Source organism: Coregonus clupeaformis, chromosome 13 (genome assembly GCF_020615455.1).
Source record: "Coregonus clupeaformis isolate EN_2021a chromosome 13, ASM2061545v1, whole genome shotgun sequence".
In the NCBI taxonomy this organism is placed as follows: Eukaryota; Metazoa; Chordata; class Actinopteri; order Salmoniformes; family Salmonidae; genus Coregonus; species Coregonus clupeaformis.
The window spans coordinates 42,711,269-42,855,447 of NC_059204.1; the positions used below are offsets into that span (position 1 = coordinate 42,711,269).

At 44.4% G+C, this 144,179-nt stretch overlaps 3 protein-coding genes across 13 annotated transcripts in view; 1 reads left to right on the top strand and 2 right to left on the bottom strand.

The window, feature by feature from the left end:
* Positions 1 to 11,441: 11,441 nt before the first annotated feature.
* LOC121579517 (kelch-like protein 13) lies at positions 11,442 to 110,241 on the bottom strand. 8 transcript variants are annotated; one of them, XM_041894161.2, is made up of 9 exons: positions 110,163 to 110,241; positions 88,988 to 89,073; positions 65,532 to 65,603; positions 52,698 to 52,839; positions 49,713 to 49,845; positions 42,422 to 42,618; positions 40,570 to 41,365; positions 24,428 to 24,541; positions 11,443 to 12,633 (listed from the first exon to the last, which is right to left on the bottom strand). In XM_041894161.2, the coding sequence occupies exons 2-9, from the start codon at positions 89,050 to 89,052 to the stop codon at positions 12,146 to 12,148; spliced, it is 2,007 nt and encodes a 668-aa protein (XP_041750095.2). In that variant the 5' UTR covers positions 89,053 to 89,073; positions 110,163 to 110,241; the 3' UTR covers positions 11,443 to 12,145. The 8 variants fall into 8 exon arrangements, with proteins under 8 accessions (XP_045080374.1, XP_041750095.2, XP_045080375.1 ...); XM_045224440.1 differs by having other exon boundaries at positions 11,444 to 12,633; positions 89,000 to 89,073; XM_045224439.1 differs by lacking the exons at positions 88,988 to 89,073; positions 110,163 to 110,241 and adding an exon at positions 76,522 to 76,989 and having other exon boundaries at positions 11,442 to 12,633.
* Positions 110,242 to 128,329: 18,088 nt separating this feature from the next.
* LOC121579519 (WD repeat-containing protein 44) lies at positions 128,330 to 138,267 on the top strand. 2 transcript variants are annotated; one of them, XM_041894166.2, is made up of 20 exons: positions 128,330 to 128,930; positions 129,711 to 129,744; positions 130,268 to 130,345; positions 130,854 to 131,469; positions 131,717 to 131,850; positions 132,170 to 132,262; positions 132,393 to 132,529; positions 132,749 to 132,832; positions 132,944 to 133,050; positions 133,155 to 133,306; positions 135,076 to 135,214; positions 135,357 to 135,430; positions 135,598 to 135,714; positions 135,813 to 135,935; positions 136,079 to 136,270; positions 136,441 to 136,542; positions 136,634 to 136,749; positions 136,828 to 136,955; positions 137,064 to 137,210; positions 137,603 to 138,267. In XM_041894166.2, exons 1-20 carry the CDS (start codon positions 128,857 to 128,859, stop codon positions 137,689 to 137,691), a joined length of 2,736 nt encoding a protein of 911 aa, XP_041750100.1. In that variant the 5' UTR covers positions 128,330 to 128,856; the 3' UTR covers positions 137,692 to 138,267. The 2 variants fall into 2 exon arrangements, with proteins under 2 accessions (XP_041750100.1, XP_041750101.1); XM_041894167.2 differs by having other exon boundaries at positions 135,357 to 135,421.
* Positions 138,268 to 138,474: 207 nt separating this feature from the next.
* Positions 138,475 to 144,179, bottom strand: part of LOC121579518 (U2 snRNP-associated SURP motif-containing protein) — a 9,784-nt gene continuing 4,079 nt past the window's right edge. For all 3 annotated transcript variants that reach the window (XM_041894163.2, XM_041894162.2, XM_041894164.2), the window contains 14 exons: positions 143,679 to 143,783; positions 143,505 to 143,571; positions 143,226 to 143,395; positions 142,915 to 143,077; positions 142,720 to 142,799; positions 142,528 to 142,615; positions 142,278 to 142,406; positions 141,905 to 142,100; positions 141,747 to 141,821; positions 141,606 to 141,669; positions 141,333 to 141,480; positions 140,951 to 141,061; positions 140,546 to 140,829; positions 138,475 to 138,919 (listed from right to left, as the gene is read on the bottom strand). In XM_041894163.2, coding sequence (XP_041750097.2) covers positions 138,790 to 138,919; positions 140,546 to 140,829; positions 140,951 to 141,061; positions 141,333 to 141,480; positions 141,606 to 141,669; positions 141,747 to 141,821; positions 141,905 to 142,100; positions 142,278 to 142,406; positions 142,528 to 142,615; positions 142,720 to 142,799; positions 142,915 to 143,077; positions 143,226 to 143,395; positions 143,505 to 143,571; positions 143,679 to 143,783 — 1,810 coding nt within the window. In that variant the 3' untranslated portion in view covers positions 138,475 to 138,789. The remainder of the gene's footprint in view (positions 138,920 to 140,545; positions 140,830 to 140,950; positions 141,062 to 141,332; positions 141,481 to 141,605; positions 141,670 to 141,746; positions 141,822 to 141,904; positions 142,101 to 142,277; positions 142,407 to 142,527; positions 142,616 to 142,719; positions 142,800 to 142,914; positions 143,078 to 143,225; positions 143,396 to 143,504; positions 143,572 to 143,678; positions 143,784 to 144,179) is intronic.

The following is a 144,179-nucleotide window of genomic DNA, read 5'->3' on the forward strand; positions in this document are numbered from 1 at the left end:
GTTGAACCTGGTCTCCCTGCACTACTTGGGCAATCCCGCTGAAAGCTGTGTAGCCTCTCGTGACATCACAGGTGGTGGAGAATACGGGCACGCTCAAGCGTTAATAGTGCATGTCAGAGGAGGATACCGAAGGTTTGATCACCCAGTTTTCCAAGTTGGCCGTAGGCTCCCCGCCGACTGAAATGGAGGACATATTGAAAGCCCTTGTTGCTGGCCAGCAAGCCCAGATGCAAGCAAACGTGGCTCTCTTGGAGGAGCAAAAGAAAGCCAACCTTCTGAAGGCAGAGGAATTGCAGTTGCAGAGACAGAGGGTGGTCCAAAATACCCGCCCAATAAAGGCAAGTGACTTTATATCTAAGATGGGAGCTACCGATGACATTGAGGCATACCTGCATGCATTTGAGGCCACGGCCACTAGGGAAGCCTGGCCCAAGCAACAGTGGGTTGGTCTGTTAGCCCCCTTTCTAACCGGGGAATCGCTGAATGCTGTCCGGGACCTGGGCCCTGACCAGGTTACTGACTATGATGCCCTGAAGTCTGAGATCCTCAGCAGATATGGACTCACAAAGTTTGGTATGGCCCAGCGCTTTCACGGCTGGACCTTCCAACCAGACCAACCTCCTCGGGCGCAGATGCATGAACTTGTCCGAATCGCAAGGAAATGGCTGGATCCGCAGAGGAATACAGCAGCGGCGGTGGTGGAAGCCGTTGTGGTGGATCGTTACCTACGCGCCCTGCCTTATGAGGCAAAACGGTTCATCAGTCAACAGGCCTTGACCACGGCTGATCTGACCGTGGAAGCTGTGGAAAAGTACCAGGCCACAGCGGAGATGCTGAATGCTTCCCGAAAAAGACCCCCAGGAGGGCGGCCCCACCACAAATGGGAAGAACCCGTCCAAAGGACCCCAGGGTCTCGAACCCAGCCACGTCAGGACTTTTCCCGGCTCCAGGGGGAGCCAGAAACCAGGCGGGTCCAAGAAGAGTACACCAGGAGGGGGGAAACTTCGACAGTGTTACCGGTGTGGGGGAGATGGGACATATCTCCTGGCAGTGTGGGAAACCAGCCGAGGAACCTATGCCCACTGCGGAGTCCTCCAGCTCAGCACCCACACACCGTTTTGCCTCGCTCTTGGGAGTCGTAGATGGCGGCCCAGATCGACCCCCCACCTGCCCGGTAACTGTGAATCACCATGATGTGGAGGCCTTACTGGATTCTGGTAGCCGGGCCACCCTGGTGCGTAAGGATTTGGTGGGCCCAACGTGTCTGACCCCGGGGAAAGTCCTCCCAGTTTCCTGTGTCCATGGGGACACCAGAGAATACCCCATTACTGAACTTACAATGACCAGCACACGGGGAACCATACACACGACGGCGGGGGTGGTTGATTCCCTCCCCGTCCCTGTCCTAATTGGACGAGACTGCCCAGCCTTTTACCCACTCTGGAGAGAGTCTCAGGAGAGGATAACCCGAGTACCTCGGAAACGGAGAGGCAAGACTCATCCTGGGAAGGCTCCGGTGCAATCCTCCGAGTTACTCACTCCCGCCCGGGCTCTGATAGGGATGGCAGGTGCCCAGACCGACACAGAGACGGAGCTACAGAATCTGGACAAAGAACTGTCTGGTCTGAAGGGGACCGCTGAGAGGTATCGTTTGTTAAAGCAACAGTTAGACATGAAGACAGAAGAGTTAGATATCCTCCAGGCTAAACTCCAACAGAGCTCCTTCCCTAAGCAACAGGAGGAGCTGGAGAGGCTGCGCAGAACCATCGAGGAGTGTGAGGAGACCCTGCGCAGTAGTAAGGAGGTCCAGAAGAAGGCAGAGGAGAAGTACAAGGTGTTGGAGAACAAGATGAAGAATGCGGAGGCAGAGAGAGAGAAGGAACTGAAAGCTGCTCAACAGAAGCTAAACTCTGCTAAAACCAAGGCTGATGCGTTCAGTAAGAAACTCAAGGAGAGACAACAGGAGGCTGAGTCCCTGGTCCTAGAGTTGGAGGAGTTGAAGAGAGAGCAGTCTGGCAAGCACCACGGCAATGCGGACGCCCTCTCCCGGCGTGAGGCCTTCTTCACTGCCTTTACCCCGACGAGGACGTCGGTCCCGAGGAGGGGGATGTGTGATGTCACGAGAGGCTGTGTCCTGGAGGGACGTTACATCCCCCTGAGGTGGCTGCAAACCCAGACAGCTATGGCTCCATCTGCTGGTATGGTCGGGAACTCCAACCCTCTGTGGCCAATCTTCCCACGCAGCTGAAACCAATCAGGGGCTGATGGGCTGGAGTTGTTTTGAAGGGAAGAGACACGGTCTGGAGGGTGGGCTCGGGGAAGGAGAGAATTGTGTTATAATTTCGTTAGTTGCCGAAGACGGTTAATAAAATCCTTGTTTTGGTTGAACCTGGTCTCCCTGCACTACTTGGGCAATCCCGCTGAAAGCTGTGTAGCCTCTCGTGACATCACAATATGTATGTATATGTATTTCTATGTATGTATATATGTATGTATGTATATGTATATAAATATATACTGTATATATTTGCGGGGAAAAAAACATATGGGGGATTGGAAGTGAGGCAGGCAATTACATTGATGGAAGTTACAATCTATCTGCAACATTAAAGCTGATCTACCCCCCACCCCACCAAAAAACATTATTCTATATGAATGATTTTTGTATTGTTTGTAAATTGTCATTTCAACTGCCTTGTCCAGACATTCTGTTTCTCATTAAGACCTTAGTGAAATACATCCAGCCAAGACTACAATATTTGTAAGGATTTTTTTTTGCCTCAATCCGCTTATTTCACATCAAGTGTAAATGAGATTAATCCATGAGTCTGCAGCCTGGTCTCTGCTGTAAAATAAAGCCTGAACAGTATGTACCCCTGAGATATAAGTTCACAGAGCGACTGAGTTTTCACACTGAGTTCTCCCAGTGTTCTGTCTCCTCTGTTGCCCAGGCAGGGTGACTTCTCCTCATGCCAGGAGTCAGTAGATGATAGATTAATCAGACGCTTCCTTTGCAGTGACAGAGAGGAGTCTCGTAGGTTAAAACAAAAAGAGCAAGGCCACTGAGGGAAACCGAACAGCCCTGTGTGTGTGTGTGTTGGTTTGCTTAGCCAATAGCCACAGTGGTCCGCTCCACTCACAGCAGCACCTCCGCCTGGCCCAGTGTCACACTATACGCAAGTGGAGGCTGGTGGGAGGAGCTATAGGAGGACGGGCTTATTGTAATGGCTGGAATGGAATAATTGGAAGAGTATGGAAACCACATGTTTGACTCCGTTCCATTTATTCCATTCCAGCCATGCTGTCCTACTACAGCTCCACCCACCAGCCTCCTCTGCTATACACCATCTGGGGGTTCTCTGATACATTAGTATGGCGACCTCAGAGGACAGCGACATCATACCCCAGCCCCCACCCTACCCAAGGCCCTGGGGGGGAAACACTCCTCTGGACACTTGTCACGCAAACAGGAACAAAACCATTCTAATACGAGAAAACCAGAATCTGACAGCACAGAGCAGAGTAGTAGGGACTGGAGTTCTGCAGAAGATTTATGCATGGATAAACCCATTTCAGGATTATTCAGGCTAAGATAGAGAGAATTATTCCCCCACATACTGTATATGAAACAGCATGGTAAAATTAGGAAACTGTGATAACCTTAAATAAACCATTAAAATGAAACACATTTTCCAATAGTATAAAATTGTTGGAGGATGTGGCGGGAATACAGACGAGAAAATCCACTGAAATACTCTGTTTATCTCTGTTTGTATCCAATTAGATATGATAAGGAACTCAGTACTTGCTTTGGGTCTGTTGAGTTGAGTTACATGGTTGGGGTTCATTATGTTGCTGCTGGCATTGCTGTGCACTTTATCACAAATGACATAGCTGCATCAGGCAAAGACAAAAAACTGAATTCAAATAAATACAATATTCTTTGTTCAGATTAAATGAAATTGATCAGATAATTGAAAATTATTCATAATGGGGTGTATTCTAAGCAAGTTACCAGCTAACTAGCTACATGCTATTAGCTACCGTTAGCGGTTTTTCACCATTGTCCGTGGCCTGCACCACCTACCAGCCAGCTCTAGCCTGGACTATTATTCAGCCAGTCTGCACTGTCTGCACAGCGCGTTATCGACCCAGAACATATCCGTTTTTCTGCCGGAATCACTGAATCACTGGACCTTTAACTCCGGATTCATCGCTACCAGCTAGCTGCAACAAAATGGACGTTGTGGGTTGGCTAATCATCCTGAGCTAGGCCCATCTCCCGGCTATCTACCTCTCTGTCAACCGGACGGGACCACCTAGTGTTGACACGGAGCCCCGCCGATCCAACACGACTGGTCTGCCGACGAAATCGTCTGATGTGGTTACAACAGGCTTCCCGTTACGACGTCGACCACGAAGATTCCATCTGCTAGCCCCGGCCCGCTAGCACACGCTAGCCGTGGCCTCTTGCTCGCTAGTACTTTAGCAGCCCCCAAACTACCTCCGAACTATCCTATTGCTGTTCACCAGACCTTATGATAACTCAGCTATACAGCTGATGCCTGCTGGACTGTTCCTTTTTACGGTACCGCATCCTGTTTATGTTTAGCCTCAGCCCAAACTGTGTCGCCATTACCAGCTGTCTCTTAGCTCTCTCAAATTACACCTGTGATTGCTTTATGCCTCTCTCCCATGTCAATATGGTTTGCTTATTGCTGTTTCGGTTATTTCTTATTGTACTATTTCACTGTAGATCCCCCAGCCCAGCTAAACCTGCCTTAGATAGCTCCTTTGTCCCACCCCCCATACACGCGGAGACCGACTCAATCGGTGCCTCCAGTGATGCTATCTCTTTCATTGTTACCCAACGCTTAGGTTTACCTCCACTTTACTCATATCCTTCCATATCCTTGTCTGTACATAATGCCCTGAATCTTTTCTACAATGCCCGGAAATCTGCCCCCTTTATACTATGTACCCAACGCACTAGAAGATCAGTTCTTAAAGCCTTTAGCCATATCCTTATTATAGTCCTCCTCTGTTCCTCTGGTGATGTAGAGGCTAACCCAGGCCCTGCAGCCCTCAGTATCACTCCTACTCCCCAGGCGCTATCATTTGTTGACTTCTGTAACCGTAAAAACCTTGGTTTCTTGCATGTTAATATCAGAAGTCTCCTTCCTAAGTTTGAGTTATTCACTGCGTTAGCACACTCCGCCAACCCTGATGTTCTAGCAGTGTCTGAATCCTGGCTTAGGAAGGCCACCAAAACTTCTAACTATAACATTTTCCGTCTAGATAGAACTGCCAAAGGGGGTGGAGTTGCAATCTACTGTAGAGATAGCCTGCAGAGCTCTATCATACTATCCAGGTCTGTGCCCAAACAGTTTGAGCTTCTACTTCTAAAAATCCACCTTTCCAGAAATAAGTCTCTCACTGTTGCCGCTTGCTACAGACCCCCCTCAGCCCCCAGCTGTGCCCTGGACACCATATGTGAATTGATTGCCCCCCATTTATCCTCAGAGTTCGTACTGCTTGGTGACCTAAATTGGGATATGCTTAACACCCCGGCCATCCTACAATCCAAACTAGATGCCCTCAATCTCACACAAATTATCAACGAACCTACCAGGTACAACCCTAAATCCGTAAACATGGGTACCCTCATAGATATCATCCTGACTAACTTACCCGCTAAATACACCTCCGTTGTCTTCAACCAGGATCTCAGCGATCACTGCCTTATTGCCTGCGTCCGTAACGGGTCCGCGGTCAAACCACCACCCCTCATCACTGTCAAACGCTCCCTAAAACACTTTAGCGAGCAGGCCTTCCTAATTGACCTGGCCCAAGTATCCTGGATGGATATAGATCTCATTCCGTCAGTAGAGGATGCCTGGTTGTTCTTTAAAAGTAATTTCCTCTCAATCTTAAATAAACATGCCCCATTCAAAAAATACAGAACTAAGAACAGATATAGCCCCTGGTTCTCCTCAGACTTGACTGCCCTTGACCAGCACAAAAACATCCTGTGGCGTACTGCATTAGCATCAAATAGCCCCCGCGATATGCAACTTTTCAGGGAAGTTAGGAACCAATATACACAAGCAGTCAGGAAAGCAAAGGCTAACTTTTTCAAACAGAAATTTGCATCCTGTAGCACTAACTCCAAAAAGTTTTGGGACACTGTAAAGTCCATGGAGAATAAGAGCACTTCCTCCCAGCTGCCCACTGCACTGAGGCTAGGAAACACTATCACCACCAATAAATCTACAATAATCGAGAATTTCAACAAGCATTTTGCTACGGCTGGCCATGCTTTCCACCTGGCTACCACTACCCCGTCCACCAGCTCTGCACCCTCCGCTGCAACTTGCCCATGCCCCCCCCCGCTTCTCCTTCACACAAATTCAGACAGCTGATGTTCTGAAAGAGCTGCAAAATCTGGACCCCTACAAATCAGCTGGGCTAGACAACCTGGACCCTTTCTTTCTAAAACTAGCCGCCGAAATTGTCTCAACCCCTATTACTAGCCTGTTCAACCTCTCTTTTTCGTAACGTCTGAGATCCCCAGAGACTGGAAAGCTGCCGCGGTCATCCCCCTCTTCAAAGGGGGTGACACTCTAGATCCAAACTGTTACAGACCTATATCCATCCTGCCCTGCCTTTCGAAAGTATTTGAAAGCCAAGTTAACAAACAGATCACCGACCATTTCGAATCCCACCGTACCTTCTCCGCTATGCAATCTGGTTTCTGAGCTGGTCATGGGTGCACTTCAGCCACGCTCAAGGTCCTAAACGATATTATAACCGCGATCGATAATAGACAGTACTGTGCAGCCGTCTTCATCGACCTGGCCAAGGCTTTCGACTCTGTCAACCACCATATTTTTATTGGCAGACTAAATAGCCTTGGTTTCTCAAATGACTGCCTCGCCTGGTTCACCAACTACTTCTCAGATAGAGTTCAATGTGTCAAATCGGAGGGCCTGTTGTCTGGACCTATGGCAGTCTCTATGGGGGTGCCACAGGGTTCAATTCTTGGGCCGACTCTTTTCTCTGTGTATATCAATGATGTCGCTCTTGCTGCTGGTGACTCTCAGATCCACCTCTATGCAGACGACACCATTTTGTATACATCTAGCCCTTCATTGGACACTGTGTTAACAAACCTCCAAACGAGCTTCAATGCCATACAACACTCCTTCAGTAGCCTCTTAAACACTAGTAAAACTAAATGCATGCTCTTCAATCGAACGCTGCTGACACCCGCCCACCCGACTAGAATCACCACTCTCGACGGGTCTGACCTAGAGTATGTGGACAACTACAAATACCTAGGTGTCTGGTTAGACTGTAAACTCTCCTTCCAGACTCACATTAAGAATCTCCAATCCAAAGTTAAATCTAGAATCGGCTTCCTATTTCGCAACAAAGCCTCCTTCACTCATGCTGCCAAACATGCCCTCGTAAAACGGACTATCCTACCGATCCTTGACTTCGGCGATGTCATTTACAAAATAGCCTCCAACACTCTACTCAGCAAATTGGATGTAGTCTATCACAGTGCCATCCGTTTAGTCTCCAAAGCCCCATACACTACCCACCACTGTGACCTGTACGCTCTTGTTTGCTGGTCCTCAATACATGTTCGTCGTCAAACCCACTGGCTCCAGGCCATCTATAAATCACTGCTAGGCAAATCCCTGCCTTATCTTAGCTCATTGGTCACCATAGCAGCACCCACCCGTAGTCTGCGCTCCAGCAGGTATATCTCACTGGTCATCCCCAAAGCCAACACCTCCTTTGGCCGCCATTCCTTCCAGTTCTCTGCTGCCAATGACTGGAACGAATTGCAAAAATCTCTGAAGCTGGAGACTCTTATCTCCCTCACTAACTTTAAGCATCAGTTGTCAGAGCACCTTACCGATCACTGCACCTGTACACAGCCCATCTGAAATTAGCCCACCCAACTACCTCATCCCTATATTGTTATTTATTTTGCTCTTTTGCACCCCAGTATCTCTATTTGCACATAATCTCTTGCACATCTATCATTCCAGTGTTAATACTAATTGTAATTATTTTGCACTATAGCCTATTTATTGCCTTACCTCCCTCCATAACTTGCTACATTTGCACACACTGTATATATATTTTCTGTTGTATTTTTTGACTTTATGTTTTTTTTACCCCATATGTAACTCTGTGTTGTTTTTATCGCACTGCTTTGCTATCTTGGCCAGGTCGCAGTTGTAAATGAGAACTTGTTCTCAACTGGCTTACCTGGTTAAATGAAGGTGAAAAAAAAATAAAAAAATAAAAAATAATAATTGTGTGTGTAAATTGGCTTGAGCGTGTCATGGAATCTGTGTAAAAGACCATGACCTTTGATTTAGTGCCAGAAAAAAGCCTTCAGCTCAACATTGAAATGGCCTTGGAGTCAATCACCATCAGGAGTGTATTGATGTGTTAAGTATTAATGTGACAGTAAAGTGGTGGGCCCTTCACTGTTCACCATCACATTACCTCAGCTATCAAACACAGACCCCTGAGATCAATGTTTTATTCCCATTTCCTCCACACATCCCAGTCAGCTGGCTGAGGCTATGCTGCTGCTGCTAGCTATGTGATACGCTCCCCTTTCAGTTTTAGACAAATACATCCAGCAGCCTGAAGAATCTGGCTAATTTGTTGCTTGGGACCACAAGTCTCCTGGAGAAAAAAAAAATAAGAACACCTTCCTAATATTGAGTTGCTTAAAAATCCTTCATTAACCTGTCTCCTCCCCTTCATCTATACTGATTAAAGCGGATTTAACAAGTGACATCAATAAGGGATCATAGCTTTCACCTGGTCAGTCTATGTCATGGAAAGAGCAGATGTTCTTAATGTTTTGTCCACTCAGCATACAAAACCATGCATGCGTGAAAGCTGTGCTGAAAAAAACGTACACTGACATCCACACTTCCCTCCATCTCCTCTTAAAAGGAGTGAACATGCTGACAGTGGTGTTGAAATACTGGTGGAGAGGTAGAGGGATGGATGGGAGAAACTGGCAGTGTAATTTCCGTCTCCTAAGCACTCCACTTCTCCTTGCGTTCCTGTTGTTCCCTTAACGTCGAATTAGCGTTTGGGGCACAGCAGCACTCGTTAACAAACCAAAGCTACAGACTGAAGGATGCGTCTAGCCAGGCTCTACATGCTGCTGCATTGACTGACTAATAAGCACAAGATAACAATGTGACTCTAATTAGACTGTGATAACTAGATCTAATATCTCATATTGGAGATTATTGATATGTTGAAATCACATACACCCCCTTTACCTTTCTATGTAACTCTAAAGTATATTGCAGCCTTTCTGATCCTGTCTGCTGTACCTGCAGACACAAAGTAGGGAAGGCAGCAATGAGGGTTTGGGGAGTCAGAACACACATCTTCCAACAGCCCCTCCCCCTTCCTATTCTCCATGACACCGTGGCAACAGCTCATCACGGTCAAACTCTGTTGACATTCTCACAATCAGTTGTGTGAGAACACTGAGTATACAGGGATAATGAAGTGAGACAGATGATAGATGTAATGGATTAGAGACCCTGGCTTGCTTGGCCTGGCATACAGGAGGGGTATTTTCACTGGGCTGGATGGACAGACAGGGAGACACTGACAAAGACAAAGGAGAGGAAGACTGAAAGATTTCACTAAAGCGCTGTCATTTCATAGTTTTTTTATTTATAGAAAATATATGTTTACGTTAGCATGTCATTAATACAGTATTTAATTTAGCCTATTCTCCTTGGAGTAGGATAAATAGCCAAAAAGCAATTTCATTAATCTCAGCTTAATTCTTATCAGTGCAAAAAATGCATGACATCTTCTCTGCTCGCAGCCACTCATAATCAATTAAGGCATTACCATATCCAGGTCAGCAGAGAATACAAAAGTACTCTGCACAAGCCTGCCTGGCCTCCTCTCTGTCACCTTGGCCCATTTTAACACCACACAGGGGGCGAAGCAAAGAAACAGCCACACACAACCAGGATGAGAAAATAATGCATACAACATTACTGTCGGATGACACACCCACATGCTGCTGTTGTAAAAGTGAAGTAGGCCTATTGGAGCAGCCCTCAAGGAAACATTCTGAACAGAACAAATTGGAGACTAACTATCTTTAAGATCAGCTATAACAAATCCAAACAATGGGCTTCCTCTTGGTTGACATTATGAATGCATTTTCCATTCATGAAGGTCACATGATCTCATCACACTGTATAACAAAGCCAGAACATTTAACTATACAGCTGCTTTGTGATTTTTATTGCTCATCTCTAATATAATGAAAGGATCAAACTAATTTCACAGTCAAGTGAGTCTCCTCTCTCAGGGACCTCTGTGCCCCTCAAATATTAGTGACAGATGAACATTGCAGTCAAGCGCAGTGTAATAGAGCACATAGTTCCTGAGCAAAGACGACAGGCAATGGCCCTATCGACATCTCTCAGTGAACAACTGCCGGCGCTTCAGCTCGAAGAGTCCCATATGAGTATTCAGAGTGCAGCTGTCGATAAGAGGAAACAACATCTATCAGGAAGGCCAATCTCTCCAGTCCCACTGGTCCCCCATCACTTTCCCAGTACCTTCAGCACCAGCACCTTTCCCTTGTCACCCAGGGCTCCCAGTTGCCTGCCCTTGAACTGGATGTTGTGTTAAAATAGCCCTGCACACTACTGGCCCGGAGGTTCTGGAGATGGAGGAGACATGAGTGAACAGGACAACGGTAGGTTGTGGAGATGGAGCACATCCACTGGAGGCTGCTGCCCAGATGCATAGCCCGAGGCACCACTGGATCTTATAGCATTTACATGTTTTCAAACATACATTTCTATATGAACAATGGTTTTGTATGATTGTGTCCAATCGTGTATCCTTACATGCACCATCATAAACAAAAACACCCACTCACCTGAAATTACATTTGCCTTGATTTCCTTGCTCCAGCGTGTAGCAGATTTGTTCGTGTCGGACACCATATGCTGCCACTGAGGTTTTAATGGCCCAGGGGCAGGTGGCCAGGTTGTGGATGACCTTACCGTCTGTCTGTGTGCCAGGTGAGAGGAGCCAGTGAAAGAGGACAACGGTGTGCCCTAAAGCACTGGACACAGTGGGCAGGAGTCAGCTCAGTGTAGATTAGAATATGATTAGGATTGAGACAGCAGGACACATTTTAACTGTGTGTACACCTACAGTTAATCTCCTGCCTCTTGAGAACAATAAAAGCTTTTTCTATTTAAATCAGAGGAAAGATGGTTCATTCTGAGGACAACACTAGCTGAGGGGAGGGAGGTCTGAGGTTGCAGGTGCTACTGAATGGGCATAATGCATAATGATGTGAGAGATTACTTTCAACCAGTAAAATAGAGAGAAAGAAACAGTTTTTTTCATGTGGAAAATATACTTTGCAGGAGGTTCTAAAACAGATATTTATACCTCACATGTCAGTTGACATTAAGCTCAATATAAAGAGAATGCATCAATCATGTGAACAAGTAAATAGCAAGATACTTTGGGGAGACGATATTCTTTTTTCCAAAATCTTGTTTATTAAATTTAGAAAAAACAATTTTGTTAACGGTTTCATAGCAATAGCAGGAAATAACTGAATCTGAAAGAAGGAGAGAGAGGGGGTGAAGGGCCGACCCCTGAGTTTAAACCATATCTGTGTGGAGCTCAGCTGCCCCTATCTTGCCCCTCTGGGGGGTCAACTGCCCCTAACCTGGCACAGACTTAAAAGAGTCAGTATGGTCATCAACAGCATGGTTTTTACCCGGTAAAACATCTAAAGAAACAGGACATAACTCCAAAGACATCAGGTAGAAAAGTTGAATTGCAAAGTCACTCTTCAAGTCAAGGTATTTCCTGCCAAAATATACCGAATATGCAATAACATTTAATTAGGTTGCCAAACCATATCGGTATGTGGATTTCATCACTAGGGAGGGGAGTTCTGCACAGCTTTGGGGGAGGAGAGGGTGTATCGGGATGCAGTACAGATGTAGTCCAAAGTGCAAACAATGTCTATGGGGTGTGGGGGGTTGTGGGGGTGTGAGCGGAGCGGGGTGTGCCCCCCCCCCCCCATTCTTCAAGGGGCTGAGAGGGGTGACTCTCTGGAGGGGGATCCCATCATGTCCTCTGGGGGAAACACTGTGAGTGTGCAGGCTCGGATCCCGCCCAGCGACTCAGGCAGGTCAAACACTTTGTGCCACTCGTCTTTCTCCGGGTCATACTTCTGCACTATCTCCACCATGCAGCGGTTGTTCCACGAGTAGCCTCCCACCACGTAGATCTTGTTCTCAAACACAGCCACGCCCACGTCACTCTGGCCCCGCAGCATGGCGGCGATGGGCGTCCACAGGTCCAGGGCCGGAGAGTAGTACTCACAGCTCAGCACGTCATCATAGTCGCTGGTGCCCCGGAAGTGATTCCCCCCGATGACGTAGAGGCGGTCGCCCACCGTGCACATACAGTGCAGGCCACGCACAGTGGTCATGGGCGCTTTCTGAGTCCATTTGTCTGCGTCTGGGTCAAAGCACATCAGCTCTTTCTGAAACGTGTCGTGAGTGATTCCCCCTGCAACACAGAATAAAACAGGACCACGTTAAATACGTTTGAAATAAGGTTGAAAATAGCCCTGAGGTCTAATCAAAAGCATTTAACAGACTGAGCCAATTGTACTGTACCTAATGGTAACTCTATCTTGGCCTCAACCTAGACCTACATTCAGCCCTGCCACGATGGATAGGGTCGGCCTCGACCAGGCCCTGTTCTGTCCTGACAGTCACATGACCAGACCACAGCACTGCAACTGGCCACGCAGAGCATGTTGTAATCCTGAACGCCCAGTTCACTCCACCCAACCCAACCACTCCTCAGAAACATCAGGCTACTCTGCCCAGCAACACACACACAATTAGCCCCATGCTTAGCACCACTAACATACACTGCACACATTTTCTCAGCCACATACACTCACCTGCAATAAAGGATATTGATACAAATAATAGCATCAGAAATTCAAAACACTAATACAGTGCATGTGTACACGTACACACATAGGTACTGTAGTGGTGGAAACAGAGGAATAGACAGGACACACAAAGCTGAGGGAAAGTGGGGAGAAAAAAAAAAACAGGACATGTCTACAGGGAAGGCTCAAAATAAAGAGGAACACAATCCCAGCATGCATCTGGGTGGGAGCCAGGCAGCCCACCCCTCCCCCTCCCTGTGTTGTGCAGAGTGTGCAGCGCAGTGAGGATCTGCAGTACATGCCAAATGGCGCCCGAATCCCTCCACTGCTTCTGCTACTGCCCAATGATCCCTCTCGCTCTCTCTTTCCCTATTTCCTTTCTCGTTCTACCTCCCTCCCTCATTAATCTACACAGGCCTATTTTTAATCAGTGGCCCTGACTGATCAGAAGTCTATAACATCAGCCTCCTCCCCCTCGACCAATAGATCAAACACTGAGATACACAGTTAGATCCATTCTCTTTATTCAAGTATGTGTGTGTGTGTCATTAAAATAATCTCTGACACAAGAAAGACATATCAAACCCACTGATAGAACAGCAGCTTGATATGGGGTGTGGTTCTTTTCTTGTTGAGCTGCATCTCACTGCCCAAGGTTTGTAGCATCTTAGAGTAACTGATGTCTCTGGCCAACAACCTTCAGGGCTTATAAATGGCTGAAGGATATGTCTATTGCAGACACATATTTGTACAGCAAATGTGGAGAGGATAGATTTTGGTTCCATAGACTGGTTGGTTGTGTAGCAATAAAACTGACGGGTGCGCAACTATGGGGCAAAACAGACAGGGTTGGCTTAGATTGTTGACAACATGTTAACTATATTTTGTCTCCAATGTTTATTGAAATCATTAATACATTTGCACAATACAATACATAATTACAGTTGTTGGTTAGCTAGCTAGCAATTTTCTTGCCATATTAGCATTGACATGAAATCAGTTAAAACACCTCAAAACAAGACATGGTATCAAGAACAAGATGAAACTAGCTGAAATGAGCCACTTACGATTCCCCAAATGGCAGTTTCATGTCATTGTTGGTAACTATCTGGCCATCCAGAATCAACAACTAACGGACTTCTGCCCCATTGAAGCGTGTGCATCGTTTTCGTGATGCTGTCAGCTAACCCATCTATACATTTGCCAAAAGACAATCTCAGAGACACAATGTTCCATTTCTCTTCTTTCTTTTTTCTTTTTTAGGGGGTAGATCAGCTTTAATATTGCAGATAGATTGTAGCTTCCATCAATGTAATTGTCTTTGTTAGAATTAATCATCATGATAATTCATCATTACTATTAATTACAGCCTTTAATTAAGGTAGTCTTATTTTTTTTATTTTACCTTTATTTAACTAGGCAAGTCAGTTAAGAACAAATTCTTATTTACAATGACGGCCTACACCGGCCAAACCCGGACGACGCTGGGCCAATTGTGCGCCACCCTATGGGACTCCTAATCATGGCCGGTTGTGATACAGCCTGGAATCGAACCAGGGGGTCTTGTAGTGACGCCTCAAGCACTGAGATGCAGTGCCTTAGAACAAAGACAAAAGAGTTGTCATACAAGACAACTGCAAGCATTTTGAGATGCTTTAAGATATAATTTTTTGTATCTCGAAGACAGTAAATGGTTGTCCTTTCATAGACACTTAAAGGCACCTGAGCTCATTGGTTGCGCTGCCTGGCCCACTAGATAATATTTCACCATGATTGCCATACACAGGCACATTTATCTATCTATTTGTGAAGATAAAATTGTGCCGGCGCTTTGACCCGTCGTAAAAATTTATGACCAGTTTGAAGGAAGCACAGTGCTGGCACAAATGAGATCCAAACAACTGAGGCAGGGGAACACAGAGGAGCTTGACAAAACCAAGGGGTCAGCAAGTTCCATAAATCTGCCATGATGATAAATAGAAAGGATGGTCAGATGTGAGCTCGTCATCCCCCGGAAGATATAGCCCTGATCTTTGAACTAGGCGATATGGCCAAAATATCATATCATGGTATTTAAAAAAAAATTGGACAGTATGACGCTATTTTATGTTTTGAATAATAAAAGTTCTAAATTTGCTTTATGAGTAGTGAGTGACCCTAGGGTGGCAACACATACATTCTAAGTTTCATTCATTCATTCATAAGTTGATTTCAAATGGGTCTTTCTCCATTCTGATTGTTTTATACTGTTCAATTCAACAAATAATACGACATGGGCAAACAATCTAGGCCTAATTATTTTACCAAATGTTGCAATTGCGATTTGACTTGTGATTTAGAGTGAAACACTTGGGTGAACTGTTGGAATTATGGAAATATAATTATTATTCTAAGTCTATAGTTAGAATATAATAGTGGGCACTTTGAATACAGTGTTTGACATGAGAATGAATGAAAATGCAGCACGTGCAACAATGTTGATGACAACGATGCTGTTTTCACTTTGCTTCTTAATATACAGTGGGGAGAACAAGTATTTGATACACTACCGATTTTGCAGGTTTTCCTACTTACAAAGCATGTAGAGGTCTGTAATTTTTATCATAGGTAAACTTCAACTGTGAGAGACGGAATATACAACAAAAACCCAGAAAATCACTTTGTATGATTTTTAAGTAATTAATTTGCATTTTATTGCATGACATAAGTATTTAATACTTCAGAAAAGCAGAACTTAATATTTGGTACAGAAACCTGTGTTTGCAATTCCAGAGATCATACGTTTCCTGTAGGTCTTGACCAGGTTTGCACACACTGCAGCAGGGATTTTGGCCCACTCCTCCATACAGACCTTCTCCAGATCCTTCAGGTTTCGGGGCTGTCGCTGGGCAATACGGACTTTCAGCTCCCTCCAAAGATGTTCTATTGGGTTCAGGTCTGGAGACTGGCTAGGCCACTCCAGGACCTTGAGATGCTTCTTACGGAGCCACTCCTTAGTTACCCTGGCTGTGTGTTTCGGGTCGTTGTCATGCTGGAAGACCCAGCCACGACCCATCTTCAATGCTCTTACTGAGGGAAGGAGGTTGTTGGCCAAGATCTCGCGATACATGGCCCCATCCATCCTCCCCTCAATACGGTGCAGTCGTCCTGTCCCCTTTGCAGAAAAGCATCCCCAAAGAATGATGATTCCACCTCCATGCTTCACGGTTGGGATGGTGTTCTTGGGGTTGTACTCATCCTTCTTCTTCCTCCAAACACGGCGAGTGGAGTTTAGACCAAAAAGCTCTATTTTTGTCTCATCAGACCACATGACCTTCTCCCATTCCTCCTCTGGATCATCCAGATGGTCATTGGCAAACTTCAGACGGGCCTGGACATGCGCTGGCTTGAGCAGGGGGACCTTGCGTGCGCAGCAGGATTTTATCCATGACGGTGTAGTGTGTTACTAATGGTTTTCTTTGAGACTGTGGTCCCAACTCTCTTCAGGTCATTGACCAGGTCCTGCCGTGTAGTTCTGGGCTGATCCCTCACCTTCCTCATGATCATTGATGCCCCACGAGGTGAGATCTTGCATGGAGCCCCAGACCGAGGGTGATTGACTGTCATCTTGAACTTCTTCCATTTTCTAATAATTGCGCCAACAGTTGTTGCCTTCTCACCAAGCTGCTTGCCTATTGTCCTGTAGCCCATCCCAGCCTTGTGCAGGTCTACAATTTTATCCCTGATGTCCTTACACAGCTCTCTGGTCTTGGCCATTGTGGAGAGGTTGGAGTCTGTTTGATTAAGTGTGTGGACAGATGTCTTTTATACAGGTAACGAGTTCAAACAGGTGCAGTTAATACAGGTAATGAGTGGAGAACAGGAGGGCTTCTTAAAGAAAAACTAACAGGTCTGTGAGAGCTGGAATTCTTACTGGTTGGTAGGTGATCAAATACTTATGTAATGCAATAAAATGCAAATGAATTACTTAAAATCATACAATGTGATTTTCTGGATTTTTGTTTTAGATTCCGTCTCTCACAGTTGAAGTGTACCTATGATAAAAATTACAGACCTCTACATGCTTTGTAAGTAGGAAAACCTGCAAAATCGGCAGTGTATCAAATACTTGTTCTCCCACCTGTAAATCCACTAGCGTTCTATAATTACACTATTAGTTTGTGTTTCTTACATCTGCAAACAGCTAGTATGTCTTAGCACGTTGGGCCTAAATCTTGTTAGCCAGCTAGCTAGCTAATAAATGTACTGAGTCAGCGCAAACGTAGCTAGTTATACAACCTGGTGTAGGCCTAAATCAGCATGTTGTTTGTGCAACAGTATCTTCTAAATCAAAGAGGACTAGGCGAAGCATGAATATGTTGGCTACATGAAGAAACATTTAATGTAGCCAAAGGTCATAGGATCCCCTAGGAAACACAGACCATCTATTTGATTCCTACCCTGTCACAATAACTCCTTCCTGGCATTTTCATTAGTTGTCATGTCAAACAACACTGTATTCAAAGTGCCTACTATTATTTATATTTTAACTATAGAATTAGAATAATCATTCTATTTCCATGATTCCAACAGTTCACCCAAGTGTTTTGATCTAAATCGCAAGTCAATTCGCAATTGCAACATTTGGTTAAAAATAAGGGATAGTTTTTTTTGCCCATATTGTGCAGCCCTACGTGGCAGTGAGGAAATGTTCTCAAATGAGTGCAGGAAATGCAGAAATTGATGGAAATGCAGGAAATTATTTTTGGTTGAATTGAACAGTTTAAAACAATCAGAATGGCGAAAGACCCATTTAAATCACTTACAATGTACAGTGGGGAAAAAAAGTATTTAGTCAGCCACCAATTGTGCAAGTTCTCCCACTTAAAAAGATGAGAGAGGCCTGTAATTTTCATCATAGGTACACGTCAACTATGACAGACAAAATGAGAAAAGAAAAACCAGAAAATCACATTGTAGGATTTTTAATGAATTTATTTGCAAATTATGGTGGAAAATAAGTATTTGGTCAATAACAAAAGTTTCTCAATACTTTGTTATATACCCTTTGTTGGCAATGACACAGGTCAAACGTTTTCTGTAAGTCTTCACAAGGTTTTCACACACTGTTGCTGGTATTTTGGCCCATTCCTCCATGCAGATCTCCTCTAGAGCAGTGATGTTTTGGGGCTGTCGCTGGGCAACACGGACTTTCAACTCCCTCCAAAGATTTTCTATGGGGTTGAGATCTGGAGACTGGCTAGGCCACTCCAGGACCTTGAAATGCTTCTTACGAAGCCACTCCTTCGTTGCCCGGGTGGTGTGTTTGGGATCATTGTCATGCTGAAAGACCCAGCCACGTTTCATCTTCAATGCCCTTGCTGATGGAAGGAGGTTTTCACTCAAAATCTCACGATACATGGCCCCATTCATTCTTTCCTTTACACGGATCAGTCGTCCTGGTCCCTTTGCAGAAAAACAGCCCCAAAGCATGATGTTTTCACCCCCATGCTTCACAGTAGGTATGGTGTTCTTTGGATGCAACTCAGCATTTTTTGTCCTCCAAACACGACGAGTTGAGTTTTTACCAAAAAGTTATATTTTGGTTTCATCTGACCATATGACATTTTCCCAATCCTCTTCTGGATGCACTCTAGCAAACTTCAGACGGGCCTGGACATGTACTGGCTTAAGCAGGGGGACACGTCTAGCACTGCAGGATTTGAGTCCCTGGCGGCGTAGTGTGTTACTGATGGTAGGCTTTGTTACTTTGGTCCCAGCTCTCTGCAGGTCATTCACTAGGTCCCCCCGTGTGGTTCTGGGATTTTTGCTCACCGTTCTTGTGATCATTTTGACCCCACGGGGTGAGATCTTGCATGGAGCCCCAGATCGAGGGAGATTATCAGTGGTCTTGTATGTCTTCCATTTCCTTATAATTGCTCCCACAGTTGATTTCTTCAAACCAAGCTGCTTACCTATTGCAGATTCAGTCTTCCCAGCCTGGTGCAGGTCTACAATTTTGTTTCTGGTGTCCTTTGACAGCTCTTTGGTCTTGGCCATAATGGAGTTTGGAGTGTGACTGTTTGAGGTTGTGGACAGGTGTCTTTTATACTGATAACAAGTTCAAACAGGTGCCATTAATACAGGTAACGGTGGAGGACAGAGGAGCCTCTTAAAGAAGAAGTTACAGGTCTGTGAGAGCCAGAAATCTTGCTTCTTTGTAGGTGACCAAATACTTATTTTCCACCATAATTTGCAAATAAATTCATTAAAAATCCTACAATGTGATTTTCTGGATTTTTTTTTCTCAATTTGTCTGTCATAGTTGACGTGTACCTATGATGAAAATTACAGGCTTCTCTCATCTTTTTAAGTGGGAGAACTTGCACAATTGGTGGCTGACTAAATACTTTTTTTCCCCACTGTATGTGTTGCTACCGTAGGGTCACGGACTACTCATAAAGCAAATGTATAACTTTTAATATTCAAAAACATAAAATATTAGAAAAATACAGTGATATTATATTTTGGCCATATCGCCCAGCCCTACCAACCGGCAGCTTAAGGCAAATATGCTGAAGGAGGCCGTTTGTTTAAGACAGAGAGCTCAAATTTAAATAGAATCCTATTCAAAGAAAATATACTTTATAGATTAAAATACAGATCAAGACACTTGTTTTTATTTCTTGTGATCATATTCTTAATATATATACTGTGCATTCGGAAAGTATTCAGACCCCTTGACCTTTTCCACATTGTTACATTACAGTCATATTCTAAAATTGATTAAATCGTTTTTTTCCCCCTCATCAATCTACACACAATACCCCATAATCACAAAGCAAAAACAGGTTTTTAGACATTATCGCACATTTATTAAAAATTACAAACTAAAATATACATTTACATAGGTATTCAGACCTCTTTACTCAGTACTTTGTTGAATCACCTTTGGCAGCGATTACAGCCTTGAGTCTTCTTGGGTATGACGCTACAAGCTTGGCACACCTGTATTTGGGGAGTTTCTCCCATTCCTCTCCGCAGATCCTCTCAAGCTCTGTCAGGTTGGATGGGGAGCGTTGCTGCACAGCTATGTTCGATCGGGTTCAAGTTCGGACTCTGGCTGGACAACTCAAGGACATTCAGAGACTTGAGCCGAAACCACTCCTGTGTTGTCTTGGCTGTGTGCTTAGGGTCGTTGTCCTGTTGGAAGGTGAACCATTGCCCCAGTCTGAGGTCCTGAGTGCTCTGGAGTAGGTTTTCATCAAGGATCTCTCTGTACTTTGCTCCGTTCATCTTTGCCTCGATCCTGACTAATCTCCCAGTCCATGCCACTGAAAAACATCCCCACAGCATGATGCTGCCACCACCATGCTTCACCGTAGGGATGATGCCAGGTTTCCTCCAGAGTTCAATCTTGGTTTCATCAGAACAGAGACTCTTCTTTCTCATGGTCTGAGAGTCTTTAGGTGCCTTTTGGCAAACTTCAAGCGGGCTGTCATGTACCTTTTACTGAGGAGTGGCTTCCGTCTGGCCACTCTACCATAAAGGCCTGATTGGTGGAGTGCTGCAGAGATGGTTGTCCTTCTGGAAGGTTCTCCCATCTCCACAGAGGAACTCTAGAGCTCTGTCAGAGTGACCATTGGGTTCTTGGTCACCTCCCTGACCGAGGCCCTTCTCCCCCGATTGCTCAGTTTGGCCAGGCAGCCAGCTCTAGGAAGAGTCTTGGTGGTTCCAAACTTCTTCCATTTAAGAATGATTAAGGCCACTGTGTTCTTGGGGACCTTCAATGCTGCAGAAATGTTTTGGTACCCTTCCCCAGATCTGTGCCTCGACACAATCCTGTCTCGGAGCTCTACGGACAATTCCTTCGACCTCATGGCTTGGTTTTTGCTCTGACATGCACTGTCAACTGTGGGACCTTATATACTCCAGTCAAGTTGTAGAAACATCTCAAGGATGATCAATGGAAACAGGATGGACCTGAGCTGAATTTCGAGTCTCATAGCAAAGGGTCTGAATACTACTACAAAAAAAGAAAATTCTAAAAGCCAGTTTTCGCTGTGTCATTATGGGGTATTTGTGTGTAGATTGCTGAGGATTTTTTTGTAATACAAAAAAAAATCTATTTTAGAATAAGGCTGTAATATAACAAAATGTGGAAAAAGTCAAAGGGTCTGAATACTTCCCGAAGGCACTGTATATATACTTTGAAGTGAATCCGTGGTCCCCGCACTCTCCAGATAGAAGTGGAGGTGCCTCTCCTCTAGCCTCCTCCCCAGTGGTTTACGGTAGGCGTTGTGTTGTGTGTCAGTAGTGTAAAGCCGTGCTGGCTGGGTGTCTGAGCCCCACCCTGGGAGTGGGAGCAGAGCTGTGATGGCCTGTGGCTTGACTCAGTGTGTCAGCTCCATTCACCGGACAGGATGCCTTCAGACAACACGGCAGCACAGCCACCGCCCAGCACCTGATCTGGAACGACAGCGAGACACGGCCTGCACCCCCAAGTGGGCCACCTTGCACAATGAGGTCGTGACCCCTGAGACATGGGGTGCAGCAGGAGGGCCAATCCCCAACAGAGACACACTGGCTGATAATGTCTCTGCTCCACCTGACTTCCATCACTAGTGATAGTTTATAAACATGCGAGCTGTCATAAAAGCTAATCTCTGCATGCTGCCAGTGTCCATGGAGGAATGCAGCTTGCCCCGCTGCTCGAGGGGGGCTTGTTTAATTAATGAGCTCTACAGTACAGAACTCTATCTGGAAAGGTGGAGATACAGTGCATTTGTAAAGTATCCAGTCCCCTTCCCTTTTTCCACATTTTGGTACATTATAGCCTTATTCTAAAATTGATTAAATAAAAAAAGGTCCTCATAAATCTACACACAATAATGACAAAGCGAACAGGTTTTTGGAAATATTGGCAAATGTATTTCAAATTAAAAACAAAAATACCTTATATACATAAGTATTCAGACCCTTTGCTATGAGACTCGAAATTGAGCTCAGGTGCATCCTGTTTCCATTGATTATCCATGAGATGTTTCTACAACTTGATTTGAGTATATAAAGGTCCCACAGTTGACAGCGCATGTCAGAGCAAAAACCAAGCCATGAGGTCGAAGGAATTGTCCGTAGAGCTCCGAGACAGGATTGTGTCGAGACACAGATCTGGGGAAGGGTACCTAAACATTTCTGAAGCATTGAAGGCCCCCCAAGAACACAGTGGCCTCCATCATTCTTAAATGGGAGAAGTTTGGAACCACCAAGACTCTTCCTAGAGCTGGCCGCCCGGCCAAACTGAGCAATCGGGGGAGAAGGGCCTTGGTCAGGGAGGTGACCAAGAACCCAATGGTCACTCTGACAGAGCACCAGAGTTCCTCTGTGGAGATGGGAGAACCTTCCAGAAGGACAACCATCTCTGCAGCACTCCATCAATCAGGCCTTTATGGTAGAGTGGACCGACAGAAGCCACTCCTCAGTAAAAGGCACATGACAGCCCGCTTGGAGTCTGCCAAAAGACACCTAAAGGACTCTCAGACCATGAGAAACAAGATGCTCTGGTCTGATGAAACCAAGATTGAACTCTTTGGCCTGAATGTCAAGCGTCATGTCTAGAGGAATCCTGGCACCATCCCTACGGTGAAGCATGGTGGTGGCAGCATCATGCTTTGTGGATGTTTTTCAGCGGCAGGGACTGGGAGACTAGTCAGGATCGAGGAAAAGATGAACAGAGCAAGGTAGAGAGAGATCCTTGATGAAAACCTGCTCCAGAGCACTCAGGACCACAGACTGGGGCTAAGGTTCACCTTCCAACAGGACAACGACCCAAAGCACACAGCCAAGACAACACAGGAGTGGCTTCGGGACAAGTCTCTGAATGTCCTTGAGTGGCCCTGCCAGAGCCCGGACTTGAACCCGATCGAACATCTCTGGAGAGACCTGAAAATAGCTGTGCAGCGATGCTCCCCATCCAACCTGACAGAGCGTGAGAGGATCTGCAGAGAAGAATGGGAGAAACTCCCTAAGTACATTTTTTTTGTTTTATATATACATTTGCAAAAATGTCTAAAAACATGTTTTTGCTCTGTCCTTATGGAGTATTTTGTGTAGTTTGATGAGGGGTAAAAACACATTTTAATCAATTTTAGGACAAGGCTGTAACGTAACAAAATGTGGACAAGGTCATGGGGTCTGAATACTTTCCGAATGCACTGTATCTAAGCCTAACCATTGCCCAGTGACTCCAGGCAGACTCTTGCCATTTTAGAAAGGTGCATGTGCAGTGAAGCCTCCTCATGTTACTCAGGATGACACTAAGAGATGCTCCATCACAAGGAGGGAAGTTGACTTTCTGGGGTGATAAAAGTTCAAACACACCATGACCGTTAACACTACCATTTGAGATGTTCTCAGTAGAGGAACCCAGAAGTGCCAGTCTGACCATAAGCCACATGCCAACCATTGACAGAAATACATAAAGGTTGAGGCAGTAAGCCCCATCAGCCGGGAAGCTAAAATGCCAAAGCTAGGGCCACCAGGCCCATGTTGTTCCTCTACTGGAGTCTGAGGCTGGATCAGAGCAGGTGAGGTGCCACTGGGTGAAGGAGGGTTACGGTGTTAGTAGTAGGCTATGAGGTGTCTGGGTTATACTTATGAACACTGTGCCCAGAGGCCGGGGGAGATAAACATAACCTTGCTTGTGTGTTGGAGCTCTATGGACATGCCCCTCCTACACAGTCATCACCCCTTCCTTCTTTTCCTCTCACTCCCTCTCTCATCCACCCCTCCCTCTCTTTCTCTCTGTCCAGCATCACTTTGTATTAGTCACACATTGGGAAACTTGGGCTCATCTCCATAAGGCAGGATTTGTTTTCAATTCTATGAAGTGAACAAGCACAGGGCTGACTCCTACAGACAGACAGGGGATTAGTCACACCCAAGTCTCTGACAACCACCCAATCAATACTTCCAACCATCTTTACAATATCCCCCCCAAAATATCACAGCGAACTAGACCCCAGTGATGTGGGAGGGAGGGGTTGAGAAGGAGCAGGGTCTGCAGAATTTCACTGTATGACCTTGTAATGAAGGATGCTTTACTGTCATCACAGCCTGCTGTTTGGCCACGGTTGGATGGCCCACTCTCTGCTCCATCTTATGGCTAATGTGGGACTGAAACGATTAGGAAGCGTGACTGTCAAACATGTGAGGCTTTAGTCACCCACAGAAAACCCACACATCTATCTTGTAGGATACCAGTCACTCTCTCAAACAGAGCACTGCCATCTGGTATAGTCAGTGGCTCTAAAACATAAGTACAGTCAAATGGGAAAAGAGCCTCCCTCCAAGCCCTGGATCTAATAGGACTAAACTACCCACTGACATTGGTAACTTGATTTGGAGCCACATACGTACCGGAAATATACATGTAACCGCCGTACACAGTCCCTGCGTGGCCGTAGTGTGGCTCGTTCATTTTGGCGACGTATGTCCACTCGTTTGTCCTCGGGTTGTAGCACTCCACTGTGGCTGCATATGGGAGAAAGAGACAGGAGAAAAAAACGGAGTATTAGAGGGGAAAGTAGGTCAAGAGAGAACTAAGGAGAACAAACAGCTGCAAATGAGGCCTTGGAGGGTCTCAGTGTGGGAGCTGCTGAACTAGGGACTTAAACAGAGAGCAGAGATGCCCCCCACCAACCACCACTCCACTCCCAAGCCCCTTCAGGGTTCACTGTATTGATTCTAGTCTACACACAGACTAGAGAGGTTGTGGGGCATATTCACTCTCCATTCCATTATTAGGGCCTACACTGTACCAATCTTTTTGTATTTATTATGGATCCCCATTAAATGCTGCCAAGGCAGCAGCTACTCTTCCATTGGTCCAGCAAAAACTAAAGCAGTAATATACATTATAAAACAAATTTTAAACATTAAAATACATTTACAACAGATTTCCAAATACATTAAGTGTGTGCCTCCGGCCACTACAACACACAATCCAGGTGTAAGTGTGTATGTTATGTGTGTGTGTATGTTATGTGTGTTTGTAGCTGTGTGCGTGACTCTTCACAGTCCTCGCTGTTCCATAAGGTGTATTTTTACACTACATGGCCATAAGTATGTGGACACCCCTACAAATGAGTGGATTAGACTATTTCCGTTGCTGACAGGTATATAACATTGAGCACACAGCCATGCAATCTCCGTAGAGAAACACTGGAAGTAGAATGGCCCGTACTGAAGAGCTCAGTGACTTAGTGACATAGGATGCCACCTTTCCAACAAGTCAGTTCATCAAATTTCTGCCCTACTAGAGCTGCCCTGGTTAACTGTAAGTGCCGTTATTGTGAAGTGGAAACATCTAGGAGCAACAACGACAGCCACGAAGTGGTAGGCCACACAAGCTCATAGATCGGGACCGCCGAGTGCTGAAGCCTGTAGCGCGTAAACATCGTCTGTCCTCAGTTGCAACACTCACTACAGAGTTCCAAACTGCCTCTGGAAGCAACGTCAGCACACAAACTGTTCGTCGGGAGCTTCATGAAATGGGTTTCCATGGCTAAGCAGCTGCACACAAGCCTCAGATCACCATGCGCAATGCCAAGCGTCTGCTGGAGTGGTGTAAAGCTCGCCGCCATTGGACTCTGGCGCAGTGGAAACGCGTTCTCTGGAGTGATGAATCACGCTTCACCACTGGCAGTCCGACGGACGAATCTGGGTTTGGCGGATGCCAGGAGAACACTACCTGCCCGAATGCATAGTGCCAACTGTAAAGTTTAGTGGAGGAGTTCCAGTGAAGGGAAATATTAACGCTACAGCATACAATGACATTCTAGACGATTCTGTGCTACCAACTTTGTGGCAACAGCTTTGGGAAAGCCCTTTCCTGTTTCAGCATGACAACGCCCCCGTGCACAAAGCGAGGTCCATACAGAAATGGTTTGTTGAGATCGGTGTGGAAGAACTTGACTGGCCTGCACAGAGCCCTGACCTCAACCCCATCAAACACCTTTGGGATGAATTGGAACATCGACTGCGAGCCAGGCCTAATCGCCCAACATCAGTGCCCGACCTCACTAATGCTCGTGGCTGAATGGAAGCAACTACCCGCAGCAATGTTCCAATATCATTTGGAAAGCCTTCCCAGAAGAGTGGAGGCTGTTATAGCAGCAAAGGTCGCTACTTGGTGGGGAATAGAGTTCCATGTCGCCATGGCTCTACATAGTACTGTGTGCCTCCCATAGTCTGTTCTGGACTTGGGGACTGTGAAGAGACCTCTGGTGGCATGTCTTGTGGTGTATGCATGGGTGTCCGAGCTGTGTGCTAGTAGTTTAAACAGACAGCTCGGGCATTCAACATGTCAATACTTCTTACAAAAACAAATAGTGCTGAAGTCAATCTCTCCTCTACTTTGATCCATGAGAGATTGGCATGCATATTATTAATGTTAGGTATACATATACATATACATTTAAGGGCGTTCTGGGCCAATTATAATTTTCCCAAGTCCATCTATGTGGCACTTGACCACACGACTGGGCAGTAGTCCAGGTGCGACAAAACTAGGGCCTGTAGGACCTGCCTTGTTGATATTGTTGTTAAGGCAGAGTGGCGCTTTATTATGGACAGACCTCGCCCCATCTTAGCAACTGTTGCATCAATATGTTTTACCAAAAAGGTTTACAATCCAGGGTTACTCCAAGCAGTTTAGTCTCCTCAACTTCATCATTTTCCACATTATTCATTACAAGATGAAGTTGAGGTTTAGGGTTTTGTGAATGATTTGTCCCAAATACAATGATTTTAGTTTGAGATATTTAGGACTAACATTTCTTGCCACCCATTCTGAAACTGACTGCAGCCCTTTGTTAAGTCTTACAGTGATTTCACTCACTGTAGTAGCTGACGTGTATAGGGTTGCGTCATCTGCATACATAGACACAGGCTTTACTCAGAGCAAGGTCATTAGTAAAGATAGAAAAAAGTAAATGAGCCTAGACAGCTTCCCTGGGGAATGCCTGATTCTACCTGGATTATATTGGAGAGGCTACCATTAAATAACATCCTCTGAGTTCTGGTAACTCTCAATCCACAATATAGCAGGGGGTGTAAAGCCCTAACATATACGTTTTTCCAGCAGCATACTATAATCGATAATGTCAAACGCAGCACTGAAGTCTAACAAAACAGCTCCCACAATCTTTTTATTATCAATTTCTCTCAGCCAATCATCAGTCATTTGTGTAAGTGTCGTGCATGTTGAATGCCCTCCCCTATAAGTGTGCTGAAAGTTGGTTAATTTATTTACTGTAAAATAGCATTTTATCTGGTCAAACATAATTTTTTTGTGGGTTGGTAACAGGCTGATTGGTCGGCTCATTGAGCCAGTAAAGGGTGCTTTACTATTCTACTATGACTTTTGCTTCCCTCCAGGCTTAAGGGCACACTTTTTTGTAAGCTTCGATTGAGGAGATGGCAAATAGGAGTGGCAATATCATCCGCTATCATCCTCAGTCATTTCCCATCCAAGTTGTCAGACCTAGGTAGCTTGTCATTTTTGATAGACAACAATTTTTTCAGCTCTTCCACACTCACTTTACGGAATTCAAAATTACAATGCATCTTTCATAATTTGGTCAGTTATACTTGGATGTGTAGGTTCGGCGTTTCTTGCTGGCATGTCATGACTAAGTTTGCTAATCTTGCCAATTTACAAAATCATTAGTTGGCAATATCAGTGGGTTTTGTGATGAATGAGCCATCTGATTCAATGAATGATGGAGCTGAGTTTGTTGTAATTTAAGGTGCAACAAACCTTTTACTATCATTCATCTTTGTTTCATAGTATAGTTTCTTCTTCTTTTTGGTCACATGATTTCTCAAATTTCAGTAGGTTTGCCAATAGGTTATTCAGCCAGACTTATTTGTCATACCTTTTGCCTCATCCCTCTCAACCATAACATTTTTCAATTCCTCATCAATCTATGGGGATTTAACAGTTTTTACAGTCATTTTCTTAATGGTTGCATGCTTATTAGTAACTGGAGTAAGCAATTTCATAAATGTGTCAAGTGCAGTGTCTGGTTGATCCTCATTACACACCACAGACCAGCAAATATTCTTTACAACACCAATATAGGATTAACTACAAAACCTCTTGTAGAACCTCATACACAATATTAGGTCCAGCCTTTGGAACTTTGGTTTTCCTAGATATGGCTACCATATTGTGATCACTACATCCGATAGATTTGGATACGGCTTTACAACAGATTTCTGCAGCATTAGTAATGATGTGCTCAGTACACGTGGATTATTTAATTCCTGTGCTGTTTGTAAATACCCTGGTAGGTTGACTGATAACCTGAACCAGGTTGCAGGAACTGGTTACAGTTTGAAGCTTTTTCTTGAGTGTGCAGCTTGATGAAAGCCAGTCAATATTTAGGTCACCCAGAAAATATACCTCTCTGTTGATTTCACATACATTATCAAGCATTTCACACATATTATCCAGATACTGACTGCTAGCACTCAGTGGTCTATAGCAGCTTCCTAACAAGAATGGGCTTTAGGTGTGGCAGATGAACCTGTAGCCATATTACTTGAACAGTATTTGAAGTACATGAGATCCTCTCTAAGCTTTACTGGAATGTGGCTCTGAATATAGAGCGCAACACTACCCCCATTGGCATTTCTGTCTTTTCTGTAGATGTTATAACCATGTATTGCTACCACTATATCATCAAAGGTAGTATCTAAATGAGTTTCAGAAATCAGTCAGTATATGAATCTCATCTGTTACTAGCAAGTTATTTAGCACTTTACTGAGCGGCTTATCAGAAGTAGACATGACAGTGATATTTATGTTTGCGCTGATAGTGCAGGGTGAGCAGCACACAGCAAACTTCCTACTAGGGAACACCGCCTCAGCACTTGAAGCTGGGGGCAAAAGGCACTTATAATTATTCAGTGGTGTAGGCTAGCCTGGGGGCCAGACTGGGATGTTCTCTTTACACCACACGGTGTGGGCCCTCTCAATTCTGCAGTGATTTGTTAGGTCAGAAAAAGATTTGTCCAATCAAGTTTCCAGACAGAGTGCAAAGCTGATTTCTCAAGCTTGCAGGCACACAGAGGAGTCTCCATATGTCAGTTAGAAGTAGAATATCATCATGTAGCCTAAAAGAGAAACTGGGTTGTAGGGTGATGAGGTCTTAGACACCACCTGGCTGTCCAGGTGAGGATGTCAAACACTCAATCCTCCTATTTCTTGGTTACATGATGCAATAACCCTGACCTCGCAGTATTGATCAGTTGACCCAGTTAGTGAGTGTGTGTGTCCCTGCCTGTGGAATACGCCCCATTGTCCATGAGGGCCCCAGCTCTAAGACAAACACAAGTCTCCATAGATGATCTCCTAAAGCTCAGATTATATCATAGTCAAAAGGGTCTTCCTGGACCCTCCACTCTCTTTACTGACCTGTGCTTTGTGTGTTGAATGTGAGCGTAAACAGATCCCAAGAGTCAAATCAGCACAATTTTTGGCACAAATAGGCTTGTCCCTGGCTGAGACTCAATATGGGCTTACTTTGGGTCTAATCCAGGCCCAAATAGAAAGAGCTCTGGCTACAGCTCTGACACAGAAGTCCCAGTGGACCAAATGGATGGTCTCCAATTCAAAGCATCAACAACGTATGGCCATAGCGTTCACACTCACATTAGACCTACATCACGTTTTCATCGTTCTCACGCCACAGATATTTGCTGTGAGAACTTGTCAAAGGGGAGGCAAACTAGGCCTTAAGTCCAAATCATTCTAAGAATAAATACATTTTTAAGGAATTTTACTGGGAGACTAAAACGGCAGCAGCAGGCATTAGTGATTCATTAGAACAATAGTCATTAGTCTTCTGTTCTATTTCTGTTCTTTCTCTATCCCCACTAAACAATAACTGACGATTTGCTAGAATGCATTCTGAAAAATATCCAAACCTAATAAATTAAGTAATAGCTCTATCTCGCTACCAAGTACATTTGCACTCGTCTCCAGAGTGCTTGGTGCTTTAAGATATAAATGCAAATGAGTGCTCAAGAGCTTTAGTTACATGCTGCTATATTTACAAGAGCTTCCTACATTATTTAAACATCAGAGATAGCAGTGCTGTCATTGTTCCTCCCATGTTTGTACTCTGGCTGTCCTAGTAGATTGGATTAATATGACAGGCTTTCACATGGACAGTTATGGAGAGTGGCCATAGAGGTATAAACAGGATGGATGGCCTTTAAACCTGTAAATATAACCACGTCCTCCATCATAACTAAGGTTAACAAATCTGTTTGTGTTTGTGTGTGTCACTGCCCTGACCGAGGGCAGCCTTTCATGTTCTTTAAATCTTTTAAAATAAGCTGACAAAACCTCAGTCGCAAATCAAGGTTTCAAAACCCTCCCTCCTCCGCATGGTTACATCAAAAGGATTTATGTACAAAAGGCTGAACTCTGTGCTGCGTCTGAAACAAGTGATAGAATGTCTGAGTGCCAGACTGGCTTCCCAAGGATAACAGGCAGTGACAAGCACAGGAAACTGGTGCTGCTTTTCAACTGCAACACCAGTGTTACACTAGTACACACCCCTGATGTTATACTAGGGAAATTGTGTTTTCATAACTAGACATTGAGGACTTGTGAAGAGCAGAATCAACAACCTCTGCATAATCAAAACAGTGGATTTGTGAGGTGTTAACCATCGCAGACGTAAACCCATGTTCACAGTTAGCCATTGTTATGTAAATGCCATCCAAAAAGTAGAGCCTGACCGATATGAGATTTTCGGATCCGATACAGATTCCGATTTTAGAGTGGAAATATTCACCGATAACCGATGCAGTGCATTCGGAAGGTATTCAGACCCCTTCACTTTTGCCACATTTTGTTACGTTACAGCCTTATTCTAAAATGAATTAAATTACTTTTTTTCCTGATCAATCTACACACAATACCTCATAATGACAAAGCGAAAAACTGGTTTTTATAAATTGTTGTAAATGTATAAACAATTTAAAACAGAAATACCTTATTTAGTCTTCAGACTCTTTGCTATGAGACTCGAAATTGAGCTCAGGTGCATCCTGTTTCCATTGATCATCCTTGAGATGTTTCTACAACTTGATTGGAGTCTACCTGTGGTAAATTCATTTGGAAAGGCACACACCTGTCTATTCAAGGTCCCATAGTTGACACTGCATTTCAGAGAAAAAAACAAGCCATAGGGTCGAAGGAAATATCCGTAAGAACACACTGGCCTCCATCATTCTTAAATGGAAGAAGTTTGGAACCGCCCGGCCAAACTGAGCAATCGGGGGAGAAGGGCCTTGGTCAGGGAGGTGACCAAGAACCCAATGGTCACTCTGACAGAGCTCTAGAGTTCCTCTGTGAAGATGGGAGAACCTTCCAGAAGGACAACCATCTCTGCAGCACTCCACCAATCAGGCCTTTATGGTAGAGTGGCCAGACGGAAGCCACTCCTCAGTAAAAGGCACATTTGCCAAAAGGCACCTAAAGACTCTCAGACCATGAGAAACAATACTCTCTGGTCTGATGAAACTAAGATTGAACTCTTTGGCCTGAATGCCAAGCATCACGTCTGGAGGAGACCTGCCACCATCCCTACAGTGAAGCATGGTGGTGGCAGCATCATGCTGTGGGGATGTTAACCAGTGGCAGGGACTGGGAGACTAGTCAGGATCGAGGGAAAGATGAACGGAGCAAAGTACAGAGAGATCCTTGATGAAAACCTGCTCCAGAGTGCTCAAGACCTCAGACCGGGGCAAAGGTTCACCTTCCAACAGGACAACGACCCTAAACACACAGCCAAGACAACGCAGGAGTGGCTTCGGGACAAGTCCTTGAGTGGCCCAGCCAGAGGTGCTTCAACAAAGTACTGAGTAAAGGGTCTGAATACTTACGCAAATGTGATATTTCATTTTTTAAATCTTTTTTTTATACATTTGCTAAAATTTCTACAAACCTGTTTTTGCTTTGTCATTATGGGGTATTGTGTGTAGATTGATGAGGGGGAAAAAACGATTTAATCCATTTTAGAATAAGGCTGTAACGTAACAAAATGTGGAAAAAGTCAGGGGGTCTGAATACTTTCCGAATGCACTGTATCTGCCAATATTTTTATAGCTGGAATGGAAAAAAAAAAAAATCTGTATGGATTGTGCTTAAAACAGCCCTAGAAAGATACTCAGAGAGCTGATTTCTTAAATTTGAGGAAAGAACATTCATGTAAGCACCACATCACATTTAGATTTTTTAATGGAAAAACTGTGTGTTACTCTAGTGAAAGGAGGATAAACTGATTCCAGCAAAAATGTGCCTAGGCTCTGAAGACTGAGCTGCCTCATTCTAGCCAGTTGGACACATATTCAATGTATTAGTATTTAGCTATGTTTTCATCTATTGTTGGGCTGTAGCCACTCAATTCTGGTAGTTGTCACTTGAAAGGAAAAACATCAAGCACAAAATTAGCCACTGGCACAACGCTGCCTCTCGCTCAAAGCGATGCCGCAGTGAACGGTCCTTGCAATCCGGGATTCCTTGGGACGTCTCTACCCCATTGAAGTGTATATTTAAAATGGTTACGGTAAGGGTTAAGGTTTGGGTTTAGCGTAGGGACGTCCCAAGGATTCCGGATAGCACTAACCCTCAGTGAACAGCATCAAGTACTCTCTCACAGCTAGTTAAGGTGTCAGCTAGTTACGGTTTGTCCATTTTGAGATGCTGTAGCCAATATACACTTCCTCAAAATAGTCAGAAATGATCTATGATAACTCAAGAAATCTGTCATTAATTTCGACGTTTTTGCAGAGGAGATCTTAGTCCGCAATTTTACATTAACTAAGATGTTCGATGCAGTATTTCTCAATAAAAAAATGTGCATGAAAACGAGTCGTCTCTTGTTGAATGACAACAAAGACTTTATTGAAGAATCCCTACAGTTGACCAATCACAGACCCAGGGGCGTAGACTTCGGCTCCCGAACTTCGGCTGGCCTCGTTAAAAAAATGTGTATGCCCGAACAGCTGAAAAAACTCGTACCAAAATCCAAAACGAACAAAAATTTCGTCATAATATATGCACAAACACTTCCGAACTGTTTCGGCTGGGAAGCATGTGGACAACTTTAGCTGGTTAGATGGGGGTGGCGGAACGTGAATTTGGACCAGTTCCTGACAAGTGACAACCCATACATCAAAACGTAGCTACGATGAGCTACTTTGTAACCTGCTATGTTTTTTTGTGTCTCTGAAAACATTTGAATGACAGAGCTTGAGGAATACCCTTTGAAAAAGCAAATAACACACACAAGATTTTGTAGGCTTAACTAAAGTCAAAGGGCTGTAACATTGTTACCACAGAGTTGAACATTCTTAGCACGGCACTTGCTTTACATTTGGGCATAGTATCCATTGTTTGTCATGACACCACACACCCTACCATGACACTTCACATAACAGTATATGGCCAGTGCAATTTCTTTGTACTTTATTGAGCTGGCAAGCTCAGGACAAATATAATGAAATGCATAAATAAAGTCAAATTCTATGAAGAACAGCTTTTTTCCCAAGCATTTTTCCCGCATTTTATATCGGTCCTTTTCGGTGGATTAAATGCAGATACAAATACATCCGTTAAAGGATAATATCGGTTAACCGATAAATCGGTCAGGCTCTACCAAAAAGCCCCTGCGGTCTTACCTTGGCCCCAAGTAAGAGCAGGTCAACTGAGGCTATGGCCCAGTGAGTCCCAGGAGCCAGGCTGTCAGGGTCGGCCCTCCCATTAGGCAAGATTAGACAGCCGCCTATGTCGGCACTTGAATTTGGGGCGGCATTTTGACAATTGGCTGCCGCCCTCCGGCGCCCCTGATCGGCTGCTACACCGCCAACGGCACCCCAGCCACCAGCTCATAGTGTTGCTGCAGTTCCCGCCCTCACCCCATTCCCTCTTCTCCCGAAGTTCACTCCCACTATCCGAGCCATGCACTTCCACTGATGATGACAGCTCTCTGGCTGGACAAGAACAGGTGGTTGCACCAGGCCTAGCCACACCTCCAAACAACGCTGGCGAAGACCCTACTATCTTGGAACCAGACCCAGCTTCGTAGCTCCCCGTCCCCGATGACAGTGGTGGTGGTGCTGCTAAATCCAACTCCCAGAGAAAAAATAACTAAAAGATCCCGGTGAGTGGCCAAAATATATGAATGGATCTTTACGGGATATGTTAGTACAGGCTGGGCCACATCAGGATAAAGAGGGGCATTTCCCAAGAGATGAGGGGCAAAGAAAGTTTTCGGTGGCCCACTACAATAGGAGGATGGCGAACGGGGAGAGAGTGGAGAGAACATGGCTTGTCTCTTCCAAGCAAAATGATGCAGCCTTCTGTTTTTGCTGCAAACTTTTTTCACACGAGTGCAAATCTGCGCTGGTCAGGGATGGAACCAGGGACTGGAAGAATCTGTGCCACCTCCTCAGCTCGCATGAGAAGTCGCATGACCACCTAGATAGTTTCCAAAGGTGGAAGGAGCTGGAGATCAGGCTGGTGTCCAAGCAAACTATCGATGCCCAAGCCCAACGGGCTATTGACGGAGAGACTCTCCACTGGCAGCAGGTGCTGCAGAGGCTCATAGCCCTGATACGCGTAATGGCCACCCAGAACATTGCGTTACGTGGGACCACCGATAGGCTGAACGAGCCAAATAATGGGAACTTTCTGAAGTTAGTGGAAATGCTGGGTATCTTTGATGGAATCATGAAGGAGCATGTAAGGAGAATACAGTCCAAAGAAACATGTGCACTACCTCGGTATAATAATCCAGAACGAAATCATTGACATGCTGGCACAAGAGATCCAGCAGACAGTGTGCAGTGATCTAAAAGCAGCCAAATATTTTTATATAATTTCGGACTGCACACCAGACAAGAGCAAAACAGAGCAGATGACCATGGTGGTGCATTTTGTTTTAACCGAGGATGATGGGTCAGTGTGTACGAAAGAGCACATCCTGGAGTTTAGTGAACTGCTTGACGCAACGGGGGCGGGCATGACCGAGTTGCTCATCTCAAAACTACAGAAACATGGCATCGCCATCATGGACATGAGAGGGCAGGGTTATGAAAACAGGGCGAATATGCGGGGGAGGCACAGCGGAGTTCAAAAGAGAGTACAGGATATCAATCAGAGGGCCTTTTTTTGTGCATGCAGCACGCACTCGCTGAACCTAGTTCTCTCGGATGCAGAATCGTGTTGCTTGGAGGCGGCTGAGTTTTTTTTAACACCATCCAAGAGATTTATACATTTCTATCCTGATCTACACACCTCTGGGACGTGTTGAAAGAGCAAGTAAAAGATGGACTCACAGTGAAACTCCTCAGCGCCACGAGATGGGAGAGCCGCGTGGAGACTGTGAAACCTGTGCGTTACCAACGCGGGGAGATTTATGATGCCCTGTTGTCGACCGCCACTGACACCAAGCTCATAGGCAGCTGTGGTGCTAAAACAAGGTTGGAGGCAAACAGCATCGCCACCAAGATGAACAACTTTGGCTTCATGTGCGCAGTGGTTGTTTGGTATGACATCTTGTTCGAAGTGAACATCACCAGTAAGAGTTTGCAGGTGGTGAGTTTTAAACTTTCACTAGCAGTGGCTCAACTGAACTCAAACAGGGTATTCCTCCAAGACTACCGATCCGATGCAGCTTTCGCTGGCGCTTAAGCAAGTGCAAAAGAGTTGGCAGAGGAGATGGGTATTGAGCCCTGTTTCCCAGTGCAGCCCACAGTCCGTCCCAGGAAGAAGAGGAGTCTGTTTGGCTACAAGGGAGAGGACGAGCCTGTGACTGACCCTCAGCAGAAATTCAAAGTACATTTCTTTAATCAGATTCTTGATTCTGCTATTCAGTCCGTCAAACAAGCGGTTTACGCAGCTCGAAGAGCACAGCAGTATTTTCAGCATTCTTTAAAACATCCCCACCATCAAGGACATGCACACTACAGCACTTACCAGGGACTGCGCAACACTGGAGAGGGCCCTTACGTTAGGGGATTCCAGGGACATCGATGGTAAAGTTCTGTGTAAGGAGTCAAAGTCTTGAGCAGGAGACTGGACAGTGAGGCAAAACCACTCAACGCACTAGAGTACATATCCAGACACCAAATGGCCTCCTTGTATCCCAATGCCTTTGTTGCCCTGAGAGTTCTTCTCACACTCCTGGTGACATTCTCCAAGCTCAAACTCATCAAAAACTACCTGAGCTCTACTATGAGTCAAGAGAGAATGGACTCGCCACCATATCAATTGAGCACGAGTTGTCTTACAAAATTTACCTCCAACAAGCAGTGCATGCTTTTGCTGCCAGGAAGGCCAAGCGAGTTAACTTGTCTTTTAATAAAAGGTAAGCGTTGATCATACACTCGCATTAATTTGTAAGATTACTAAATTATCTATCACCTTGTATTTTTTAGATTTAAATAGACTAAATCCTAATCTCGCTCTCTCTCGCTCTCTCCCCCTCTCTCTCTCGCCCCCCCCCCCCTCTCGGTCTCTCTCAGACAATTTGATTTCAGGTCCATGGACAGCTACCGAGAGAAAACATGGCTGACTGCAGAGGAAAGAGGTCACTCTAGGCGGAGACTAAATAAATAAATGCTGAAACTGATGTTGCACAAACAAAAACAGGTAGTTCCCTGTAGCTCAGTTGGTAGAGCATGGCGCTTGCAACGCCAGGGTTGTGGGTTCGTTTCCCACGGGGGGGCAGTATGAAAATGTATGCACTCACTAACTGTAAGTCGCTCTGGATAAGAGTGTCTGCTAAATGACTAAAATGTAATGTAAATGTAAAATGTAAATAAACTAAATTTGTTAAGGCTGGGTCATTGACATAAAGCTTATTTTACACTGCTCCAGTGAAATGAGGCCCGCCATTCATTTATGAAAGCACTTGTTTCTAAAGCTCAAATGATCTCACTCTTTTTTACAGTTCTACAGGAATATTAAAATATATGTTACATTTGTTATATAATAGTGTTATTTTTATTGTAATTGTAACAATTATGGGATCGTGCCATGTGGGACAACAGGTTGCATATTATTAATAAGACACTCGGTTTCCTACTATAGGTACAGTGAGGGAAAAAAGTATTTGATCCCCTGCTGATTTTGTACGTTTGCCCACTGACAAAGAAATGATCAGTCTATAATTTTAATGGTAGGTTTATTTGAACAGTGAAGACAGATTAACAACAACAAAATCCAGAAAAATGCATGTCAAAAATTTTATACATTGATTTGCATTTTAATGAGGGAAATAAGTATTTGACCCCCTCTCAATCAGAAAGATTTCTGGCTCTCAGGTGTCTTTTATACAGGTAACGAGCTGAGATTAGGAGCACACTCTTAAAGGGAGTGCTCCTAATCTCAGTTTGTTACCTGTATAAAAGACACCTGTCCACAGAAGCAATCAATCAATCAGATTCCAAACTCTCCACCATGGCCAAGACCAAAGAGCTCTCCAAGGATGTCAGGGACAAGATTGCAGACCTACACAAGGCTGGAATGGGCTACAAGACATGACAATGACCCAAAACACACGGCCAAGGCAACAAAGGAGTGGCTCAAGAAGAAGCATATTAAGGTCCTGGAGTGGCCTAGCCAGTCTCCAGACCTTAATCCCATAGAAAATCTGTGGAGGGAGCTGAAGGTTCGAGTTGCCAAACGTCAGCCTCGAAACCGTAATGACTTGGAGAAGATCTGCAAAGAGGAGTGGAACAAAATCCCTCCTGAGATGTGTGCAAACCTGGTGGCCAACTACAAGAAACATCTGACCTCTGTGATTGCCAACAAGGGTTTTGCCACCAAGTACTAAGTCATGTTTTGCAGAGGGGTCAAATACTTATTTCCCTCATGAAAATGCAAATCAATTTATAACATTTTTGACATGCGTTTTTCTGCATTTTTTTGTTGTTGTTCTGTCTCTCACTGTTCAAATAAACCTACCATTAAAATTATAGACTGATCATGTCTTTGTCAGTGGGCAAACGTACAAAATAAGCAGGGGATCAAATACTTTTTTCCCCCACTGTAGTTGGCTGCAAAGTGATAGCAACATTTTAAAGTGAAATTCCATTCTGCCTGGTAAGGGACCTTCTATATGTGCACGTGTGCACCAACATTTTTTATAGGCATAATCATAGAATTACATATATAATTGGAGCCTATTTCTTAATATTCCAAAAAATAAGTGGTAAGCCTACCTGTTTGACAGACACAATTATGCTTTACATAGATGTCGGTATAGCAAAATACTCCAATACTGTTTCATGCACTGATTAAATACCTCCGTGCCTGGGGAGGGCTTGGTGTGTTTGGTTAAAACCAGGGCTCAAATTGAGTGAGGGTATCACATACCCTGTGCTAAAGAAAAGGGCAAAACGGATATCTATTGTTTGCTTTATATTTTGAAATAAATGCATAAAACGTATCCAAATTATATCAAGCGTTCTATAACGATGCTTAACTCGAAACAAGCTCTAAAATGCCCGCGAAAGACGTGACGCCGATGCATGTGGGGATATATTGATTCCTCTCTATGACATTCTGAAGCTGAGCTGCAGCCTATAATATTAGAGGAGATAAAAAATGGACATTGCTATTCTATCCCTATTAATTGAGCTTTTCTCTGTCTGAAAAGAGAAGACGTTTGTTTAAACCCAGGCAGCTTTTAGAGAAGCACTTCTGTCGTTGGGTTATACAACGGACGAGTAGCCAGCAGTTGAAGCTCACATTTTTCTGCGTCGGTAGAGCCTCTGTCTGGGTGGAAAGGTACGTTTTGAAAGTGCCATGCTTAGATTCATAAGGATGTCTATGATGTAATTATTTTCAAACAGCGTTGCAAACAAGACACTCTGGGTGCCTTTCCAAATCAGGTCCAATCAATTGAATTTACCACAGGTGGACTCCAATCAAGTTGTAGAAACATCTCAAGGATGATCAACGGAAACAGGATGCACCTGAGCTCAATTTCGAGTCTCATAGCAAAGGGTCTGAATACTTATGCAAATAAGGTATTTATGTTTTTGATTTTTAATACATTTGCAAAAATGTCTAAAAACCTGTTTTCTCTTTGCCACTATGGGCTATTGTGTGCAGATTGCTAATGGAAAAAAATCAATTTAATTCATTATAATAAGGCTGTAAAGTTACAAAATGTGGAAAAAGTCTGAATACTTTCTAAAGGCACTGTATGCTAATACAATGCTACATTGTTACAGTGTGTACCTTGTGCTTACCTTTGACCATCTTCAAATTAGTTGATTTGGCTATTGCTGACAGGTGTATAAAATCGAGCACACAGCCATGCAATCTCCAAAGACAAACGTTGGCAGTAGAATGGCCTTACTGAAGAGCTCAGTGACATTCAATGTGGCACTGTCATAGGATGCCACCTTTCCAACAAGTCAGTTCATGAAATTTCTGGAAACATCTAGGAACAACAATGGCTCAGCCGCAAAGTGGTAGGCCACACAAGCACACAGAACGTGACTGCAGAGTGCTGAAGCGTGTAGCATGTAAAAATTGTCTGTCCTCGGTTGCAACACTCACTACAGAGTTCCAAACTGCCTTTGGAAGCAACGTCAGCACACAAACTGTTCGTCGGGAGCTTCATTAAATGGGTTTCCATGGCCGAGCAGCCGCACACAAGCCTAAGATCACCATGCGCAATGCCAAGCGTTGGCTGGAGTGGTGTAAAGCTTGCCACCATTGGACTCTAGAGCAGTGGAAACGCGTTCTCTGGAGTGATTAATCACGCTTCCCCATCTGGCAGTCCGACGGACCAATCTGGGTTTGGTGGATGCCAGGAGAACGCTACCTGCCCGAATGCATAGTACCAACTGTAAAGTTTGGTGGAGGAGGAATAATTGTCTGGGGCTGGTTTTCATTGTTCGGGCTAGGCCCCTTAGTTCCAGTGAAGGGAAATCTTAACGCTACAGCATACAATGACATTCTAGACGATTCTGTGCTTCCAACTTTGTGGCAACAGTTAGGGGAAGGCTCTTTCCTGTTTCAGCATGACAATGCCCCCGTGCACAAAGTGAGGTCCATACAGAAATGGTTTGTCGAGATCGGTGTGGAAGAACTTGACTGGCCTGCACAAAGCCCTGACCTCAACGCCATCAAACACTTCTGGGATGAATTGGAATGCCGACTGCGAGCCAGGCCTAATCGCCCAACATCAATGCCCGACCTCACTAATACTCTATTGTCTGAATGGAAGCAAGTCCCCGCAGCAACGTTCCTACATTTAGTGGAAAGCCTTCCCAGAAGAGTGGAGGCTGTTATAGCAGCGAAGGGGGGACCTACTCCATATTAACGCCCATGATTTTGGAATGAGATGTTCGACAAGCAGGTGTCCACATACTATTGGTCATGTAGTGTATGTTGCAGCATTAGACTAAAGGACTAAAAGCAGAGTAATAAGCCGGGCGTAATGAATTAAACTCACCCAGCTCTCCCGCAGCGTTGCGGCCACCCACGGCGTAGAGGTGTCCTTTGAGAGCGCTGAGGTGGAAGAAAGTACGTTTTTCGTTAAGGCACGCCACCTGCATCCACTTGTTGTAGCGCGGGTCGTACCGGAACACCGTGTCCACCGCCGTCTTGCCTTTGGTGTCGTAGTTGCTCTGGCCTCCCACCACGTAGAGGAAGTTGCCGATGACGGCGATGCCGTGCTGGTAGCGGGGGGCGTCCATGGGCGCCAGCGCCTTCCACTCGTGGGCCTTCTCGTCAAACAGACGCAGCTCCTTACTGACCACCAGCTGCTGGCGCAGGACGCCGCCCAGGGTGACCAGGTGGCCGCTGTCTGAGCGGATGGCCGTCCTCTCCGACTGCATGACCGGCTGCATGTAGGGCATCATCTGGTAGTTACTGGCCTCCAGGAGGAGGTTTACGCATGTGTTGTCTGTGCGCATAAAGTCTACAGTCTGCACGTAGTTGATGAGCTCCTGGGGGTTCATGAGGGGGAAGCGGATGTTCTTCATGAGCTTGGGGGCGTGGTCCATGCGTCCGTCCTCATAGCGGAGCCAGCGGCACGCAGCCTTGAACAGGTCCAGCTCGCTGCAGTGCTTCAGACTGTTACTGGACAGAACAAAGGCCAGCCGCTCAAAGGGCAGCTTGATAAACTCCCCCGTGCCCAGAAACGAGGGGAAGTTCTTGAGGATGAAGTTGTTGACGTATTTGTCTACCTCAGTGAGGTTGTATGCGTTAGCTATGCGCCCCACCTCCACACAGTTATCCAGGGACACCTGCAGCCAAGGAGAAAGGGGAAGCAGTGAGAAGCAATCACTCTTAATCACACACAAACTTTTGCTTAGACCCGTGGTTTATACCTGTGGTCTAAAATGGCTAGCAGCTAGCTTTTCTCAAAGGCCAACCTGGCACAATTAGCCTTGATGCTGAGGACGACGAGGTGAGCACATAATTATATCCAGGATCAGAATAACGAATCAACCTATCAGAGACCTTACACGGCAGAGTCACAATCCAATCACATTTGTTAAACAGGTCAACTCGGCCACCAGAGGGAGATTCTAAAACCTCAAACTTTAAGGTTTATTTTGTAAAAGTATGAAAAATGTATGCACTCACTAACTAATCTGGATAAGAGCGTCTGCTAAATGACTAAAATGTAAATGTAACCCATGCCTCGGTCTAAAGTGCAGTGTGCCAATCAATATATATTGCATGATGCTTCCTTGACTAGGCTACTGAAGTTACACAAAATTAAAAAGGCACCTTTTGCATATTTGACCAAATTCCCAATTTTTGCTTATCTATTTCACACACATTCATGTACTTTTACAGAAGAAAGTAGGAGGATTATATAACATGTAAATTTGTATTCATACTAGGGCTGGGAAATTGCCAGGGACCTCACGAATCCCATTCAGGGTACGTTTTTTTACAAAGGAGAAAACACTCCACTGCAGGTCCTCAAGTGAAATAGGGCACGTCCAACTACGTCAACGATTTTAATTTGTTGATATGGAATCAGTTCCCGGATATAATTATGTGCTCAGCTGGTCATCCATCCTCAGTGTCATGGATTGTGCCAGGTTGGCCTATGAGAAAAGCTAGCCACTAGCCATTTTATACCAGGTATAATAAACCTCAGGTCTAAACAAAAGTTCACGAGTACGGCCCCAGTGCTTTTATCCCAGTGCAAGTCCAAATGTAGACATTAAAGTAAGCAGTAGAGTACAGTAGTCGGGGGCATCTTAAGCTGCTGCTGTGTATAACCCCCCTGGCTGATTCTGGGGGGCTGAGCAGGCTAGATGAGCAGGCTGTGTTAGGCTCCTTACCCCAGATATAAGAAAGACCTTGCAGAAGTCGAGCACGGGGAGGATCTGGAGGAAGCTGGCTGCCTCCAGTGTGTCCTGCAGGTTCTCCATGTTGAGAGACAGCTTGGCCGTGTAGATGAAGTCTATGATCTTCTTCAGGCCTATTCGGTTGACACCATGAAGCTTGATGCACATTAAATCCTGTTCCTTCATTCCACCTGCGTGATGAGGAGAGAGGGGAAAGAAAATACATATTATGTAAAGTAGGGATGTGCATCTTTCCCTTTCAAGACGATTTGATACGTATCTAGATACATAGGCTCCGATACGATACAGGAATGATACATTTTAGATTGAAATGATTAGGTGCGATTCGGTTGGATTAGAGAACGAATCGATGCGATATGATTCCCTAAGATTTGTTGCATAAACACATACATGAGCTGGGCCTCTCTGAGCTGGATGTGTCTGAACTGACGTGTGTGTGTGTGTGTGTGTGTGTGTGTGTGTGTAAATGATGTATGTCTATGGTCTATACTATGTAGGCACCTGATCCGAGCCGTAAAGGAGACTAGACATCTACCATCTACCACTATTAGATTAAGGTGCCAACTATTCAGATGACTGTTGTGTCTCCGGTAGTTTACTTTTATTCCGGTAAAACACATTTTTCAACAGTGCCTTCAGAAGGTATTCACACCCCTTGACTTTTTCCAAATTTTGTTGTGTTACAACCTGAATTGTCACTGGCCTACACACTATACCCCATAATGTCAAAGTGGAATTACGTTTTTCAATTTTTTTAAACTAATGAATACTAAATGAAAGCTGAAATGTCTTGAGTCCGTAAGTATTCAAACCTGTTGTTATGGCATGCCTAAATAAGTTCAGGAGACAAAATGTGCTTAACAAGTCACATAAGTTGCATGGACTCACTCTGTACCCCACACATACAATTATCTCTGTAAGGTCCCTCAGTTGAGCAGTGAATTTCAAAAACAACCCTTGCAAAGAAGGGTACCTATTGGTAGATGGGTAAAAAAACAAACAAAAAAAAACAGACATTGAATATCCCTTTGAGCATGGTGAAGTTATTAATTACACTTTGGATGGTGTATCAACACACCTAGTCACTACAAAGATAGAGGCATCCTTCCTAACTCAGTTGCCGGAGAGGAAGGAAACCGCTCAGGGATTTCACCATGAGGCCAATGGTGACTTTAAAACAGTTACAGAGTTTAATGGCTTTCATAGGCGAAAACTGAGGATGGATCAACAATACAACCCAATTAACGAAGGAAGCCTGTACAGAATAAAAATATTCCAAAACATGCATCCTGTTTGCAACAAGGCACTAAAGTAATACTGCATAAAATGTGGCAAAGCAATTCACTTTTTGTCCTGAATACAAAGTGTTATGTTTGGGGCAAATCCAATACAACACATGACTGAGTACCAGTCTCCATATTTTATTGCATAGTGGTGGCTGCATCATGTTATGTGTATGCTTGTAATCGTTAAGGACTGGGGGAGTTTTTCAGGATAAAAAAGAAACGTAAAGGACCTAAGCACAGGCAAAATCCTAGAGGAAAAAGTGGTTCAGCCTGCTTTCCACCAGACACTGGGAGATGAATTCACCTTTCAGCAGGATAATAACCTAAAACACAAGGCCAAATCTACACTGGAGTTGCTTACCAAGAAGACAGTGAATGTTCCTGAGTGGCCGAGTCACCGTTTTGATATAAATCTGCTTGAAAATCTATGGTAAGACCTGAAAATTGTTGTCTAGCAATGATCAACAACCAATTTGACAGAGGTTGAAGAATTCTGAAAATAATAAAAATGGGCAAATGTTGCACAATCCAGGTGTGCAAAGCTCTTAAGAGACTTACCCAACAAGATTCACAGCTATAATCGCTGCCAAAGATGCTTCTAGCATGTATTGAACTCAAGGGTGTGAATACTTATGTAAATGAGATATGTCTGTATTTCATTTTCAATACATTTGCAGACATTTCTAAAAACATGTTTTCACTGTCATTATGGGGTATTGTGTCAATTTAATTCATTTTGAATTCAGGCTGTAAAACAACAAAATATGGAATAAGTCAAGGGGTATGAATACTTTTTGAAGGCACTGTAGATAACAATAACCTAACATATTACATCAACTTATAATACCTAATATCAGGCAAGCCATTTTTGCATGCTGAAGGTGCCGAGCAGATGTGCAAGATCAGGAACAACGCGCCAAGCTGGGCACAGTGCGCAGTTTGACCAGGCTACTGATATTCCCTAGGGTTATTCGGCATGCAAAATTACTTGTGGATCAGTGACTTTCAACACAGTTACATACTTAGTAACTTAAAGGCACCAGTCAGATAAAAAGGTAATAGCATTACATATGAGCTCTGCCTTTGACAGTAAAGGCTAACAGAACGAACAGACGCCATTCCACTGAGCTTTCACACACCTACCATTATGGCTGCATGTAAAGGAAATGTATTCACCAAAGCCTGGAGACTGTTGTATAATTCACTCAGAGAGGGCTGTGGGTCGCAGTGAAAAGCCTTTGCTCAGCATCTGCAGCAGCATATTATTACCGGCTTAAACAGTGACTCACTTCCCTTTTAACACATCTGGGTCCACCAATTCGGTGCCTTTTGAGATGTGTAACTTGCTCAAAAAAAACGTTTGATTTCACCTAATTGTAACAGTCTGTCATAAAGAGCACATTTGTGACTAAATACATTTTGGACATGTAGGACAATTCTAATAAGACCAACTACAATCGACACGCAACCAAGGCTCTCCAGCATATAATCTCTGATTACATCCACATTGATGCCTGGCGAGCACATAATCCTAAAGCTAAAGAGTACACTTTCTACTCAAACAGGCATATGTCATTCTCACAAATCGATTTCCTAATATTATCTACAACTATTTTCTTTAATCAAAATATAAATTTGACATGAGTTTGTCTGACCACCACGCTTACTACAAAATCCTACATTCTCTGGTCAATTTGAAATGGAAATAAATGAATTCATAATGATCAATAAAAATATAAATCAAAAGTAACAGTCAGTATCTGGTGTGGCCACCAGCTGCATTAAGTACTGCAGTGCATCTCCTCCTCATGGACTCCACCAGATTTGCCAGTTCTTGCTGTGAGATGTTACCCCACTCTTCCACCAAGGCACCTGCAAGTTCCCGGACATTTCTGGCAGGAATGGCCCTAGCCCTCACCCTCCGATACAACACGTCCCAGACGAGCTCAATGGGATTGAGATGCGGGCTCTTCCCTGGCCATGGCAGAACACTGACATTCCTGTCTTGCAGGAAATCACGCACAGAACGAGCAGTATAGCTGGTGCCATTGTCATGCTGGAGGGTCATGTCAGGATGAGCCTGCAGGAATGGTACCACATGAGGGAGGATGATGTCTTCCCTGTAATGCACAGCGTTGAGATTGCTTGCAATGACAACAAGCTCAGTCTGATGATGCTGTGACACACCGCCCCAGACCATGACGGACCCTCCACCTCCAAATCGATCCCGCTCCAGAGTATAGGCCTTGGTGTAATGCTCATTCATTCGATGATAAACGCAAATCCGACCATCACCCCTGGTAAGACAAAACCGTGACTCGTCAGTGAAGAGCACTTTTTGCCAGTCCTGTCTGGTCCAGCGATGGTGGGTTTGTGCACATAGGCGACGTTGTTGCCGGTGATGTCTGGTGAGGACTTGCCTTACAACAGGCCTAAAAGCCCTCAGTCCAGCCTCTCTCAGCTTATTGCGGACAGTCTGAGCACTTATGGAGGGATTGTGCGTTCCTGGTGTAACTCGGCAGTTGTTGTTGTCATCCTGTGCCTGTACCGCAGGTGTGATGTTCGGATGAACCGATCCTGTGCAGATGTTGTTACACGTGGTCTGCCACTGCGAGGACGATCAGCTGTACGTCCTGTCTCCCTGTAGCGCTGTCTTAGGCGTCTCACAGTACGGACATTGCAATTTATTGCCCTGGCCACATATGCAGTCCTCATGCCTCCTTGCAGCATGCCTAAGGCACGTTCACGCAGATGAGCAGGGATCCTGGGCATCTTTCTTTTGGTGTTTTTCAGAGTCAGTAGAAAGGCCTCTTTAGTGTCCTAAGTTTTCATAACTGTGACCGTAATAGCCTACCGTCTGTAAGCTGTTAGTGTCTTAACGACCATTCCACAGGTGCATGTTCATTAATTGTTTATGGTTAATTGAACAAGCATGGGAAACAGTGTTTAAACCCTTTACAATTAAGATCTGTGAAGTTATTTGGAATTTTACGAATTATCTTTGAAAGACAGGGTCCTGAAAAAGGGACATTTCTTTTTTTTGCTGAGTTTATTACTCTTTCCAAAGTCAAGACAGAACTTAAGTTATTGATAAGACAGAGAGCAGAATTTGCCATCCATCAAGTTAGACTTAACCATTACTTCCATAGTAGTCGTCCCAGTTGTTTACTGGCCAACAAGATACGCAGTACTGATCAATTAGCTGACATAGCGACAATTGAATATGTAACAGGGGAATTACAATCAGAACCCAAATTAATCAAAGATTATCCCGCTTCTATGAAGAACTGTACACCTCTGATTGTACATCCACACCAAGCCAGACTAAGTCCTTTCCAAAATAAATAAGAAATCCTATTTTCTCAACAGAGGAAGCCACCTCACTGGGAGCACAAATCTCTCTAAATGAACTCAAAAGGGCATTGGATAGCATGAATAAAGGCAAATCACCTGGTCTATTTAACATCTTGGAGTCAATTAGGTCCACTATTGCGCAAAAGAATTAACACAGCCATTCACAAAGGTTAATTTGGGAGAGATGTGAATACAGCACTAATTTCCCTTTTATAAAAAATAAGGTAAAGTTGCCACACAGTGTTATCACTATCGCTCCCTATCTTGGATAAATACAGATATTAAACTGTTTTCAAAAATGTTGTCGTCCCGTCTCGAGACTGGTCCACACGGACCAAAGCGGGTTTGTTAAAAAACGTTTATTCTCTGATAACCTCCGTCCATTATTACATATCTTAAATATGGTGTCTCCTATTGCCCTGGAAAAGGGTGGTTTTCACTGATATATATCTTAAACAATGGAAAATACTCTTTGGTCCTATTATCGTTCACCCAATTCCTATTTGGCACAAAATTGAAACACAATGTAACTAGGAATCAAAATGGCATGCCCAATATTTCACAATAATGCCTTGCGATCTGGAGGGCAGACTTTTGCATCGCCCCAAAGGTGGAATCTGTACCTTTGCCGATATCATGGACAGTAATGGTTTGAGAACATTCCAGGATTTGAAAGATACATAGGCATTACCAGGCAACTCTTTTTTTTCTATATTTACAACTTAGGTCAGCTATGGAGTCCATTGGGGAACCCAACTACAGAACCATCCAATGATGGAATTTATAAATCAATTATCTGGGCTCCCGAAAGGACTGATCTCTATAATATATAAACAACTTTCGGAAAGCTCATATTCTGTGCTAGCTATAAAAAAAGTATGATCCACAGACCTAATTGAATCTGAACAACCATTTAACTGGAACAGAACGAGGAATCCAAACCATCAACTTATACATTTTAAGTTTGTTCACAGACTGTATTTAACACCAAGGAAACACTTTACGATGAAATTTGCCCCAACTCCCAACTGTGTCCCCTAAATCAGGTAGGCACATTCCTTCACATGATGTGGGAGTGCCCTGCAGTTAAATGCTTCTGGGGCAAAGTTACAAATGCGTTGCATCTTATGTTACTTAACGATGATCACTCCTTGAACCTCTCAATCAATCAGAGATGACTACTGCTAGCAGGCAGCACTGCCGCAAAAAAGATGGCAATCACCTCACTCTCTCGCAATTTGCCAGTGGATACAGTTACTATTAGAAGTTCTAATATTAATATTATCGACAGCGGGAATGAATGGTGCTAGTCAAGGAACAATTGAGGCTTGGACAAATATACTTGACTCTGTAAAGAATAACCTCAGCTAAATCCCAACACATACTTACAAACGGGGGTGGGAAGGGGTGGAAAACATGGTTTCCAGGAGAGGGGGGTGGTTGGATGGAGACATGTTGGCTGGGTGGGGTTGGGGGAATGGGATGGGAGGTTGGGGGTGGAGGCCCACTTTTTTGTTTTCTTTTCCTGTTTATACAGAATTTTTTATTACTTTAAACTCTATGTATCTCTTGCTTTATTTTTTATTTTTGAGTGGCAGCCCACGGGTACATGTTATATATGGGGCGACAGGTAGCTTAGTGGTTAAGAGCGTTGTGCCAGTAACCGAAAGGTCGCTGGTTCTAATCCCCGAGCCGACTAGGTGAAAAACCTGTCGCTGTGCCCTTGAGCAAGGCACTTAACCCTAATTGCTCCTGTAAATCGCTCTGGATAAGAGCATCTGCTAAATGACTAAAATGTAAAATGTACAGTGAAATAAGTATGCCCCCAATGCGTCTGCTAAATTGAATATATTAATTGAAATGGGTATTGTACCAAATATCTGTTTAATAACCACTTACAGGTATTGAGGCTGTACTATTTTGGATTGTTAAGAAGAGGACATATGAAACTGCCTAACTGTTGAAGGATAGTCTTCCTCTCACTGCATCTATCCAAGTAATGTATATTTGCGTCATCAGTGAGGCAGTTACTAAGCTACAACAAGATGAAATACCGAAAAACAGAAATACAGAAAATAAGAAACAAAAAGCGGAATATCGTTGCTTATCACTGAATTGATTTCCCAGGTATTGTAAAATAAAAGAAAGCACATTTCTAAACAACCTCAGGGCCACCTCAGTGATGAATGCAATAGTTGTGTTATCTTGTGAAAAGCAAACCTTATTATTTTTCAAAAAGCACAAGGCAAATCAAAACCTTAACCCCTGGGGAAAAGGACCATGTCTAATTCAAGGTAAGGTAGCTTGTCAGAATGTAAAGATGACAGGGAAAGTAAAAAGCAGCATCTCAAATCCTGGAGGATTCACGCTGTGCTTAAAGGAGCACTTTGGGTCTCTTTCATATCAGAGAGAGATTTTACGCAACAACCAGACAACACAATGCTATCAGCTGCAGAGCTGCAGAGCCCTAGAGTAGAGATTGATTGACGGACGCGTGACAAGCAGGCAAATCCTCTGATTACTCAGTCTGTTAATCAACATTAAACACAGTATGCGGACGTCCCATCCCGTGCTGCTGTGGGTCAGTGAGAGGCGGTGAGAGAGATGGAGGCATAATGGCTTACCTGTGAACATGGCTTTGAAGTAGTCGCTGGAGGAGGCCATCATGGCGCGATGCACTGGGAAGGCTTCGTCTCCGTCCCCCGCCACCAGCGTGACATCACACAGTAATCCCTCTATCCTCAGCTGGTCAAATCCCTGGGAGGGAGGGGGAGAGAGAGAAAGAGGAGAGACCAGCCTGTTAGAGAGCTGCTCTGTGTCCTGTGTGGAGAGACCATCTGTCCTGAACCAGACCATGGCCTCATTGGTATAAGGCCTGCCCAGACTGGTACACTGAGACTGGATTAGTCTAACTCAAACACTACATGAAAAGACAAACAGAAAAACACAGCCCCCCAAGTGTTCCCGTTTCTTGACAACCTGCCTGCAAATAATTTCAGCCAGTGCTGTGTCCCTAAAACTTTTTCAACACACTTCAACAGCAGGTATAAAAACTATTCACCAGTTAAAAGGCTATTACACTGTTGAAGGGGACCTTAGAAGCACTCTGCCTAACAACACGTCAACACAACACACCTCCATCATACTGACAGGTTGTGGAGTACACACAGTGTGGACAGGTCACACATTGATGAGTCCAGTAGCTTTCTGCCAGCTCCTGCCTGGCGGCCCCTCTCTCTGTGACGACCTTCACGTGTGGACTGAGACTGGCATGGGCCAAGCAGAAAAGGCAGGGCAAGGAGCCGGACTCACTGGCCCACTGGTACTGATGCGTCATCAAACAGCTGGAGCCCAACACGCTGAGCCACTGTCTGTCTGCACTGCAGGAGTCACTACCATCGCTCCGTCGTCCCCTTCAAATTACAGCTAGCTAGCCTATATAAATTATATAAAGGATTTAATCTCCATTTCAATTGTCATCACGTTTTCTTTTTATCTCCTCATATGCAGAAGACATCTCGTTCTATGAGTGCGATGAAAAAAGTAGGCCATTTCAACTAGAGGGAACAGTCATTTCCATTATTTTAATGCAACTTCATAAAAGATATCAGTTTGACAACTCTTTGTAGAGAACATAACAGTTTTCAATGATCTTAGAACATAATTCCCTTCCTCCGCAGTGAATCACTGATCATTCTCCTTATCAATTGCAGCGAATAGGTTTGAAAGACAAGTCTTATCTCTTACGACAGCTCGCACGCACGACCCTGATCTGATTTATTCCATTGTTTATGTGCTTTGCCCTCCACGCGCATTGCATCCTGACTTTAGATGTGCCAGTGATTAGTGGGAGACCACATTTTTATAACGTTGGTTGGTTTTTAAACGGGATAGTGAAGGCTAAACCCTGATGTGCTTATAAAAAGTTTGACATTAATTGTACGAATTCCATAATAGTTTATAGATCAAAGGAAGAAATGTGTGCAGTGTTTGAAGGTTACAAGCGTGAAGGAGAAACAAAGTGTGATTAAGAGCTGCACAAAATAGCCTAGACGAGATTGTTTGAGATAGATGAGTATGATTGGTGCTGCACATCGTTGAAGATCTGCACAGGAACAACTTTTTGTTACCGGCAATGTGTTTTAGAATAGAATTTTGAACAGAAAACCTGATTGAAACAAACTAAGGGCCATTTGTGTGGTTTTTTGTTGTGTTCAGATATTTTTTGAGTTGGGTAAAGGCCCTTAGTCATTCCTTTGTCTGGCAAAGTTTCAGATGCCATACAGACATAGTCAGGTCCATAATTATTATCAGATGAGCAAAAAACGACTGCATAAAATAAATACAAATACTGAGCTATATTGTATGCAAAAGAAATTGGGAAATTATATTATTTTATATTAATACAATTGGTCAGGTAATGAGATTTTGTTTAACAAGTAATCTATTTTTTTTTTTTTTTAAGATAAGGGTCAAAAGTATTGGCACCGCATATCTTCATTACTCTAGCACCCTCCCATTGCGAGGATAACGACACAGCCTTTTTATAAAATGTTTTATGAGATTGGAGAACATGTTGGGAGGGATCTTAGACCATTCCTCCATACAGAATCTTTCCAGATCCGTGATATCCTTTGTCTGCTCTTATGGACTGCCCTCTTCAATTCAAACCACAGGTTTTCAATGGGGTTCAAGTCCGGAGACTGAGATGGCCATTGCAATCGTTTTATTTTTGTCAATTAACCATTTCTTTGTGGATTTGTATGTGCACTGGAAGATCCACTTGCGGCCAAGTGTCAGCCTCCTGGTAAACTTTGCAGCTGCATTGTGATTTCATGTGGAATTGTATGTATTTGTCTTAGCATTTTAATGGAAAACAGATTTTTTTAAATGGCAGTGTAAACAATAAGACATTTTCCCATAAAATCTCATTTTAACCAAAAACCTGGTTGCCTCTGCCAGGAGGCCGCAAGTGGATCTTCCAGCAAGACAATAACCCCAAGCACACATCAAAAACCACAAAGAAAGGGTTAATTGATCCAGAAAAATTTACATTTTGCAATGGCCATCTCAGTCTCCGGACTTGAACCCCATTGAAAACTTGTGGTTTGAATTGAAGAGGGCAGTCCATAAGAGCAGATTCATGATATCAAGGATCTAGAAAGATTCTGTATGGAGGAATGGTCTAAGATCCCTCCCAAAGTGTTCTCCAATCTCATAAAACATTTTAGAAAAGGTGCTAATAATTTTGACCCCTCTCTTTTTGAAATCTTGTTTAATTACTTGTTAAACAAAATCTATTTCACTGAGCAATTGTAATAGTATAAAATAATAATATATATAATTTACAACAACAACATTAGCATTCAATATAGCTCAGTATTTTAATTACTTTATACAGTCTTTTTTGCTCATCCTTATTAAGGGTGCCAATATTTATGGACCTGCCTGTATATCTATCATTTCAATCAATCACAGGACTTCTGAAGGAACATGAAAATCATCCTGGCATATTTCATTATGGCTTTTATGAGGTTGATCAATCTGTACATCCTCCTCAGCAGCACCATCTCTCTGTCTCTCTCCTATATCCCTCCACTACTACTCACCTGAAGGACTACTGAGCTGTGCGTGTTGCTCGTAAAGAAACGAGTGTTTCCGGTTTTTGAAGCCTGTAGGTGGGCAGAGATGCCCATGTCACCACACCCCAGCGACACTTTCATGTGAGGGTCGTCGTCCTCCACGAGGGATCTTTAGGGAAGGCAGAGGGAGGGAAAAAGAGAAAGAGAAGAGGGAGAGGGACATTTAGCTCACAATCATGCAGTACAAGCACGGATTTACATTAAAATAAACTCATTGATTCACTAGCCTACATGATGAGAGAATCTTGAGAATTTCTGATGCTACATGCACAGCGGCTGAGGAAAGGGGTTTTAGGAAAATGTAAATAAATACAAAGCACAACAAGGGGAGAGTTTAGCTAAGACATTTGCACAGCACAACAAGGGGAGAGTTTAGCTAAGACATTTGCACAGCACAACAAGGGGAGAGTTTAGCTAAGACATTTGCACAGCACAACAAGGGGAGAGCTTAGCTAAGATATTTGCACAGCACAACAAGGGGAGAGCTTAGCTAAGATATTTGCACAGCACAACAAGGGGAGAGCTAAGACATTTGCACAGCACAACAAGGGGAGAGTTTAGCTAAGACATTTGCACAGCACAACAAGGGGAGAGCTTAGCTAAGATATTTGCACAGCACAACAAGGGGAGAGCTTAGCTAAGATATTTGCACAGCACAACAAGGGGAGAGCTTAGCTAAGATATTTGCACAGCACAACAAGGGGAGAGCTAAGACATTTGCACAGCACAACAAGGGGAGAGCTTAGCTAAGACATTTGCGTTATCCTAATCAGGCACATAGAACATGATTTCCCAGCATCTTATAATGTCTACATGAACACCAAACAATACACAAGTACGCTCACACACACGTACACCTGAATTGTGCTTATATACAGGGAAGTAAGGACAGGCAGTCAAACAAGGCAAAGGTAGCTACTAGCTAAGAGTAAACATCCCCCGCCTCTCCCCTCCCTGCGTGTCACCTGCTACTCTTCCAAAATGTCACTCTGTGTCTCAAGACACTATTCCCATCACCTGACAATTACAATGCTCACACTTCAAATAACAGTAAATATGCAACCTCAACCTTCTGTGCCTCAGAAACTGCAATCACTGATTCTGATTGCAGATATGGAACGCCGTTTGAGTCTTTGCGTGTCAAAAAAGATACTATTTGACGCGTTAAATAAGCTTTTAATTTGACACGTCAAATAATACAATTCTATTATAGAATGTTGTGTGTGCTGAATTTCGACGTGCAAGCCAAGCGCCACCACTACAATCAGTAGCACTATCAAAGCTGTACAAACAAAAGTCTGCAAACAAAGCACACCGGCCACCAACGATGTGTTTACAATACCGCGTTGGTAATAAGGCAATATTTGTTCGACCGAATGGGAAAACGTCTGTGTGAGCATTTGAAATAAGATCAGGATCAAACGAGCAGGAAAAAAAAAAAAGAGGCAAATATCTTTGATACTGATGTTATTAGCAACTTCTGGGGTAGCTAGCTAGCTCTAGTTTGGCAACGTTACCTAGCTAGCACCAATGCGACCAGTAGAAACTGCAGTCATTTTCAATAGTTTTAGCAATGATTTAGGAAGTGAGTAAGTATTAGCTAGGTAGCCAGGTACTTAACCATGTTGCCCAAAGCTAACGTTATAAGCAGCCAGCTAGCTTAATCTGGCTAGTAAAGCTTGACCGGACCGGGTTGTGTTGTGAAGCTAGCCACAATAAGGATTAGCCACAATAGTGGACTTTGCGGTTCGCCTTCAAAGTAAGAGTCCCTCTTTCAAAGTGATGCAGAAGGTTACAATTGGTGGAATCATGCCATATTTAGACCAAATAATGTTAAACAAGGTTGGAATGTGGAGCAATGAAATGGGTTATCAGTCTACTCGGTGACACCCACAGAACACAACTGTGAAGAGTTTACACAAATATTAGCGTCGTAGCTCTTATCGTGGGACTGTGACTGTGAAATCACCTCCCTAGTCAGCCTATTGTCAGCCTATTGTGCATGTCAAATTTTTTTTTATTGACATTCATATTGCACTGTACAGCTTTACCTAAGGATTGCGTATCAATTAAATGGGGTATCAGTCTACTCAGTACCCAATAGCTTTTTTCCCAACACCCCCCTCGGAGTTATCAGACTCCAAAACATCCACGTTGTATTGTTTTTCCTCAGGAATAGTGACTGGTGCAATAAATGTGGCTCAATTCAGTGGTTTCAGAGTCCCACAATAAGAGCTGCGACGCAAATGTTATTTTGGTGTCACTGAGTAGACTGATACCCCATGTCATTGATCGACAATCCATAGGTACGGCTGTACATGGGGCGGCAGGTACTTAGTGGTTAAGAGCATTGTGCCAGTAACCGAAAGGTCGCTGGTTCTAATCCCCGAACCGACTAGGTGAAAAATCTGTCAATGTGCCCTTGAGCAAGGCACTTAACCCTAATTGCTCCTGTAAGTCGCTCTGGATAAGAGTGTCTGCTAAATGACTAAAATGTACAGTGAAATAAGTATGCCCCCAATGCAATTCTAAAGTCTTAATACATCCAGTGTGACTTCAACAGATTTTTGTCAAATTAACAAATTATTGTATTTTGCTGAATTTATATAAGAACATTCCAACCTCGTTTAGCACGATCTATTCTATTATGGCATGATTCCACTATTTGTATTCATTTGCATCACTTTCATTTAGATACTTTTATTTTGAAGGCAAATTCCACTATTGTGGCTAATCCTTACTGTGGCTAGCTTCACATAGGTGGGTCCGACCACCATTAATCAAATAAGAACCTTCTAATAAATTAGGGGTATTTTAGATGATGACACCTAACTAGAAAGTTAGCTAGCTAACTATAGCTACTGAAACAGATGTCGTTTTGCTATGTTTTTGGGGAAGAACATTGTTTGCATCCATCATCTAGCCAGCTTTTATATGACCAGCACTGTCCAGAGCTTGGGGAAGTGTGTCTGCACTCGTGCGGCAGCGGCAGGTGCGCGAGACAAAACTTTACCAGCGTCATAGAATACGTATCCGTGAATCGTTGTGACATATGAAATACGAGTGATAGTGTAATCAATGTGTAATAACTACGTAAAAAATTAATGAATGTGTTAAATTATTATGTGACGTGCAGTTATCTTCAAGTCTTGATTGGTCAACAAGCTTATTTGACGTGTCAAATAGTGTTATTTGACGCGTCAAATAGTGTTATTTGACTTGTATCTTGTTTGACACGCAAAGACCCAAACGCCGTTCCATATTCCATAGGCAGAAGACCTTGCCATGCTCTCATTGGGATTGTGACAGAATGACACGACTTGCTTTGGTTGGTGCCCCTCTCAGGCCAATCATAGCGGTGTTCTCACCTCCTCATCTGCCACATTCGGCTCTCCACGCCGAACCTGATGAAGTAATACTGGTGCTCAATAATTTTTTTAATTGTACCTTTATTTAACTAGGCAAGTCAGTTAAGAATAAATTCTTATTTACCATGACGGCCTACACCGGCCAAACCCGACGCTGGGCCAATTGTGCGCCGCCCTATGGGACTCCCAATCACGGCCGGTTGTGATACAGCCTGGAATCAAACCAGGTGGTCTGTAGTGACGCCTCAAGCACTGAGATGCAGTGCCTTAGACCTATGGCAGGGGTTCCCAAACTTTTTTACTTTGTGACATACCAACTGAGGTGTCTTGAGTCGTGACACACAATAAGGTTTGAGTGGTGAAAAAACATACACAGACCAAAGAATAAGTAAAAAATATCATCTTGGCAGCAGAGAGAACATTTTGCAGTTTTAAAGCAAATTTGTGGGGGGCCTCATTGTTTGGCTTTTGTTTTGTTTTTTTTGTTCTCAAAGAGCTATAGCTAGGCTATTATAAAAATATAAATAGGTCCAGTTTCTTTTCTACATACTTTCTATTTGGTTTAGTCTTAAGTTTACACTGAAAGCATTTTTTCCCTCCCAAAAATGTGTGTGTACCAGTCAAAAGTACCAGTCAAAAGTTTGGACACACCCACTAATTCCAGGGTTTTTCTTTATTTTGACTACAATCTACAATGTAGAATAGTAGTGAAAACATCAAAACTATGAAATAACACATATGGAATCATGTAGTAACCAAAAAAGTGTTAAACAAATCAAAGTATATTTTAGATTTGAGATTCTTCAAAGAAGCCACCCTTTGCCTTGATGACAGCTTTGCACACTTGTCATTCTCTCAACCAACTTCATGAGGAATGAGTAGGTTTGTCCAAACTTTTGACTGGACCTGTATATATATATACACACACACACACACACACACACACACACACACACACACACACACACACACACACACACACAGTGCATTCGGAAAGTATTCAGACCCCTTGACTTTTTCAACATTTTGTTATGTTACAGCCTTATTCTAAAATAGATTAAATAAACAATTGTCCTCATCAATCTACACACAATACCCCATAATGGCAAAGAGAAAACGGGTTTAGACATTTTTGCAAATGTATTAAAAATCAAAAACAGAAATACCTCATTTACATAAGTATTCAGACCCTTTGTTATGAGACTCGAAATTGAGCTCAGGTGCACCCTGTTTCCATTGATCATCCTTGAGATGTTTCTACAACTTGATTGGAGTCCACCTGTGGTAAATTCATTTGATTGGACATGATTTGGAAAGGCACACACCGGTCTATATAAGGTCCCACAGTTGACAGTGCATGTCAGAGCAAAAACCAAGCCATGCGGTCGAAGGAATTGTCCGTAGAGCTCCGAGACAGGATTGTGTCGAGGCACAGATCTGGGGAAGGGTACCAAAAAATGTCTGCAGCATTGAAGGTCCCCAAGAACACAGTGGCCTCCATCATTCTTAAATGGAAGAAGTTTGGAACCACCAAGACTCTTCCTAGAGCTGGCCACCTGGCCAAACTGAGCAATCGGGAAAGAACGGCCTTGTTCAGGGAGGTGACCAATAACCCGATGGTCACTCTGACAGAGCTCCAGAGTTCCTCTGTGGAGATGGGAGAACCTTCCAGAAGGACAATCATCTCTGCAGCACTCCACCAATCAGGCCTTTATGGTAGAGTGGCCTGACAGAAGCCACTCCTCAGTAAAAGGCACATGAGGGCCCGCTTCAAGTTTGCCAAAAGGCACCTAAAAGACTCTCAGACCATAAGAACAATATTCTCTGATCTGATGAAACCAAGATTGAACTCTTTGGCCTGAATGCCAAGCGTCACGTCTGGAGGAAACCTGGCACCATCCCTACGGTGAAGCATGGTGGTGGGAGCATCATACTGTGGGGATGTTTTTCAGCAGCAGGGACTGGGAGACTAGTCAGGATCGAGGGAAAGATGAACGGAGCAAAGTACAGAGAGATCCTTGATGAAAACCTGCTCCAGAGCGCTCAGGACCTCAGACTGGGGCGAAGGTTCACCTTCCAACAGGACAACGACCCTAAGCACACAGCCAAGGCAACGCAGGAGTCTCTGAATGTCCTTGAGTGGCCCAGCCAGAGCCCGGACTTGAACCCGATCGAACATCTCTGGAGACACCTGAAAATAACTGTGCAACGACGCTCCCCATCCAACCTGACAGAGCTTGAGAGGATCTGCAGAGAAGATATGGGAGAAACTACCCAAATACAGGTGTGCCAATCTTGTAGCATCATACCCAAGAAGACTCGAGGCTGTAATAGCTGCCAAAGGTGCTTCAACAAAGTACTGAGTAAAGGGTCTAAATACTTACAGTCAGGTCCATAAGTATTTGGACAGTGACACAATTTGCTTCATTTTGGCTCTGTACACCACCACAATGGATTTGAAAGGAAACAATCAAGATGTGCTTTAAGTGTAGACTTTTATCTTTAATTTAAGGGTTTTGTCAAAATTATTGTATGAACCGTGTAGGAATTACAACCATTTTTATACATAGTCCCCCAATTTTAGGGGCTCAAAAGTAATTGGACAAACATAATCATAAATTAAATTGTGAGTTTTAATACTTGGTTGCAAATCCTTTGCATTCATTGACTGCCTTAAGTCTGGAACCCATAGAAATCACCAGATGCTGGGTTTCTTTCCTGGTGATGCTCTGCCAGGCCTTTACTGCAGCTGTCTTCAGTTCCTGCTTGTTCTTGGGGCATTTTGCCTTCAGCAAGTGAAATGCATGCTCAATTGGATTCAGGTCAGGTGATTGACTTGGTCATTGCAGAACATTCCACTTCTTTGCCTTAAAAAAGTATTAGGTTGCTTTCGCAGTATGCTTTGGGTCATTGTCCATCTGCACTGTGAAGCGCCATCCAATGAGTTTTGAAGCATTTGGCTGAATCTGATCAGATAATATAGCCGTAAACACTTCAGAATTCATCCTGCTGCTTTTGTCAGCAGTCACATCATCAATAAATACATTGGCAGCCATACATGCCCACGCCATAACACTACCTCCACCATGCTTCACAGATGAGGTGGTATGCTTCGGATCATGAGCAGTTCCTTCCCTTCTCCATACTCTTCTCTTCCCATCATTCTGGCACAAGTTGATCTTTGTCTCATCTGTCCATAGGATGTTGTTCCAGAACTGTACAGGCTTTTTAAAATGTTTTTTGGCAAACTCTAATCTGGTCTTCCTGTTTTGTAGGCTTACCAATGGTTTACATCTTGTGGTAAACCCTCTGTATTTACTCTGGTGAAGTCTTCTCTTGATTGTTGACTTTGACACAGATACGCCTACCTCCTGGAGGGTGTTTTTGATCTGGCCAACTGTTGTGAAGGGGTTTTTTTTCACCAGGGAAATAATTATTCAATCATCCACCACAGTTGTTTCCCGTGGTCTTCCGGGCCTTTTGGTGTTCCTGAGCTCACCAGTGCGTTCTTTATTTTTAAGAATGTACCAAATAGTTGATTTGGCCACACCTAATGCTTTTGCTATCTCTCTGATGGGTTTGTTTTGATTTTTCAGCCTAATCATGGCTTGCTTCACTGGCAGTGACAGCTCTTTGGACTTATTATGGGTTAACAGCAACAGATTCCAAATGCAAATGCCACACTTGGAATTAACTCTAGACCTTTTAACTGCTTACTTGTAAATGAACTAATGAGGGAATAACACACACCTGGCCATGGAACAGCTGAGCAGCCAATTGTCCAATTACCTTTGGTCCATTAAAAAGGGGGGGACCACATATAAAAAGTGCTGTAATTCTTACACTGTCCAATAACTTGGTCAATGTCCAAATAGTTATGGACCTGACTGTATGTAAATGTAATATTTCAGTTTTTTCATTTTTAATACATTTGCTAACAATTCTAAAAACCTGTTTTTGCTTTGTCATTATGGGGTATTGTGTGTAGATTGATGAGGGAAAAAAAACAATTTATTCCATTTCAGAATAAGGCTGTAAAGTAAGACAATTTGCAAAAAGTCAAGGGGTCTGAATACTTTCCGAATGCACTGTATATATACACTGCTCAAAAAAATAAAGGGAACACTTAAACAACACATCCTAGATCTGAATGAATGAAATAATCTTATTAAATACTTTTTTCTTTACATAGTTGAATGTGCTGACAACACAATCACACAAAAATTATCAATGGAAATCAAATGTATCAACCCATGGAGGTCTGGATTTGGAGTCACCCTCAAAATTAAAGTGGAAAACCACACTACAGGCTGATCCAACTTTGATGTAATGTCCTTAAAACAAGTCAAAATGATGCTCAGTAGTGTGTGTCGCCTCCACGTGCCTGTATGACCTCCCTACAACGCCTGGGCATGCTCCTGATGAGGTGGCGGATGGTCTCCTTAGGGATCTCCTCCCAGACCTGGACTAAAGCATCCGCCATCTCCTGGACAGTCTGTGGTGCAACGTGGCGTTGGTGGATGGAGCGAGACATGATGTCCCAGATGTGCTCAATTGGATTCAGGTCTGGGGAATGGGCGAGCCAGTCCATAGCATCAATGCCTTCCTCTTGCAGGAACTGCTGACACACTCCAGCCACATGAGGTCTAGAATTGTCTTGCATTAGGAGGAACCCAGGGCCAACCGCACCAGCATATGGTCTCACAAGGGGTCTGAGGATCTCATCTCGGTACCTAATGGCAGTCAGGCTACCTCTGGCGAGCACATGGAGGGCTGTGTGGCCCCCCAAAGAAATGCCACCCCACACCATGACTGACCCACCACCAAACCGGTCATGCTGGAGGATGTTGCAGGCAGCAGAACGTTCTCCACGGCGTCTCCAGACTCTGTCACGTCTGTCACGTGCTCAGTGTGAACCTGCTTTCATCTGTGAAGAGCACAGGGAGCCAGTGGCGAATTTGCCAATCTTGGTGTTCTCTGGCAAATGCCAAACGTCCTGCACGGTGTTGGGCTGTAAGCACAACCCCCACCTGTGGACGTCGGGCCCTCATACCACCCTCATGGAGTCTGTTTCTGACCGTTTGAGCAGACACATGCACATTTGTGGCCTGCTGGAGGTCATTTTGCAGGGCTCTGGCAGTGCTCCTCCTGCTCCTCCTTGCACAAAGGTGGAGGTAGCGGTCATGCTGCTGGGTTGTTGCCCTCCTACGGCCTCCTCCACGTCTCCTAATGTACTGGCCTGTCTCCTGGTAGCGCCTCCATGCTCTGGACACTATGCTGACAGACACAGCATACCTTCTTGCCACAGCTCGCATTGATGTGCCATCCTGGATGAGCTGCACTACCTGAGCCACTTGTGTGGGTTGTAGACTCCGTCTCATGCTACCACTAGAGTGAAAGCACCGCCAGCATTCAAAAGTGACCAAAACATCAACCAGGAAGCATAGGAACTGAGAAGTGGTCTGTGGTCACCACCTGAAGAACCACTTCTTTATTGGGGGTGTCTTGCTAATTGTCTATAAGTTCCACCTGTTGTCTATTCCATTTGCACAACAGCATGTTACATTTATTGTCAATCAGTGTTGCTTCCTAAGTGGACAGTTTGATTTCACAGAAGTGTGATTAACTTGGAGTTACATTGTGTTGTTTAAGTGTTCCCTTTATTTTTTTGAGCAGTGTATATAAAAATTATACAGAAATAATAATAATATATACAGTAAGGGAAAAAAGTATTTGATCCCTGCTGATTTTGTACATTTGCCCACTGACAAAGAAATGATCAGTCTATAATTTTAAATGGTAGGTTTACTTGAACAGTGAGAGACAGAATAACAACAAAAAAATCCAGAAAAACGCATGTCAAAAATTTTATAAATTGATTTGCATTTTAATTAGGGAAATAAGTATTTGACCCCCTCTCAATCAGAAAGATTTCTGGCTCCCAGGTGTCTTTTATACAGGTAACGAGCTGAGATTAGGAGCACACTCTTAAAGGGAGTGCTCCTAATCTCAGCTTGTTACCTGTATAAAAGACACCTGTCCACAGAAGCAATCAATCAATCAGATTCCAAACTCTCCACCATGGCCAAGACCAAAGAGCTCTCCAAGGACGTCAGGGTCAAGATTGTAGACCTACACAAGGCTGGAATGGGCTACAAGACCATCGCCAACCAGCTTGGTGAGAAGGTGACAACAGTTGGTGCGATTATTCACAAATGGAAGAACCACAAAATAACTGTCAATCTCCCTCGGCCTGGGGCTCCATGCAAGATCTCACCTCATGGAGTTGCAATGATCATGAGAACGGTGAGGAATCAGCCCAGAACTACATGGGAGGATCTTGTGAATGATCTCAAGGCAGCTGGGACCATAGTTACCAAGAAAACAATTGGTAACACACTACACCGTGAAGGACTGAAATCCTGCAGCGCCCGCAAGGTCCCCCTGCTCAAGAAAGCACATATACAGGCCCGTCTGAAGTTTGCCAATGAACATCTGAATGATTCAGAGGAGAACTGGGTGAAAGTGTTGTGGTCAGATGAGACCAAAATCGAGCTCTTTGGCATCAACTCAACTCGCTGTGTTTGGAGGAGGAGGAATGCTGCCTATGACCCCAAGAACACCATCCCCACCGTCAAACATGGAGGTGGAAACATTATGCTTTGGGGGTGTTTTTCTGCTAAGGGGACAGGACAACTTCACCGCATCAAAGGGACGATGGACAGGGCCATGTACCGTCAAATCTTGGGTGAGAACCTCCTTCCCTCAGCCAGGGCATTGAAAATGGGTCGTGGATGGGTATTCCAACATGACAATGACCCAAAACACACGGCCAAGGCAACAAAGGAGTGGCTCAAGAAGAAGCACATTAAGGTCCTGGAGTGGCCTAGCCAGTCTCCAGACCTTAGTCCCATAGAAAATCTGTGGAGGGAGCTGAAGGTTCGAGTTGCCAAACGTCAGCCTCGAAACCTTAATGACTTGGAGAAGATCTGCAAAGAGGAGTGGAACAAAATCCCTCCTGAGATGTGTGCAAACCTGGTGGCCAACAACAAGAAATGTCTGACCTCTGTGATTGCCAACAAGGGTTTTGCCACCAAGTACTAAGTCATGTTTTGCAGAGGGGTCAAATACTTATTTCCCTCATTAAAATGCAAATCAATTTATAAAATTTTTTACATGCGTTTTTCTGGATTATTTTGTTGTTATTCTGTCTCTCACTGTTCAAATAAACCTACCATTAAAATTATAGACTGATCATGTCTTTGTCAGTGGGCAAACATACATTATTTTTATGCACAAAAAATGCATCCCGCGACCCACCTGGACACCTGCCTTGACCTACAAGTGGGTCCCGTCCCACAGATTGGGAACTACTGCTCTATGCAACACCAACGCAACATCTCGTTAACTACAGCAACTTTAATTAGGCCTATAATTACTGGAGACCAGTGTTTTCCACTGGTTATTAAGGCACGGCCCCTAACTGACCATGAGGGTCATATTAACTTCAGGACTTCTGAGGAAGAGGAGCTCTCTCTGTAAAGCTGTTATCTCAGATAAGGAACAGGACCACAGACACAGGTTACTGCCAAAATAAAGGAAACACCAACATAAAGTGTCTTAATAGGGCGTTGGGCCAGCACAGCTTCAATGCACCTTGGCATAGATTCTACAAGTGTCTGGAACTCTGTTGGAGGAATGCGACACCATTCATCCACATGAAATTCCATCATTTGGTGTTTTGTTGATGGAAAACGCTGTCTCAGGCGCCTCTCCAGAATCTCCCATAAGTGATCAATTGGGTTGAGATCTGGTGACAGACAGCTATGCATATGGTTTACATCAATTTCATGCTCATCAAACCATTCATTGACCACTCGTGCCCTGTGAATGGGGGCATTGTTATCCTACGGGGGGGCATTGCCATGGTAGCCAAAATAAGGGCCTGCCCACCATTTCTTACACATGACCCTAAGCATGATGGGATGTTAATTGCTTAATTAACTCAGGAACAACACCTGTGTGGAAGCACCTGCTTTATACTTTGTATCCCCATTTACTCGTGTCCATTATTTTGGCTGTTACCTGTACATCATGGCCAAAATGTCTCCACACTCGTAATCACAATGGAGCATACAGCTGCCCTGAGAATTCCTGAAGCAGAACAGGTTTAATGCTGCTTTAATGTTGTAACTATTCAGTCAGATGCATTCAGGCTCACTGGGAAAGAAAGCGCAGACATGCACTTCTTTCAGAAATGGGGCAGTTGTTTGTGTGGGCTGAAGACATCTTTTCGGCCTCCTTCTCATCAAATCCTTTTTGCATTAAATAATGATTCAATGGTTTCTACTTCAAAAGAGAGGCACGGCTGAAATAATCAGACCGAGAGAGACTGGGAAGAATAATTATGAATCTCATTCTCATCACACGGCTTGTAAAAACCAGGTAATGCAAAAATAAATCAAACTTACAATGAAAAATGAAATTGACATTTAGGCCAACATAAAGGAAATACTATTTATAGATCTAGGCTACCACCACAAAACTAAGAAAAACCAGTCCATATTTAGCTACAACACATGCTATAAGTTATGTTAAACCATGGGTTCCAAATCTTCTTTGGCCCGCGACCCCATTTTGATATATATATATATATTTTTTAATACGACCCCAATGTAATCAACAGCCAATGTTTACTTTTTTAAATTTGGGATATGAAAGTCTAACAGTAGTTTTGACAGCAGTGGCGCGAGGTGGTTGGAGTTGTCAATAAAGCAGCATGACAGAAATATGATGCCAAGTTTTCGAACTACCGGTAGTTTCTTTGAGAAGATATATAAAGCGATTTGTGCATTTGAACAACAGCATAAATACACCTATTTCTCTTTTGCATGTCAAAAGTCGAATGACCACTACTGCACAAGCTGCCACTGTTTTGAACAGATTAAATTATACTATTCAGAACGAGTGCACCAGGGAGAACGCAACAAGCAGCATGCAGATGCGATAAGTGAAACCCCCGCCCCCCAGCTCCTCTTGACAGCGGACAGAAATTCTTTATGTTTTAAAGTTAATTTAGTGCAATTCTACACATTTTATTTATTTTATTTCAGGGTTTCTCCCGTGACCATTTTCAAATCAGGCGATCCCACATGGGGACGCGACTCCTAGTTTGGGAAATGCTGTGTTAAACACACAATATGATGATCATCCAGGACTGCTGAGTCTCCAAGGAATGGAACTAGATGAGACAGTCAGGGGGTCAGTTGATACTATCAGGTATGTTTCTACAGGGAGGTGGAGCTGGATGGCCTAGTGGGCTCTAGATAGCAGTTGTTCAGGGTCAACACCACCACAACTAGATGCGGAGGAGTATTCATGTCTACAGGAGCGGGAACAATCACACTGACACACATCATACTGGTACATTTACCCTGTCAGGTGGTAAGTCGGAGAGGCAGCGAGGAGAGAGTGGGTTGTCCAAACCACAAAGGAGTGTTGGTGGCTGCCGGAACGAAACAAAGAGAACAACATCTAGAGCACCCCAGTCATAAAAAAACCTCAGATACACTAACCAACAGCACAAAACAAACAAACAGAGAAGTCATCTGAAGTTTCATCCATGAACAGCAGATTTACAGTGAAAACACCAAACACACACACAGACGCGCTATGCTACAAACACATCCGTATGTGACACAGAAATGCACAGACTAGGCTACACACAACAGTATATTTCACACAAATAAACACACCAAAGTCAGTTAGGCCTATATCAAATCTTCTGCTGCGTATGTGGGTAGTGGATGGCAGTTTTCTTTTTTATTAATAAGATGCTTGAACATGGCAAGAATCATACGCTTGAATGGAGACCGTGAACCATTTCTTAGAAATACATCAGGGAATAATTAATTACATTGGATGGGGGGTAGGCGTGCGATGCGTCTTAATTGCTTTTGTAAATTGGATGATGACTATAATGAAAACTTGCATCTTAAAGGCCCAATGCAGATGTTTTTATTTCAATATCTAATCATTTCTGGGTAACAATTAAGTACCTTACTATGATTGTTTTCAATTAAAATGATCAAAAAGAAACAAAAATAGCTTCTTACAAGAGCAATTTCTCAAGCAAGAATTCTGCTTGGACTGTCTGGGAGTGGGGAGAGGGAAACTGAAAACTAGCTGTTATTGGCAGAGAGGTTTGGAACTCTCTTTCTTATTGATCTATTAACTAATTTACCGCCTGGTGATGTCACCAGGCAGGTCAAAACTCCGTCCCACCAAAAAAGGTCTTTTCAAAAAGCTCTTACATTAAAAGGGCATTATCATCATTTTCACAATTTCACAGTATTATTCTAACCTCATAGTGTGCTTAGAAAGATGGAAACCCGCACACTAGTGAAAAATAGGAAATATCCAAAACCTCAGTGTGGAAATACTGTATATATAAAACACAGGACAATCTCATTTTTGGCTGCACTGGGCCTTTAAGAGCAGCACACCTTTAATCAAATGGGAGATGTGAACAGTGTCTATTTCCTCTCATTAACACATCCGTTTGAGGGATTCATTTATACAAGTGGGGAGGTATTGGATTAAAACGAAATCTACATGAACAATGGCAGGGAAACAGAATGTTGTCAAACTATCTAATTACTTAATGGAAATCTCAATCTACAATGAGGAAATAAAAATATTTGACAGACGCTCATTCATCAAACTGAGACAATCATTAGAATTAAGCGCCTCTTCACACTTACTACACTTTTCGTAAAAATACTGTCAGCTACACATATTACTCAAATGTAAACATGAGTACTTGCTACATCTCGACACTCGCCCAACAGTTGCCACCCTTGAAGCAGGGCTGTGTAAACAGAATTGTCTCGTTGAGCCAACACTCCTACAGTATAAATGGTAATAGCAGAGCAATGTTTTTGAACCAGCTTAAATGTTTAGACATTTTCCTAATATTTGAGCCTTGTTTTATTGAGTTTTTACCTGAAATTGTACAGCCTGTTATATTCTGAAATTGTCGCTGCCAGCTGCACTGAGCCACGTACAACTATGGAAGCCCATCCCCACCAAAAACATGTCAAATGTAGATCATACAAATAGGATATGTTTTTTCATTTGTAACATTGTGTGGTGATTTCAGAGGTGGCACCACAGGTCCCAGAGTGGTGTGTGGGTAATTGTTTTCCTGGGGCACCAGAGTTTTCCTGGTCTGGTAGTAGGCTAACCTAACCATCTCCGGACCCTAGTTGTAGCGTATGACATAGTAATAAATCACTGTAAAAAAAGTTTTATATGGGCTATGATAGGACTAGATTTTTTATCTAATCAGTTCATATGGTAAAAAAAAAAAACTCCTGGAAAAACTCCTGGCCCTACAGAGGATGAAAACATGAAAACCCTTTACACAAAGAGACAATTTTGATTGGACAATGAAACAAACAGGGCTGAGCTTGCTGCATTGCAGGGTTGCATCGTGTACAGTGGGGGAAAAAAAGTATTTAGTCAGCCACCAATTGTGCAAGTTCTCCCACTTAAAAAGATGAGAGGCGCCTGTAATTGTCATCATATGTACACGTCAACTATGACAGACAAATTGAGATTTTTTTTCTCCAGAAAATCACATTGTAGGATTTTTAATGAATTTATTTGCAAATTATGGTGGAAAATAAGTATTTGGTCAATAACAAAAGTTTCTCAATACTTTGTTATATACCCTTTGTTGGCAATGACACAGGTCAAACGTTTTCTGTAAGTCTTCACAAGGTTTTCACACACTGTTGCTGGTATTTTGGCCCATTCCTCCATGCAGATCTCCTCTAGAGCAGTGATGTTTTGGGCTGGGCAACACGGACTTTCAACTCCCTCCAAAGATTTTCTATGGGTTTGAGATCTGGAGACTGGCTAGGCCACTCCAGGACCTTGAAATGCTTCTTACGAAGCCACTCCTTCGTTGCCCGGGCGGTGTGTTTGGGATCATTGTCATGCTGAAAGACCCAGCCACGTTTCATCTTCAATGCCCTTGCTGATGGAAGGAGGTTTTCACTCAAAATCTCACGATACATGGCCCCATTCATTCTTTCCTTTACACAGATCAGTCGTCCTGGTCCCTTTGCAGAAAAACAGCCCCAAAGCATGATGTTTCCACCCCCATGCTTCACAGTAGGTATGGTGTTCTTTGGATGCAACTCAGCATTCCTTGTCCTCCAAACACGACGAGTTGAGTTTTTACCAAAAAGTTCTATTTTGGTTTCATCTGACCATATGACATTCTCCCAATCCTCTTCTGGATCTTCCAAATGCACTCTAGCAAACTTCAGACGGGCCTGGACATGTACTGGCTTAAGCAGCGGGACACGTCTGGCACTGCAGGATTTGAGTCCCTGGCGGCGTAGTGTGTTACTGATGGTAGGCTTTGTTACTTTGGTCCCAGCTCTCTGCAGGTCATTCACTAGGTCCTCCCGTGTGGTTCTGGGATTTTTGCTCACCGTTCTTGTGATCATTTTGACCCCACTGGGTGAGATCTTGCATGGAGCCCCAGATCGAGGGAGATTATCAGTGGTCTTGTATGTCTTCCATTTCCTAATAATTGCTCCCACAGTTGATTTCTTCAAACCAAGCTGCTTACCTATTGCAGATTCAGTCTTCCCAGCCTGGTGCAGGTCTACAATTTTGTTGCTGGTGTCCTTTGACAGCTCTTTGGTCTTGGCCATAGTGGAGTTTGGAGTGTGAAGTTTGAATATACCACGAAGTTTGAATATAAATCAAAATAATTGCCTATTTTAGGCTATAAATACATAGCTTAGGCTATTCAAAAATGATGTTACGTTTCCCCTTGCCGGGCCCAGAACGCATAGGCTTCTCTAGGCTACCTGCAGATGAGGTTGTTATCAGTAGGCAGACTGAAGCACAGACTAATTGTGCACGTTGACAAATCATAAGGCATTTTATCTTTTTTATGGCGGGTATGAGCTTCCATATCAATCAGCTCGTTGCAGTGAATGCACTTATACCCACGTTTTCGGTCACAATTTTTTAAGTGAATTCACTGCAACGAGCTGTTTTATTTGGAAGCCCATATTAGTCTGTTCTTCAGTCTGGTCAACTGTTGCCTAGTGCTGAGCGATTAACCAAACTGTAGGATTTTCTTTCTTTTTTTTCCTTTACTAATTGACCAACTTCAGTTCAATTATTTGAATTCCATTTTGGGTTTTTTAGTGGTGGGGGGGAGTGAGCTCAATGCGCACATCACACAGTTTCTCGAGAGATAAATCAGATCCAGCTTTAACTGTGCGATGTACTAGGGAGTTGTACTTTCCAACTGGCCAATATTCTACGTAGTTTAGTGCATAAAACGTGGTAATTAACTACAATGACCATAATCCATTGCGCATCTACTTGACCGGTCTGTGTTTCGGAAGAGAGAAGAATGCACGATCGTGAGGTGATATAGAGATCAGCTGTTGCTTCGCCAGGTATCTCTACCTGAAAATACATGACCTAAGTGATTGATAGTTGGTATACAGCAGTCATAAAAGTATGCCTTATTTACTTTGAAGAACTACAAAATAGTGATTTTCTCAGACAGCATAGGCAGCAGCTCTATAGAGATGAGATGATGACTTGGAATGAAATAATAGTCATCAAATAAAACAAATATAATATACACAACAACTGAAATATTTTATTTAAGTGAATAAATGATGGTTAATAATTGATAAACAGTAATGGACAGCCACTACCATCATGGGACTTTTATTAATTGTTTTATTCTGTGTTGTTACAGCATTCAACCCACATAATGCACTGTGCATTTCGTTTTTTATTTTTTAACCGAACCAAAACAACCTCAAAAAGCACTTATCGCTCAGCACTAGTCTCTATGCACACTCACAGGACCCTACACACTCACGCACTCCAACACACACTTCATTTGCTCACACACACACACACACACACACACACACACACACACACTCACACATAACATGCACACACATTTATACTGACTCCACACAAACACACACACACACACACACACACACACACACACACATTCATCAAATACGCTGCTGCTACTCTGTATCATATCTCTGATGCCTAGTCACCTTACCCTTATACATATCTACCTCTATCACTCCAGTATCCCTGCATATTGTAAATATGGTACTGGAAATGACCCTGTGTATATAGCATACTTACTTTCTTGTGTTCTTATTTCTATTTCTCATGTTTTTGTTCTACCTTATGTTATTTTTACTACATTGATATTGACTACTGCATCGTTGGGTTTAGAGCTTGCAAGAAAGTCATTTCACTGTACTTGTGCACGTGACATTAAAACGTGAAACTTACCACATGTAATGATTTGCTTGATATTGATAAAAATTAAGCCTGGTTTGTAATGTTGTAAGGTAGACCTAATGTACTTTTACATTTATATGAGGGTCAATCGTTCATTTTTGATAGGATAACGTTACTTGATGAAGACATGCTTTTAGCAACTCTGTGCTTTTATTTTGAAGCTAAAGTGTACTGAGAGTAGCCTACAGATGAGAAACTAAACCTTTTAATTGTCTGCACATGCTAGTGAATTATTGCATTATTCAAGAGTGGAATATGGTTTGGTTGCATTATTCAATAGCTTAGTGTATTATGTTTTAGAAGAAACGTTTCTGTCATTGTTGAATAGTTTGTGCTTACTGGCTAGTGGCTACTGTGATATTTACGGTCAATTAGAGCTGCTGACCAAGAATGTCGCGTTGCCAGCCACAATGAAAGGTAAGGTAAGGATGTAATGTGAGTTTAAAAGTAGAAATCTCTTTCGGCAATCTGCTCCTCAGACTCTCCTTCATATCTCTTAGTGGGAATAGGGCCTTAGAATATAAAAAGAGACACAATACTGCAACAAAGAAACACACCACCACTACCACCACAAACACCAACAAAAGAGAGCTAATTGTCTCCCCTAGGGAGGTGGTTATCAGTATAATTAAATGGCTCGATACTATGCAGCATACTGCTCCAACCAAACCTGCAAGTTGACTTTTACAATGGTATAGTTTGAGCATGCATTCCCCCAAACACCAAAACAGGCTGAAATCAAATCAAGCTTTTATACAGCACATTTCAGACATGGAATGCAACGTAATGTGCTTTACAGGAAAAAACAAATGATACCATTTGCTTCCTGGGCTGCACCTCATGATGGAAAATGCCAACAATTAAACCCTGCCTGTGCCATCCTATGCCATATAAATGACTTCCAGTCCAACAATACCCCAAAGGAGGGAAAAAGACCCTTGTAACACATTTGGGAAACCCAAATAAGCTCAGTTCTCCTCTACTGTATCTACGTTACAGAGGCAGACATTGCACCGCTTTATAAAACATTGTTTCAGACAAGTATGAGAAACGAGCAACACAATCCTCAAAATAGAGAATTAACATAACATATTTTTTTCAATCATTCATAATGATGAACTACAGCGTGTTCCAGGTACTGGTGTGCGGAGCAGCTGTGATGTGATTTCATGTTGCGCCAGACCTTCTGCTCCCTGCGAATGACATTCACTGAGGGGCTGAACTTAGCACATCCCATCTTTGATTACCCAACATCCCTTTTAACTTTGTTGGGAGCTGACGCTCGCCTCTTAATTAAGCTTTGAGGGAGCGGCCAGATCAAACCGAAAGGTGTCTTTTAACTTTTTTCATCCAACCACCTTTGAAACCAGGACGTTGCTGACTAGAAGAGAATAAATGGTTGACGGCTGTTAGTGTTTGTATCCATATGCAAAGAAAGCACCAAGCACTCGAATGAAGAGAAAAACAACATTGATTCACTTACAGGAAATGTTACGTGCATTACAATACTAGCTTTGAAGTCGCTCCGAATGTTCACTTAGACAAAGCAGCTATGATGTAATATAAACAGCAGACATTCTTACTAATAGGAGGGTTTATTTAGACTGCAAACTCCATTGTTAAGACGATATAGCAGCTACAAACACCGTTTGATTGATCATGCAACCCTCTGGTATCATCACCTGCTATATTATTTCACTACATGCAATATGTGTGAAGATGAGCCGTGGTTTGTGAGCATCTATTGAGAAAGATTATGCCAAGAAAATGGACATTTCTGATATGAAGGAGAACAGACTTCCGAAGGTTTCCAGTCACGCAATATGAGTCACCAAATCATGCACCAAATGCGCTTACTGTGAAACACTTTAAGACCTCCAGCATTTATCCAGCAGTATTATCAGCAGATTTTTGCTTTTATAATTTTAAAAGTCAGGAAGAAAGATATGCTAATGCAGACACAGAGCTGCCATCCTATCTGAGCGGTGTGGAACATAAATAAACCTTGGGGTGAGTCCAGTTTATGAGCAGCAGCCACACAAAACACACAGCAGCACCTATTCTCCACTGACTGTCTCAGTGGCAGACAGCGCTGCACGCGTTTGACAACATTCACTTCTTTCTCGTAAAGGTCAATTCTATTAAGAGACTTACCAACACTAATAAAATCCCATCCTCTCCAATCTCCTCCACCTGCAAAGGCCTACATCCATTCACATAGATAAGAAATTCTCACTTTAGCCAACTTTCTATTCATTTCTGTAGCAAAGGTTAATTGTGGCCATTTTGTGAAAACAGAGGTATGATTCATCAGAAAACACTGTCTGGGGGAGAGAGCAAGGACTCTGACATTTTAAGAAAACCTTTCACGCATTATTATTATTGTGTTGAAGATCCTGAGTATTGTGTAATCACATTTAGATTGGGTTTTTGAGGATGTGCTGTCCTCATTGTATAACCGTGCTGAATCGACAAGCAGGGGCACAGAACATGTAGGCTTACTGAGTATTGGAGTGTTGTGGAAAACATTGGACAATCAAACAGGTCAAACCAGGTGAAATGTAGCTGCCTATCACGGTGGACTGGGGGGTCCTATGGTATTGATGGCATTGCTGTACCTGCCAGGCTAGATACACACTGTTATTTTTGTAATGATGGAGACAGAGACAGAAGCTCATGCCTTGCTTTACTGTGGATTATACAACGGAATTAGGGATGCACTTTATTTTCGTCAACTGTCCAGCCATAATGAAAATGTTTACGTTCTAGATGAAAATAAGAAACTGTGTGACATTTTATCAGGTAACAATAATGTAAATGCCTACACCAAAGCCTGAACTTTCTTTGTGCCTAAATGTCCTTCCATCTTCTGTACTTCCGTTTTTGTTTATGCATACATGTGTATAGATGACCTAATGTATAATAACTGATACCAATAATGTATAGATGATGTCATGTATTGTAGATAAGCCAAAGGAAATACTTTACCATGTTTTGACTATGACTGCATTTAGTGTCTCAAAACTGTAGCTATTTTAGTTGTTTTTAAAATCTGTATTTTGTATTGTCAACTATTGTGTCTTTGTGGAGTGACAATAACGTAAGATTATAGAGTAAGATGCCTTTAGATCAGGAGTGTGCATACCTTTTGGCTTGATGGCCACATCGGGATTTCGAAATTCAAAGGAGGGCCGCACAGATTTTTTGTGGACCGTTTTGTTTGTCAAAATCGATGCGTGGGCCAGAAAAAGGGCAGTTATTTGGAAATATATAGGTCCATTATAATTTCTACATACTTTCTATCTAGTTTTAGATGTTCAAAAGTGGCCTGGAGTTTATTTATTATTTTTCTTAAATAATTATTTTCCCTAAGATGCTATTATACAGGGCTTTTTCCTAACCAGGAAATCAGGGTGTTGTGCTTCTCCATACACCATGAAAAAATATCCACTTCCTTTTAATTTGTTGTCAATCACCTTATAATTAGGCCTAGTAATGAAAAGTTAGGCCTATGATATCATTTCCTGAGCAGATCGTACAGCCTATACTAATTTGCCCTATGGCCTTGTCTTTCAGTGGTTAACACAGGCCGAACAATCCTACGGATATTAGCTGAGGAACACAGATGGGGAAATGTTTAAGAATGATTACATAGTGCAAGCATAAACAGCTGAATATCATTGCTGGTTTTACCAGTGTCCTTGAGGCATAGATGAAATTAACTGTTAAGGGCTTTGCATTGCAACAAGGATAAACGTCTTGAATCCCCATTGAACTTCCAGTTATTTCATGGGTCTTCCGGGCAGTGCACCTTTGCCATTCCTCCCAAGCATGACATCTGCACCACAGGCAGAGGCTATATTTAGGCCTGAGTGGGATCACTGCAGACGAACACACAGACGAGTTTCCATAATAATCTCCAGCTAACACACAATCACACGTTAATACACACTAGCTCTTCCTAAAATACCACCCTATCCCTGGATCCCTGGTTAGATGTTAGCATACAGACATCCCCACATGCTGCTCTCCCCATGTTGAAAACGGCCATATCTAGTGAAAGGGGAGAAGCTACGCACACAGATGGAGGCCATTCCGCTCCTTACAGTAGGCTATATGGAGGAACCACAGAGGAACCTATAATCAGAGGGCTAACATCACATCTGGCCATCTAAAAACACATCACACAACGTATAAAAGTCAAAATAGCAGCTGGGTCGGGCAGAGCTTGGCTCAGTCTTAAATGTTACAGTTCCACTCTCTTTTTGTTTGTCATTTTTACAGGGGAAAAGCTATTTTAATGTCCTAACGGAAGAGACAAAAAGCTATATGCAATGATAAAATATGTTGGTTTATAGCTCTAGCCTAGGCCTGTACTTTAAAGATGATTGAGAACCTAACTCTCATGTGAAAATTGGTGGCTCCAGCTTAATTTAAGCTTATAAGCAGCACCCCATCAGGACTGTGGTCAAGTCCATCTCAATTCAAATCAATTTAGGAAAATTTACTGACACAGTTATGGGCAAAGTTTCTTGAATAACATTTTGAAATTGACTGTGATTGAAAAGGAATTCTTTCGAATGCTGTCATTTTGGTTTAGTCTCGAGTCAGTGCACGTGAGAGTGCATTTATGTTCTGGAAAGATTAGCCTGAACATATCTCAGAAAGAGAATTCATGTGACTGTAAAACTGTGCACATTTAGACTCAATACATTTTTATTTTACAGATTTACCTGCCATGCCATTTACCTCAAACACTGAACACTATATCACTGAAGGTATACTCAGAATTTTGGGTACTGTGGGAATTTCTCAGTGTTCTATACATTAATGTAATTGTGTGGATGGGAAAATTCATACATTCCATGTGTCTGCGATGCTTAAGGGAGTTTACTCAAATAGGGCATGGACAACTGAAATTTAAACAAAAGGTACAGTATGCATCCACTCCGAAGGCATTTCTCTGGTTATAGAAAGGGAAGGTTAAATCATATGATGTGCTTTGTTAGTCATGTATTCAGAATTGAGACATTTTATGGTAATAAGCAGCAATGATAGATACAGAATGCACCTTTCAATATCTAATAGAAATTATCCATCTACTGTATGGTAAAGCATATTGAGACAATCTCAATTGTTCTTGCTATAAAGAACTATAAACAGAGCCTGAATTTCCATTAGAAATATTTTGATATAATGAAGCCAAAAATCACACACATTCATCAACAACCATAAGCCTTTCAATCTAGCCTGAAGTACGAAGCAATGTACCGATGTTAGTTTTCACTTGACACTAGCCAGGATTGGCAGCACTGATATAGTCTTTGCTCCTGAGGATGCCAGTTCTCCAAGCCAGATTAAACCAGGTTACTGTTCACTAGTGAGGAGATAACCTGATCCCCACCATTTATGTTCAGCGAGCCTAGCAGGGTGACTGGCAGAGGACATGATAGGGGGGCTTCTCTCACACGGAAGGGGGAGACGGAATGGGGAGACAGGAGGGGGAGAGAGGAGGGGGAGACAGGATGGGGAGAGCTTGGATGCAGCCTCCCTATTCTGCCCTTCCTCACTCCAGAGCAGCAGCAGACATCAATAACTCCTTAACCAGGGTGCGCCAGACGCCCTGACAAAGGCATGTAGCCTCCTCCCAAGCTTGCTGTGGCGGCCAGCAGTTTTTGCAGGCGGATAAACACAGCCCCAAGGAGGGCGGCGGGGCAGTGGATGTGGTCCTGGCCCCCCCAAAAATCTAATGGGCCACGGCCATGGATAATGAGCCACACTGCTCTAGAGAACAGCATTCCGCTAGCTGGCCAGGCACAAAGGAGGGTATTAAATCGACCGCTCTCGACACACAACAATGCGCCCATCATATTCTGCCCAATTAGGCTGCAAAGGGAGAAGGGGACTCTACGTACCCAAAAATAATACACCACAACTAAACTGAAAAAGAAAGCAGAAAATACACCACCACCACCATAGCATGCGGTGTATAATAAAGGGCTATTTATTATGCTGTGATTGCCATGTTTGTCTTTACTCACATGTAGGCAGGAGAGAGCGGCGAGGACCTGGATGTCTTAAGAACTGGCACTGGGAATTTCCAGCTGACAGGAGAACCGCTTTTCCATTTTAACGGCATTTTGTTGTCACCAGCACGGAGCTACAGCGCTAACAACGGCAAAGAGCATTTCCACGAACAGGCTTCCAGCGAGGGCTTCCATCCCACTCTGCCCATCCGGATCAGAGGGAGGGAGAGCAGCAACTACAGCAGTAGAGTGGTACAGGCAGCAGCAGTGCAGGCTACACACAGGCTTATGACACTAGTGGCAGCAGTGAGAAGAAGCCAATGGATCGGATCTCCTGTGCCTACTAGGCCAGCTCACAGTCATCTCCTGTCAGAAGGGGAAAAGCTCTCCCGTCCTGTCACCCTTTGAGGCTGTGTCGACTCTAGCCCAGCAGCTCAACAACAGTGACACCTTGTTAAAGGAGCGGCGACTGCAGTGCTGGGCTTGTTATAGGGAGAGGTGGAGGGAGGAGTAGAGGGAGGGAGGAGTAGAGAAAGGAATGAAAAAAACAGCTAGCATCTCCCCACCCTCATGGAGCAGTGCCTAACATACCACTAGTTTATACTGGGATATAAAAAGGAAATAAATAACATTTGGAATTTCTAACCACCAATTTCTTCGAGAAATCCATTAAATCTATTAAGCTTTACATCATCAATTTATAACTAGTAACAAAACATCTACCGAAACCAGGTTTCCAGCCAAGCTTTTTATGCGAGTAAAGTACATATCAGATAAAACATGTCATGACAGGCCTGATGGAAACAACAAAAAATGTGGTAAACTTTCCAAATGTTGACAAAACAAAATACGCTAGACAAGATGGGATCTTTTTGTGTCGGTAAAATTAATTATGCGAGAAATGTCAGTGAAAATGCTTTAATGCGCAAATATTTATATAATAACCATCATAACGAAGTAAACTTGGAGTCACGCGATGAAATATGTTGTCCTCCCACTACGACTCGTCGGGAAAGCATGCAGTTTATTAGGCTACAAATTAAATAAATGATGATTAACTTCACAGGGTGGTGAAAGTGCAAGGTGATGAGCTTTCCAATAAATATTGAGGGTCTTATTCTGGTGACATGATAATCGATGCTTCACTGCCGTTTGACAAATAAAAATAATCTCTCTCTTTTGTCCATAATAATGTCATCATGAAAGCTAAAGGTGGGCTCTAGCCAACAGCGCACAGATAGCGCTGTTGGCTAGAACACACGTGCCAATACAAGAGTGGGCACACTCGCTATATAACGCAAACATTTTTGTGAGAAAACCATCAGCAGAGTTAAAATGCGATGTTTTTTTTATGCGGTACGTGGGAATTATCACGCACAGGAACACAGAGTGTGCAGTCAACCTTGGCCTTGCCCGAGGCAGCCAGCTGATCAAGATGGAACACTAAAACGCCTCTCCTCAACCTCCTCAGATCAACATCCACCCAAGTGCTTAGAGCAAAATAAAACCAAGAATAGAGCGCCGTGCAGCTCATTTCCACGATTACAGTTCCTCTTGTCCAAAGAGCTCTGAAAGCCCTGTCAAGAAGTCTAAAGCAATGTCATGTCCTGTGTGCTACTTCCTTTTGGCAAGCCCTCTCTTTAGCCCTTTGTTTCAACACACTTCTCAAATCTCTTCTACTCACATCGTCGTGAAAAATGACCCCTTGGAGCTGTGTCCAGCCTCAACCAAGCTGGGACCCCTATTGTCACTCCTCTCCTGTTTTCTCACTCTATAACTTTAGGGAATGTCCTCCAACCTGCCCTTAACTCCTCCCTCTAGGTTGACTTACTATCTTGTCCCATAACTAGGGAGAATATCACAAGAAGAACCACTGCAGGTATTTTCACAGGAGCCATGTCCCATCTTGGGCCACTTATTCACTGTGGAGTTCATTCAACAGACGACACAGCCAGGTCTGTCAGGCAGGGTGGTCATGTGCTCGGTCTCGGTCTGTGGTTTCAAAGGATGGCAGGGAGAATCTTTTTATGGGTGCACAGACAAAGGAAACCAGGGGATTAAAAAGCCTTTTGTTAGATGAGTGGGGATGGTGCTGAGCCAAAGCATGGTTGACTATGTTCATTCTTACCTGCACTGTCTCCATACACAAACCAATTAATAACAGAGAGCGAACAAACACACCAAGCCTGCCTCTGGATCAGAAAACTGAGCTCTGTGTGCAGGTTATAGTGAACTGCACTACAGCCTGTATCTAGGGTGCTTAAGATGTAACTCTTTATTTAGATGCATACCTACATCCAATTGGAGAGGAGAGGGCAAACATCTAAACATGGTACTGGGTCTGTCATGACACCAGATAGTCTTTTTAAATGTGCAACTCTACATTTAGGACTAAGTTAATTAGGCCAATGCAATTTCACAATCATTGTAATGTTTCATCACGAAACGTATACCTTTTTTCAAAAACAGAATGTCATCCGAACATCTATTGAAGAAACTGCATCATTCCCCAGTATGAAAAATGTATGCACTCACTAACTGTAAATCGCTCTGGATAAGACTAAGACTAAAATGTAAAAATGTAAAATGTATTATTACCACCACAAAGCAATTGTTTGACTTCTGCCCTGCAAGCCACAACTGAGCAGCATTATAAAGCACAAGACAGGCTGGGAACAACGAGGGGAGGAGGCAGCACTGATAGCCTAATCCTCCATAACCAAACTCAGCTATTAGAGTAAAGCCTGACAATGGCTGCATTTATCAGAGCCATGATGAGCATCGATCTGTGGGCTTCTTTCAGAGGCGATTAGGGCCGCCGAGCGAGAGAGCGTGCGAGAGAGAGCGAGCGGCAGACTCCTGAGCTCTGCAGACACCCCAACCCAACAGCCCTGGAAGACAGGCCAAAAGGCAGGAACACGCCCTCACGGTGCTGGAGCTGGAACACTGCTGTACTCTCTCAGAGTCTCACTATACCACGCACCCCATCACTGTTCTAGCAGGAACACACTGAACTAAAAAGAACACATACACCATATTAAAGGAAGTGTTGACCATCCACACACTTGCTTGTCCATAAGATTGTTTTGCATTGCTTTTTGTGCACCTTGCCTTTGTCAGACATTTGTACTGTTCAGTAGGTGTGTGTACACGCCTGTATGAGCATCAGAGGAACAGACAAGACGACCCTCAAGATTCTGACTCCAGAACAGACAAACGTATACCATCTACTGGATGCAGAGGGAACTGTGCCCGTCTAAATACCATACACACCCTCAAGCAGCTGGTTGCACATGCTGTCACCACCACACAGTGTGGTTCCTCATCCCATCTTTTACATTTTAGTCATTTAGCAGACACTCTTATCCAGAGCGACTTACAGTAGTGAGTGCATACATTTTTTCTACTGGTCCCCAGTGGGAATCGAACCCACAACCATGGTCGTTACAAGCGCCATGCTCTACCAACAGCCAAATGGGTTAATCTCATCTGACAGTCTATCCAGCTGTCACAGGAATGAAAAAACATTGATGACACCAAAGTGCAGCGACCAGAGAGCACAGCAGATCAAATTGATCAAAAGCTGAAAAACCAAAATGTCAGTTATAAGTGATTTAGAATCTCTCTCCCTCAACAACAACACTCTGCTGTCTACATTTGGATAGATCCAACTGAGAAGAACCATGTAAAAAACTAAAGCAAAGGCCCTAAACGTCATTGATCAGAAAATATCCTGCATTTGTCATTATCAAAGCATTTCTGGGGTGAGAAATAATTCTGCTGAAAGTGCTAGTTGAGAGAAACTCACCCAGCGTAGAAAATCTCAAAGACTGTGAGGTAGTGAAAGCAGAAAAGGGGCGTTAGCCTGGCATCAGAGGGATCGGGTGATGAAAGCAGAGGCCCAGCAGGTGCTGAAGACTGAGGAGGTCTGCTGAGGGGTGCAGCAGCAGGAAGCATAGAACCAAGCTAAATGAGCCTACCTCTACCCCAGGAACACACTATGAATGCCTTCTCACATTCTCTGTTTTGGAACATCTCCGTCTTTTTTGTCATGATCCACTTTTAGCCAAACAATACAAACTCTGGCTAGGCCCAAATAAAACAAGCTATGGAGTAGTAAAATAGTACTGGTACTAGTATTAGGCTTAACTGGTTAGTGTTTCACTGATTGTTTTACCTTTCACATTAACGGTCAATGAGATTTATCTGTCTTAAATATATTTTAAGTGGGATGTAGGGATGTTAACGGTTAACCGTTAGTCGTCTAAAATAAATTTGACCAGTCATGCTTATCAGGTTAATTTGCATAATTAAATTGGTGTCAGAATTCCAAAATTCTCGTTAGTCATAAAACAGGAGTCGACTGGAATTATGATTTAGCCGAAAACAGTAATGTACAGTGAGGGAGTTTATTGAGTTAGAAAGTAGCTTTCTTACGTCAACTAATGGCTGTCTCTAGTCAGTGAGCCACGAGCAAGAATGAGCGGAGACTCGTTGCTAGGTTACTCACAGACGCAGGCTGCAGGGAGCAATGGGGGAGAGAGGAGCAGCACGAAGCAACTAACACGAACTAGCAACCAAAAAGGTTTCACAGCATTTCTCTCCTGTTCTACTGGTTTTCATATCAACTTTCTTTCGTTGTCCAGAAGCCAAAGGCACAATCCTAGTCATATTAACAACTCATCCTAGTTGTGGCATATTTACTTTTTCCCTCTTACTACGTTTCTTAACGGATATCTTCATCTCTGTCACATGAAACGGCTCGCATCAGGTGCGTCTTTTAGAACAGCGTTTTCCCGTGAATCCCATTTTCGCAAATGTTTGAAAATTATATATTACATTGATTGACTGCGGTACAGTAGTTGCATGTTCAATAATATGAGACGATAGGCTTGCTATTGTCACATGTTTAATTAAAAATGTCCATTCCTTGTACCCATGCATTGCTAATTTTCCCCCAACATCGGACACCCCATAACTTCGGACACCAGCGGTTGGAGGACCAAATCACCCCGAGCTCAAAATTGAAATGGACTGGAAAATAGTTTTGCGACTAAATACACCCTTCTAGCTAGCTGACCACCGATTGTCTTTACAATTTATATTTTAAAAAAGTAATATATAAACATTTTGTGGGACACACTGTTTATTGTAAAATTCGACTGCGCGACAGACCACACATCATTTAACATCCAACTTTTAACCCCTGAAATATAGCTAACGGATTTGCTAATGTTGCTAGCTTACAGTACTACGATGGACACCTTCTTCACTTCTTATGAGAAGCACTTGGAGGAGAGTGGGTTGAGGGAGAAACCAAGACAAATCTATAACTTTAATGCAGGGAAACTTAAATGCGTTTTACCTAATTTCTACCAGCATGTTAAATGTGCAACCAGAGGATAAAAAACTCTAGACCACCTTTACTCCACACACAGAGACGCGTACAAAGCTCTCCCTCGCCCTCCTTTTGGCAAATCTGACCATGACTCTATCCTCCTGATTCCTGCTTATAAGCAAAATCTAAAGCAGGAAGCACCAGTGACTCGGTTAATAAAAAAAGTGGTCAGATGACACAGATGCTAAGCTACAGACTGTTTTGCTAGCACAGACTGGAACATGTTCTGGGATTCTTCAGATAGCATTGAGAAGTTCACCACATCAGTCACTGGCTTCATCAATAAGTGCATCGATGACGTCGTCCCCACAGTGACTGTACGTACATACCCCAACCAGAAGCCATGGATTACAGGCAACATCCGCACTGAGCTAAAGTGTAGAGCTGCCGCTTTCAAGGAGCGGGACTCTAACCCGGACACTTATAAGAAATCCCGCTATGCCCTTCGACAAACCATCAAACAGGCAAACAGTCACTAAGATTGAATTGTACTACACTGGCTCTGACGCTCGTCGGATGTGGCAGGGCTTGAAAACTATTACAGACTACAAAGGGAAGCACAGCCGCGAGCTGCCCAGTGACACAAGCCTACCAGAGGAGCTAAACCACTTCTATGCTCGCGTCGAGGTAAGCAACACTGAAGCATGCATGAGAGCACCAGCTGTTCAGGATGACTATGTGATCACGCTCTCCGTAGCCGATGTGAGTAATACTTTTAAGCAGGTCAACATTCACAAGGCCGCAGGGCCAGACAGATTACAAGGACGTGTACTCCGAGCATGTGCTGACCAACTGGCAAGTGTCTTCACTGACATTTTCAACTTGTCCCTGACTGAATCTGTAATACCAACATGTTTCAAGCAGACCACCATAGTCCCCGTGCCCAAGGACACTAAGATAACCTGCCTAAATGACTACTGACCCGTAGCACTGACGTCTGTAGCCATGAAGTGCTTTGAGAGGCTGGTCATGGCTCACATCAACACCATTATCCCAGAAACCCTAGACCCACTCCAATTTGCATACCACCCCAACATATCCACAGATTATGCAATCTCTATTGCACTCCACACTGCCCTTTCCCACCTGGACAAGAGGAACACTTAGTGATGAGAATGCTATTAATTGACTACAGCGCAGCATTCAACACCATAGTGCCCTCAAAGCTCATCACTAAGCTAAAGGATCCTGGGACTAAACACCTCCCTCTGCAACTGGATCCTGGACTTCCTGACGGGCCGCCCCCAGGTGGTAAGGGTAGGTAACAACACATCTGCCACGCTGATCCTCAACACGGGGGCCCCTCAGGGGTGCGTGCTCAGTCCCCTCCTGTACTCCCTGTTCACCCATGACTGCATGGCCAGGCACGACTCCAACACCATCATTAAGTTTGCCGACGACACAACAGTGGTAGGCCTGATCACCGACAACGATGAGACTGCCTATAGGGAGGAGGTCAGAGACCTGGCCGTGTGGTGCCAGGATAACAACCTCTCCCTCAACGTGACCAAGACAAAGGAGATGATTGTGGACTACAAGGAAAAAAAGAGGACTGAGCACGCCCCCATTCTCATCGACGGGGCTGTAGTGAAACAGGTTGAGAGCTTCAAGTTCTTTGGTGTCCACATCACTAACAAACTATCATGGTCCAAACACACCAAGACAGTCGTGAAGAGGGTACGACAAAGCCTATTCCCCCACAGGAGACTGAAAAGATTTGGCATGGGTCCTCAGATCCTCAAAAAGTTCTACAGCTGCACCATCGAGAGCATCCTGACTCGTTGCATCACCGCCTGGTATGGCAACTGCTCGGCCTCCGACCGCAAGGCACTACAGAGGGTAGTGCGTATGGCCCAGTACATAACTGGGGCCAAGCTTCCTGCCATCCAAGACCTCTATACCAGGCGGTGTCAGAGGAAGGCCCTCAAAATTGTCCAAGACTCCAGCCACCCTAGTCATAGACTGTTCTCTCTGCTACCGCACGGCAAGTGATACCGGAGCGCCAAGTCTAGGTTCAAAAGGCTTCTCAACAGCTTCTACCCCCAAGCCATAAGACTCCTGAACAGCTAATCATGGCTACCCAGAATATTTGCACTGCCCCCCCACCCCCACCCCATCTTTTTACGCTGCAGCTACTCTGTTAATTATTTATGCAGTGTCACTTTAACTCTACCCACATGTACATATTACCTCAACTAGCCGGTGCCCCCGCACATTGACTCTGCACCGGTACCCCCCTGTATATAGCCTCCCTACTGTTATTTTATTTTACTTCTGCTATTTTTTTCTCAACACTTTTTTGTTGTTTTTTATTTTACTTTTATATAAAAAAATTAATGCATTGTTGGTTAAGGGCTGTAAGTAAGCATTTCACGGTAATGTCTACACCTGTTGTATTCGGCGCATGTGGAAAATAAAATTGGATTCGATTTGAACTGCGATGAGTGTGGGTTAACTTGCGACCAGAGCAGGCTACCCTGTACCAGCAGGCTCCGGGGACCAAGGAGCACACCACAGTGCTGGCCTGCTTCAACGCAGCTGGGGAGGACGTCCCCCCGTTTATCATCTACCGCAATTGTTTCCCCAGCGGCCACTACACACTGGGAGGCCCCCCCAAGCCTTATATGGACGTCTAACAGTGGCTACATTGACAGGGACCTGTTCAGGAAGTGGTTTCAGCACTTCGTTAAGCATGCAGTGAAGGAGCGCCCTCTCCTTCTCCTCTTCGATGGGCACAAGAGCCACATGGACCCGGAGGTGCTCGCGGAGGCACTAAGGGAGGGTGTTATACTTCTTTGTTTCCTGCAGCCACAGGACGTGGCATACTTTGGCCCTTTAAAGGCTGATTTCTCCAAGATAGCTGGAGACCTCAGACATTTTGACTACTCCTACATGGTGCTCAACCCCACCATTACAAACACCAGCTCCTCCAAGCCATCGTCAGCAGTTTTGTCCACCACCACGACGATGCACACCAGCCCCCCTGTCTGTCACCACCGAAGCGGCCTCCTCTGGACCAACTGCCTCCTCCACCTCCCCTGGTCACGCCACCATAGCAGCCTCTTCTGGTGTCCCTGCCCCCTGCAATTCGAATACAGCCACCTCCACAGGTAAACGTTAAATTATAAGGGGGGAAAAAAAGTATACTGTTTGTTGTGTTTTATAAAACTGCTGTGTTTAAAAAATAAAAATCTCTCTTTACATATCTACAGTCCATAGCACCAGCCCATAAGGCATGTCCACCTCCTCCAAAACTTCTGCAGCTTCCTCCAGAGGTATTGATGTAAAAAAGTTGAAAATGGTTTTCATGAAACATGCTCTGTCCAACACTACCTTTTCTCTCAACTGCAGCACAGAAAAGGAAGAGAAAAGCTCCACCGGCCACCTCTGCCAGGCCACCCACGGCAACACACTCAGGTACTTCATAATCTGTTTGTTTTTCTCTCTCTCAGTTGTATCAATTACTATTGTTGCTATAGTACTTCTATATTTGCAAACTATGTTAATCAATTTGATTGTTTTTTGTTTTTCAAATAAAAGAAGACACCACCTGCTGTGATCCGCCTGCAAGCTCCCCTCAGGAGTGTAGGTCCGAGGTGCCATGTGTGTGCTATGACTACTGCCAGCACTGGTTCCCACTCCAGAGGTGGCGGTGGAGCTGGATTTTTATTGTGATTTCTGTGACAATATAGCTAATGGAGGTTGAGATTTAATTGTTTGTTTTGTTTTCATATGCAATTATTACATCTAAAATGTTACGTCTAAATGTATATATTTTTTCAACCCATCTTGTATATTTCTTCCCTTACTTTCCAAGTGCATCTCTGCAACACAAACTCCTACACAGTGTTTTCACTGTTTATGTCAATGCACATCACTGAAATTAAAGTTTTATTTGATGTAAATTATAGGAGGAGGGCGCACCAGGCTACGCAATGAAAAGTTGATGGGCAAGTCTATTTTTTTCAACCGGAAGGCTAGCCAACTAGTCAACTATCTAGTAAACACTTCGGAGACAAGGTTGGTGTCTCTTTTTTGAACAAAATTAAATAGATATATCTTGTAATTGAACAAAATAGTAAGGTGGCCAATAATTGGGGACTGTATGCCGATAATACGGGATGTATTTTTTTAGCTTAACCGCTTATCATAAAGCTGATAATAGTAGTATTTCCACTGAAATGTCAAACATGCTAATTGCTAACCCGTTAGCCAACATATTTACGACACCAATAATCCCAAAAACGTTTCGATCACAGGATAACACTGTTGAAGGTAATGTATTTCTTAAACGCTGTTGAATATGCCGATAATACTGGGTTCCACGCTAGTATTTTCTGTTGGTCATGTCATTCTACGGTTTGGAACAAATTTAACCATAGCAAAATTGACCAAAATTTGCATCGCAAGTGAGATGAGATTAGCCTCATCTGCATAATCACTACTAGAGGCCTCTACTTTGGACAGCCTCAGTCAGAGTATAAAGCATACGGACATAGGCTAGGTCACAGGGATCAATTCTGGGCAACACATTACATAAAATAACTGACAAATTAACAACACCCATCATCACACCTTATGTGGTTGAGGACAGAAGGAAGTGTCTGCTTTAGAAAATACACTTTTACCCCAGTGTTACAGGGTTGAATAGACACTGGATTTAGGTCCTTGAAAGTTCATATGTGGGCAGCAGAAACACCGCATAAGGATGTAGATTTGCCCATTGGCGTGCATTAATGCAACAGATGGAAGCTGGTGAAAAACAGCTTAGCGAACATGGGGGAACAAACCTGGCCAACGGCACACTTTCCCGTGAGCTGGCTATTAAGAGAGCGTCTAGAAGAGTCAACAGTCCGTCTCAATAGAAGGTTTGCAGCAGTCTAGTGTTTGCTGGCAAAAAACTGTGGCGTCAGGAGTATCAACTTGCCAAGTGATACACTGAAATGTTTCCCCCTTTTTGGTACATTGTTACTACCTCAATCAAGACATAGAATGTACATTAGAGTGATGCTACTTACATCCAAAAGACACTTTGCTCAGCACAGCATGAAAAAGAGAAATTTAACGCCTCAACTCCCACAACATATCCCTCTAAAACCCAGTCATGGAGCTAACAAGCTGGTGTATGATTTATTCATTACCATAGCATTCAAAAATAGTGATGCTATAGAGCTGAAACTACTGTTGGTTGGGAGGGGGAATGATGACAAACCCATTATGTCGTTGTCAATAATAATTGGCAATCTGTGTATTTGATTAAGCCATCAACCCCCCCACCAGCTTGTAGCCTTTCCTCTCGCTTCACTACACCACATAGTACAGTCCAGAGGCATGCTCTCTGGTCAAAGACTGCCATTGCCTAGCAACCACTTTCTTGATGCTCGTTAGGAGGCGGCTAGCTGCGTGACAGCAGAGGGACATGCTGTTCCAGCAGACTAACTACTGCTTAGCTTAAGAAGACAATATAAATAAGGAAAGACAAACTTTACAAAAGGGAAACAATAAATCTACATGCCTGAAGCACTGCCCTTAATATCTGTTGTTGTGTTTATGATAATGAAAATGACTGGAGGCAGGATTAGGTTAGACGTAACAACAGCTACTGTTATTTATTTTTTAAACAGTATACTTCAGTAGTCAGAGTTCACCGTCCTCTAATATACCATGCACTGACGCAGTTAGAGTAGAATCTGTAACATAAGTTGAGGCAATCCACTAAAATCTTCATGAAGTGCTCTGAGAAGACAAAATCCCAGAACAGCTGCAGCAACACACAAAAAGGCACAAAGGACAGGGGCTTAGAGTAGCCTCGCTGCCACTACCGCAGCGCCAGAGAGGACACAGAGAAAATACAGTTAAGAGAGCAGCATAATTTATGATAAAAAATGGTCAACTGTCATGATGTTGTGAGTATCTCCCCTGGCGCTCCACAATCACACAATTTCCTACTTCATTAGCGTTGCCGATGGTAACTGGCTTGCGGATAAAAACCCACTCACTGCTTGTTGCATTAGTCACCTGTTAGAAAAACAACACGTCCCAAAGAGGGGCCTGGAGACAGGCCCAAAGAGGTACCCATTTACCCAGCGACAGGGGGACAATGACGGCCCTCTGACGGACTGAGTCATGGATACATGCTGTAACCCGACCTTGATCACTGCTACAGCATAGTCAACAGCAAAGTTAGCCCACACACACACACACTGAGCTGCATGAACACTGCCTACTTAGTCCATGTATTTGACTCACTTTAAGACGTAATTAGAAATGTTAGTTAAAAGGAATGTTCCAGTTTAAATACAGAAACGGAATATTGCATATTATGTAACAGGTAGTAATTCCAATAATCAAAAGACGAAAAAAAATAGTTTAAAACTAAAATGTCCATCTCTGTACATTTGAGAAAGAGAGCAAACCTGACAGAACTGGAAGAGAATAACATGTTTTTCATGTTGTTAGTCTAACTTCACATTAGGGTTGGGCCGGTATCCACATTTTCATACCGTCATACCGTTTCTGTACCATACCAGGGTATACGGTATTACCAAATGTGCACACAAGGGGCGCCATTAAAAAATATATAAATAATAATATAATTTTGGGGGGACGCACTAAACAATTGAGGCAACAGGGATCTTGATCCAGGAGGGGCCTGAACGAGTCTGCTGTAACCAAGAAGCTTGATCTTGACAGTTAGCAATCCAAATGCATAGCTGGAGCCCTGAGCTGGATATAATTTATTTAACAACTTAGATTTCTTATAGTTATACTTAACTTATAAGCAGTGGCGGAGCAAGCACCACCGCGAGGCGGGAGTGCCTCCAACAACAAAATAACATTTAAAAACGGTATTGAAATATACTGTTTATACCGTATACAGGGGTATCGCCCAAGCCTACTTCACATACTACTTAAGAGATGAGAGAGGATTACTAATGGGTTGCTGAAGTCCTTTAGTGAGTTGAGCTGAAAAGCAAGTGTTTTGAAGTTACACGTTCACACATAACATGGGAAAAGCAGAAATGGCTAAGATGAGGAATGTTGATTGATTGTGTATAGATGCAGAAAAAAAGTTGGACATACATTGCACAGTACCTGTCGTGCAGTCCGAGGGACATCGTCTCCCCTCTGTGTACAGGGTGCTCCATGCCCTCGCCAAAACCACACCCCTGGAAAAACAGGCGAACAATACATTAATGATAATGTCCAGGCTCTTCAAAGGAGGGTAAGTGTACCTATTAAGCCCACCAAAATCATCTACGTTTAGACATTTCTAACATATACTGCCCTCATTTTTGTAAGAAAAGTGGAGATAAAATTAAAGATTAATCTCTCATGTGAGGTTTAATGACTTGACTTACACCATTTTTTTTATTTTTATGTAAGATAAATATATTTGATAAAATATGTGAAATGTCCAGACTGGGTTGAATGGGTAACGAATGTACCCTTTAAGCCCATGGGTGTTCCAAATAAGCCCAACTCTTAAATAATAAATCATTTCCAAATGTTGAAACCTTAAACTGACATTTCTTATGTAAACTTAAATTCAAATCAAATTGTATTTGTCACATGGCCGAATACAACAGGTGTAGCCCTTACCGTGAAGTGCTTACTTACAAGCCCTTAACCAACAATGCAGTTAAGAAAAATATTTACTAAATAAAAGAGCAACAATAAAATAACAATAACGAGGCTATATACAGGGGGTACCGGTACCGAGTCAATGTGCGGGGGTAAAAGTTAGTCGAGGTAATTTAGGTAATGTGTACATGTAGGTAGGGGTAAAGTGACTATGCATAGATAATAGATCATAAACAGCAAGTAGCAGCAATGCAAATAGTCTGGGTAGCCATTTGATTAGCTGTTCAGCAGTGTTATGGCTTGGGGGTAGAAGCTGTTAAGAAGCCTTTTGGACCTAGACTTGGCGCTCCGGTACCGCTTGCCGTGCAGTAGCAGAGAGAACAGTCTATGACTAGGGTGGCTGGAGTCTTTGGCAATTTTTAGGGCCTTCCTCTGACACCGCCTGGTATAGAGGTCCTGGATGGCAGGACGCTTGGCCCCAGTGATGTACTGGGCCATACGCACTACCCGCTGTAGCGCCTTGCGGTCAGAGGCAGAGCAGTTGCCATACCAGGCAATTGGTAATGGGGGCGTGCTCTGCCCTCCTTTTCCTGTAGTCCACGATCATCTCCTTTGTCTTGATCACGTTGAGGGAGAGGTTGTTGTCCTGGCACTACACTTCCAGGTCTCTGACCTCCTCCCTATAGGCTGTCTCATCGTTGTCGGTGATTAGGCCTACCACCGTTGTGTCGTCGGCAAACTTAATGATGGTGTTGGAGTCGTGCTTGGCCACGCAGTTATGGGTGAACAGGGAGTACAGGAGGGGACTAAGCATGCACCCCTGAGGGGCCCCGTGTTGAGGATCAGCGTGGCAGATGTGCTGTTGCCTATCCTTACCACCTGGGGGCAGCCCATCAGGAAGTCCAGGATCCAGAGGGAGGTGTTAATAATCTCCCCTAAAGTTATTAAAATCAACTGATCATTAATATTCATCATGGAAGGAGCACTCATAACAGGGGGTGTCCAATCGTATCCATAGAGATCAATATGGGCCCAGGCTTTTGTTCTTGCCAACCAGTACACACCTGATTCAACTAATCATAGACTTCAATCAAGACTTGAATAGTTGAACAAGGTGTGTTACTGCTTGGTTTGAACAAAAAACCTGCACCGCCCTCTGTAGATAAGACGCCATGCACAAAGACCATAACACAAACAACTTATGAATTATCTCAAAGCTGGCTCATATTCTTGTTAATTATTTTAACTTGTCTTCCTAAAGCCTGTCTGAAGACAGTTTCATATCTCTCTCTCTACTGTTGTATTACAAAGGTACATAATAGAAACACCTGGATGAATGAGGGACAACAATATGACAATGCCCTGGACCTAACTGCATGAGTAGATGTCCAATAGCCATCTTCTTCTCCCTCATTTGTTTCCATTTTTGCCAACTACTTGCACGTCTTCTATCCCTGATATCCAATTACTACCTGTCCACTCCAAACGTCTTGGACAGAGTACAGAAGATTTTAATTGTTCTTAATTGTTTTAATCTTGGTAAAGGCACCATGGATAGATGCAAAACGGTAGTTTGAGTATTTTAAAATCAACTTTAGGGCTGTCCCCGGCTAAAAAAAATCTTGGTCAACCGAGAGTCGTCCTGTTCTTTCGACCAATCGATTGATTGGAATGTTTAAACTTATTTTTCCATATGTAGACAGACACACCCTATGTGTTTGAATAACATCAACTACATATGCACTGAGCTTGTCTGATGCTTTAAGCACACTGTTTGATTAAATAATTAAGACACACAAATGACTCAAGAAAGAATGACAGCGAGTGCCTGTGTGACTGGTGCACGTTGTCTCGCTCTCCTCCCTACTGCAGAGAAAAGGCACCACAGCACAGCAAGTGTTTATTGCGCTGTCCGTACTGAAGCTGCAACATCATTTCAGCCATTTAGTTTCTTACTTGTTTCTGACTAAAAAGTTATGTTACTGAAATCCCTAATTTGTTTAGGAAAAACGTTCCCTTTTCCCTCAACCCTTGCTCTCTTTACGTGAAACATGTAAGCATCACATGTGACGAATAGGGCCTGACCTATAATCTATCATAATCACATCAATAAATTGGTTTAAAAAAACTCTGAACACAGTAACACGTGACAGCAAAATGGATGCGGAGGACGTGAAAAAGAAACTTGAAACGGGCGAATGTTTACTGGTTGCTCAGGAGGGAAAGGGGAAGTCAGATCTGTGGAAGACATTTTACTTAGTTGTGGAAACTACTGGAGATCAAGAAAAAGGAGGGTATAGGAGCAAGCGTTGTGTATTATGTGTGCCAAACAGTTAGATTACAATATTATCATTTTTTCTTTGACCATTTGGAACAGTGTAAACACAAAATAAGTGTACCAGAGAGTCTGTTCTAACAAAAAAGAAGAAGACATAAAGCCTTTATTACAGCAGACTAAAAACAGTTGCATGCATTATTTATTGCTTAGGCTATTTATTCAAAGCTCCCTTTGTTATTTACATTTATTAGTGTTGCACCATTATTTTTACATAATATAACCATTTGCAATTTCAGTATCACGTCTTAGAGTGATGGACTGTGCCATCCCCGTGGCCTCGCAATGGATTAGTCCACTGAGACAGGCACGAATCTGACAGGTGTCTTGTGCACCACGAAGAAAAAAAAATATGACCGCTCAACTAAATAAATCTTGGTAGGCCAACAGCCTATCGACCAAACAATCGACCAGTCGACTAAATGTGGTCAGCCCTAATCAACTTAAATCAGAAGAAAAAATATTTATGCTCATGTTCATTGAATGTTAGGGATATCAACACACAATCCCCATGTGTTTCAATGCAAACCTGGCTTGATAGGAGCATACTGGGCTTAATTCGAACAATAATGATTTATGGTAAAAAAAAAAAAAAAGACAGAACAGCTAAATTTACTCATAAAATATTTGGAAACTAATGTTCTGGGGTATAAATATACACTATAGACTACAATATTATGCAGAGTTAGTATTGATTCTATTGAAAACTATTTATTTCCATTTCCATTCTGTATAGAGGGAGTGCTTGTTGTGCTACTGTCCACTTTAAGCCCACCTGAGATAAATGTCAAATGAACAACAAAGGCATATGTATAATAATGCAAGGTTCATTTAACAGTAAAATAACAAAGAAAAATGTGAGCTGTGAGTGCTTGAGATCTATTATATTGTTGTAGTTCACCAAGTGATGTTGCTACTGTGGCATTTGGTACAACTGCTAGCATGAAAAAAATTGTTTGCCAATTGGCAAGAAATAGTAATGAATACCCATGTAGTATGCTATCATGTGCATATATCAACACATGAATCTCTTAATGTTGCATTAAGTATGATTACTTATCTGTGAAGATACAAAAAACATCTGAAAATGTGTTTATCTGAGAGTTTCCTCCACAGCAAAGTTTTTTTGTAGCTTTGTAAGGGGCCACTAGTAGGGACTTACACATACAGTGCCTTCAGAAAGTATTCATACCCCTTGACTTATTCCACATTTTGTAGTGTTACAGCATGAATTCCAAATGGATTAAATTGCCTTTTTTTCCCATACCCATCTACACACAATACCCCATAATGACAAAGTGAAAACATGTTTTTAGAAATGTTTGCAGATGTATTGAAAATGAAACACAGACATATCAGTATGAAAATATATGCATAAGAGCGTCTGCTAAATGACTAAAATGTAAAATGATATCTCATTTACACTAAGTATTCACACCCGAGTCAATACATGTTAGAATCACCTTTGGCAGCGATTACAGCTGTAAGTCTTTCTGGGTAAGTCTCTAAGAGCTTTGCACACCTGGATTGTAAAATACTTGCATTAAAATTCTTCAAGGTATGTCAAGTTGGTTGTTGATAATTGCTAGACAGCCATTTTAACGTCTTGCCATAGATTTTCAAGCCAATTTAAGTCAAAACTGTAACTAGGCCACCCAGGAAGATTCAACATCGTCTTGGTAAGCAACTCCAGTGTATTTGGCCTTGTGTTTTAGGTTATTGTCCTGCTGAAAGGTGTCTGTTGGAAAGCAGACAACCAGGTTTTCCTCTAGGATGTTGCCTGTGCTTAGCTCTATTCCGTCTATTTTTATCCTAAAAAACTCCCTAGTCCTTGCCAATGACAAGCATACCCATAACATGATGCAGCCACCACCATGATTGAAAATATGAAGAGTGGTACTCAGTGATGCGTTGTGTTGGATTTGCCCCAACCATAACGTTCTGTATTCAGGACACAGTTAATTTCTGTGCCTTATTGCAGAATGTATGTTTTGGAATATTTTTATTCTGTCCAGGCTTCCTTTTTTCACTCTGTCATTTAGGTTAGTATTGTGGAGTAACTACAATGTTGTTGATCCATCCTCAGTTGTCTACTATCAAAGCCATTAAACTGTAACTGTTTTAAAGTCACCATTGGCCTCATGTTGAAATCCCTGAGTGGTTTCCTTATTCTCTGGCAACTGAGTTAGGAAGGACGCCTGTATCTTTGTAGTGACTGGGTGTATTGATACAGTATCCAAAGTGTAATTAATAACTTAAACACGTTCAAAGGGATATTCAATGTCTGCTTATTTTATTTTTACCCATCTACCAATAGGTGCCCTTCTTTGCGAGGCATTGGAAAACCTCCCTGGTCTTTGTGGTTGAATCTGTGTTTGAATTTCACTGCTCGACTGAGGGACCCTATAGATAATTGTATGTGTGGGGTACAGAGATGAGGTAGTCATTCAAAAACCATGCAACTTATGTGACCTGTTAAGCAAATGTTTACTTCTGAACTGATTTAGGCTTGCCATAACAAAGGGGTTGAATACGTATCAGCTTTTAATTTTGTATTAATTTGTAAACATTTCTAAAAACAATCATCATCATACATTGTATAGACTACATAACCCCCTTCGCCTCTACGAATAGCCTAAAGAAAGTTTGTTGAGTGTTTGGAAAATGAAAGACAGGTTCAGTCCTATCCCACTTCTCCACTGTCACCGGCCCAAGGAAAAGCAGAAGCTCAGGACAGTGAGACTGCAAACTGGAAATGAGGGATGGCCAATATAAACTCTACTTTAACAGTTGTCACAGTGTTACCCCCCTTGCCAACACTGACTGACTCCTATCCAAACCCTGTTCCCCTCCTGCAGTGCATTTGTTTTCAAACTTACAAATAGTCTATCGAAAGTCTACATTTAAGACTTTGTTTCATTTTATTTCACCTTTATCTATCCTAGTTAATCTCATAAAATATCTTCAATAAGAGAGATATGGTAAATCATCAATGCAACACTTGAGGATGAAACGCTTGACAATGAATACAAACGTTTCTCTACCAACTTCACACAAGGCCAGGTTAACAGAGCTCAGCTCTGCCTCCTCTCTTTTTCCATTTATTTGCGGCATGTGAGCATAAGGCCTTTCTATTAATATTTCAGACTCATATTTTGGGGCGTTGTCTGCCATCTGTCCTCCCTGCACCCCACTGATCAGCGTGGTCATGATTACAGTGGAGATCAGATGGGGTGATAATTGCAGCACAGCCTGTGTGGATAGAGTTCACAGTCCACAGGACCACACCAGGGGACTACACACTCAGACAGAGGGACATAGAAAGAGAGGAGAAAGAAAGTGAAGAGCTAGTAACTAGCATAATAATACAGCTGCTAGTCTGCTACCTATACTAAAGGTGACAACACTTGTGGCCTCCACGCCCTCCTAGCTAATTTTAGGTGAGCAAAGTAGCATTCACATTTTACAATTATATAGCTACACTGACTAGCCTAATGACTTTAAAGGCCCAGTGCAATCAAAATCTGTTTTTTCCTGTGTTTTATATCATATTGTATAGGGCCAGGACGATACCAGTTTCGCAATATTTTTTCCATGGCACAAATGAAAACACCAAGCAGACCAAACTCTACAATCCTTTAAAAACCTGCTGCATGTAAAATTTGTGTGTGCTATAGCTTGGAAAATAAATAATGTTTGTTTCCAAAATTAGGGCTGTTTTCCTAAAGAAGTTAAATCTGCTTCGTGTATTGTTTCCTTGCCATGATACTAATGAGTCCCGCGATACTGGTATCGTCCCGGACCTAATTGTACAACAGCTGATGAAACTAACACTGTAACAGTGTGAAAAATGTGATCAGTGTCATCTCCTGATAGTCTTTGGTTGAAAATATATTTTAAATCAGCTGGTTTGCAATGGTGGGAGTGTCTGCTTTCGATGGTGACATCACCATGCAGTAAATTGGTTAATAGACCAATAACAAACACTTCCAAACCTCTGCCAATAACAGCTAGTTTTCCCCTCCCACTCAGACCTCTCTCAGACAGTCCAAGCAAAATTATTGCTTGAGAAAAAGTTTTGCTAAAAAGCTATTTCTGCAAAAAAAGGTACTTACAGTGAATTCGGAAAGTATTCAGACATTTTCCACATTTTGTTACATTACAGCCTTATTCTAAAATAGATTTTTTTAAATTACCCTCATCAATCTACACAAAATACCCCATGCCAAAGCAAAAACAGGTTTTTAGATTTTTTTTGCTAATTTAATACAAATACAAATGGAAATATCACATTTACATAAGTATTCACACCCTTTATTCAGTACTTTGTTGAAGCACCTTTGGCAGCGATTACAGCCGCAAGTCTTCTTGGGTATGACTCTACAAGCTTGGCACACCTATATTTGAGGAGTTTCTCCCATTCTTCTCTGCAGATCCTCTCAAGCTCTGTCAGGTTGGATGGGGAGCGTTGCTGGACAGATATTTTCAGGTCTCTCCAGAGATGTTGGATCGGGTTCAAGTCCAGGCTCTGGCTGGGCCACTCAAGGACATTCAGAGACTTATCCTGAAGCCACTCCTGCAGTCTTAGCTATGTGCTTAGGGTTGTTGTCCTGTTGGACGTGACGCTTGGCATTCAGGCCAAAGAGTTCAATCTTGGTTTCATCAGAACAGAGAATCTTTTTTCTCATGGTCTGAGAGTCCTTTAGGTGCCTTTTGGCAAACTCCAAGTGGGCTGTCATGTGCCTTTTACTGAGGAGTGGGTTCCGTCTGGCCACTCTACCATAAAGGCCTGATTGGTGGAGTGCTGCAGAGATGGTTGTCCTTCTGGAAGGTTCTCCCATCTCCAAAGAGGAACTCTGGAGCTCTGTCAGTGACCATCGGGTTCTTGGTCACCTCCCTGACCAAGACCCTTCTCCCCTGATTGCTCGGTTTGGCCAGGCGGCCAGGTCTAGGAAGAGTCTTGGTGGTTCCAAACTTCTTCCATTTAAGAATGATGGAGGCCACTGCGTTCTTGGGAACCTTCAATGCTGCAGAAATGTTTTGTTACCCTTCCCCAGATCTGTGCCTAGACACAATCCTGTCTCTGAGCTCTACGGACAATTCCTTCGACCTCTTGGCTTGGTTTTTGCTCTGACATGCACTGTCAACTGTGGGACCTTATATAGACAGGTGTGTGCCTTTCCAAATCATGGCCAATCAATTGCATTTGCCACAGGTGGACTCCAATCAAGTTGTAGAAACATCTCAAGGATGATCAATGGAAACAGGATGCACATTACCTCAATTTCGAGTCTCATAGCAAAGGGTCTGAATACTTATATAAATAAGGTAATTCTGTTTTTTATGTTTAATACATTTGCAATTTCGCTTTGTCATTATGGGGTATTGTGTGTAGATTGATGAGGAAATGTTTTTATTCAATCAATTTTAGAATAAGGCTGTAACGTAACAAAATGTGGAAAAACACAAGGGGTTTGAATTCTTTCCGAAATGCACTGTAATTGTTACCCAGAAATGATATGATATTTATATAAAAACATTGTGAAACAGGGGCATGACTGTACTCTACTCTAGCCTAAATTCAATTGATTGGAAAAGGCTAGGACTATATTTGTCAGTGGGTGCTGTAGGTGGGTGTGGTGCAGGAATCAGGCGCAGGACGCAGAAAATAAGTCCAAAAGACTTTAGTGAAAGCACACTCAAAATACACGAGCCAAAAGCCCGGAGGCGAGAAAATCCGCACACAGGCGTAAACAAAAGGGCGCACTAAACATGTGCGATAATACCCACCTTAACAGAGGAGGAAAGCTACAAAGAGCAAACGGTAAACAGTAGCGCACAAACACAACAGCGAAACAATCACACACAACACCTGACAAACAAAACGAGAACTTATAGGACACTAATAGCGCTAAACGAAAACAGGTGTACATAATCAAGACAAAACCAAACGAACATAGAAACATTCAACGGTGGCAGCTAGTACTCCGGAGACGACGACCGCCGAAGCCTGCCCGAGCAAGGAAGAGAGGCAGCCTCGGCCGAAACCGTGACAGTACCCCCCCTTGACGCGCGGCTCCAGACGTGCGCCGACTCCGGCCTCGGGGACGACCAGGAGGACGCGGAGCAGGGCGCGTCGGGTGACTACGGTGGAATTCTGTCAGGAGAGACGGGTCCAAAATGTCTCTCCTCGGCACCCAGCACTGTTCCTCCGGGCCGTACCCCTCCCACTCCACCAGATATTGGAGACCCCCCATCCGACGTCTCGAATCCAAGATGGACCGCACGGAGTATGCCGGTGCCCCCTCGATGTCCAATGGGGGCGGAGGAGTCTCCCTGATCTCATTTTCCTGGAGTGGGCCAGCTACCACCGGCCTGAGAAGAGACACATGGAACGAGGGGTTAATATTTTTATACTCAATAGGCAGTTGTAATCTGTAACACACCTCGTTCAATCTTCTCAGGACTTTAAACGGCCCCACAAACCGCCGACCCAGTTTCCGACAGGGCAGGCGGAGGGGCAGGTTTCTGGTAGAGAGCCAGACTCGATCACCAGGTGCGTACACCGGCCCCTCACTGCGGTGGAGATCGGCGCTCGCCTTTTGACGACGGAGGGCCCGCTGCAGGTGGACGTGTGCAGCGTTCCCACGTCTCCTCCGAGCGCCGCACCCACTCATCCACCGCAGGAGCCTCCGATCTGGCTCTGCTGCCAAGGTGCCAGAACCGGCTGGTAACCCAACACACATTGGAAAGGGGGTTAGGTTAGTTGAGGAATGGCGTAGGGAATTCTGGGCCATTTCTGCCCAGGGAACGTACCGTGCCCACTCCTCCGGCCGGTCCTGGCAGTATGATCTAAGAAACCTACCCACATCCTGGTTCACACGTTCCACCTGCCCATTACTCTCAGGATGGTAACCCGAGGTGAGGCTCACCGAGACCCCCAAACGCTCCATAAAGGCTCTCCAGACTCTGGAGGTGAATTGGGGACCTCGATCAGACACAATATCCTCGGGTACCCCGTAGTGCCGGAAAACATGGGTGAATAGAGTTTCGGCGGTCTGTAGGGCAGTAGGAAGGCCCGGCATAGGGAGCAAACGACAGGCCTTAGAGAACCGGTCCACAACGACCAGTATAGTAGTATTCCCCTGTGAGGAGGGAAGGTCAGTGATGAAGTCCACCGAGAGGTGAGACCATGGTCGTTGTGGAACGGGCAGGGGTTGTAACTTACCCTAGGCAGATGTCTAGGCGCCTTACACTGGGCGCACACCCGAGCAGGAGGAGACATAAACCCTCACATCCCTCGCCAACGTGGGACACCAGTACTTAGCACTAAGGCAGTGCACTGTCCGGCCTATACCAGGATGTCCAGAGGAGGGTGACGTGTGAGCCCAATAGATCAATCAATCCCGAACCTCGAGCGGAACGTACGTCCGACCCTCCGGGCATTGAGGAGGACTAGGGTCGGTGCGCAACGCCCGCTCGATTTCAGCATCGACCTCCCACACTACCGGTGCCACCAGACAAGACTCCGGCAGTATGGGGAGTGGGCTCCACGGACCTCTCCTCCGTGTCATACCGCCGAGACAGTGCGTCTGCCTTACCGTTCTGTGACCCAGGGATGTACGTGATCTTAAATACGAACCGGGTCAAAAACATGTTCCACCGCGCCTGGCGAGGGTTCAGTCTCCTAGCTGCCCGGATGTACTCCAGGTTACGGTGGTCAGTCAAAATGAGGAAAGGGTGTTGAGCCCCCTCAAGCCAGTGCCTCCACACCTTTAGGGCCTGTACCACGGCTAACAGCTCCCTGTCCCCTACGTCATAATTTCGCTCCGCCGGACTGAGCTTTTGGAATAAAAGGCACAGGGGCGGAGTTTAGGTGGCGTGCCGGACCGCTATGAAGCACGGCTCCTATACCGGCCTCTGACGCGTCCACCTCTACCTGAAATGGTAAAGAGGGATCCGGATGCGCCAGCACCGGAGCCGAAGTAAACAGGTCCTTCAGCCTCCCAAAAGCCCTGTCCGCCTCGGCTGACGACTGCAAACGCACCGACCCCCCTTCAAAAGAGACGTTATGGGAGCTGCCACCTGTCCAAAACCCCCGGATAAACCTCCGGTAGTAATTCGCAAACCCCAAAAACTGCTGCACCTCTTTAACAGTGGTTGGCATTTGCCAATTACGCACGGCTGACACCCGGTCAACCTCCATCTTCACCCCTGACGCAGACAACTGATAACCCAAAAAGGAGATCGACTCCTGGAAAAACAGACACTTCTCTGCCTTGACATACAGGTCGTGCTCCAACAGCCTCCTCAACACTCGGCGCACCAGAGCCACATGCTCGACTCGGGTAGACGAGTACACGAGAATGTCATCTATGTACACGACCACCCCCTGCCCCTGCATGTCCCTGAATATCTCATCCACGAATGATTGGAAAACTGAAGGAGCGTTCATCAACCCGTATGGCATGACAAGATCCTCGTAATGCCCCGAGGTGGTACTAAATGCTGTCTTCCATTCATCGCCCTCCCTAATGTACACCAAGTTGTACGCGCTCCTGAGATCTAATTTAGTGAAAAAACGTGCCCCGTGCAATGACTCCGTCATGGTCGCAATCAGAGGAAGTGGATAACTGTACTTCACCGTGATCTGATTGAGACTACGGTAATCAATGCACGGGCGTAACCCTCCATCCTTTTTCTTCACAAAAAAGAAACTCGAGGACGCAGGGGAAGTGGATGGCCGTATGTATCCTTGTCTCAGAGATTCGTCTATGTAAGTCTCCATAGCTCTCTTCTCCTCCTGAGACAGAGGATACACAGGGCTCCGTGGGAGCGCAGCGCCTGCCTGGAGGTCTATCGCACAATCTCCCTGCCTATGGGGAGGCAACTGCGTCGCCCTCGACTTACTGAACACAATAGCCAAATCCTCATACTCAGGGGGAATGTGCAATGCGGGCACCTGGTTTAGACTCTCCACCGAGGTAGCCCCCACGGAAACGCCTAAACATCGACCCACACACTGGGCAGACCACTCCATCAGAGCCCTCTCCTGACACGAAATAGACGGGTTATGGATACTCAACCAGGGCATGCCCAGCACCACCGGATACGCAGGCGAGTCGATCAGAAATAGCTGGATAATCTCCTCATGACCCCCCTGCGCACACATCCTAAGTGGCGCCGTGACCTCCTGATCAAGCCCGATCCCAACGGACGGCTATCTAGGGCATGAACGGGGAATGGGACGTCAACAGGAAGAAGGGGAATCCCTAATTCTAAACAAAATTTTCTATCAACAAAATTCCCAGCCGCGCCTGAATCTACCAGCGCCTTATGCTGGGAATGAGGTGCTACCTGTGGAAAACGCACAGGTATACAGAAGTGCGCAACAGAGAGCTCTGGGTAAGTGGGGCGCCTACTCACCTGGAAGGACTCCCCAGTGCGGAGCCTGTCGTCTTCCCCCCTAGGAGACCATCCCCAGCACCTAGCCGCGGTGTGTCCTCCACGGCCACAGTTGGTGCAGGAGACGGGTCCCCTCGTACTCCGACCCCTCCTCTCTCTAGCGCCAGCGCCCCCAAGCGCCATAGGGCTCGGCTCGGAGGCGCTGGAGGGTGAAATGGACGGACCCCCCTCGGAACGTCCGCGGGTAGCCAGCAGGGTGTCCAGCCTGATGGACATGTCCACTAACTGATCGAAAGAGAGACTGGTATCCCTGCAGGCCAGCTCCCGACGGACGTCCTCTCGTAGACTACAGCGGTAGTGATCGATGAGGGCCCGCTCATTCCACCCTGCATCCGCCGCTAGAGTACGGAATTCTAAAGCGAACTCCTGGGCGCTCCTCCTCCCCTGCCGGAGGTAGAACAGACGCTCCCCCGCCGCTTCCCCTCAGGTGGATGGTCAAACACCGCCCTGAAGCGGCGGGAGAACTCAGAGTATGTGATGGTGGTGGCGTCTATTCTCCTCCACTCGGCGTTGGCCCATTCCAACGCCTTGCCGGTAAGACAGGAGATGAGGGCGGACACGCTCTCGTGTCCAGAGGGCGCCGGGTGCACGGTGGCCAGGTATAGCTCCACCTGTAGAAGGAAGCCCTGACACCCGGCAGCGGTCCCATCATAGGCCCTCGGGAGCGAGAGTCGAATTCCCCTGGGTTCCGGAGCTTGAATGGGCTGACTGGCCGATGGTGATGGCAGGGGAGGTGGAGTTGGGGGGTGTCCCTCTGGTCTCCCAGCGTTGAAGGGTGTTAATAACGCCCTGCAGGGGCGGTCCCGATACGAAGGATCTGGTCATTCTGCTCACGGACCCGATCCTCCAGAGTCTCATGTGCTGCTGCGGCTCCTGCTGATTCCATCCTTGAGGTGTGTGATTCTGTCAGTGGGTGCTGTAGGTGGGTGTGGTGCAGGAATCAGGCGCAGGACGCAGAAAATAAGTCCAAAAGACTTTAGTGAAAGCACACTCAAAATACACGAGCCAAAAGCCCGGAGGAGAGAAAATCCGCACACAGGCGTAAACAAAAGGGCGCACTAAACATGTGCGATAATACCCTCCTTAACAGAGGAGGAAAGCTACAAAGAGCAAACGGTAAACAGTAGCGCACAAACACGACAGCGAAACAATCACACACAACACCTGACAAACACAACGAGAACTTATAGGACACTAATAGCGCTAAACGAAAACAGGTGTACATAATCAAGACAAAACCAAACGAACATAGAAACATTCAACGGTGGCAGCTAGTACTCCGGAGACGACGACCGCCGAAGCCTGCCCGAGCAAGGAAGAGAGGCAGCCTCGGCCGAAACCATGACAATATTAGCCTAAATAAAATATTCAAGTATGACCCATGGGGCGGCGCACAATTGGCCAAGCGTCGTCCAGGGTAGGGGAGGGAATGGCAGAGCATTGTGGGGTTGTGGGTTTGATTCCCATAAAAAAATTTACATTTAAAAAAAATAAAAATATATATAACATTTAACGATTAAAAAAATAAAATAAAATTAATGCACTAACTGTAAGTCGCTCTGGATAAGAGCGTCTGCTAAATGACTGAAATGTAAAAATGTAAATGACTGAAATAGGTCATTCTCTTGCATCTTGCAAAGAAAATGAAATGCCTCCTGATCTTGAAAGTTTCCATCTGAGGACATGCTTATAAGTAAGGCTAGCTAAGCCGGGAGAGGACAACCTTGTAGCACTAAACTACTAGGCCATCAATGGGACAAAGTAAACAAGGTTCAACCAAGACGACAAACTACAAAGCCAAGCAGTGACCCTATTTAAAACATGGCCTTCAGTCTCCTGACAACTTTACTTGTTATTTGTAGCAGGTAAGTGCCAAGGGCCCTTTGTTTAACTGTGAACAATGTGTACCCTATTTCCTCCAGTCACACAAGACAGTAGTCCCGAAAACACATCCAATATAGAGGAAAATGTTTTTTTTTAATGTTATGTCTGGATAGCCTTTAACCTGCCTCAGTATCAAATCAAATTGTATTTGTCACATGCGCCGAATACAACAGGTGTAGACCTTACAGTGAAACGCTTACTTACAAGCCCTTAACCAATAATGCAGTTAAGAAAAAATAACTTTTAAAAAAAGCGCAGCAGTAAAATAACAATTGCGAGGCTATATACAGGGGGGGTACCGGTACCAAGTCAAAGTGCAGGGACACCGGTTAGTCGAGGTAAGAGGTAATATGTACATGTAGGTAGAGTTAGTTATTAAAGTGACTATGCATAGATAATAAACAGAGTAGCAGCAGCGTAAAAGAGGGGGGGGATGCAAATTGTCTGGGTAGCCATTTGATTAGATGTTCAAGAGTCTTATGGCTTGGGGGTAGAAGCTGTTTAGAAGCCTCTTGGACCTAGACTTGGCGCTCTGGTACCGCTTGCCGTGCGGTTGCAGAGAGAACAGTCTATGACTAGGGTGGCTGGAGTCTTTTAGAATTTTTAGGGCCTTCCTCTGACACCGCCTGGTATAGAGGTCCTGGATGGCAGGAAGCTTGGCCCCAGTGATGTACTGGGCCGTACGCACTACTCTCGGTAGTGCCTTGCGGTCGGAGGCCGAGCAGTTGCCATACCAGGCGGTGATGCAACCAGTCAGGATGCTCTCGATGGTGCAGCTGTATAACTTTTGAGGATCTGAGGACACATGCCAAATCTTTTCAGTCTCCTGAGGGGGAATAGGTTTTGTTATGCCCTCTTCACGACTGTCTTGGTGTGCTTGGACCATGTTAGTTTGTTGGTAATGTGGACACCAAAGAACTTGAAGCTCTCAACCTGCTCCACTACAGCCCCGTCGATGAGAATGGGGGCGTGCTCGGTCCTCTTCTTTTTCCTGTAGTCCACAATCATCTCTTTTGCCTTGATCACATTGAGGGAGAGGTTGTTGTCCTGGCACCACACGGCCAGGTCTCTGACCTCCTCCCTATAGGCTGTCTCATGGTTGTCGTGGTCAGGCCTACCACTGTTGTGTCATCGGCAAACGTAATGATGGTGTTTGAGTCGTGCCTGGCCATGCAGTCATGAGTGAACAGGGAGTACAGGAGGGGACTGAACACACACCCCTGAGGGGTCCCCGTGTTGAGGATTAGCGTGGCGGATGTGTTGTTACCTACCCTTACCACCTGGGGGTGGCCCATGAGGAAGTCCAGGATCCAGTTGAAGAGGGAGGTGTTTAGTCCCAGGGTCCTTAGCTTAGTGAGGAGCTTTGAGGGCACTATGGTGTTGAACGCTGAGCTGTAGTCAATGAATAGCATTCTCACATAGGTGTTCCTTTTGTCCAGGTGTGAAAGGGCAGTGTGGAGTGCAATAGAGATTGCATCATCTGTGGATATGTTGGGGCGGTATAAAAATTGGAGTGGGTCTAGGGTTTCTGGGATAATGGTGTTGATGTGAGCCATGACCAGTCTTTCAAAGCACTTCATGGCTACAGACGTGAGTGCTATGGGTCACTAACCATTTAGGCAGGTTACCTTAGTGTTCTTGGGCACAGGGACTATGGTGATCTGCTTGAAACATGTTGGTATTACAGACTCAGTCAGGGAGAGGTTGAAAATGTCAGTGAAGACACTTGCCAGTTGGTCAGCGCATGCTCGGATTACACGTCCTGGTAATCCATCTGGCCCTGCGGCCTTGTGAATGTTGACCTGTTTAAAGGTCTTACTCACATCGGCTACGGAGAGCGTGATCACACAGTCATCCGGAACAGCTGATGCTCTCATGCATGTTTCAGTGTTACTTGCCTCGAAGCAAGCATAGAAGTAATTTAGCTCGTCTGGTAGGCTCGTGTCACTGGGCAGCTCACGGCTGTGCTTCCCTTTGTAGTCTGTAATAGTTTGCAAGCCCTGCCACATCCAACGAGCGTCGGAGCCGGTGTAGTACGATTCGATCTTAGTCCTGTATTGACGCTTTGCCTGTTTGATGGTTCATCGGAGGGCATAGTGGGATTTCATATAAGCTTCCGGGTTAGAGTCCCGCTCCTTGAAAGCGGAAGCTCAACCATATTCCAGTCTGTGCGTTAGAGATGTCGACTATGAGTATGTCGTGTCTTTTCTCTAACGCCCTGGGCCCGGTTTCTCGATAGCGATTGAACTTAGGCTCACAAGTGTTTTAAGGATGCATCTTTCCTACAACGGCCAAAGATATAACATGTGTTTCCCAAAACACCACGAAGAGAGAACGGTCGTTAAGTGCGTTGTTGGAGCATGTGTCCATACTGATAGGATCGAAAGAAAGGGAGCGCTGCTCTCGGATCAGCTTTCTCCATTCAAAATCTATCCTTAACATTATATTATTTCACAATACTGACGACTGTTCAGCTCCTAGAATGATATTACCATCTACGTCTGCACATACTGAGATGGCTTATTACCAACCAAAACAAATCACTAAGTCACCGATTTAGCACATTATTGACACGTTTGGCTACACATCATGAAATGTAGAGACAAATTGCAGTATGAAATGTATTTCAATATGATTGAAATAGGCCTATAGCCTACTGTTTATATTTTTATGCAGTCATCTCGATTTTCTTTTCAAGCATATTTTTTATACGTCACTTGTTTGTATCAATTGCAAAGACATTTGCAACTTTGTATTTGTAGTGAACATTGTTCTGAAGTTATCAGCGGTCACAGAGAGACGGATAAACCATGTGATTCTATGTTTAGCGGAGGTCTTCTGTGTATAAAGTCACTTGAGAGAGCAAAAAAGCATCTAACGATGCACTTAGCTGTTCTATAAGTGGTCTGAGGCAGGCGTTAGATTACGTGCGTTTTCAAATGCAACGTTAATAACGATGGTTTTGGTAAACAGCTCGGAGATAATGATGCTCCTACGAAGGTTCTAAGATGCTTTTAGGAAACCTTTTGGAAAACCAGTTCTGTCTGGTATGTACTTCCACAAAATGTCTAAATAAAAATGTACAAGCAACCGAGAAAAAAAAAAGTATATTCTACACCTCCAATCACTCATTATTATTTACATTTTTATTTAGACCTTTTTTGGAAGTACATACCGGCCGTAATGGAAGTAAATAGATAGTTTTGCTCAGCAAAACTCTATACTTGGTGAGTAACGATTAACGAATGTATTTTGACATTATAACGCTTGCAGAGCTGTCTAATGGAGTTTGAATCTGAGCTTCCTGGGCATTAAGGCCAAATCACATGGAGAGAGCTGTCAATGGCATTAATTTGCGCGCCAGATTAGTGTGTCAATTCACATACACTGCACAGTATATGCCAATTTAATTGTCCCAAGAATCCATAATAAACAGTTGTATTTGTTAGGTTCGCTATGTAGCCCTTGCGAATTATTGTTGTTTGTTCCTTTGACTCACCTTATATGTCCTATTGGAGCCACCGTACCTGTCTTCTGTTATGTTGGCTCAAGAATGTGAGGAGAGTTGTAGCTAATACACTCTACCAGTTTATAAAGAATTTAGCTAGGCTCGTTCTTTCTACATAACAGTATTCTCTCTTGAACGGCATTCCTCAGGTTTCCCAGCCGTAGCCTGCCTAGGCTATATGCGCCTGAACTCAAAATCAACAAAGGTAGGCAGTTATTGTTTTCAAATATGTAGGCTATTATTGGCAGCTAAACTTATCAACTATACATGTCACAATTCCAGATGTAACAATATACAGTCTATTACACAGTCTATTTTCTGGCAATTTATCCGCTCACTTTACCAGCATTGCTTCGCATAGACGCAAGAAAAATAGACTTGAAGCCATGAAGCTTTTGAGGCCGTTGACGCTCGTGGCCCGTCTGTTTTATGTCATTCACTACCATGCATTCTAATTCCAGCGTGTACACGCTCGTAAAAAAATTTGTTTAGTTTGATTTGGGCTTAATGCACAGATAGATACTGGGGCAGCCTAAGCCTAGCCTACACAGAGGTGTGCAATTGTTAAGCATGTTGTGTACTTCCCACAATTTGACAGATCTGACAAACATGTATCAATTAAGAACAATTAGCGTTACACTAAAAAAAGGTTCATGTTACAGGTGATGGTCTGGTGCTTCCATGATGATATGCTGATTATGAAAGTAAATGCATGACCCATTAGGATCAAGTAACTAATTTTGCAGTTTGAATGTTGTCTAGTATGGCAATCCATAAAACATCAGTACAGAGACAAAGTGGATTCGTAATTCAAAGGCCCAGACACGAGACCTATGTGGAGCCGGTGTAGACAATCACATATTACAAAGGGAAAACAAGCCACGTTGGGGACACCGATGTCTTGCTCCTGGACAAGCTAAAATCCTTCTTCGCCCGCTTTGAGGATAACACAGTGCCACCGATGCGGCCCGCTCCCGAGGACTGTGGGCTCTCATTCTCTGTGGCCGACGTGAGTAAGCCATTTAAGCGTGTCAACCCTCGCAAGGCTGCCGGCCCAGACGGCATCTCTAGCCGCGTCCTCAGAGCATGCGCAGACCAGCTGGCTGGAGTGTTTACGGACATATTCAATCTCTCCCTATCCCAGACTGCGGTTCCCACTTACTTCAAGATGTCCACCATTGTTCCTGTACCCAAGAAAGCAAAAGGTAACTGAACTAAATGACTATCACCCCATAGCACTCATTTCTGTCATCATGAAGTGCTTACAGAGGCTAGATAAGGATAATATCACCTCCACTGGACCAGAGGAATACCTATGTAAGAATGCTGTTCATTGACTACAGCTCAGCCTTCAACACCATAGTACCCTCCTAGCTCATCATTAAGCTCGGGGCCCTGGGTCTGAACCCCGCCCTGTGCAACTGGGTCCTGGACCTTCTGACGGGCCACCCCCAGGTGGTAAGGGTAGGAAACAACACCTCCACTACGCTGATCCTCAACACAGGGGCCCCACAAGGGTCCGTGCTCAGCCACCTCCTGTACTCCCTGTTCACCCATGACTGCCTGGCCACGTACGCCTCCAACTCAATCATCAAGTTTGCAGACGACAACAGTAGTAGGCCTGATTACCAACAATGACAAGACAGCCTACAGGGAGGAGATGAGGGCCCTGGCGGAGTGGTGCCAGAAAAATAACCTCTCCATCAACGTCAACAAAATGAAGGAGCTGATCGTGGACTTCAGAAGACAGCAGAGGGAGCACGCCTTCATCCACATCGACGGGACCACAGTGAAAAGCTTCAAGTTCCTCGGCGTACACGTCACTGACAATCTGAAATGGTCCACCCACACGAACAGTGTGGTGAAGAAGGCGCAACAGCGCCTCTTCAACCTCAGGAGGCTCACAAGACCCTCACAAACTTTGACAGATGCACCATTGAGAGCATCCTGTTGGGTTGTATCACTGCCTGGTACGGTAACTGCACCGCCCGCAACTGCAGGGCTCTCCAGAGGGTGGTGCGGTCTGACCAACGCATCACCGGGGGCACACTGCCTGCCCTCCAGCACCCGATGGCACAGGAAGGCCAAAAAGATCATCAAGGACATCAACCACCTGAGCCACGGCCTGTTCACCCCGCTATCATCCAGAATGTTTACATACTGTTTTACTAATTTCATATGTATATACTGCATTCGACATTGCTCCTCCTAATATTTATATGTTTCTTAATTCCATTATTTTACTTTGAGATGTGTGTATTGCTATATACTATTGCACTGTTGGAGCTTGGAACACCCGCAATAACATCCGCTCAATATGTGTATGTGACCAACAAATATTTGATTTTGATTTGAATCCCCATGACACCACCTCTTCCAATAAACACATCCACTTCCTAGATACCCCATCAAGACCCAACCTTATGTTACATACAAATAATTCACATGAAAAGGCCTTCTGACAGATGCTGTACAAACTGTGCCTAGCAATTGAGTGTGTCACATTTCAGATGTTCAAGATCATTAGCTAAATGTGTCAGTCAATCCCAGAGATGAGGAGCAGCGAGGTGTCTAGCTAGACCGTCATCTGAAACTGGAAAAGAGGACAGCGCCCACTCGATATCCTAATTTCAATTGAATATTCTTATCCACATCTTGTTTGTCACGCTTCTTGGTGGCTGAGTAAATCTCATCATTCTCCATGCTATGGGTCACTTTCCTGGCGTTCATACTAGCGAACCAAATAGATAACACTAACTACCTGCTGTACAGTCCACTGTTAACTCTTAGCTAACTAGCTCCTTCTTTAGCCGCGAATGAACCCCAGGATTTTTTATTTTAACAGGGAGTTAAATTGAGACCAACGTATCTTTCACAGCTGAACCCTGTATACACATGATAGTCCAGATAGCCATGCATGGAGGACATGACTACACGTTTATTGTAAACTTTTAAAATGTAGCAGACTGACGTTAGCTTGCTAACTCTTTAACTACCTAGCAAGCCCACGACTGTTCTGAAAGGCTGAACGTTAGCTAGCTATAGTTACAGGCTGGCTAGCTAGTGTTAGCTAGTTACAACAAATCTTTATTCCAAACATTCATAGTCAAGCAAGTGAAAAGCTTGCTAACGTCTAAGTCCAATTTATTCGTCACATGCTTCGTAAACAACAGGTGAAATGCTTACATTAGGGCAATAAGAAATACATGTGGAACGTCTTTTTACCTAGTTAGCTATTGTGGTTTGTTTAAACCCATTAAGCAGTGTCAATTTATACCAACTCGCCGGGAGAGATTATTTGAAGGAAGGACAAACCAAACCAGTCAAGATAGCTAGCTAGCGAGCTACATCTGAAGCTACTTACTTCTCGCTAGTTACCCATAATTGGCAACGTTGGGATGCGTTTATGTTGTAATCAACATATTACATATAAATACTATATAAAAGACACTCTCTAAACTTTTAAATAGAGAAATTCCTACCTGCAACTACGGGATACGTCCTTGTTTTCTTCTTAAACCCTCAAATCCACTCTACCCATGGATCTCACCAAGGTCCGCCTCCAGCCTATCAAATGAGGGGATTCGATTAATCTCGCTCCAGTAGGCGAGTTTTGCACCGGTAAAAATATACTGAACAAAAATATAAACGCAACAATTTCAAAGATTTTGCTGAGTTACAGTTCATATATGGTAATCAGGCCATTGAAATAAATAAATAATGCCCTAATCTATGGATTTCACATTACTGGGCAGGGGCACATTCATGGGTGGGCCTGTGGGGGCATAGGCCCGCCCAATTGGGAGCCATGTCCATCCACTGTAGAGCCAGGCCCAGCCAATCAGAATTAGTTTTTCCCCACAACAGGACTTCATTACAGACAGAAATACTAAGGTCCTGGGCTGGCGTGGTTACACGTGGTCTGCGGTTGTGAGGCCGGTTATAAGGCCGGTTGGAAGTACTGCCAAATTCTCTAAAACAACGTTAGAGGCGATTTATGGTAGAGAAATGAAAATTGAATTCTCTGGCAACAGCTCTGGTGGACATTCATGCAGTCAGCATGCCAATTGCATGCTCCCTCAAAACTTGAGACATTAGGGCATTGTGTTGTGTGACAAAACTGCACATTTTAGAGTGGCCTTTTATTGTCCCCAGCACAAGGTGCACCTGTGTAATGATCATGCTGTTTAGTCAGCTTCTTGATATGCCACACCTGTCAAGTCAATGGATTATCTTGGCAAAGGAGAAACGCTCACTAACAGGGATGTAAACAAATTTGTGCACCAAATTTGAGAGAAATAAGCTTTTTGTGCATATGAACAATTTCTGGGATCTTTGATTTCAGCTCATGAAACATGGGACCAACACTTTACATGTTGCGTTTATATCTTTGTTCAATATATTTAATGGAAAAGAGATTGTATGTTTCTGGAGGATGCACCATGCTGCCTTGTAACCCCGCTCCTCCGCACACTCCACTGGCTTCCAGTTGAAGCTCGCATCTGCTACAAGACCATGGTGCTTGCCTACGGAGCTGTGAGGGGAACGGCACCTCCTTACCTTCAGGCTCTGATCAGTCCCTACCCCCAAACGAGGGCATTGTGTTCTTCCACCTCTGGCCTGCTGGTCCCCCTACCTCTGGGGAAGCACAGTTCCCGCTCACCGCTTTGATGTTAGCGGAGAATGACAGGGTATTGTCCAGGGTCACGCCAAGGTTCTTTGCACAATGGAGTTGTCAACCGTGATGGCGAGATCATGGAATGGGCAGTCCTTCCCCGGGAGGAAGAGCAGCTCCGTCTTGCCGAGGTTCAGCTTGAGGTGGTGATCCGACATCCACACTGATATGTATGCCAGACATGCAGAGATGCGATTCGCCACCTGGTTATCAGAAGGGGGAAAGGAGAAAATTAATTGTGTGTCGTCTGCGTAGCAATGATAGGAGAGACCATGTGAGTATATGACAGAGCCAAGTGACTTGGTGTATAGATTGAATAGGAGAGGGCCTAGAACTGAGCCCTGGGGGACACCAGTGGTGAGAGCACGTGGTGCGGAGACAGATTCTCACCACGCCACCTGGTAGGAGCGACCTGTCAGGTAGGACGCAATCCAAGAGTGAGCAGTGCCGGAGATGCCCAACTCGGAGAGGGTGGAGAGGAGGATCTGATGGTTCACAGTATCAAAGGCAGCGGATAGGTCTAAAAGGATAAGAGCAGAGGAGAGAGAGTTAGCTTTAGCAGTGCGGAGAGCCTCCGTGACACAGAGAAGAGCAGTCTCAGTTGAATGACCAGTCTTGAAACCTGACTGGTTTGGATCAAGAAGGTAATTCTGAGAGTGATAGCAGGAGAGTTGGCTAGAGACGGCACGCTCAAGAGCTTTTGAGAGAAAAGAAAGGGATACTGGTCTGTAGTTGTTGACATCGGAGGGATCGACTGTTGGGGTGCAACTCTCACTCTCTTGAAGACGGAAGGGACATGGCCAGCGGTCAAGGATGAGTTGATGAGTGAAGTGAGGTAAGGGAGAAGGTCTCCGGAAATGGTCTGGAGAAGAGAGGAGGGGACAGGGTCAAGCGGGCAGGTTGTTGGGCGGCCGGCCGTCACAAGTCGCAAGATTTCATCTGGAGAGAGAGGGGAGAAAGAAGTCAAAGCATAGGGTAGGGCAGTGTGAGCAGGACCAGCGGTGTTATTTGACTTAATAAATTAGGATTGGATGTCGTCAACCTTCTTTTCAAAATGGTTGATGAAGTCATCCACAGAGAGGGATGAGGGAGGGGGAGGAGGAGGGGGATTCCGCAGGGAGGAGAAGGTGGCAAAGAGCTTCCTAGCGTTAGAGGCAGAGGCTTGAAATTTAGAGTGGTAGAAAGTGGCTTTAGCAGCGGAAACAGAGGAAGAGAATGTAGAGAGGAGGGAGTGAAAAGATGACAGGTCCGCAGGGAGTCTAGTTTTCCTCCATTTCCGCTCAGCTGCCCGGAGCCCTCTTCTGTGAGCTCACAATGAGTCGTCAAGCCACGGAGCAGGAGGGGAGGACCGAGCCGGCCGGGAGGATAGGGGACATAGAGAGTCAAAAGATGCAGAAAGGGAGGAGAGGAGGGTTGAGGCGGCAGAATCAGGAGATCGGAGGGAGAAGGATTTAGCAGAGGGAAGAGATGATAGGATGGAAGAGGAGAGAGTAGCGGGAGAGAGAGAGTGAAGGCTGCGACGGCACATTACTATCGGAGTAGGGGCAGAGTGAGTAGTGTTGGAGGAGAGCGAGAGAGAAAAGGATACAAAGTAGTGGTCGGAGACTTTGAGGGGAGTTGCAGTGAGATTAGTAGAAGAACAGCATCTAGTAAAGATGAGGTCAAGCGTATTGCTTGCCTTGTGAGTAGGGGGGGACGGTGAGAGGGTGAGGTCAAAAGAGGAAAGGAGTGGAAAGAAGGAGGCAGAGAGAAATGAGTCAAAGGCAGACGTAGGGAGGTTAAAGTCACCCAGAACTGTGAGGGGTGAGCCATGCTCAGGAAAGGAACACACAAACAATCTAGGTCAAATAGGGGAGAGGCGTTGTGCCATGAGGTGTTGCTTTATCTGTTTTTTTAAACCAAGCTTGCTGTTCATTTTAGCAATATGAGATGGAATGGAGCTCCATGCAATAATGGCTCTATATAGTACTGTACACTTTCTTGAATTTGTTCTGGATTTGGGGACTGTGAAAAGACCCCTGGTGGCATGTCTGGTGGGGTAAGTGTGTGTGTCAGAGCTGTGTATAAGTTGACTATACAAACAATTTGGGATTTTCAACACATTAATGTTTCTTATAGAAAGAAGAAATGATGCAGTCAGTCTCTCCTGAACTCTTAGCCAAGCGAGACTGGCATGCATAGTATTTATATCAGCCCTCTGATTACAATGAAGAGTAAGACGTGCCGCTCTGTTCTGGGCCAGCTGCAGCTTAACTAGGTCTTTCCTTGCAGCACTCGACCAAACGACTGGACAATAATCAATCAATTGGAGTGTGGTGTCAAAAAAGCAGAGCATCTCTTTATTACAGACAGACCTCTCCCCATCTTTACAACCATTGAATCTATATGTTTTGACCATGATAGTTTACAATCTAAGGTAACGCCAAGTAATTTAGTCTCCTCAACTTGTTCACCATTCATTACCAGATTCAGCTGAGGTCTAGAACTTAGGGAATGATTTGTACCAAATACAATGCTCTTAGTTTTAGAGATGTTCAGGACCAGTTTATTACTGGCCACCCATTCCAAAACACACTGCAACTCGTTGTTAAGGGTTTCAGTGACTTCATTAGCTATGGTTGCTGATGCGTACATGGTTGAACCTTCAGCATACATGGACACACGTGCTTTGTTTAATGCCAGTGCCAGGTCATTGGTAAAAATAGAAAAGAGTAGAGGGCCCAGACAGCTGCCCTACGGTACACCACACTTTACATGTTTGACATTAGAGAAGCTTCCATTAAAGTAAACCCTTTGAGTTCTATTAGATAGATAGCTCTGAATCCACGATATGGCAGAGCTTGAAAAGCAATAACACATACGTTTTTTCAACAACAGGTTATGGTCAATAATATCAAAGGCTGCACTGAAATATAACAGTACAGCTCCCACAATCTTCTTATTATCAATTTCTTTCAACCAATCATCAGTCATTTGTGTCAGTGCAGTACATGTTGAGTGCCTTTTTCTATAAACATGCTGAAAGTCTGTTGTTAATTTGTTTACAGAGAAATAGCATTGCATTTGGCCAAACACAATTTTTCCCAACAATTTGCTAAGAGCTGATAGGTCTGCTGTTAGAACCAGTAAAGGCCGCTTTACCACTCTTGGGTAGCAGAATTACTTTGGCTTCCCTCCAGGCCTGAAGACAAAGACTTTCCTCTAGGCTCAGATTCAAGATATGACAGATATGAGTGGCTATAGTGTCAGCTACCATCCTCAGTAGTTTTCCATCTAAGTTGTCAATGCAAGGAGGTTTGTCAGTATTGATCGATAACAATAATTTTTCCACCTCTCCCACACTAACTTTACAAAATTCAGACTTGCAATGCTTTTCTTTCATTATTTGTTTTCTTGATACATTTAATACGATGGCTCACTGTTCGTTGTTGGCATTTTCTGCCTAAGTTTGCCCACTTTGCCAATGAAGTAATCATTAAAATAATTGGCAACATCAAATGGTTTTGTGATGAATAAGCCATCTGATTCGATGAAAGATGGAGTTGAATTTGTCTTTCTGCCCATAATTTCATTTAATGTACTCCAACGTTTTTTCCATCATTCTTTATATAATTGATCTTGGCTTCATAATACAGTTTCTTCTTCTTTTTGTTGAGTTTAGTCACATAATTTCTCAATTTGCAGTAAGTCAGCCAGTCAGATGTGGAGCCACTCCTTTTGCCCCATCTCTTTCAACCATACAGTTTTTCAATTCCTCATCAATCCATGGAGCCTTAACAGTTCTAACAGTCCGTTTTTTAACAGGTGCATGTTTATCAATAATTGGAAGAAGCAATTTCATAAATTCATCAAGTGCAGCATCTGGATGCTCCTTATTAGACCAACACATATTTGTAACATCATCCACATAACAATCACAGCAAAATATTTTGTATGATCTCTTATACACTATTTTAGGCCCAGCTTTTGGAACTTTGGCTTTTGTGGATATAGCCACTATATTGTGATCACTGTATCCAATGGGTACTGATACAGCTTTAGAACAAAGTTCTACAGTATTATAAAAAATGTGATCGATACATGTGGATGATCTTGTTCCTGTAGTGTTTGTAAACACCCTGGTAGGTTGATTAATAACCTGAACCAGATTACAGGCACTGGTTACAGTGAGAAGCTTCCTCTTGAGCCGACAGCTTGATGAAAACCTGTCAATATTCAGGTCCCCAAGAAAGTAGACCTCTCTGTTTACATCACATACACTATCAAGCATTTCACACATATTATTTAGATACTGACTGTTCCCACTTGGTGGCCTATAGCAACACACCAAAAGAAAAGGCACTTTCAAAACAACAAACATTCCAAAACAACAAACCGAGCTCTCCCTCGTTGTGACGATTAGGGTCAATGTACCGAAATCTGGCCCGTATGATGCATTTTGGATATACATATAACGCGATTGGCTAACAAACCCAAAGGTTGCGAGGTCGAATCTCATCATGGATAACTTTTGCATTTTAGCAACTTCAGCTACTTACTACTTTTTAGCTACTTAGCTAACCCTTCCCCTAACCCTTTTAGCTAACCCTTCCCCTAACCTTAACCCTTTTAACTAACCCTTCCCCTAACCCTTTAACCTAACTCCTAAACTGAACCTTAACCCTTACCCCTAGCCTAGCTAACGTTAGCCACCTAGCTAGAATTCTTAACAGATCATACGTTTAGCAAATGCGTAACATATTGTATGTTTTTCAAATTTGTAACATATAATACCAATTGTAATTCGTAACATATCATACGAAATGGGTGATGGACATCCACAAAGTAATACATACCATACAAAACGTAACATATCATACTAAATGGAGCTTCTCAGATTTATGTACCAGGTTGGCCTTGTAGACATGACCGAGCTGAGCAGATTACTGTTCATCTGAGAAGGGCGCTCCTCCCTCACCCACTTTTACCTGTTCACGTCACAGGCCATAGACCGGTGCCCCGTGGCTCAGCATAATCAAATCTGCCCAATGGTCTTGTAACGATCCCGGCAGTCTGAGTCGGGTCCTGTCTGTGGACTAGTTTTTCGGCTCGTGATCTCCAGTTTTCACGAGGGTTCTGGAACGCTCCGGGGAGCTCTCTTGATTTCCGCACCTGCATCCCATCAGCAATCTGCACACCTGGTCCTGATCATCACCCTTCTTAGGCTCTGGCCTAACATCCATTCCCTGCCGGATCGTTAGCCATGAACAGTAGGTTTACCAGAGTATCAGTCTTAGAGCTTCTAGCGTTAGTTTTGTTGTTTTGCACCTTGTTGGTTTGTTGTTTACTTACCTCCGTTTTGTTCCATCTGCAGTCACTCGTCCGGAACCTTCATCCAACCTCTGCCTGGTGGTCGGCGGCTGCCGAGCCATGATTGGATCAACCACTGCACCCCCTAACAACTAATCAACGCCGCCCGCTCTGTTCCCTGGATTATTCAGCATCACTCTTGAATTTGTAAATAAACACTCACCTTCGTTTCAACTTACCTTGTCCTGGTCTGCTTCTGGGTTCTGGCTTAGTAACTCGTGACAGAACGATCCGGCCAGTAATGAACCCAGCGGACCTGGACTCTGTTCGCCATGCCATTACCCATCAGGAGAAGATGTTGGGCCATCATAGCACGGAGCTACAGGAGATCGCGTTGGCAGTTCGGAACCTTTCCACCGGTCTGACGGAGGTCCAGAACCAGCGCAAGTTTCCGGTGGAGGATCCACTACCGGTTTCACCCATCTCGCCTGCCGCGTCTGGAGCGGTGTCCTTCCGTGAGCCCAAGGTTCCGACGCCGGATAAATATGAGGGGGAGCTGGGAAGATGCCGTTCTTTCCTTATGCAGTGTGGGTTAGTGTTCGATCTACAGCCCTACTCTTATGCCACAGACAAGGCTAGGATAGCCTTTGTGATTGAGTTGCTGCGTGGTCGAGCGCTGGAGTGGGCTTCAGCCGTTTGGGAACGACAAGACCCCTGCATGGCTTCATACCAGGGGTTCACGGCCGAGATGAGGAAGCTTTTCGACCATTCCGTCCGAGGGAGGGACGCAGCTAGGCGCCTGTTTTCGCTTCACCAAGGAACTCGCATGCGTGGCCGACTTCGTGATCGAGTTCAAGACGTTGGCTGTGGAGAGTGGGTGGAATGAGGAGTCTCTGCAAGCGGCCTTTTACCAGGGTCTGTCGGAGCAGCTCAAGGATGAGTTGATCTCCTATCCGGAGCCTAGTGACCTGGACAGCTTGGTAGCCTTGTCTATTCGGGTGGATAATCGAGTCCGAGAGCGAAGGAGGGAGAAGCAATGGGGTCCGTCCAATCGATCAGCTTCTCAGGTTCCAGTCGGGTCGGGGATTGGACCAGAATACGTCGATCATCGTCCACCACACAGGATTAGTGGAGAGGTCCTGTCTCCCGATTCGGAACCAATGCAAGTAGGGCGGCACGGGTTAACCAAGGAGGAACGCCAACTCAGACGTAGGACTAACTGTTGCCTCTACTGTGGTGGTTCGGGACATTACCTCGCCACCTGTTCCCGGCGGTCGTCAAACTGCGCGGCTCGCTAAAGTTGGGAGGACTTTTAGCGAGCCAGTTTCGACCTCTCAATACCTCTGTCAGACCCCGTTTCCCGGCTACCCTTGTGAACAGGAATCAGAGCTTAGCGATTAACGCTTTTATCGATTCAGGTGCCGATGGAAGCTTTCTTGATGCCGAGTTGGTGGAACAGCTGGGGCTTTCCAAGGAGCAATTGCCGGAAGCCATTGAAGCGACCACTCTGAACGGCAGTAGTCTGGCACGTATCACGATGAGGACTGAACCGGTTAAGATGCTGTTGTCGGGGAATCATTCGGAGATGATTTCATTCTTCATTCTGCCGTCTTCCCATGTTCCTCTGGTCCTTGGATACCCCTGGCTGAAGGAACACAATCCCACGTTCGATTGGGTGACGGGCAAGGTAACGAGTTGGAGCCTTGATTGTCATGCTAACTGTCTCAAGACTGCCTGTCCCCATTCGGTTCCCAGTCAGGTGATTGAGGCTAAACCCCCAGATTTGTCCCTGGTTCCCCGAGACATATCACGATTTGGGGGAAGTGTTCAGTAAGCAGAAGGCTCTGTCACTCCCTCCCCACCGACCATATGATTGTGCCATCAACCTGTTCCCTGGAGCGGTCTACCCCAAGGGAAGGTTATACAGTATCTCCCGCCCTGAACGTGAGGCTTTGGAGACCTACATCAAGGAGTCCCTAGCTGCTGGTCTCGTTCGTCCCTCGTCATCACCCCTGGGGGCAGGATTCTTCTTTGTGGGTAAGAAGGATGGCTCTCTTCGACCGTGTATTGATTATCGGGGGTTGAATGACATCACGGTCAAGAACAAGTATCCCCTGCCCTTGATGAGTTCTGCCTTCGACTCCTTACAGGGTGCTACGGTGTTCACCAAGCTAGACCTACGCAATGCGTATCACATGGTCCGGATCAGAGAGGGAGACGAGTGGTTGACGGGTTTCAATACACCGATGGGTCACTTCGAGTATCAGGTGATGCCGTTTGGACTGACCAATGCTCCAGCGGTATTCCAGAGTATGGTGAACGACGTCCTGAGAGATATGATCGGTCTCTTTGTGTTTGTTTATCTGGATGACATTCTGATCTTCTCGAAGGAACCTTCCGACCACGTCCAGCATGTCCGGCAGGTTCTGCAGCGATTGTTGGAGAATCGCCTGTTCGTGAAGGCCGAGAAGTGCGAGTTTCACGCCCACACGACATCCTTTCTCGGGTACATCATCTCCAGGGGAGAGATTAGGATGGACCAGGAGAAGGTTAGAGCGGTTCTGGAATGGGCCCAGCCCGGTACGAGATTGCAGCTCCAGAGATTTTTGGGGTTTGCGAATTTCTACCGCAGATTCATCCGGGATTACAGCCGTGTGGCCGCTCCGTTAACTGCCTTGACTTCCAGTATCAGGAGCTTCAAGTGGAATCCGGAGGCGGATCGAAGCGTTTCTGGATTTGAAGAGGCGATTCACCAACGCACCGATTCTCGCTCAACCGGACACGGCCCGTCAGTTCGTCGTTGAAGTGGACGCGTCTGATGTGGGAGTTGGCGCCATCCTGTCGCAGCGATGCTCCACGGACAGTAAACTCCATCCCTGCGCCTACTACTCTCGTCGCCTTTCGCCTGCGGAGAGGAATTACGATGTGGGTAACCGGGAGCTTCTCGCGGTGAAACTTGCCTTGGAGGAGTGGCGCCACTGGTTGGAGGGGGCGGAGCAACCGTTTATTGTCTGGACTGACCACAAGAATCTTGCTTACGTGCAATCGGCTAGACGTCTCAACTCCCGTCAGGCCAGGTGGTCGTTGTTTTTCGGACGATTCAATTTTTCCCTGACGTTCCGACCTGGATCTAAGAACGGCAAGGCGGGACGCCTTGTCTCGGATGTTCTCCAAGACGGAGGAGAGTGGGTCCAAGACCGAGACAATTCTCCCCGGAACTGCGTCGTGGGAGCTGTTAGGTGGAAGATTGAGGAGGAGGTGATGGCGGCCCTTCGGACGCAGCCCGGTCCCGTAACGGTCCACCCGGTCGGTTGTTTGTGCCTGAGTCGGTTCGTCCTGCGGTCCTCAAATGGTCCCACGCCAGCAAGATGGCTTGTCACCCTGGCGTGGCTCGGACGATGGCGTTTCTTCGCAGACGCTTTTTGGTGGCCTGCCATGGCCGAGATACTCGGGGTTATGTTGCTGCCTGTCCAGTGTGTGCGCAGAATAAGAGTACCAATCGGCCCAGCTCTGGACTACTTCACCCCCTTCCTATTCCCCGGCGACCATGGTCGCATCTGGCCCTGGACTTTGTCACTGGGTTGCCCGCTTCTGAGGGGAACACGGTCGTTCTGACTATCGTGGACAGATTCAGCAAGTTCGCCCACTTTGTGCCAATTGCCAAGCTTCCCTCTGCCTCGGAGACGTCCGAGATCCTGGTTAGGGAGGTTTTCAGGGTCCACGGTTTGCCCAGTGATATCGTTTCCGACCGTGGCCCTCAGTTTACCTCTGCTGTCTGGAAGTCCTTCTGTTTGGCCATTGGAGCTACAGTCAGTCTCACATCTGGTTTTCACCCCCCAATCTAATGGTCAGGCGGAGAGAGCCAACCAGAAGATGGAATCCACGCTACGCTGCCTGGCCTCTTCCAACCCCACCTCCTGGGTCTCTCAGTTGCCTTGGGTTGAGTATGCCCACAATACTCTCCCTACATCTGCCACTGGGATGTCTCCCTTCCAGTGCCTGTATGGCTACCAACCTCCCTTGTTCCCTTCTCAGGAGAAGGAGCTCTCAGTGCCTTCTGTTCAGGCCCATATTCGTCGTTGCCACCGGACCTGGCATCGGGCCAGAAAGGCACTCCTTAGAGTTTCGGACCGGTATCAGCTCCAGGCGAATCGTCGCCGGATCCCCGCTCCCACCTATACCATCGGAGATAGGGTCTGGTTGGCCACACGGGATCTTCCTCTACGGACTGAGTCTAGGAAGTTGTTACCGAAGTTCATTGGTCCGTTTGTGGTGGAGAAGGTGATCAATCCGGTGGCAGTTCGACTCAAACTCCCGAGGACGCTCAGAGTCCATCCCACCTTTCATGTCTCCTGCCTCAAGCCTGTTTTCCTCAGTCCTCTGTTGCCTCCTCCGCCTCCTCCTCCTCCTCCTCGGATGATCGGAGGTGGTCCTGCCTACACGGTGCGACGCATCATGGATTCCAGACGGCGGGGCCGGGGTTTCCAGTATCTCGTGGACTGGGAGGGGTATGGTCCTGAAGAGAGGAGTTGGATTCCGCGGCGACAGATCCTAGATGCTGACCTCATCCGTGACTTCTACCGCCTCCATCCTGGCGCTCCGGGGAGTCCGCCCGGTGGCGTTCGTCGGAGGGGGGTACTGTAACGATCCCGGCAGTCTGAGTCGGGTCCTGTCTGTGGACTAGTTTTTCGGCTCGTGATCTCCAGTTTCCCGAGGGTTCTGGAACGCTCCGGGGAGCTCTCTTGATTTCCGCACCTGCATCCCATCAGCAATCTGCACACCTGGTCCTGATCATCACCCTTCTTAGGCTCTGGCCTAACATCCATTCCCTGCCGGATCGTTAGCCATGAACAGTAGGTTTACCAGAGTATCAGTCTTAGAGCTTCTAGCGTTAGTTTTGTTGTTTTGCACCTTGTTGGTTTGTTGTTTACTTACCTCCGTTTTGTTCCATCTGCAGTCACTCGTCCGGAACCTTCATCCAACCTCTGCCTGGTGGTCGGCGGCTGCCGAGCCATGATTGGATCAACCACTGCACCCCTAACAACTAATCAACGCCGCCCGCTCTGTTCCCTGGATTATTCAGCATCACTCTTGAATTTGTAAATAAACACTCACCTTCGTTTCAACTTACCTTGTCCTGGTCTGCTTCTGGGTTCTGGCTTAGTAACTCGTGACAGGTCTTTTGCAAGGGATGTGAAATATCCATGCTGGTAACTGGTATGGCAACTTATTTCTTTTTTTTGTTTCTTTTTTTTGTAAAGCACTTCAAAAATATACAATATAGAAAAACAGAGTATACAAACATTACAAACAACAGTCAGGGGAATAAAGACAATGCATTATATAAAGACCTTGTAAAAATTACAAACATTCAAAGTTTTGATTGCTTTTTTGTTATGAGCAGAATAAATTGTGTTTATATATTGTTCAATTTCATTCTCAAAAATTATAAACAGAGGTTTTTGACTCAAATGTACATTTATGAATATGGAATTTAGCTAAAATAACAATGAGGTTGATTAAGAAATATATACTTTACTATATTTTGTAAACCAAATGTCACATTTTCAAGTAGAAGGGAAACATTTGCATGTATATGATCTAAAACAAATCTACAGATATCTTGCCACAGCTTCCAGGTATAAGAGCAATACCAAAATAAATATAAAGCAGTCTCCGGTTGTTCATTACAGAAGGTACAGGAAACATCAATGTATTTTTTAAACTTTTCAAGATAATGTTTAGAAGGGTAGCACTTGTGGATTCATTTATAAAGAAACGTATTTAATCTTATTAGTTAAAAGAAACTTCTGAGAAAGAGACCAAACATTTTCCCAATTAATATTTCTTAAAAAAGGCCATTCCAGAAAGACATGACATATGGGATTGAATCAACATCACATTGAAATAAGGCACGTATTTTCCTATTGTTGTTCAAAACAGAAGGAGAGAAACCTATATTGCTTACTGTTGAGTCAGCTGGATCAAGAGAATGTAAAGAAGAGGTTATATATTTGGCTACACTACAATAACTCCAGAGGGGATTGTATAAAAAACTACAGCCAATTCCTTTGGAGTTATCGGTATCTTATGAAAAGCAAAGATTCAGCATAATTAAATAAAATACCTTTATCATTGTACAGTTGTTTTGGAACCATTTCTCAAAAAACAAGGACTTGCCTTTGTATAAGAAGATATCTCTGTTGTTCCAGATAAAATATCTGTGTGGAGATAAATTGCACTTGTAGATCAAATACCATGCTAAAAGGGATTGTTTATGGAAATTAGATCAATTAGTCGGGATTTTTTCAATATTGTAATTACACAGTAGGATAAGTAGGAAAAATCAAGTCATGTTCTACTGTATCAAAGGCTTTACAAAAATCAAAAAATAGTATAAAACTGTCATCAGAGACCAACTCTGAGTAATCTATGATATCTAATACCAGTCTGACATTATTTGAAATGTGTCTCAAAACCCTGACTGGGACTCATCTATAACGGCATCCAAAACAGTTTAACAAGGACAAGTGCTATTAGCTTCTAATCGTTATTTAAAAGACAGATTGGACGCCAGTTATCAATGAGAAACAAGTATTTTTTAGGTTTAGGAATTAAGAGTAATTAAACATTGCGTTAGAGCGGGAGGGAGTGCTTCATTGGCTATACTCTCAGAGTACACTTCCAATAGAAAGGGAGCCTATTCTTTGGGGAAAACTTTGTAAAATTCTGCAGTAATACCATCAACCCCAGGGGATTTGTTCAATTGAAGGCTATCAATAGCCTCTATAATTTCCTCTAAGGAGATGGGATTATCACGTAATTATCATCCAGTTTATTTTGTTGCTTAATTAACTCAGCTTTATCCGTCTCTGAAAGACTATTAGGAGGTCTCTGGAAGAGCAAGGTAATTCTTGATATAAATTTTTTCCCTTCTATCCTTCTGGTCTTCGCAAGATCACTGCTATATTTTCTTAAATATTTCAAACTTTAGAAGTTCCCAGTTTGTCCTATACAGACTTCCACTCTGGCCTTTATTCCAAAAATGTATAATAATACCTATGATATCAAATTTGAATATTTCATGTTTTAATATGGAGCTACTAAGTTTCCAGTATGAAGCTTTGCATTGACTATCATTACAGGGAAATATTGAAACTTGTACGCGAATAGCTCTACCGTCTGTTAGAGGAGTGTCAAGAATATGAACAGAAACATAGTTTCTTAAGCCCTCTGAAACCAGCCCATAGTCAATATGTGAACGTCTAGTACATGTTTTGTTACACCGGGTATAGGATCTCTCAAGAGGAAACTTCTCTCTCCATATATCCACTAGATCAAACTTCTGCATAAATAACTTTAGATTGGCATTCAGAGAAGTAGACTGCCGCAGAGGCCACCTATCAAGATAATTATCTAAAGCAATACTAAAATCTCCACCTATTAAGAGTAAGGAGTTGGGAAATCTGGATAACCAATATAAAATTCGAGTTTCTACAGCCCCAAGAAGGACATAATTTTCTTATTTTGAGTTGTAACCATAAATATTGACAGTAACCAAAATCGTTTGACTAAATTAAATTATACGACAAAGATAATGACCACTTGAGTCACGATCTGAATGCAAAATGACACCGGCAAAACAATGTTTTAATGTAGCAACACCTGCTGATCGTTCTGAACAATGTGAGAGCCAAATATAATTACCCCATTGCGACCTCCAAAAGTTAGCATCATTTACAGTAGAATGAGATTCTTGAAAAAAACTAAAATCAGTTTTCAGTTGCTTAGCAAAAAGAAACAAGGCTTTACGTTTCACAGTGTGTATTAACCCCCTAGCATTAAGAGAAACTATGACAAAGACAAGGTGAACGAGAAAATAGAGAAGCGAAGAAAATAGGGAATGGTTGTCAAGTGCTCACAGGAGGCAACTGAGTACAGAGCAGAAACACCAAGAGCCGCAGCATATGCATAGACCTTACTGAGTGAAGAAATACAAATATACCAATAATTAGTTGTCAATCAGCTCAATAAAAAATTAAATAGCTGTCAGTCATCAACAAAAATACTCCTGAAGTGGCCTTTTCCTATAAAAGGAAATAAAAACAATTTCTATCAGAAACAGAATACAAAAAATAACATACCTTCATTGACCACAAAAAAGTTCAATGCTCATACATGTGCATAGAAATAGGACGAACACACTGCTCTCAACAAGGAAGAGATATGTCAGTTCCATTGATGAAGGCACGCGCCCAGACATAATACGCGCTGCCTCAATCACTGGCCTCAGCTTCTCCCTCCTCTGTCTGTCAGCCCTGGAGAAATCCTCAGCAAACTTCAAAACGTTTGGTTTGCAGGTAGGTGGATTTCTTCGCTGCTTTCCACACCGCATCTCTGTAGACCCACTGCGTAAACTGCATGATGATGCTACTTGGCTTGGAGTAGATAACTATAGCTAAATTGTAGGAGTTTCACAAATTCACTATTCATTCCAAGTTTTGATACGGAGAAAAGCGTGTGCGCACAGCGCCAGCTTGGCGAGACCCTCATTTGGCAATATTTTTCATAGCCACAAAACTTCCAAAACCAAACAAAGTAGACGTGGTCCATCTGGTGGCAGTACTACCATATACCATTCATTGGGGTTGTAAAACCTCACAGATCAAAGCATTGTGCTGACAATATCGATGTTGGTTTTATTTATAAATCAATGTTATAGCTGGCTCACTAATAGGCCAAAAATAGCCTATATTTTTAAACAAGATGAATTGTGTTGTTTTATTTTTACTGCAGACCTGAAGACTACGTTTGCTCCCCAAGCCAGTCTATGCTTTAGCTCAGTGGGCTAAAATAGAATGCCTAGAAGACCCGGTTTAAAAAAAACAGTGGTTCACACACTTGTAATCAAAGGACATCAGGTGTGAACCAAACAATTGCGGATCTCAAACCAATGTCACTCAGCCCATAGGCTACTAACCACAGCTCCATAGAATTATGAATCAGAATACTAATATAATAGGATCTCTATGGGTCGTTACACTATCCCCTCTGTTCGGAGAGTGAATTCCCACACTTCACTAAGTCTCTTATGTGTACAGTACACGGTACACCTCTCTGATGGCTTCACGGGCACCATCTCACTTCTGACACCATCGTAGAGAATAGTGCAACACCCCTTGTGGATCTCGAACCTGGGGCTCTATTGCTAAACACTGCTCCAATTGGGTTAACTTACTTTGGGGTGATTTTATCGAGCCTAAGCAAGGGTCATCATTACACTATTACTGTACAAATTAACTTACTTGGTGAATGGCTATTTGGACCCCAGGGAGAGTGGCTGCTGCCTTGGCAATTTGGGATCCTAATAAAATACTGTAATGTATTTTACAATACATGTGACTCCTTAATTAACAGCTCTGAAAGAAGTAGACAAGTGACCAAATCAGGTTCCATCTTTGCTTTATGTTTTCAGATCAGCGCATATGAAAGCGAGACGAGTAGAAGAGAAGGTGGGGGGGTGGGGGGGGGAACTACCAGGCAGTTGGAAGGAGGCAGTAGTGGTACCAATCCGGAAGCCCGGTAAGGATACAACGAAGCCAACAAGCTATCGGCCAATAGCTTTAACATCACATGTATGTAAGATTATGGAACGTATGATCACGGAGAGGCTAACTTACTTCCTGAAGAGCAGAGGGCTAGTAACGCCACATCAGAGTGGGTTCAGGAAAGGTAGGGGAACTATGGATCCAGTGCTCTGCTTAGAAGCAGAGGTTAGGAAGGCTCAGGTGAACAAGGAGACTGTTGTAGCTGTCTTTTTTGATGTGGAGAAGGCGTATGATATGATGTGGAAGGAGGGGTTGTTAATCAAGCTAGATATTATGAGGGTAGGAGGAAGAATGTACAACTGGATTATGGATTTCCTGTTTGGAAGGGCTATCCAGGTGAGGGTGGGGAAGTCTTTATCAGGCAGCTACTTGGTGGATAATGGTACACCGCAGGGGAACGTGATTAGTCCTCTGTTGTTCTCAATCATGATCAATGATGTTTACTCTCAGGTACAGCCGGATATAGGGAGGTCGTTATTTGCAGATGATGGTGCCTTATGGAAGAGGGGAGGAAATGTGCCATACATAGTCAGGAAGGTGCAGGAAGCAATTGATGAGCTAGCGCGGTGGGCACTAATGTGGGGATTCAGGTTCTCTGTAGAGAAAACTCAAACAGTGTTCTTTACCAGGAGGAAGGTGGGAGATGAGGTATGCTTGAGGTTATATGGGAGAAACCTGGAGAGGGTGGGGGCCTTCAGGTTCCTTGGGGTATACTTTGATACTAGACTGACCTGGGCAGAACACATTGAGAGAGTGGTGGGAAGGGAAAGGGATCTTACAGGCATGCTGGAAACATGAGCGAAGACAGAACACGAGCTTTGGGTGGGTGGGTAATACCCAGGCGAAGGAGATGGGACTGTATGGAAGGGAGTTTAGTCCAATGGTAGTTATTCCTGTAAATCCACCATGGCTACTCCCACCTCCAGTAGTTGATCTAGAAGTGTTGGAGAGACTACAGAAAGATAGGGAGGGTGTTGATCCAGCCGATATCTTTAAGAGTCATCTGGAAACTGTGTATCAGGATTTTGTGGCCATTTACACAGATGGTTCAAAAAATCCAAGGAAAGGACGTACTGGGTCAGCATTTGTAGTGCAGGAATGTGGGGTGGAAGTCAGGAAACGTATTACAGATCATCTGGCTGTATATACGGCGGAGCAGATGGCCATACTGTTGGCCTTGCACTGGGTGGAGGAAGCTAAGCCAGACAGAGTAGTTATTTGCTCTGACTCATGCACAGTGTTAATGAACCTCCAGTCCTTTAGCTCACGTAGCAGACAAGACCTGCTTCATGAGGTGCTACAAACCCATGGCAGGATTAAACAGATGGGTATTCGGATAATATTTACTTGGGTTCCAGCCCATGTGGGGGTGGAGGGGAACAAGGCAGTAGATGCACAGGCTAAACAAGCGCTTAGTAGTGGGGATGTTGATGTTGAAGTGTCAATGAGCAAGGCAGAGGCAAAAAGACTGATATTACAGTGATGGTGCAGAGATGGCAGGAGCAGTGGAATATAAATATTAAGGGAAGGCATTTATTTCAAGTACAGAGGAAAGTCAGGGAGGGGAGGACGGCAGGAAGGAACAGAAGAGAGGCTATATTTACAAGATTAAGGGTGGGACACAGCCAGTTGAATAAGACACTAAGCGTGATAGGAAAGCATCCATCAGGAAATGTGATTATTGTCAGGAAATCAAGACTGTGGAGCGTGTATTGCTACAGTGTGGGCAGTATCAGAGGGAAATGGAGAGGATGAGATTAAGTATGAGGGAGAAGGGGATACAGGAAATTAGTTTAAAGAGTATATTGAGTAGAACGTCGTTAGATATAGTATCACATATTTTGTTGTCTTTTTTAAGAGAAACTGGGTTGGCAGGTAGGATTTAGTTTATCCCCGTCACTGGCCCACACTCCAGTACGGTAGGTGGCGGTAATGCACCATAACGTTGGATGCCAACCGCCGATAAACCCCACTGAAGAAGAAGAAGAAGAAGAAGAAGAAGAAGAAGAAGAAGAAGAAGAAGAAGAAGAAGAAGAAGAAGAAGAAGAAGAAGAAGAAGAAGAAGAAGAAGAGAAAGAGGGGGCTTGGTAGCTGTCAGATAAGTTCTCGCGAGATTTCCGTATGTGCGTTTTTAATCTTTTGGGGTGTTCTTCTTCCTTCTTGTTTATGAAGCTACCCTAAATTTGGTGCGGCTGCAGTCCTTTTTCGAGGAAGACCGCGGGAATGGGCAGTCGTTTTAGCGTTGAACTTTAGTTCAGAGTATTTATTTATGAATTGATTCAAGAAACTTGGTAGCTAGCTAAAGACTGGGCCACCTTCTTCGTTAGCTAGCTGGCTACGTTAGCAATAGCGGCCAGTACCGGCAGTATCTAGTACACACAGGTGAGTGGCCTCTCCCACTAGGCACATTAGCTAGTAGCTAGCTAGCAACATCTGGGTGTATCCTAGTTTTCAGTAGAGTACCCTTTTTTATTTCCTGTACGAATTGTATGTCTTCATCACTTCAAACCGACCACATCTCAATATTTCCCTTGTTGGAGAGACACTGGCGTTGTATGCATCTAAACTAGCTAGGTAGCAAGCAAGTTCACGTTAGCTAGCTAAATGGCGTCAGATAGTGACACAGAGGAATTCTACGATGCTGCTGAAGACGTCAGTTTTACTCCATCTCCTAAAGTGTAAGTAACCTTTCTACTTACAGCTATTGCTAAAATAAAGCGATATCATGTGTATATACTGTGCTATTGGTGTTGAAAAACGTTCTCAGCTATGATGATGCTGGTCATTGAAATGAGTTCAACCAGATGTTCGCAAGTAAGAATTATTTTGCTCATACATTCAGTGTCTCTTCTCTAATAAAGGAACGAAAACATTAGCTATAATTATTTGCAATAATAATCATAACAACAACAACGATGCCACCTGTCTGTGGATGATTTTGACTTGCCTTATTCTACTCCATCTTTTTAATGAGGCAAAAGGTTGTGGGGACATCAATTGCAAAGGATAATTTTGTTTTCGCCATGACCATATAAGGGGTCAAGTGTAAGGGAGCGAGAGAAGTGTGATTGACATGTCTCTTTGAGACACTCTCACACACACACACTTTCCTTTATATAATTATAGTAGAGTGATTGGAGATAACATAGCTACAGTGATTTTGGCTTCAACTGTTGCTTGTTGAAAGGTTTATTTGAACTAATTTGCTCAAACTTAAACTAACAGGAGAACTACATATCCTACATGTTAAGAATAAATTGTCTTTACGGTTGTCCTGTTTTTTTGTTTATTGTAATAATGTTAAAACAAGCATGATTTCTTTCAAATCTCTCATCTGTTTTAGGTGTTAAGACCATATGTGTCTGAAATGTAGCCTAAGCCCTAGTAAAGGTCATTTGATGAACCATATCAGGACTAGTCTTGTGACTAACACTTACACTTGTCTTTTTATTACTTAGGACACCTGCAAAGTTTGTCCTTCCCACACCTCAGGTATCTATTCTTCTTACTAGCATTTGACAGTAAAAAACAATAATAATCTAAGAACCATCTCTTTTAAAAAAGCGTCTGCTAAATGGCATATTTTAAAGACTAGAGAGGGAAGTTTAACTTATGAGATATCAAAGACTGTAAGCCAGAGTGTTGGTTTTAGTTTAATCATTACTTAAAGGGCATAGCTGCTGGAGACTCTGGGTAACTACTTTCACATGAGCTAGAGGAGCGCCTTTAAGAGCTCTATTGGGGTTAAAGTTAAACCCAAAACACATCTTTACCCGGGGTTGTTTGCAATAAGCAGTTTGCTACTGCATGTCCTGAGGTGCCGATGTAATGTTTGCAGTGTTTTACAGACTCTATTCAGGACATTGTCATCCCATTTACTAGTAAAATAAAAAAAAAATCATAAGCACATCCCAGAATTTTTAAGTGTGTAGATGCACTGTAGGAGGTGCTAGTTTATAAAAGTAGTGTTTCTCCCTGTCACTGTCCTTGTAAATTTTGTTTTGTGTTCCTGCAGGGGGTGGTAGAGAGCCCAACAGTGGATGTGGCTGTTGGGCTGGCCCACCCTGAGGCACGCCAAGATGACTCCATCCAGGTACTCCCCCTCCTTATCTTCAAATCTAGGCTAATGCTCATTAATCCCTACTCAGATAGGGCATTGTGAATATGACATTATGAAAAAAGATAAGTTGGATTTTATTCCCTAGGATTTTTAATAGTTACTGATCCCCTGAGTATGTGTTGTTCATGTCTGTAAATGTGTTTTGATGGTTGCTGTGTCTTGGGCTCTATGTAAATGCTGCTAGTCTGTCACCCATGGTGTCAACAGGTGCTACGTTGTTTCTGCAGTAAATGTTTGGATGTGTGGCACGCCACTAAGTGGTGTAGGTCATCAACACATACACACAGTCCCTCAATGTGTATCTGTAATCCTTCTCCATGTCCCTCTCTCACCTTAAGTGTGGGGAAAGACCCCAACACTTTTATCAGAGAGAATACACTCATAGGACCACACAATCCTCATTAGAGAAACATCCTGTTATGAGTATATTATCCTTTTTGATGATTATATGTTTTCATCTGTGATGTCTTATCCCTCCTAGATCATCGACAGCATCATTGAGGAGAGCCAGAAGGGAAGTGCGGTGGAGGAGGCTCAGCTGATGGGGGAGAGGAATGTTGATACAAGGGCAGAGTCAGAGGTGAAGAACGAGACTGTGGCCCCTGTAGAACCAGAGCGTCCCGCTATGGAACCTCAGCCTGTGGTTGAGAGATCAGAGCAGCCACAGGAACAGCAGGGAGTGTGTTCCATGGCTCTCCCAGACATCCCCAGCCTGTTGGCTGGGTCACACGAGCACGTCCAGCCCCCAGACATCACCAGCGCCCTAGGGCAGGGGCAGAGTCAACCAGACCTCCCGCAGGACCTCCCTGACCTTCCCCGGGTGTCTGCAGACATGGACAGGGAGCAGAGACCAGCAGACATCCTAGACCAGGTTCCCCTTACAGACAAGCCGGCTGACTCCTCCGACCCAGGGCCTACTAAACCCCCACGGCAGTTCACTGTAGAGCCTGACATTGTGGCCAGCACCAAGAAGCCTCCACCCTCACGCCCACCCCCTCCCAGCGGAGCTCCTCCTCCACGGCCGCCACCCCCATCCCGGCCTGCTTTACCCCTCAGCAAGAAGTCCCAGGAGTGTATGAGGCCCACAGGACTGGAAGGTAAATAACACTTTGCTTGTTTACCCACACACTCAAGGTCAAGATAAAATGCTGAAAGTCATGTCAATTAAATATGTTCCTGCAGGGATTTAATACATTGAGCTGAACACATTGACCTCTCATAACTGTTCTCATAGCTGTTCACTTCTACCCCCACACCTACTCATGATAATTTAGTTGTGTAACCATGGAGACAAGGTGACTGTGTTGACCTTTAACCCTCTGTCTCTGCTGTGTGATTGGCAAGTGTGTGCAACGGAGCTGGAGGAGCCATGTGGCCTGGTGTCTCCCAGCAGCACAGTAAGGAGCATCACCAAGGATCTGCAGCACTCTCTGGACCTGGCCAGCGCCACCAGTGGGGACAAGGTGGTCACAGCACAGGTCAGTGGGTATTTGTTTGCCATGCTTTCCATTGGCGCAGTGCACAGGTCCACTTATTGCTGCCCAGGAAGCCAATGTATATATTCTTCTGCACTTGGTGAAAACTTTGTCCTGACGAAGACCCAGTTTGGAGTTCAAATGTTGTCCTCTTCTGATTAAACACTTTGGCCGCAGCATACCAGTGTGTGGATTTACTTTTTGTTCTTTGTTCTCCTCTTTCAACAGGACTTTGACCCTTGCAATTCGGAATACCCCTTTGTCTTAGAATTAACACCAGTGTAGTAAGTGTGTGTGTGTGTATATTGGTGTGTTCCCACAGGAGAATGAGGATGAGCAGGCATCCAGTCCCATTGGTGACACTTTAGGTCCTCAGCGTCCACGATCCAACTCTGGCAGAGAGCTGACTGATGAGGTACGTTTCCTTGTCTTGCTCTTTCATTCATCCAGCCTTGAGCCCCTTTGTACAGGTTTTGTACTCTCTACACATACCTTTTGAGTGTTTGTTTCTAATTCATTGAGTGGCTGGGCTATCTCTGTAATAGGAGATCCTGGCGAGTGTGATGATTAAGAATCTGGACACTGGTGAGGAGATCCCTCTGATCCAGGCAGAGGAGAAGCTTCCCACAGGGATCAACCCACTCACATTACACATCATGAGGAGGACCAAGGAGTACATCACGTAAGAACTGCTCTCCCATCACTCAGACTAGTACTCTAATATATCAGGGGCTCACACCAATCCTTGGGCTATGGTTGAAAAACGTACAGCTATATATTCACTCCCCTGTGCTAACAGATTGCTTTGGTAAGTATATTGGGTAGCACTCGCATACATTGAAAAAAAATCCTAATACAAATCTTGAGGAAGATGTCTGTCTGTTTTTTTTTTTCCTGTCAGGAATGATGCAGCACAGTCAGATGATGATGACAAGGCCCAGGCTCCCTTGAGCGACACAGATGGAGGGAAGCTGAAACAGAAAACGTAAGAAATGGCATGGTGCCCTGCCTCATGCTGTGGTTACAGTGTTTCCTCTGCTCTGACAGTCTGGGACGGTCTCATGGTGTTTTATGTGTCCTCTGTCTTCTATCCCAGCACTCGGCTGAAGAAGTTCCTGGGCAAGTCTGTGAAGAGGGCCAAGCATCTGGCTGAAGAATATGGTGAGAAGGCCGTCAACAAGGTGAAGAGTGTCCGTGATGAAGGTATGCCAACCCACACAGCCCTCCCCAATCCCATATCCACACATCTTACTGCTGCTGTTTAGTCACTCTGCTGGGTGCTGTCTCACTGTGTGGTTGTGTCTCAGTGTTTCACAACGACCAGGATGACCCGTCGTCCAGTGATGATGAGGGGATGCCCTACACCCGGCCTGTCAAGTTCAAGGCAGCCCACAGCTTCAAGGGCCCTTTCGACTTTGATCAGATCAAGGTGGTCCAGGACCTGAGTGGAGAGCACATGGTAAGATTGTGTGTGTCTTTTGAGTGTATGTTAATCTATCAGTGCTTTCTTTCCATTGAACAACAGACCACTTCCATGACTGAAGCATACAGTATGTAACCGTGAATGCAGATGTAAACGTGAATATACAGTGGGGGAAAAAAGTATTTAGTCAGCCACCAATTGTGCAAGTTCTCCCACTTAAAAAGATGAGAGGCCTGTAATTTTCATCATAGGTACACGTCAACTATGACAGACAAATTGAGAAGAAAAAAATCCAGAAAATCACATTGTAGGATTTTTTATGAATTTATTTGCAAATTATAGTGGAAAAAAAGTATTTGGTCAATAACAAAAGTTTCTCAATACTTTGTTATATACCCTTTGTTGGCAATGACACAGGTCAAATGTTTTCTGTAAGTCTTCACAAGGTTTTCACACACTGTTGCTGGTATTTTGGCCCATTCCTCCATGCAGATCTCCTCTAGAGCAGTGATGTTTTGGGGCTGTCGCTGGGCAACACGGACTTTCAACTCCCTCCAAAGATTTTCTATGGGGTTGAGATCTGGAGACTGGCTAGGCCACTCCAGGACCTTGAAATGCTTCTAACGAAGCCACTCCTTCGTTGCCCGGGCGGTGTGTTTGGGATCATTGTCATGCTGAAAGACCCAGCCACGTTTCATCTTCAATGCCCTTGCTGATGGAAGGAGGTTTTCACTCAAAGTCTCACGATACATGGCCCCATTCATTCTTTCCTTTACACGGATCAGTCGTCCTGGTCCCTTTGCAGAAAAACAGCCCCAAAGCATGATGTTTCCACCCCCATGCTTCACAGTAGGTATGGTGTTCTTTGGATGCAACTCAGCATTCTTTGTCCTCCAAACACGACGAGTTGAGTTTTTACAATTTTGGTTTCATCTGACCATATGACATTCTCCCAATCCTCTTCTGGATCATCCAAATGCACTCTAGCAAACTTCAGACGGGCCTGGACATGTACTGGCTTAAGCAGGGGGACACGTCTTGCACTGCAGGATTTGAGTCCCTGGCGGCGTAGTGTGTTACTGATGGTAGGCTTTGTTACTTTGGTCCCAGCTCTCTGCAGGTCATTCACTAGGTCCCCCTGTGTGGTTCTGGGATTTTTGCTCACCGTTCTTGTGATCATTTTGACCCCACTGGGTGAGATCTTGCGTGGAGCCCCAGATCGAGGGAGATTATCAGTGGTCTTGTATGTCTTCCATTTCCTAATAATTGCTCGCACAGTTGATTTCTTCAAACCAAGCTGCTTACCTATTGCAGATTCAGTCTTCCCAGCCTGGTGCAGGTCTACAATTTTGTTTCTGGTGTCCTTTGACAGCTCTTTGGTCTTGGCCATAGTGGAGTTTGGAGTGTGACTGTTTGAGGTTGTGGACAGGTGTCTTTTATACTGATAACAAGTTCAAACAGGTGCCGTTAATACAGGTAACGAGTGGAGGACAGAGGAGGCTCTTAAAGAAGAAGTTACAGGTCTGTGAGAGCCAGAAATCTTGCTTCTTTGTAGGTGACCAAATACTTATTTTCCACCATAATTTGCAAATAAATTCATTAAAAATCATACAATGTGATTTTCTGGAATTTTTTTCCTCAATTTGTCTGTCATAGTTGACGTGTACCTATGATGAAAATTACAGGCCTCTCCCATATTTTTAAGTGGGAGAACTTGCACAATTGGTGGCTGACTAAATACTTTTTTCCCCCACTGTATATTCATGCATATTTGCTCAACCCTTGTTCTGTTGTCTGGTCCTCAGGGTGCAGTGTGGACCATGAAGTTCTCTCACTGTGGGAGGTTGTTGGCGACAGCAGGCCAGGACAACGTGGTGCGAATCTGGGTTCTGAAAAATGCCTTTGACTACTTCAACAACATGAGGATAAAGTACAACACTGAAGGTGGGTAGATCATGACCCCTAAAGAAGGGCTGAGCTCTAATGTTGTCTCTGAGCAAAATAGTTTGTCTGCCACACCTTTGGTAAATGTAATGGTTGTTTGATGTGTTTCTCATGGTTCTTCCTTATGTTCTCTCTCAACCAGGTCGTGTGTCGCCCTCTCCCTCTCAGGAAAGCCTGTGTTCCTCCAAATCAGACACGGACGGTGGGGTGAGTAAGGTTAGGACCCATCAGTGACATAACCAGTCATGGTTAGAGTTGAGGGTCAGCTGTAAAACATGAAGAAAGTAACGTTATGGTCAGGGTTGCTTAGGGTAACTATACCAGTGTTACTGTTGAGACCTCAGCCCCAGCCTGACAGACAAGAGTTCCTCTTTTGTTCCCAGATGAGCAGTGTTCCTGAAGACCCCGATTCAGAGGACAAGAATCTCCCCTTCCGCCAAGTCCCCTTCTGCAAGTACAAGGGTCATACGGCTGACCTGCTGGACTTGTCCTGGTCAAAGGTGAGACTCCACAGGCCTTTCCTCTTCCCCCTTTTCAAACAACACTCCCAAATGCCGGTACACTGTGTCCTAGTATTCCCTGTGTTCTTTGATTCCAGAACTACTTCCTGCTTTCCTCGTCAATGGATAAGACGGTCAGACTGTGGCACATATCTAGGAGAGAGTGTCTATGCTGCTTTCAGCATATTGACTTTGTCACAGCCATCGCATTCCATCCTAGAGTAAGTGGGCCTCTATGAGCTTGTGTGCCTTTTGTCGGTGCATGTTTAGGTTGAAGTATGGACCTTTTTTAAGTGCAGAGTGAGTTGGCTACGTTTGAGTTCTGGCTCTGTTCACCAGACTGATCATCTGTTATTTCTCCTAGGATGACAGGTACTTCCTGAGTGGCTCTCTGGATGGGAAGCTGCGTCTGTGGAACATCCCAGACAAGAAGGTGGCCCTGTGGAACGAGGTGGATGGACAAACACGCCTCATCACTGCTGCCAACTTCTGCCAGAACGGGAAGTACGCTGTCATCGGCACCTATGATGGCCGCTGCATCTTCTACGACACCGAGGTACAGTGGAGGGAGACGTACTGATCCTCAAGTTTGAAGGGCTAGTGAAGAATCATTATTTCAGCCTATGTTTGATTCTTCTTTGAGTATTACAATGGCAGAACATAATTATGAAAATGAGGAACATTATAGAGGGTTCACCATTTTTTGAATGTCTGTTCTTATTTCAGCGCCTTAAATACCACACCCAAATCCACGTACGGTCGACCAGAGGCAGGAATCGAGTAGGACGGAAAATCACAGGTATCGAGCCTCTGCCTGGAGAGAACAAGGTATAGCCACGCTCCTGATGCCCTTTCTACAGACATGCCTCTCTGGCGATGACATACTAGTGACAGCTAAGTCTTTTTATTATGTTGGTAGATTCTGGTAACCTCCAATGACTCCAGGATCCGCCTGTATGACCTGAGGGACCTGTCTCTGTCCATGAAGTACAAGGGTTACGTCAACAGCAGTAGTCAGATCAAAGCCAGCTTCAGGTGAGAACGGCTCCTTCTCAGTCTGGCATGTTCTTGTATGTTGTCGGTGAACAAACTGTCACTTTCCTTATTTTCCAGCCATGATTACTCATTCATTGTGAGTGGCTCAGAGGATAAGTATGTGTACATCTGGAGCACCTATCACGACCTGAGCAAGTTCACCTCTGTACGACGAGACCGCAATGACTTCTGGGAGGGAATTAAAGGTACCTAGATACTGTAGTGGTGCTCAGCTCTTTACGGTTGGTGATATGAAACACTGTCAGTTTGATTGTAGTGTCACTCCACTAAGTCCAGTCTCTGTTGTCTTTCAGCCCACAATGCAGTAGTGACATCTGCCATTTTTGCGCCACATCCTAACCTGATCGTCCCCCAGGAGGCGGGGGCAGAGAAAGCGGGGGCTGGGGCCGATGCAGAGTGTAAGAGCTTGGACTCTACTGACTCGGAGACCATTCCCTCAGGTACAGTATGCTGATTTATATACCTGTTTATGTATGCTGAGAGACTATTCAGAGCAGCGACTCATTAAAGTTGGAATCCTTAATGGTCAAACTGCCACGTCTGTTTGGGATATTACAACAAAGAAGTTACTACAAACAACAAACACTCGGACATCATTGCGCGAGTGATAGAACAGAATATGTACTGCAAATGTTTTTCTCACGCCGCCCGACTCTCCTCACCTCCGTTTTGTCCACAAAACAATAACAAAGTGCTGGGGCAGCCGTGGCGGTGTTTCCCACTAATGCGGATTCCATCTTTAAGAGTGATAAATGGATGGTATGATGAGTTGAGTGGATAGAAAAACACTTTGTATAGTTTCAATGCTAAACAGGGTATTTCTCGTCCACAGGGGCTCTGAAGACTGATCATACAGAGGTTCTGCTCTCTGCTGACTTCACCGGCGCCATTAAGGTTTTCATCAATGTAAAAAAGTACTGAGCAATTCAGCCTGAAAGGCTTCAACCTGAACCCTTACTGATCTGTCCGCCAATGTACAGTCCTACAATGGAAGCAGAGCAAACCGCTGCCCTACCAACGCTTCTAAAACCGGCCAATCGCCTACTGGTGAGTGCTCCGGGAGGGAGGAGTCATCCTCCGGAGAACAGGGACCCTAAAGTAGAGGATGATGGGAAGGTGGAGGAAGTGAACTGTAAATGGAGGAAGCAGCTCACTGATGTCCTGTCACATTTTGTTTTTCTTTTTTAACAAAGAACAAGTGTGCACTGTGTTTTGAAGTAAAGCAGGTTTGTGAGACAGGGTCGGACTGTATATCAGGACCAGAAACTGGATCTGGTAACTGAGGGATGGATGGTTAAAATACACTGTAATGTAAGCTATTTGTCAGAGTGTAAGGGGTACACTGTCTTACTCTTAACTTTACTGCTTTTCTAGTTCCCCACGATCCTCCCTGCCAGGAATGACTGTCTTAAATTTTACTAAATAATCATTTCAGTTGCAAATCTTCATTTGTCTGTCAGTGTGTATTGAAAAATAAAATGGAACCACAGATTTTTTTTTTTACATTGTTTATGATTCACTTAATAAAGTAATGGTTTTCTCATTTATAATGTGAGCTAATTTTTCCAATCAAGATGAGATTACCTTTATATTGAGGCAACCTTTCAATACGGTTTAGAAACGCTGAATGACTGGACAGGAGACAAATGTGGTCATTCAATAATGGTGCCCTCCACTAATTCATTCCCCAGCCTGGACAATAGACACATTGCCAATAGTGATTTATTGTGACGTCTCAGGGACTAGTCGCAATCTGAATGGGGTTTAAAAACAAATAGCAAAACAAAGAACTGTACAAATTAATGTTCAAACGTCATCTTACAAAAATTTGCCAAATCTTGACATTGGTACGGAGGGGAACAAACAGCTGTCAGTTGGTCTGCAGAGACAGTTCAGAGGCATTGTGGGGAAAGAAGCGCGTAGTGGTGCTCTGTCATGGTACGCACTGGCGGAGCAGGGCAGTCCATGGGAGCCGCCTTGCCACTTCAGGGGGAGAGGCATGGGGTCCAGGCCTCAGGATCAGTGTTTGCTCTTCTTTGTCTTTTTGTGGGAGCGGTGTGGCGACCGGGAGCTAGACCTCCTCCACGTCTTCCTGGCTGGCGAGGGCGACCGGGACCGCTTGGACTTCTTGGGAGACTTTGACTTTGTTCTGTTGGACAGGTAGGGGATAAGAGTCAGTCAGCACATATACCGTGCCTTCGGAAAGTTTTCAGACCCCTTGACGTTTTCCACATTGTTAGGTTACAGCCTTATTCTAAAATTTATTATTGTTCCCCCCCTCAATCTACACACAATACACCATAATGACAAAGCAAAAACAGGTTTTTATAAATATTTGCTAATTTATAAAAATTATATCACATTTACATAAGTATTTAGACCCTTTACTCAGTACTTTGTTGAAGCACCTTTGGCAGCTATTACAGCCTTGGGTCTTCTTGGGTATGATGCTACAAGATTGGCAAACCTGTATTTCGGGAGTTTCTCCCATTCTTCTCTGCAGATCCTCTCAAACTGTCAGGTTGCACAGCTATTTTCAGGTCTCTCCAGAGATGTTAGATCGGGTTCAAGTCTGGGCTCTGGCTGGGCCACTCAAGGACATTCAGAGACTTGTCCCGAAGCCACTCCTGCGTTGTCTTGGCTGTGTGCTGAGGGGCGTTGTCCTGTTGGAAGGTGAACCTTTGCCCCAGTCTGAGGTCCTCAGCGCTCTGGAGCAGGTTTTCATCAAGGATCTCTCTGTACTTTGCTCCGTTCATCTTTGCCTCGATCCTGACTAGTCTCCCAGTCCCTGCCGCTGAAAAACACCCCCACAGCATGATTGTGCCACCACAATGCTTCACCGTAGGGATGGTGGCAGGTTTCCTCCAGACGTGATGCTTGGCATTCAGGCCAAAGAGTTCACTCTTGGTTTCATCAGACCAGATAATCTAGTTTCTCATGGTCTGCGAGTCTTTAGGTGCCTTTTGGCAAACTCCAAGCAGGCTGTCATGTGCCTTTTACTGAGGAGTGCCTTCCATCTGGCCACTACCATAAAGGCCTGATTGGTGGAGTGCTGCAGAGATGGTTGTCCTTCTGGAAGGTTCTCCCATCTCCACAGAGGAACTCTAGAGCACTGTCAGAGTGACCATTGGGTTCTTGGTCACCTCCCTGACCAAGGCCCTTCTCACCCGACTGCTCAGTTTGGCCGGGCGGCCAGCTCTAGGAAGAGTCTTGGTGGTTCCAAACTTCTTCCATGATGGAGGCCACTGTGTTCTTGGGGACCTTCAATGCTGCAGACATTTTTTGGTACCCTTCCCCAGATCTGTGCCTTGACACAATCCTGTCTCAGCGCTCTACGGACAATTCCTTCGACCTCACGGCTTGGTTTTTGCTCTGACATGCACTGTCAACTGTGGGACCTTATATAGACAGGTGTGTGCCTTTCCAAATCATGTCCAATCAATTGAATTTACCAAAGGTGGACTCCAATCAAGTTGTAGATACATCTCAAGGATGATCAATGGAAACAAGATGCACCTTAGCTCAATTTCGTGTCTCATAGCAAAGGGTCTGAATACTTATTTCATTTTCTATACATTTGCAAACATTTCTAAAAACCTGTTTTCGCTTTGTAATTGTGGGGTATTGTGTGCAGATTGGGAGGATAAAAAAAATATATATCAATTTTTGAATAAGGCTGTAACGTAACAAAATATGCAAAAAGTCAAGGGGTCTGAATACTTTCCGAAGGCACTGAATGCTGAACACACATTAAATAGAAGAAAACAGGCCTTACTTTGAGGGAGAATTTCCTCTGTATTTCTGTGTCCGCTCCTCTGTGTCTCTACTACGGCCCCTGTCTCTGCTCCTGTCCCGATCTTCACTCCTTTTACTCTTCTCCTTGCCCCGTCCTTTACTGCTCTCCTCTGTCTTGTCTCTCCTCTCCTCTGTCTTGTCTCTCCTCTCCTCTGTCTTGTCTCTCCTCTCCTCTGTCTTGTCTCTCCTCTCCTCTTTCTTTGATCTGTCTTTTGACTTTGGCGTGGATCTCTCTTTCTTCTCCTGGTCATCCTTATCAAACTCCTGAGGATCAATTGCAGCCAGGTGAGTTATTTTGTAAAATGTACAACTGCAGCTTTATGGTCCCTTGACCATTTTCTTTACTACTGGGCTTGTATGAAATTGAAGTACACTAAATACCCACCTTTTGTAGCAGCTTGTTCCTGTAGTGCTCTACCTGTTTCTGCATGTTCATCCTTGACTTCCTGGACCTCTTCCCAGTCTCCAGCTCATCCTGGAACTTCATCACCTTCACCTGCAGCAAAGACAATATTGAGTGAGTACGAGATACTACACGTACATTCGTACACTAAGAACAGTGGGTCCAATTGTTGCATCAATTAATGGAAATCAACTGCCTTCAAGAACAGAATATTAGTCAAGCGTATTTGGGTTTTAGAAAAGCGCTATAGAGAAGACCTACGTATTATTATCAATATTAGTCGGTTGGTATGGTCAGAATGAATTACTACTGCAGTGGGTTGTGTATGGTACTGTGTTGGTGCCACTAGACAGTGTGTGCTTGCCTCCAACTCTCTCAGCCTGCTCCGCTTGCTCTCGGACATCTCAAAACTACTGAGGGAGCTCTTGAAGTCAGCACTGTCGTACTTAGATGGGCTGTCATCATCGCTGCTGTCACCCTCTGACTCCCCATCTCCTTCCTTAGTGTTAGCGCTGCAGGGGAAGAGACGATGAGAGTCTACAGCAGGACTGCAAGACAGGCTACATGATGGTAACTCTGAAAAAGCCTTCCCAAAAATGTTAACATCTTTTAAAGATGGCTTTCACCAGGTTCTTACCTTACATTCAAGTTGTTCCCAGAGTATTGCTCTCCCACAGTGTCCCATTTGGATTCAGTGTTAGCTGAAAGAGGAAGAGGCAGTGTGAGGGTTAGGAGTAGAGATGTGATTGTGGGGTTTACAGTGCTGACAGTACAGTACCTTGTGGGAGAGCTTCAGCATCGTCCACCCTCTCCCATTTAGACAGAGCCACTCTGGAGTGTGCCAGGTCATCCACTGGAAAACACAAACTTACATCAAGTCCACAGCTTATAAAGCTTGTAAGGTTTTTTTATAGAAATTCGGCCAGATTGACCTACAAGGCATTCCGTCGATGTCATCCATGGGAGCGCCCAGGGGAACTCCGTCAATGTCATCAACAGGCACCCCATCCAGGGAGGCAGGGTCCCAGGCCAGGGGCGAGCCGTCGAGATCGTCCAGCGGAGCTCCGTCTAACGGTGCCCCGTCCAACGGTGCCCCGTCCAATGGGGCTCCATCCAGGTCTGGAGACACCATCTGAGGTGAGATACCCAGCCCACATAAACCAATTACGCTAAATTCAGCTCTGCTTCTAGCTGCATTGTATATTTACACACACTATCAGAGAATTTAAGGCATCAGTCAAATAGGCATTGATCAAAACTATTTTCCATATCTTGTCCAGGAAGGGTCCTGTCCTGATAGCCAGCTCACCTCTACCCTCTCGATCACCTCCTCTCCTGCCTTGACCAGACCCAGAAAGATATTCTGCAGCTGGATCAGGTAGGGCTCTGGGTATATGGCCCAGTCTTCCCAGGCCCTGAAACAGCCCATTATCTTTTGCTGAGGAGAGAAGACAAATATAGGTGAGTGTTAATGTATTTGCTCTGGCCAAAGCAACAACAGCTCACAAGCAAGGAAAAAGGTAATAAAGCATTGTCATTTTTTAAACCACACTTATTACCTTGAATTGTTCAGCTTGTAGTCTTGCTTGTATGTTTCGATATGCATCACTAATGTCACCAAATATCTGAGGCAATTTTGCTTCAAAACTGAAGGAACAAAGAAACAGTGAAAAACCTTAGATGGACACAGTATGACCACTGAGCGTGTGTATTATATAATTACAGACTTATCTAAAACAGACTTTTCTTACTATTTGCGATAATAAGATGCATTGGCAACTTTGGCACAGGAGTTGTACAAGATGTCAGATACCAGGTACAGTCTGGCAATCTGTGGGAATAAAGATGGACATGACCATTGTGAGTAACATGTCATGTGAATGTGGTTGATCATGCACATGCGAGACTCATAGGATAGACCCCTGTACAGGAGGTGGGTAAGGAACCTTTTTCTGTAGGGGTGTCTGAAGGAGAGAGAGGGACTCTGCGATGCACCCCACCACCTCCTCCGCTGCTTCTGCTCTCTCCAGACAGAACAGCATAGCATCACCAACGTCCTCCCTACGAGGGGTGAGCCCTCTGAGCAGTGTCTCCAGTCTCTCTCTGTGCCTGGAATAAACACACAGGTTTTGTTGCCCGGAGAAGGTTGAATTTCACCAAAGTCCGTTTTCCCATAACATGTAACATTCATCAGAGAATGCTTTTCAATCTGCCTCAGAACCTCCCTCCCAGCCCCTGTAGGTACAGCTACACTCACTCGGTCTTGAGCTGGCCCTTTTTAAGCTCCTCCTCCTGAGAGGGAGACTCGTCCTCCTCTCCCGCCTCCTCATCTCCATGGAGGTAGGGGTTCAGGAGGGGCGGCCTCCAGATGGAGCCCCCACGGAACATCCGGAAGTCTGCCGTTCTCCACTCACTGGGGGGCTCGCCCTGGGGATGGAGGGAGAGGGACACGGATGAGGCACAGCAGTGAGTAGAGTAGGGAGATGGACTCATGGCCATAGGGGTGTAGCCAGGACAGATTAAGAGCATGACCTACCTGGAGAATGGAGTAGAGTTTCCAGCGGTAGTACACCTGCTCTTGGCTTTTGTTGTCAAACAGGAACCTGAAATCATCAACAACAACAAAAAACAGTTTAAAGATTAGTTTAAAAATACATATGACAATTGATATGACAAGAGGGAAAGGGAACGCTCAGCAATGGCACCTTACCTGAAGTCAGGGTTGTTCTTCTCTTTGCTCATAATGATGGCTTCAAACATGGGTCCCTCACGCACCACAAACTCTATCATCCTGTGGATGAGGCCTAACAGATTTCTGTGGAGTAAAAGGAGAGGGGATGAGAAACCAGATGCGGTGACTTGTCCCCCATCATCCAGACCAGTGGCCATGTCAAAGCTCTCACTGCACACTGGCACAAGCCCCTTAACCTCTCTCTCTGTCTCTCTTCTATAACATTGTCCCTCTGCCATCATTTGTCACAGCAATGTTGAGGATATGTTGTGTGTTGTCTGCCCACACACGAGTGAGTGGGGGAGACTGTCTGTCCCTAGTGTGCAGAAGGTGACCATGCCGTGTTTCCTTGTGTCATGTGTGTAGAATATTTTTCTTCTCCCCCAAAATAGTAAGTGTATAAATGAAAAAGTGGGACTATATATATATATATATATATGAGTGACAACATTACTTACTACTATTAGCTACTACTGATTT

Excerpts from the sequence above, each read along its gene's own strand:
- LOC121579517 (XM_045224439.1), bottom strand. The coding sequence starts at position 76,619 with ATGCCGTTAAAATGGAAAAGCGGTTCTCCTGTCAGCTGGAAATTCCCA. Across the intron at positions 52,840-65,531 it reads CCGACTTACCACCTGACAGG|ATCCCTCGTGGAGGACGACG; the intron begins GTAAATGTACCA and ends CCTTCCCTAAAG. Across the intron at positions 49,846-52,697 it reads ACAGCTCAGTAGTCCTTCAG|GGATTTGACCAGCTGAGGAT; the intron begins GTGAGTAGTAGT and ends CCTCCCTCCCAG.
- LOC121579519 (XM_041894166.2), top strand. The coding sequence starts at position 128,857 with ATGGCGTCAGATAGTGACACAGAGGAATTCTACGATGCTGCTGAAGAC. Across the intron at positions 136,543-136,633 it reads CTCTGCCTGGAGAGAACAAG|ATTCTGGTAACCTCCAATGA; the intron begins GTATAGCCACGC and ends TTATGTTGGTAG. Across the intron at positions 137,211-137,602 it reads CTCGGAGACCATTCCCTCAG|GGGCTCTGAAGACTGATCAT; the intron begins GTACAGTATGCT and ends TCTCGTCCACAG.